Source organism: Sarcophilus harrisii, chromosome 2 (genome assembly GCF_902635505.1).
Source record: "Sarcophilus harrisii chromosome 2, mSarHar1.11, whole genome shotgun sequence".
In the NCBI taxonomy this organism is placed as follows: domain Eukaryota; kingdom Metazoa; phylum Chordata; class Mammalia; order Dasyuromorphia; family Dasyuridae; genus Sarcophilus; species Sarcophilus harrisii.
The window spans coordinates 547,776,749-547,890,926 of record NC_045427.1 but is presented as its reverse complement, the minus strand read 5'-3'; the positions used below and the strand labels follow the sequence as shown (position 1 = coordinate 547,890,926).

The 114,178-nt window shown below is 42.1% G+C and overlaps 7 protein-coding genes across 13 annotated transcripts; 1 reads left to right on the top strand and 6 right to left on the bottom strand.

Moving 5' to 3' along the window:
* Positions 1-6,608: 6,608 nt before the first annotated feature.
* On the bottom strand, positions 6,609-28,239 carry VPS33B (VPS33B late endosome and lysosome associated). Its single transcript, XM_003755519.4, has 23 exons — positions 27,785-28,239; positions 26,680-26,760; positions 26,368-26,429; positions 24,788-24,837; positions 24,505-24,572; positions 24,218-24,263; positions 23,072-23,166; positions 22,659-22,763; positions 22,132-22,228; positions 21,824-21,901; positions 15,347-15,420; positions 14,972-15,058; positions 14,270-14,360; positions 13,995-14,069; positions 13,665-13,729; positions 13,485-13,539; positions 11,093-11,139; positions 10,255-10,387; positions 9,240-9,313; positions 7,874-7,975; positions 7,621-7,696; positions 7,397-7,513; positions 6,609-7,016 (listed from the first exon to the last, which is right to left on the bottom strand). Exons 1-23 carry the CDS (start codon positions 27,878-27,880, stop codon positions 6,937-6,939), a joined length of 1,854 nt encoding a protein of 617 aa, XP_003755567.1. The 5' UTR covers positions 27,881-28,239; the 3' UTR covers positions 6,609-6,936.
* A 1,162-nt stretch (positions 28,240-29,401) lies between these two features.
* HDDC3 (HD domain containing 3) lies at positions 29,402-30,993 on the bottom strand. The gene is made up of 4 exons (XM_003755520.4): positions 30,822-30,993; positions 30,671-30,726; positions 30,291-30,531; positions 29,402-29,883 (listed from the first exon to the last, which is right to left on the bottom strand). The coding sequence occupies exons 1-4, from the start codon at positions 30,931-30,933 to the stop codon at positions 29,753-29,755; spliced, it is 540 nt and encodes a 179-aa protein (XP_003755568.1). The 5' UTR covers positions 30,934-30,993; the 3' UTR covers positions 29,402-29,752.
* A 5,017-nt stretch (positions 30,994-36,010) lies between these two features.
* On the bottom strand, positions 36,011-42,904 carry NGRN (neugrin, neurite outgrowth associated). The gene is made up of 3 exons (XM_031955613.1): positions 42,459-42,904; positions 39,312-39,422; positions 36,011-38,912 (listed from the first exon to the last, which is right to left on the bottom strand). The coding sequence occupies exons 1-3, from the start codon at positions 42,692-42,694 to the stop codon at positions 38,279-38,281; spliced, it is 981 nt and encodes a 326-aa protein (XP_031811473.1). The 5' UTR covers positions 42,695-42,904; the 3' UTR covers positions 36,011-38,278.
* A 103-nt stretch (positions 42,905-43,007) lies between these two features.
* On the bottom strand, positions 43,008-58,458 carry LOC100928322 (tubulin polyglutamylase TTLL13P). Of its 5 annotated transcripts, none has more exons than XM_031955607.1 (16): positions 58,376-58,458; positions 55,802-56,054; positions 54,875-54,915; positions 54,238-54,356; positions 53,502-53,632; positions 53,142-53,298; positions 52,814-52,957; positions 52,233-52,318; positions 51,686-51,917; positions 50,976-51,160; positions 50,236-50,421; positions 46,613-46,799; positions 45,763-45,942; positions 44,533-44,854; positions 43,601-43,877; positions 43,008-43,403 (listed from the first exon to the last, which is right to left on the bottom strand). In XM_031955607.1, exons 2-16 carry the CDS (start codon positions 56,041-56,043, stop codon positions 43,400-43,402), a joined length of 2,493 nt encoding a protein of 830 aa, XP_031811467.1. In that variant the 5' UTR covers positions 56,044-56,054; positions 58,376-58,458; the 3' UTR covers positions 43,008-43,399. The 5 variants fall into 5 exon arrangements, with proteins under 5 accessions (XP_031811467.1, XP_031811468.1, XP_031811465.1 ...); XM_031955608.1 differs by lacking the exon at positions 58,376-58,458 and adding an exon at positions 57,688-57,865; XM_031955605.1 differs by lacking the exon at positions 58,376-58,458 and adding an exon at positions 56,580-56,913 and having other exon boundaries at positions 43,601-43,856.
* Positions 56,986-61,359, bottom strand: GDPGP1 (GDP-D-glucose phosphorylase 1). The gene is made up of 2 exons (XM_012542390.3): positions 60,197-61,359; positions 56,986-58,907 (listed from the first exon to the last, which is right to left on the bottom strand). Exons 1-2 carry the CDS (start codon positions 60,295-60,297, stop codon positions 57,692-57,694), a joined length of 1,317 nt encoding a protein of 438 aa, XP_012397844.2. The 5' UTR covers positions 60,298-61,359; the 3' UTR covers positions 56,986-57,691.
* Positions 61,360-61,474: 115 nt separating this feature from the next.
* CIB1 (calcium and integrin binding 1) lies at positions 61,475-64,338 on the top strand. Its single transcript, XM_031955614.1, has 7 exons — positions 61,475-61,615; positions 61,903-61,937; positions 62,946-63,054; positions 63,290-63,440; positions 63,531-63,649; positions 63,734-63,822; positions 64,087-64,338. The coding sequence occupies exons 1-7, from the start codon at positions 61,565-61,567 to the stop codon at positions 64,106-64,108; spliced, it is 576 nt and encodes a 191-aa protein (XP_031811474.1). The 5' UTR covers positions 61,475-61,564; the 3' UTR covers positions 64,109-64,338.
* A 633-nt stretch (positions 64,339-64,971) lies between these two features.
* Positions 64,972-101,211, bottom strand: SEMA4B (semaphorin 4B). Of its 3 annotated transcripts, none has more exons than XM_031955610.1 (16): positions 101,028-101,211; positions 98,165-98,221; positions 90,011-90,314; positions 75,012-75,175; positions 74,556-74,618; positions 73,707-73,805; positions 71,614-71,725; positions 70,869-70,985; positions 70,426-70,577; positions 69,806-69,987; positions 69,413-69,560; positions 68,677-68,887; positions 68,430-68,545; positions 67,914-68,080; positions 67,227-67,312; positions 64,972-66,929 (listed from the first exon to the last, which is right to left on the bottom strand). In XM_031955610.1, the coding sequence occupies exons 3-16, from the start codon at positions 90,111-90,113 to the stop codon at positions 66,193-66,195; spliced, it is 2,457 nt and encodes an 818-aa protein (XP_031811470.1). In that variant the 5' UTR covers positions 90,114-90,314; positions 98,165-98,221; positions 101,028-101,211; the 3' UTR covers positions 64,972-66,192. The 3 variants fall into 3 exon arrangements, with proteins under 3 accessions (XP_031811470.1, XP_031811469.1, XP_031811471.1); XM_031955609.1 differs by having other exon boundaries at positions 98,165-98,218; XM_031955611.1 differs by lacking the exon at positions 101,028-101,211 and adding an exon at positions 99,919-100,999 and having other exon boundaries at positions 98,165-98,218.
* Positions 101,212-114,178: the final 12,967 nt, after the last annotated feature.

Below are 114,178 nucleotides of genomic sequence, written 5' to 3'. Positions count from 1 at the left end.
GTCGCAGTGGCTCTGCGCTCCCCTCAATAACCTAGCTTGTCAGAATGAGCTCCCAGCTCCCTGTCCAAACACACACAAATGTCAGCTACTAGCCCCGCACCGCACAAGCACGCTGGAGCTAGGTCACGCCAGCTTTTTGCTCAGTGAAGAAGCACAAAGCATAACACAATTATTGTTCGGTGGGAATCGAATGCTAAAAGCTGCTCCCTCCAGTCAGCCTCTTGTCTTCTTTCCGCCCCGACACCGCCCCCGAATAAACAGGGACTGCCTTTGTCTCTGCGTGCCCAGAGCCAGGAGAGCGTCCGCAGGGTGACAGACATTTCGTAAACCCTTTATTAATCGGACAGCAGCATTCGAAACATGTATTTCTATCTCAACTCATTCTCCCCACAAAGTTGACTGGTTGGTGTGCTGAGGATTAGCTTCCCGCTCAAGAATGTGCGCTGCGAAAGTTTCCTCCCCAAACTGCACATTCTTCATTATCTCAAAGACGGGCATTCGCTGACGTGACAGTGATTTTGTACAAGGCCTGCTTACTAGATGCAGAGCAGAGTTCCAGACATCTTTATTGACAGGATGGTCTTGAAAATCATGTATAGGGAACTTGCGTAGATGGACTTTCTCAAGAAATCTTTTTGAACAGAAGCACCAATAATGTGCAAACGATCAACTGTGATTCATCTTAGCTCTTCTCCACGATACAATGATCCAAGACAATTCCAAAAGACTCGTGATAGGAAATTCTGTCCAGAGGAGAAATGCTGAGGGAGACTGAATGAAGATTGAAGCCAAGTATTTCTTCAATGTTTTTTTTTTTCCCCCTTTTATTCTGTTCTTTCAGAATATGATGAGCATGAAAATATGTGTTACATGATTACACATATATAACTTATTTACTGTCTTAGGGAAGGGTGAGGGAAGGAAGGCAGGGAGGGAGAAAATTTGGTACTCAAAATTTTTAAGAAATGAATGTTAATTGTTTACATGGAACTGGAAAAATAAAACTTTTTAAAAAACAAAAAAATATATTTTTAAATGTCATAGACATGCTATGTTCACTTTTTTTCTCTCCCATGGTTTTCCCTTTTATTCTGATTTTTCTCTTTTAAAAAGTCACGTTCGGGGTATCTAGGTGGTGCAGTGGATAGAGCGCCAGCCCTAAAGTCAGGAGGACCTGAGTTCAAATTCGGCCAAAGATATTTAACACTTCCTAGCTCTGTGACCCTGGGCAAGTCACTTAACCCCGAGGCGGGGGAGGGGGAGTCATGTTCTAAATAAGATTTGGTATGTAGATTGATTCTGATATGCAAGAAAATGGCATATATATAATGTAACATGTCTGATATATTTAGATAATTATATATAATAATTACATACTATATAAAATGTTATACTCTATATAAATTCTAATATGACCTATGAATGTCATATTATACATTATATATCACATAAAGATACTGTTGCTTCCTCAGAAAAAGCTCTAGTCACCCAGTCATAAAATTAAGCTGCTCTAGCAAAGTATGCTTAGGGTTTTAATTGAACAAAAAAGATGATAAAAGTAGTAAAAATATATGTCCATGTACATCTTTATTGTTTGAGGAAACATGCAATGCCTGAAATGTATGGTGCCTTTGAAAACTCTGATTTTTTTCAATTACTAAGTTTTACTTTAAGGGAACCTGCAACTTTGCTTTAGCACACATGAAAGAACAATTAACTTCATCTAAATGATTTAAATTGGTCCCTGATAGGATAAAGGTTGGCAAGCCTTGACAAAATACAGCTGCTCTATAATCATAACAAGACTTTTTAGGGGTTGAATAATATTGAGAAAGTAATTTTCCTAAAATACCACAAAATTGTTCTATAGTATTCATTTATTGAATGTTTTTTCACCAACTCAACTTTATGCTTTCACTTGGAAAGGCTAAACATACAAATTCAGGCAACTACATTTGCTCATAAAAAATTTTTTTATAGCTAGGTAGTGAAGTGGACAGAGTACTGGGCCTAATCAGGAAGATTCTTCTTACTGAGTTCAAATCCAGCCTTAAACACACATTGGCTGTGTAGCTTAATCCTGTTGGCCTTAGTTTCCTCATCTGTAAAATGAGCTGGAGAAGAAAACGGCAACTCTAAACCTTTGCCAAGGAAATCCCAATGCGGTCATAAAAAAAATCAGACATGACTAAAAAATGACTAAACAACAGCAAGTTATAATTTACTGGGTCAATTTGGTATTTGTAATGTGTCTGCTTATCAGTAAGTTGGAAGAGATAATCCCTCCTCTTGATTCCCTATCACTATGGAACTCTGATCTTGCCTTCTGAAGTAGTCCAATTCTACAATGAATTCACAAGCTACCCAGTCCCAAAAGTTTTTTTTTCACCTATTTGCTGATGCCTAAAATTACTTTTTTTATCCCATAATTTGAAATAAAACATTTAAAATGCAAACACCTAATCAAAATAATACACAGCACAGAAACACAGAATTTTAGAGTTGGCAAGGACCTCAATGACCATCTAAATTAATTCATGCCTAAAAGTTCTTTCCAATAATATACTCAACAAGTGATCATTCAGTCTCTATTTTAAGACTTCCAATGAGAAGAAACCCACCATCTATGCAGGCATTCAATTCCATTTTTGGATACCCTAATTATTAGGAAATTTTTCTTAAAGTAATCATGTGTAAAAATTATAGCAACTCTTTTTGTGGTGGCAAAGAATTGAAAACTCAGGGGATTTTCAACTGGGGAATGGCTGAACAAGTTATAGGATATGAATATGATGGAACACTATTCTGCTGTTACAAAAGATGATGAGGATGGTTTCAGAAAAACTTGGGAAGATTTCTGTGAACTATAGTGAAGAAGAGAGAATATAAAGAGAAGGCAAAGATAGAAAAAACAAATGATAGTAATTACCTTGAATTATTAAAGGTGTCAATAAACACATGCTTGACTTAAGGGAAACACTTATACATGGTACAACTTTGGGTAATTTATAAAGTTAATGAATTAATGTATTCATTAGTTATTATTCCTGTAAGTTGTTGAATCTTCAGCCTTCATTTATATACCACTTTAGTTTCTCCCTTCTCTGAATTCCTAGTCCATTTATAATTGGTACCATAAATGTTCACACATATTCCCTAAGTGTTTCATATGGTATTGATTCAGTTATTCAACTTTAAGCTTCTTGAGTACAGGTCAAGTCTAACGTTTCTTCTGCTGGATATTACATCTGGCAACTAACTGCCTTGTCCAAATACTATTGTACTAACTTCATCCTCAGCAGCTTTAGCTACTGAAAAGAAATTAAATTCTCACCACCAAAATCCTCAATACTGTCAGTGTTTCAAAGTCAGAAACATATTTGGTTTAATTAAGGAAAAGACATTACAGTTTGGTTTGCTACTGCATATTAAGGACCACTGGCTTTAATTTATTTGTTGAAACCACCTATATATATATATATATATGTTGTCTCCTAGATTAACTTCGTGAGATCAGGGACTCTTGTTATCTACTTGTATCCTTAAGACTTGGCACGATGTTTCACCCATAGCAAATACTTAGTAAATACTCATTTATTCATTCATTCGTACATAAGAAACATCCAACTATAGATACTTGTGCTGATTGGCCAGTAATTGTATTGAAATGAGACATGACTACCAAAAAAAAAAAGATACCCTCAAAATGAAGGGGAGGCACTATTTTTTGGTAACTTCTAGTTTTTCAAAACAATTTTTGGAGATTTTACATCTCTAAATATGCAAAACATAATTTTATGAGCAAACCAAACAGCAAACCAAATTAACATATTTTTATTTTCTATAAAAATTTACATAGATCCATAAAGAATACAAAAATAAATCTAATGTATATTTCAACTTTCTCCAAAAAGTTTCATTCTCTCCTCCCAAAGTTTTTTTTTCCAATGGCATAAATAGTAATGGAAATTTTCTATTTCTAAATGCAGACACTAAATGTCATAGATCAGAATATCTGGAAAAGACCATGGAATAGATAGGATTTTAGTTAGGCTTGGAAGGATGAGTAGAGTTTGCAGAGTTGGAGAGTTGGGGAAAAGATATATCAAGTTGTGGTGGGGAATAGCAAAAACTCAAAAAGCTAAATGTTAGGATTCTTACAAGGTGCTAAGTAAGTGGAATTGAGGAGACAGTGGTTAAATCTAGTTTAGCACTGATTTAATCCTACCACAAATAATGGTTTCCTAGTGATATAATGATTGATATATACTCAGTGTGGGGCATATAAGGAGGAGCTCTCAGGACCAAAGAGGAGAAGTGCACTAGAAGCTCTGGAAGGAGGAAACAGATTCATTCCATCTTCCACCTTGTGCTGGCTGGAGGCTGAAGCTGGCAGAGGCAAAGTTCTAATGGCAGGAGCTCTCAGAATCAAGGAGAGAGATAAGCCTCTAAGAAAGCTAACCAGGCACAAGGAAGAAGACAAGACTTTGAAGGAGACAATAAAGGATTTGGACTTTAACTCCTGGTTGCATTTGCGGGGATTACTGAACTGAAACTAAGGCTGCTTCTAGAAGCCCCCCAAGAAACCTGCTCCCAGAGAACATTACACTTTAGAGGAGAATATTACAGCTAAAATGGGCGACTTTTGGTAAGAAGACAGGAAAAAAGTCCTAAATTGAATTTATGTTGATCAGAAGTATATGAGAGGCTCTCAATAATTTAGGCTTCAGAGTACGATAGCCTGAACCAAGGTGAGAATAAAAAAGAAAACCATATACATTCTGAAGGAAAAATGTACTGAATTGAATGCCACTGATTATAAGAGGAAGAAATCAAATTTTAAAAACATTTTTATTATGCTATTTGAAAAGAAAATCTCTTGTGAGTCAAATCTAATTTTCCCTTTTTATGCCTTCAGACCTTCCCCTATTTCCATCTCTGCATATGGTAGAGTCTTAAAATAATATTAATAATCATTATTACAATAAACAAAGAGCAGAAGGAATCACAAACAGGACAATTTTGAATGTCACATGAATTTGATACTTAGAAAAGGAAACACTACCTAAAATTTGAGTTTCATGTATAATCCTCTTTCTATCCCACAATATATATGAAAATGATTATTTTATTCAGTTCGTCAAGTTCAAAGTAACCTGTAAGAATTTTCAGGCAACAAATACCTTGAGGACATGAGCCTGGTTTTCTTTCTTTAATATAATTGTGACTTGGCATTTGCTATAGTTAGTTGTTCTACAAACAGTATTATTTTAGTTAACTAATCTCTCTCTCTAGCCTCTTCTACTTTGCCAAATTTAATTGAAATTTGTTTCCCAGTCCAAAAGTCTAGAGAATTCTTCCCAAGGGGACTCTTTCCTAGGGCTTGTTCTAGTTATGACCCATACTCATAAGGCAGCTTCAGAACTGATACAGCATTATGCTAATTAATGTCTAGCATAATAAAAAGGGGACTTGGATAAAAGGAAAAGTACACTAGAGGGAATCTAGAGGATCTGAGGGGAAGGCAAGAAGGAATCACAATCAGGACGGCTTTGAAAGTTATAGATTCAGGGCAGCTCGGTGGCACAGCAGGTAGAGCGCCAACCCTGAAGTCAGGAGGACCTGAGTTCAAATCTCACCTCAGACACTTAACACTTCTTAGCTGTGTGACCTTGGGCAAGTCACTTAACCCCCCTGCTCCCTCCTCAAAAAAAAGGAAGTTATAGATTGAATTTGTTAAATACTTTTATAGAGATTCAGTTTCATATGGAATCCTTTCCCTTCTATTCCATATGAAAATGTTCATCTTGGAATCTGCTATATTTGAAATAAAATAAAAAAGAAAATCTAATTCTGAAACAAAAGTTCTGCCATTTACAAGTCCTCTAACTTCTGATGTTATGCAGGAAAATAAAATCTGCATTTCTTCCCAAGAGGATTGTTGTGGAATGAACTTGAAAATGTGTGAACAGAACCATAATTCACTATCAAGTTATCCCTGTTAGTTGCTCTGCTTTACCTTGGCCTGCCCTTCCATATGGCTGGAATGACTGCACTAGCCTCCTGACTGGTCTCTCTGCCTCAAGTCTCTTGACCACCCTGCACCCTACTTGCCAAATGCAGATCTGTGTTAGACTCTGTTTAATCAAAACTAAGGATTCCTTATAGTCTCCAAGGGAGAACAAATTGCTCTGTTTAGCTTATAAAACCCTTAACAACCTGACCTCAACCTATCATTTCAGAATTGGGCCTTTACCCTAATGCTCCCCTCTTATCTTTGCACTAGTTGTTTCCCACCCCAGCATGTAATATCCAATCCTCTCCTTCCCTCTTCCTTCAAGAAGCAACTCAAGGACTGCTTTCATGAAGGCTTTCTTGATTCCCTCTAATTGCTAATGGAGATCCCTCCCAAACAACTTTGTTAAATACTTTACTTGGATCTACTTTTTTAATATCTATTCTGCATGTACTTATACATGTGATCCCTGTCTTCCTCATAAGAATTTAAGCTCCTTTTAAGTAGAGATTGTTTCAATTTTTTGGATTTGTGCTCCCAGTGCCCAGTGCAGTGACTGGCACACATTAGACGCTTAATAAATGCTTGCCAATTGAGGGATTGAAAGCACATTTATTTACAAGAACAGTGATTTGCCAAAGGACAACTTTCTTCCACAGATCTTGAGTACACTGGGCATGGTACACATGGATATACCACACAGAGGTGGAAACATCCTGGGAAGAAGAATTCAAAGAGCACTGCTGAGGCTAGAGCCTGGGTCCTGAGAAGACCTCCATTGGGCCCAAGAAATGGGATTCTCCTGGGTGGGGTCAACATCTTCACCCTTCAAATCTTTCAAACTCTTCTTGTCCTTAGGGCACTATTTGCTGGACACTCTCATGGCAGTGTCTCAAGTGTCAGCCTCCAAAGGGGAGGTTTCACGTCTTCACCTCGCTCATAGCCTCCATAAGCCGAGCACTATTTGTCACAGCTGTTGTCAAAAAAATGAATCTATATCCTGAGGAGACAAAAGCAGGGGGGAACATGCTTGCACCTAGGCAGTGCTGCTGAGAGGCTGATACAGAAGCCATTCAGCTTCAAAGATGCAGATCAGATAGTGGACAATTTTTTTTTCAACATATGACAAATACCATCCTTTGGTAAAATGTTTTATACAAGGATACAGCAATCCATCCTTAATTACACCCTACTCTTACTGAAACAAGTCTTCCTGATGTACCTGATTAAAGGAAATAATCTTGCTCTTTTCCTCAGTTCTTTTCTTTATAATTCCCTGTCTTCAAATGATACTATTATACCCATTGGTAGGGATATTTTTTAAATGGTCTGACTTTTCTCAACTACTGATCAAATTTGTTTTTATTTCAAGTCTCTTACCTCTTTCTCTGCCCAAGAAACGGAGGGCTGATATCTCAGAGAAGGTGCATCCACCCAGAAAAACCACGAGAACAAGACGCAGAGAGTCACTGGGAGCGTTTTCTTCAGGTATCATGTCTATGAGAAAAAGCAGCTCAGTTTCAATGTTTCATTATGTCCCAGTCCCCTACATTTATGGCTTTCATCTCTATTCAGTCTGGCTTCTATTTCTAAGTTCTCCTTACCTGTGACTGCAAATTCATTGCTGTTGAGTAACCGAACAACCTCCTCAAGGCCCAGCCAGCCTCTTCGCTCTAATACCTAGTGAGATTTCAGGTTGGATTTCAGTTAATAAAATGAAGATCTCACCTTCAAGACTTTTGTGTCTCTGCTAGTAACCAATCGATCAGCATGGAGCTTGAAAGGCACAAAGAGCAAGAGGGGTCAGAAATGGCTTTAAGATCAAAATACAGAAGAGTGGAAAGGACAAAGTCTCACCTGTTCAATGATGCGGCAGCTGAGTGGTATGTAGGCTCCACTGAAGACATATGCCATGTCCCGTGGCACTTTCAAGTCATACTCACTGTCCCCACGTGGAATCTACACTGGGCATATAGTGGCACATCAGGCAAGTGATAAATCAGCCCATGCCTCCCCCAGCCAGTTTGGAATTTATTCCAAGAAAAGGAATTTATTTTGAAATTCCATGAGGGCTGTGTCATTAACCAAAGATAGAAATTGAGCAATATTCTGAAGAAAACCCATAATCCAGGGTTAGTCAGTTTCTAAAACTTAGTGCATAGCTTTGACTATGTCCCTACTTAGGCCAGGGCTACCTAAAAACTACACTGTATCCCATTACTGGAATTTAGCAAAGACTGTCGATTGACTAGTCCTTGACTTTGTTATAAACAGTATTATTTTTCTTCCTCATTAGTATTCATATCACAACTACAGGGTCTCACAGAAGTAGTCATGATGACATGTCTGGAATTGGATACTGCTCGAGATGATGGTCCTAAAGCTAGAAAAGAACCCAAAGCTCATCAAGTTCAATACCCTCATTTTACAGATGAGCAAACTACGGCTCAGTCACACAGAGATCAGAGATATGATCTCAGACCTGTTGACTCCAGAGTGAGCTATCATACCATTCTGCCTGTAAGAGTATAGTCATTACCTTTCTGCTTACTAGGAAAGGGATTCCTCGGAAAATTCAACCTCCCCAGGAGAACTTAAGTAGAAAGGGGAATGTAGCCAGTTGCTACAGAATACCTGCTGGGTACACCTACTCTTTAAAATATATTTGCTCTTAACCAGTAGAGAAGACAAAATCAAGACATACTGACTCAGTGACTAAATAATAGACTAACTGGAGGTCTAGCATTATAAATGCTTTTCTTTCTCTGGGTCCATCCCTTTCTTGATCAATAATTCTGAATGAATCATTTAAAGTTTTTTGTGCATCTTAGTCATTATTTTATCCTTAAAGTTAAGCTAAAAATAAAGCTATAACACAGGGAGATATGATAATGAAAAAGACTGAAAATATCATATAAAATGAAAAATGCTCTAGAGCAGTACTCCCTAATTGCACTAAGGCAATTTATATCAATTCACAAAGCTTTTTGACCAAAACACAAACCTCCCCCACAACAACCTCTTCCTACCTTTTCCATCTATTCCTAGTCTCTCCCCCTAAATAATAAAGGCTGCTTCTTATCCTGTTCTGTGCCCTACCCCACATACTAGCTCTTTATCATTCTGAGCTGTAGAAGATTGAAAGAATTTAGATTTTACTATTACACTGCTTTATACATTTGTTCCTCCCTACCACCCAAGAATCCAAACCCAATTGACATACCAAGCCCAACTTTTTGCTGATGCCACGAAAATTGCTTCTCTTAGCCAAAGAACTGAAAGCATCAGTGAGTTTTCCTGGAGAAGAAAAATGAGCTAAATCTCATCCAGTGTTCCCAGATTAGGAGCACTGTCATGGATAATTCTAACCACAAGGATGTTATATTAAATAAGAGCTGAAGCAACTGTTTCTCCCCAGAAAGCAGAACTGGTCACTTCTCAAAGAGCCCTTGTAGCTCACAAGGAAGAAATGATAAAGAAACCAGAGTCTCAGAAATAAAAGCCTCAGAATCCCTCTAGTCCAATCTTTACTTGAACAGATAAGAATTCTAAAACACATGGCCTCTGCTTTGAAGGTCTCCAGTGAAGGGGAACCCACTCCCTCCCAAAGCTGCCAAATGATATTTGTGGATAGCTTTAATTTTTTGGAGGCTTCTTCTTAAAACTAAATCCAAATTTGCTTTTGTGAATTCTTGCCTAATACTGCTTCTTTTACCCTTTGAGACCATGAAGAATAAGTTTAATTCCTCTTTTAATGAACAGTTATCACAGTACCCCTTAGAAGTCTCTTCTCCAGAATAAATATCCAAAGTTCATTCAACCAGTTCTCACATGGTATAAACTTGAGGCCCTTTCCAGGCACTCTCTTGCTTATCAATATTCTTCCTAAAATATGGTACTTAGAACTATTAACAATACTCAAAATGGTCTGACCAGGGAAAAAGACAATGGGATTTACATTTTCCTGGATATGAGATGTCCTTTCTACCTTTTCCCCCAATTCTCTCTTTGTATACAGTAGCTGCTTCCCACTAAGCAATCACAATGAGATGAGGCCTAACAAAGACAGGGGTGATAGGAAAACCTTGGGACTGACTAAGTGGAGGATCACTCATTGAATAGCTATGGATCCAATACTTTTTTCTTCTTCCACTACAATACTGCTCATAACACTCAGACTGGATAGTCTGCTCTGGTATGCTAAAAAATGAAGAAACCAAGAGTCAGATAGTACTCACCTGCAGCTTTATCAGTCACCAATTTGCTCACTTTATTTTCTACTGCAGTAAGAGTATCTCCTGGAACCTGTTCTGTTAGCAGCCCTGTTCGACGCAGATTAGAGAAGGTCAACAGGTGCTCAGACCCATAGCTCTGGAAGAAATGGAATCCAACCAGTATTTACTGAAAGGATTTATTTGTAGACACAAAGAATAACTTCTTTGCACTTTGTTATTTGTACCCAGTTAGGCACTATAGAGGAAATATGACATAGTACTTGCCCTCAAGGAGCTTTTTTTTTTTTTTTTTTTTTTTAAAGGAGCTTTTCAGAGATGTGATTTCCACTTATAAAAACAAAAAAGACATAAAATAGGGAAGTAAGAAAGTGAATATAATCAGGTGTCAAGTGCATAGCATAAGAACTATGAATGGTGAGAAATGAAGAAAAGTGAAGATTAGCCAAGCTTAGAATTACCACAGAAGTCTATGAATCAAGTAGGACTTGAAGGAAACTCCTATTACCACCCTACTAAAGCCAGGAAGTGCTGGAGTCTCCAAAGGTTAAGAAATCTATAATGGATCGGACAGAGTAGGCTCTCTCAGCATTGGGCATACATTATGAGTTACATCATATGAACAAAATGCCTAGTATGATGAGTTTTGAGTCACTTAAAAGGCCACTGCTATACACTCATTTCAGGTTCATTACACAGTGAGAACTAGACCAGGAAATGATTATAGAGAACAAGATTAAAGTGGGGAATAAGAAGGGATCCTTTCAACTAACTTTCTCCAAAATGCATACTAACACCTCCTTCCCCGCCCCCCAGTCTCTTAAAATTCTATTCTAGTCTTCACCTGAAGATACTGGCTTTTCAGAGAGCGGTAATCTTTGGGCACCAAACCTATGGATGAAGAAGATAGTGTAAATTAGTTAAACTGGTTTCAACAAAGGATCCTGTAATACATAGTCTATGAACTGATCTTAAGCCAAAAAAAAAATTTTCAATATATCATTAATACTGTTTTATACTCATAAGTTATTAATTAATTTTCAAATTTATGACAGCCTGACTAATCCTTTCTTCTGAAGGATGAAGTATATCTTCTATGAGATCAAAGAAAGCAGCCAGCATGCAGAATACTAAATTATAAAGGAGCTGAACGAGTAGGAGTAAAACCAATGAGGGTAGAATAAATACTGTTATACTTGAAATCAGAAGGACTTGGATTTGAATCCAGCCAGCCATAAGATAGATCCTGGACAAATCATGTAAGTTTTCTGTATCTTAGTTTGCACCATCTGAGGATTTTCTGTAGAAAGCCACTAAGGTCTCTTCTACCTCTAAACCAAAGGTCTTACAATTATTAGGGTAGGAATTGGAAAGGGGGTGAGGAGGAGAAAGGGAAGAGGTCAAGGAGAGAAGAAGCTTAAGAATTTCTTCCTTCATTTAACATATACTTTAACATATTTAACATGTATTGAACTACCTGCCATCTAGGGGAGGTAGTGGGGGGAAGGAGAGGAAAAGTTGGAACAGAAGGCTTTGCCAGGGTCAATGTTGAAAAATTACTCATGCTTATGTTTTGTCAATAAAAAAGCTATAATAATAATAATTTTTTAAAAAATAATTTCCTCCTTCAAAACTTATAAGAAAGAGATTAATAACCATCTGTCTAACTTGATTTAGGTACACTCTTGCTTCAGACAAATGACCTCCTAATAGCCATTCTGACTTTATGATTAATGACAAACTACACAAAAATGTGCCTTGAAAAGCCCTGTAAAAATTTAAGAGACTAAGATCATTTGATTATGATCTCCAAATGCCTAACCCAAAGAAGGCAATGAGCAAGTCATTATTTGTTGAACTGAATTGAAAGGGCTTTCTTGTCTGTCTCTTTTTTTAGCATTTAATAATATTTTATTACATGTAAAGACAGTTTTCTATGTTCCTTTTTGTAAAATTTTTGAGTTCCAAATTTTCTCTCTCCCTCCTTTACCTCCCTCATCTTCAAAACAGCAGGTAATCTGATATAAGTACACACACACACACAAAATCATTTTGAACATTTTCATATTAGTCAGATTGTAAAAGAAAAATCAGAACGAAAGGGAAAAAACCAAGAGAAAGATAAAGCAGACAAACAAGCAAAAAAGGTGAAGAATATTACACTTTGATGTGCATTCAGTCACCATAGAGCTCTCTCTGAATATGGATGGCAATTTATTTATTTTTTAGATAAAAGCTTTTTATTTTTCAAAATATGTGCAAAGATAGTGTTCAACATTCACCCTTACAAAACACTGTGTTCCTTATTTTTCTTCTTCCCTTTCCTCTCCCCCTTCCCCTAAACAGCAAGTAACCCAATCTAGGTTAAACTAAATATATTTCCACATTTATACATATAGTGCTTTCTTAAGGAGAGCGTGATCACTTGTTTTCACTTTATATGGAGGGAAGAGGAAATCAGATTCAAATGCAGGAAAAGTGACTTAAGAGTATAATAATGAAATTACTACTGATAAAGACATTAGAACAAATTATCATGAAAGGCTGTGGAATTTCCTCTCTTCAAAATCCTTATGAAATACATCAGTTTTCTCACTTTTCCTGAGACATAATTTTCTATAAAACCTTGCTGGAAGTGAGGGTGGAGACAAGATGACTGCTAGAATTTCCATTTCAAACGATGCAATTTACTGTTATCTTTCAGAGGCTGAAATGGGGTAGTAATCTAGGGCAAAAAAACTAGGATCCAGTGATCCTAAAAGTTCTATTCACATCAAGATTTTGCATTTTCAAGTAAAGTATTAACTGCAATTACAGAACAATGTCCTGTTTTTCTGCACATTCTCCATAAATTTAAGGATGAATAAGACCAATCATGACCAATCACGTCTGGAGAAGAAAGGATAACAGATTCATAACCTAAGAGAGCTCATTTGGGAACTGGTCAATTGTAAAAGTCTTAGAGGAAGTTCTCCAGCAGCAAATGGGATGGATTTCTTCTGGAAAATTTATCAAGACATTGCTAAGAATTACATAAGATGTGAAGGTACAGGTGGATACATTGAGATTTTTGCGACTGCTGTAAGAGACACATCAGAGCCAGAGATCACATATCAACGAATTGTGGTTCTACTGTCAGCGTGATGTTTTGTATTTTATTTCCCAGGGTATTAATATCTATCTTCAGAAGTCCTCCACTTTTACCAACCTATTATTTAATTCCTGGGATTACTTACCATTCTCAGTGATGGAAAGGAGACACATGAGACGGAGACTTTCAATAGGTGATACCTGCAAGGCAAAACAAACAATCAATAAGAATTTAAATCTCATAATGCTTTTCTCCATTCCTTTCTGCCTATGGCAAATTATACTTCTAACAAAACAAGTCTTGCTGCCTTGTCTCCTGGACTCACCTGGCGGTCAATGTGCTCCTCAATATAGCTTGTGCTCTCACGGATGTTGAATCCTTCTAGCAGTGCTAGGAGGAATTGGAGAGTATTACTTTGGATTTAGGGAAACTGTGCCTGTTACACTTGCAGGATCCCCTCTGTGATTGCTCAATGCTGAGAAGAGTCAACTCAGACAAAAGAGTTCACAGGGCTTGTAGCAGGGGTCAATGCCAGCATCAGCTAGAAAGAGGTATAACAAAAGAACAAGAGACTCCAGAGAGAGTAGTAGTTTATGGAAAACATGTTATGAGAGCAGAAAAAAGAAAAGCAGACTGGCAAAAATATTAGAGTCACCATGTTCAGTCTTGATCAGCTCCTGGAAATCTTGCTTGGTTTTCTTCTTCATGATAGACTCACAGGCTCCAATATCTAGAGATGGGACAAACTGGAAGTTAGATCATCCCTAAAATCAGAATAATAACTTCTTTTCTACTTAGAAGGCCACAATTCTGTGAGACAACATTTGGAACTACTTTCTCCTTTAGTGCAAATAAATCCCTCAATTCCTCATGTTCTTGGAAAAACCAGGTATTTGGTTCCATGCAGCCCTCTCTCCATCTGGGACCTACGTAAACTCAGCAGTCGGTGCTCTTGCTTCAGACCCTTGAGCTCCTGGGAGACAAAGTTCTTCATCTGCTTGATATCCATGCTGCGCCGGCGCTGGGGAGAGGGGCTCAAGTCAGTGACAATTCTCTGGTACTCTGTGGTAAATAAGGCAACTCCTATACTTCCATTTCCTCCACTTTAAAACCATAGCATCACAGAATGTGAGAATTTTGAAAGAGTTTAATTATTATTTAGTTCAACTTCTTCATTAACAAATGAGGAAAATAACGTTTTGGTCATGTATACTTATTGTGTATCTAATTTATATTTTAATGTACTTAACATCTACTGGTCATCCTGCCATCTGGGGGTGGGGGTGGGGGGTAAGAGGTGAAAAAATGGAACAAGAGGTTTGGCAATTGTTAATGCTGTAAAGTTACCCATGCATATAACCTGTAAATAAAAGGCTATTTTAAAAAAAACAAAAAAAAAAAAACAAATGAGGAAACTTAAGCACAGGCAATGACTACCTACAGTCTCTTAGTAGCAACACTAACATTAGAATCTAGGGCTTTTAATTGCTGGGTCAGTAATCTTTCCATTATGTTACAATGCTTGCAGGGAAGATGGGGGGTTCATATAATATCACTAATGCAAAGTAAATGAAGTAGCTTTAGGGGGTGACTTTGGGGAGGGATTAGAGACCTAGTGGATTGGGACCTCACATCATACTGTGCCTGCAGGTTCCGGGCCTTCTGGCTCAAGAAGCCAAAGACATTGGAGAAATGCTCATTACGAATCTCATTAAACACCTGTGGAAACACCAGCATTAGGTCAGGACTGCAGAACCATATCCTCTAATTCTCCCACCCAATTTGATCAAGGTCATAAAGCCCCACTCCTAGATGTAACAAAACACTCATCTTATCCAAAAATGCAGAGAGATCACATAGTATCTATCAATCAACAGGTATTTATTGAATATCTGCTATATTTTAGTTACCAACACTGTGGTATGCCTCTTTGATATGGACCAGCCCGCTATCCCACAGCTTTTGAATTCAGACAGTGTCCCAGTTTCCCAAGAACCACACTCTAACCTTATCCTGGGCATTAAGCAGAACTTTGAGGCTCTTGTCAGAGGATGTGACATCTGGACCAAAGTCAACACTCCCTATGGAAGTAAAAGAGAAGGTCACCAGTACCTTCATTGACTTTGAAATCACCTTGTATCAAAGGACCTACTTGTACAAAGGTATTTATTTTAACTCTTTTTGTGGTGGTCAAGAATTGGAAATCAAGGGGATGTCTTATTAGTTGGGGAATGATTGAACAAACTGAGGTTCATCATTTTGATGGAATACTATTGTGGTATAAGAAATGACAAGTATAAACAGTATCAAAGGTCTTTCAAAATGAGCTGATGTTGAAGGAAGCAATGTATAGTTTAAAGAGGAAGATTTTATTGTTTTGTTTTTTCACTCATGTTAGGTGAAACAAATGGGTCAAAAGAAGTATGTGTGTAAGAACTATAGCTTGGAGTATTAGAGTAGATGGGATGATGATCACTGAAAACAGAGAGAATAAAAAGCTACTGAGTTCTTAAAAAAATGACAAGTATGATGATTTCAGAAAAACCTTAAAAGATTTACATGAACTGATGGAAGGCGAATTGAGCAGAACCAGAAGAGCATTATATATAATAATAGCAATATTTTGTAAAGATCAGCTAAATGACTTATCATTCTCAGAAATACAATGATCTAAAGGACTCATGATGAAAATGCTATATACCTGCAGAGAAAGAACTAGAAGTGCAAATTGAAGCATACTATTTTCACTCTTTCCTTTTTTTTTTTTTTTTTTTTGGAGGAGAAGGAGGGTTCAAGTTTTCTTCCACAAAATGATGAATATGGAAATGTTTTACATGATTGCAAATGAATTACCTAAATAAGATTGCTCACCACCTCATAGAAGGAAGAGAGGAGGAAAAGCGAGAATGAAATCAAAATTATTTTTTAAAAAAGTTAAAATTTATTATTACATATACCTGAGGAAAAAAAATAATTACTTTAAAAATCACTTTTCTGGACTTCTGGCCAAGATGGCAGTGAGGAGGCACACAGCTGTGTAAGCTCCATGATTTCTCTCAGAATTCATTTCATGACAAGCCTCTGAATTAATGCTTGCCTGAAAAAAACCCACAAATAGTTACCAAGAGAAGACATCCTTGAGATTCGCCAGGAAAGGTCTGTTTTTGCTCGAGAGTGGGACGGTTTTAGATCGGGCACAGGCTAAGGGCAGACAGTGGCATCAAGAGTTCGGCAGGCAGCTCACTGCCGAGCAGACCGGAGGGGGTTGGGGTGTGATCTCAGCCGTCTCTGCGGGGAGAGCTTCACCACAGGATTGGATACTTTGCCCTGGCAGCAAGTCAGTAGCCCAGCAGAGAAGCTAAAAACACCGGGGGTGAAGAATATAACCCCAAACAGCTGGAATTTCTCTGGACCTGGCCACTCCTCCCGCACAGCGTCTCAGCACGCTCTCAGAGTCTCAGAGCACAGGCACAGCACAGTCCTGATAGTGCCTCGCTGCTGACCCCTCAGTCTGTAGAGGAAGCTCGGTAATGCCACTCAGCCCCTCCCCCCAAAAAAGCAGATTCCATTTAGGGTTTTTTTCCTTTTTTTTCTTTGCTAGTTTGTCTCTGATTCTTCTCGGACAAAATGAGCAAAAAATTGAAAAGGACCTTAACAATTGACAGCTTTTATACGGACAGAGCAGACTCTAAACCCTGAGGAGACTAAAAGCAGAGTGTCTCCAGGTGAATCCCCACAGGAGGAGATCATCTGTTCCTCAGCACAGATGAATCTCATAGAAGAAATTTAAAAGGCTCTCACAAGAGAGTGAGAAGAAAAATGGGAAAAGGAGAGGGAGGCTTGGCAAGAGAGTCTGGAGAAGTCATCCCACTCATTTAAAGACAGAGTGGATAAAGAAATCAAATCCTTGAAAAATAAGATTAGTGAACTGGAAACAGAAAATAGTTCTCTAAAAAACAAAATTGGCGAAATGGAAAAAAATTCCATACAACAAAACAACTCAATTGGACAATTAGAAAAAGATATAAAAAAAGTGACTGAAGAAAATACTTCCTTGAAAATCAGAATCAAACAAATGGAATTGCATGACTTGAGGAGACAAGAAGAATCAGTTAAGCAAAACCAAAAAAATCAAACAATGGAGAAAAATGTGAAATACCTTCTTGGGAAAACAACAGACCTGGAAAACAGGTCTAGCAGAGACAATCTGAGAATTATTGGACTCCTAAAAAAAATGATGAAAAAAAGAGCCTGGACATTATTTTCCAGGAAATTATCAAAGAGAACTGCCCAGAAGTCATAGAAAGAGAGGGTAAAATAGACATTGAAAGGATTACTCGATCACCTACTGAAAGGGATTCTAAAATAAAAACACAATGAAATATAGTGGCCAAATCCCAGAACCCCCAAATGAAGGAAAAAATACTCCAAGCGTCTAGAAAAACCCAATTCAAATATTGAGGAGCCACAATAAGGATCACCCAAGATCTAGCAGCATCCACATTAAAAGATCAAAGGGCCTGGAATATGATATTCTGAAAGGCTAAGGAACTCGGTATGCAACCAAAAATTACTTACCCAGCCAGAATAAGCATCTTTTTCCAGGGAAGAAGATGGACATTCAACAAAATAAATGAATTTCATCTATTTCTGATGAAAAAACCAGAACTTAACAAAAAGTTTGATCTACAAATATAGAACTCAAGAGAAACCTAAAAAGGTAAAAGAAATCTTGGGAACTATATTTCTGCTGTAAAGATGTATAAAGAATACATGTATACCTTGTTCTAGAAACTAGAGGTGGAAAGGACATTGTACCAGAAAAAGGGTAAAGTGGGGTACTACATCTCATGAAGAGGCAAAGGAAACCTATTATATCTGAGAGAAAGAATGGAGGGGGATGAATATAGTGTGTATCTTACTGCCATCAGAATTGGCTTTAAGAGAAAAGTTTTAGACATATTCAATTTATGGTGAAACTTCTCCCACCTCATTTTAAAGTGAGAAGGGAAAAGTGAAAAGGGAAAGGATAAGCTAAGCGGAAGGGAATACAGAAACTGTAAGAGAAAGGAGTAAGATAGGGGGAGGAACTCTAAGACTGGGGGGGAGGGATAGTAAAAAGGGAGGGCTGTGAGAAGCAAGTAATGCTCACAAGTTTAATACTGGGAAGGGAGGTAAGGGGGAAAGAAGGGAGAAAAGCATAAACAGGGGTTAACAAGATGGCAAGTAATACAGAATTGGTAATTTTAACCATAAATGTGAACGGGTAAACTCCCCATAAAGAGGAAGCGGTTAGCAGAATGGATTAAAAGCCAGAATCCTACAATATGTTGTTTACAGGAAACACACCTGAAGCAGGGAGATACATGCAGAGTAAAGGTAAAAGGTGGGAGCAAAATCTACTATGCTTCAGGTGAAGTAAATAAAGCAGGGGTAGCCATCCTGATCTCAGATCAAGCAAAAGCAAAAAACTGATCTAATTAAAAGAGATGGGAAGGGCACTATATCTTGCTAAAGGGTAGCATAGATAATGAAGCATTATCAATATTAAACATATATGCACCAAGTGGTATAGCATCTAAATTCTTAAAAGAAAAATTAAGAGAGCTGCAAGAAGAAATAGACAGCAAAACTATAAATAGTGGGAGATCTCAACCTTGCACCCTCAGAATTAGATAAATCAAACTACAAAATAAATAAGAAAGAAGTCAAAGAGGTAAATAGAATACTAGAAAAGTTAGATATGATAGATCTCTGGAGAAATGAAGACAGGAATACACTTTCTTTTCAGCAGTTCATGGAACCTATACAAAAATAGACCATATATTAGGACATAAAAACCTCAAACTCAAATGCAATAAGGCAGAAATAGTAAATGCATCCTTTTCAGACCACAATGCAATAAAAATTACATTCAACAAAAAGCCAGGGGAAAGCAGACCAAAAAATAATTGGAAACTAAATAATCTCATACTAAAGAATGATTGGGTGAAACAGCAAATCATAGACATAATTAACAACTTCACCCAAGAAAATGACAATAATGAGACATCATACCAAATGTGTGGATGCAGCCAAAGTGGTAATATAGGGAAATTCTACATCTCTAGAGGCCTACTTGCATAAAATAGAGAAAGAGGTCAACAAATTGGGCTTGCAACTAAAAATGCTAGAAAAGGAACAAATTAAAAATCCCCATTCAAACACTAAACTTGAAATTCTAAAAATAAAAGGAGAGATCAATAAAATTGAAAGTAAAAAACTATTGAATTAATTAATAAAACTAAGAGTTGGTTCTATGAAAAAACCAACAAAATAGACAAACCCTTAGTAAATCTGATTTAAAAAAGGAAAGAGGAAAATCAAATTGTTAGTCTTAAAAATGAAAAGGGAGAACTCGCCACTAACGAAGAGGAAATTAGAGCAATAATTAGGAATTACTTTGCCCAACTTTATGCCAATAAATTCGACAACTTAAATGAAATGGAAGAATACCTTCAAAAATATAGCTTGCCCAGATTAACAGAGGAAGAAGTAAATATCCTAAACAGTCCCATCTTAGAAAAAGAAATAGAACAAGCTATTAACCAACTCCCTAAGAAAAAATCCCCAGGACCAGATGGATTTACATGTGAATTCTACCAAACATTTAAAGAACAATTAACTCCAATGCTATATAAACTATTTGAAAAAATAGGGATTGAAGGAGTCCTACCAAACTCCTTTTACGACACAGACATGGTACTGATACCTAAACCAGGTAGGCTGAAAACAGAGAAAGAAAATTATAGACCAATCTCCCTAATGAATATTGATGCTAAAATCTTAAATAAAATATTAGCAAAAAGATTACAGAAAATCATCCCCAGGATAATACACTATGACCAAGTAGGATTTATACCAGGAATGCAGGGCTGGTTCAATATTAGGAAAACTATTAGCATAATTGACTATATCAATAACCAAACTAACAAAAACCATATGATCATCTCAATAGATGCAGAAAAAGCATTTGATAAAATCCAACATCCATTCCTAATAAAAACACTTGAGAGTATAGGAATAAATGGACTTTTTCTTAAAATAGTCAGGAGCATATATTTAAAACCATCAGTAAGCATCATATGCAATGGGGAAAAACTGGAACCTTTCCCAGTAAGATCTGGAGTGAAGCAAGGTTGCCCACTATCACCATTATTATTCAATATTGTATTAGAAACACTAGCCTCGGCAATAAGAGTCGAGAAAGAGATTAAAGGAATTAGAGTAGGCAATGAGGAAACCAAACTATCACTCTTTGCAGATGATATGATGGTATACTTAGAGAACCCCAGAGATTCTACTAAAAAGCTATTAGAAATAATTCATAACTTTAGCAAAGTTGCATCTGTTATTAAATCTTATAGCGCAATACTATTCCATCATAATCACATGCCACAATTTATTCTTCCATTCCTCAATTGATGGACATCTCTTCAATTTGGAAATCCTTGCTCTCAAAAAAGAGCAGCTAAAAATATTTTTGCCTATATAGTCCTTCCCCCCCATTTGTGGATACATACTTAGTAGAGCATTAAATCAAAGGTTATGCATGGTTTTATACTCATTTTGGCATAGTTCCAAATTGTTCTACAGAATGGATCACAATTCCTCCATTAACACATTTATGTCTCATTTTTTTCCCACATCCTAACCATTATTTGTTATTTTCTTTTTCTGTTCCATTAGCTAATGTAATAAGTATGAGGTAGTATCTCAAAATTGTTTTAATTTGCATTTCACCAATCAGTAATGAGTTAGAGCATCTTTATATGGCTTAAGATAGCTTTCATTATTTCTTTAAAAAAAAATAAAATTCATATCTTTTGCTAATTTATCAGTTGTGGAATGACTTTTATTTTTATAAATGTGACTCAGTTCTCTATGGTTGAGAGATGAGGCCTCTATCATAGAAACTTGCTTTAAATGTTTTTTCATATCACTATGAATTTGTGGCACATTTATTCTGTTCCCTGACCAATATATTGCTTTATTGCAAAAAAAAAAAAAAAAAAAAAAAAAGAGAGAGAGAACTATTCGGTTCTGCACACATATATTGTATCTAGGATATACTGCAACATATTTTATATATATAGGACAGCTTGCCATCTAGGGGAAGGGGTGGAGGGAGAGAGGGGAAAAATCGGAACAGAAGTGAGTGCAAGAGATAATGTTGTAAAAAAATTACCCTGGCATGGATTCTGTTAATAAAAAGTTATTATAATTAAAAAAAATGCTCTTTTAAGGATAAAATCATTGAAAAAAAATCACTTTTCTGCTCTAATTCTTCACTGAAACAAGGACAGCCAGAGATGTTAGTACTGTACTAAAAACTAGGAGTTGTTGAAAGTTCCTAAAATTTTCCAGAAATCAATGAATGTGCAAGTTCCTGGTAGAATGACTTTTCCATTCTCATTAGGAAGCAGAGGAGCAATTAACACTTACCACACTTGATTCGGAAGGTGTCATCCACCAGCCCCTCGTATACTACTTGGGAGCAGAGTGCTGTCACAAAGTCTACATCTGAAAGTAAAATTCATGAAGGAGAGAGGTTTTTCAGAAAGTACTCTTCCACAATGACTTCTTCTTAAAGTCACTGTTTCAGCACCAAATCAATACCAAGTTTATCTGCTTGACCAAGTCCTCAATATTCCTATGCAAAACTGAAATTCACATGGCTAAATCTGATTTTGCTATCCTTTCTTCCAGTCTCACATCTTTCATTCAAAAAAGTGGGTAAACTAAGTACCTACCTCTATCCAGAAGAAAAATGTGCCCAATTTCTGGTTTCCGGCCTTTTACCTCACCTTCCTCTTCCTCTTCCAGTTCCCTCCACATCTCGTACACCATCTATTCAAAGCCCAAGATGTCTTCAGACTTATGTTCATGCTACCAAACCCTAATGCAGTGACTAGCATCAGGGTCCAAAAGACCTATGGCTTAGCCCCTTGTGGAGATCTTGCAGTCCTGGGGGTAAGAGCTCATACTATTAATCCATTCCATCTCCTTCTATGCTGGATAACACCATACTCCATAAATATATGGAGGACAACATAATGATGATGAACCATAGACAGAGATTGTAACCCAAATGGTCTTGCAACCGCCAACCTCTGGCTTAGCATAAGTCAGTTCTCATCTCTGAGGAAGTGCTTCAGAGCATGGAGTAAAAGTTAAGACATAGCAGAAGTCCTGAATGACCAACAGTGGACATAGAACCAACAAAGATAAAGAGTAAAAGAACAATGAGGAAAGAAGGGCTTTGAAAAGCGGCTCTCACCTTGGCACATCGGCCAATTCCATAGCAGTTTGCAAAAGGTCCATAGAGATTGCTGAGAAGGTGCAGGGCTTGGGCCACAGTATTAATCCAACGCTGGTTTCCCTCCTACAAAGGACACATGAATCATAAGGATAAATGGAGTGATGATTTCTTTGGCTCAGGATCTGGTTCTGTAATACATCACTATTACTTGAGAGACTGTTAGTTTTAATATATCCCTATTCAACAAAGCAAAGCCTACAAAAACGTTGAAAAAACCCTAACAGATTGGTTTTTAGACAAAGTTCAAATATCCAATCTGTGTTGATATTCTTCAATGATAGATTATAGGCAAAAATTAGACAAAAAAAAAAAAAAAATCTTAGTTCTGTTGCCTTAAGCCTTGTACCCTATACCCCAGGATTTGCATTTACCAGGAAATAGTCTCTGAAGAATTCAGGCAGTTCCATGCTGAGGAGATCCACATCAAGAGGCAGCAAGGAAAAGGCCCACTCATCACAGCTCACATCTGTGGGTATGGATAACAGCAGCCAACTATAAAGAGGGACAATACTGGCAACAGCAGTCTTTAAGCCATTCATAATAGCTCATTACTCAGAAGGCTTAAAGTTCACAAAGCATTTTTGTCCGAATAACACTGTGAAGCAGTCAGAAATGAATTACCATTCTCATTTAACAGATGAAGGAACCAAGACACAGAGATGGCTTTCCCAGAGTCACATAATTAAGGAACATTGGACCTGAGAACTGAATCCAAATTTCCCAACTCTGAAATTGGTGCTGATCTAGCAGTTCTCAAACTTTTTAGTCTCAGGACCCCTCTTTACTCTTAAAAATTGTTAAGGCTCTCAAAGAGCTTTTATTTACGAGGGTTATTATAACTATTTATCATATTTATTATTATATCTATTTATCATATTCAAAATTAAAACTTTAATTTTATATTAATAATTTTATTTTCAAAACAAAAAAAATTAGAGAAATGTGGCACTGCTACAACTTTTTGCAAATCTCTTTAATATCCACTTTAACAGAACACAGCTGAATTCTTATATCTGTTTCTGCCTTCAATCTGTCGTATATGTTTTTTGGTTGAAGTACAAGAAGAAATCTAGCCTCGCACAGATATGTAGTTGAAAAAAAAGATAAATAATTTTGGTGTTATTATGAAAATAATTTTCACCTCCCTAATCCCCTGAAAGGGCCTGAGGGACCTCTGGGGTCCATGGACCCAATACTTTGAGAATTGTTGATCCAGTACAACCCCTTACTTTAAAGAAAAAGGAACCAAAACCCAAAGAAATCAAGCTACTTGTCTAAGAGCCCAAGCTGGTAAGTAGATGAGCCACAATTTAAACCTATATTCTCTGAAAATCCAGTGTTCTTTTCACTACTCCATGCTTCCTCTCTACTATACAATGCCATTCCTACTTTGTGATTCTCTATCCCTTCAGCCTACTGGCAACAGAGCAGAGATAGTTTTTATGATAGACATGCTTGGCCAACAGTTTTTTTTCTCATTTTCTATGCCTTCCTGAGTCACTTCCATCATCTCTCACCTCCATAAATTCCCTCTTCCTCAAGTACCATCTCACATGCATAGAACTGAAAAAGAAAGAAAAACCAAGTTAATCTCCCCACATTGTCTTCTATTTTCATTTTTCTCTATAAACTTAAGAGGTAACATAGTTTAGTGAAATGAAAGCTGGATCCCACTTCTGATTCTGATTAGCTTGTCTAGTAATACTTTTTAGATGAGATGGTAATGTAGGGAGATAGCTGCTGCTCCCATATCCCTTTCTAGCCCCCAATCCTACCTCCTTTTGTTCGTGGTCTCTATACTCACCTTCTGTGGGCTAAAGATCACTTTGTATCTTCGAGTTCGACCAGCCATTTTGTCAGTATTGACAAGGTCTGGAAAGAGAAGGAAGCCATAGTCTTTATCAACAGTATTTAGTTTAGGAAAAACGGTAATGGCAGGTAGAAAGGACCTGGAAGAGACAGGGAAGTCAGCTTTTTTCTAGCCATTATCAACTAAATCACATCTCTTCACAACAAAGGTCCCTTGTACAAGGTCAACCAATCTTACTCATCCTCAGTTCAATCTTAGCAACCCACTTTATACTCACTTGCAATGTATCGCATGTTCCTGATTCGGGGCCGAACAAGGAAGCATAACCTGAGGAGAAATAAAGATATGAGAAAAGGAATGTCAATGACAAAATCAGGAAATTTGTAAAAAACTAAGAAGTGTCCTTATTCTTGAACTATTTGGTCCATCCTAAGATGATCTACTGTCATGATATAGGTACTTTTCCAGCTGTCTTGGCACTTCACAATCCACTGTCCAATGAAAGCCTATGCTTCATTAAAAGTTATTTACTAGTGCCTTTGTACTATGCTAGATACCCTGGACGAGACAAAGAAGCTCCTGACCTTAAAATCATAAAGTTCAAGAAATGCCATGAGGCAGTTTATTATTGAATGCCAAATTAGAGGCATAAACAAGTATTATTGTTTTCATGGACAAAAGAGATTACTGGGGACCTGAGCAAAGTCTCAAAGAGTAGGTAGGATCTGGAGATACAGGGAATCGTTAAACAGTTTTGAGCAGATTAATGACATGGTGAAAGTTATGTTTTAGAAAATATAGATAGGAACTATGTCCAAAGGGCTATAAAACTGTGCATGCCCTTTGACCCAACAGTGTCATTACAGAATCTGTGTCCCAAGGAAATCATAAAGGAGGGAAAAGGACTCACATGTGCAAAAATATTTGTAGCAGTTCTTTGTGTGGTAGCAAAGAAGTAGAAAATGAGCAGATGCCCAAATTTGGGGAATGGCTGAACAAGTTGTGGTTTATGAAGGTAATGGAATATGATTGTTCTATAAAAAATGATGAACAAGCTGATTTTAGAAAGGCCTGAAAAAATTTATAGGAACTGATGCTGAGTGAAACAAGCAGAACCTGGAATACATTATATACAATAATAGCAAGAATATGCAATGATCAAGTATGAAAGGTTTGGTTATTCTCAGTGGTTCAATGATCCAAAGCCATCCCATTAGACTTTGGGCAGGAAAGGCTATCTGCATCCAGAAAAAGAACTAAAGAGACTGAATCAATACATGCTATGTTCACTTCTTTTTTCTGTTTTTTTTTTCTCTCCCATAGTTTTTCCCTTTTGTTCTGATTTTTCCCTCCCAACATAATTCATAAAGTAATGTGTATTAAAAATAAATTTAGTACAATTAAAAAACCCACAAATCTAATTTCCTAAGGATATTGTCGGAAGAAAAACAAGAATCATTTGTACAAAAATTTATATTGAAGAATTTTTTATAATATGAAAATTTCATATGTAACTCATGTGTTCAGCTGTTGAGGGATAGTGGAATGTATCGTGATAAAGAAATATAATGTAATATTATTGTAACATAAAAATGAAAATAAAAATATTTAGATAATTAGGGTAATCTGGATAAGCAAGTTAAAAGGCTATAGTAATAAGTTAGGCATGAAATGATGCAGGATTAGCCATATATAAGAATCAGGACAGTATAGCACGTTAGAATTGATGACTATAAGGTTATACATAAGATATTATTCTTGGTCTTGGTGCTGATTCCTAAATCAAATGGACATTTTCAGGGATTACCTCCAGTTGAAGTCAATTAAAATTGAGACAGACTGGATGGTGAAACTTACTGTTCACTGGTACTAAAGACAGGTTTGTTCTCCACCTTGTATAGTTTGTCCACTTCATGTTGCTATAGAAAGGATAGGATGAGAGAACTCATATGAAAAAACTTTGAAAAGTATATAATGTCATAAAAATGTAAGGTCTTGTAAAAAAAAAACTTTTAAGATATTGGTAACAAAATTTTACATTGTACTAAATATTCATTAACTAATATATTAAATTCAGCTATAGTGATGTACTAACTATAGTATAAATATATCATTTAAAAGAAAAGAGAAAAGGCTAATATGAAAGAACCTACAAGAGAATATTTGTACCTTGAGTATAGAAACATTGGCGATTCTATCCAAAGGGCTCATCAGATCTGCCTCAATAAATAAGTCCTTCTTCCCAGGAAGCTGAATTGGAAACAAATATTAATGAGTCTTTCAGGAGATCAGTGAGCTTATGATACATTTATTTAATACAAAGTCCTGTACTAGGCCCTGAAAATATGACAAAACCAAAAAGTTCCAAATGATGAGTAGTTTACATTTTATTTGGGAGAAAGAATATGTAAAAAAAAAAAAAAAAAAAAAAAGTATATATAATAATTTAAGGAGAGTCAGGATTTTCCTTATCGTACGGCACTTGAGTTGAGAAAGCAAAGGATTATAAGAGGCAGAGATAATTATAAACATTGTGGATTGTAAACATAAAGGCAGAGACACAATGTCAAATTACAGAGCAATTACTAAGTCAATTTAGGTCGAATGTAGAACTCTTCAAAGAGAATAATGAGGTAAATATAGACAGGTTGAGGGAATTCAGATTGTAACAGCCTTTAAGTAATATCCCAAGGAGATTATTCTGCTCAGGAGCACCCTTTAACAGTGGGCAGACGTTTCAGTTCTACTTTCCTAAGGCATAGTCTACTCTATCAATAGGGACTACTTACAATGACAAGCCCCGAGTTTTTTTCTTCCATCCCTAGTCAGATTTCCTTTGTACTGGGATACCCTTCTCCTCATCAGCTATTAAAACGTTCTATCTAAACAAACCTTCTGGGCCACTCTGGCCTGAAGCACTCTTACTTCCCTTAAACTCCCAGGACATGGGTTCGGAAGCACTCACAGGGTGCCGATAAGAGACCCCCTACGCTGCAGTTCTTTGGTTTACATTTTAGTACCACGGCCAGTCCCCTACGAGAATATGAACGCCTGTGACTTGTGACTCTTCCCTTGCCTGACACGAGGGGTCAGGGGGCAATTGCGGTTAAGGAATCAGAGGTAAACGTGAGGTTCTTATTTCTGTAAGGTCGCTCCAGAGCCCGGGTGGCTTCTGCTCCCCCGTGCCCATTGATTGCCCCCTCGGCGCCCGGCAACTGAGGGACAAGCGCAGGGAGGCGGAGAAGCATCAGGGAGCAGCCGGCTGCGCACTGACCTGCTCCAGCAGGTAGATGAGCTGGTCCCGGGCCAGTCTCTTGAGCATGGAGAAGTCGGGCAGCTCCGGGGCATCAGGCCGATGCGGAAAAGCCATGGCAGGGGTGCGCAGAGAGCCGAGCTGCGGTTCGGGCCCCAGCAGAGGCCGCCGGGAAGGAGAGCCGGGGCGCAGCCTCGGACTCTGGGGCAGATTCTCCCCCAAAGGGCCACCGGCCTCCGCCCCGAGCCCCTCCTCGCCACGCCGGGTCCCGAAAAGGCTCCACTCCGGACCAGCTGCGGCGCCTTCGCTCGGGAAACCGCTCAGTTTATTCAAGGGCAGACGCGCAAGCCTCCGCCCACTCACTGGAAGGAGCTGACTACTTGACCCCGTGCAAGGTAGCTTTCGCTATCAATCGCACGGGCGGAATGGAATCAGCAGGCCCGCTTCCGGGACACAACGGAAGTTCCCGTCACCTAGCAATCCCATCGCATCCGGAAAGGAAAAGACAACTAGAGAGAGGCGAGTGGTGGTAGCCAGAGTGGATGGTGACGTCAGAGGGGACGCTGAGCCCGCGGGGCTCGAGGGCAAGATCAGAAAGTATTAGACTTCCTCGCACCCCTTAGGAAGGAAAGCTTCTGCACTGCTGCGGGACGGGAGGAGGATTCTCAGACTACTCCAAGAGCTTCGACGAGTCCACTGCTCCCTGGCAGCGACCCTTCCATACCGACTGGCGCGGTCCACCTGCCCTATGGAAGACCAGCCCTGTGTATTGTAGAGGGTCCCTAAGCCCCTCCCCCGTACCTTGCTCCCGGGGACAGCCTGGATCTCAGCCTTTTCTTTTGATGCTGAAGCCTCCCCAGAATTGGAAAGCTGCGAGTGCTGGGAGAGTACTTGGGAATATATGTAGTTTAACATCTACCCCTTCCTCAGTGTACCCGGTATGCAGTAGTTCACCTAGAGCTCCGCTACTTTTCCTGTGGAAACCACTTGGTCATTAACTTTTGGAAGGCAAACTTTTCCTCATCCTGTTCTCTCTTCCCTGCATAGTAGGTGCTAATTGTTGGCTGGTTCAGGGGTCCTCAAACTTTTTAAATAGGGGGCCAGTTCACTATCCCCTCAGACTGTTGGAGGGCCGGACTATAATAAAAACAAAAACTTTGTTTTGTGGGCCTTTAAATAAACTTCATAGCCCTGGGTGAGGGGGATAAACATCCTCAGCTGCCGCATCTGGTAGTTTGAGGACCCCTGCGAGTATGAACAGGTTTGAGGTAAACAGTTTCAGTTTGTCAGCGGGTCCAAAAACATCAGACGGCTGACAGTCAAAACTATACAGAACACAGTGAAAAGCTGTTACCTAGACCAGATTCAGTCAATTCTCTAAATGCTAATCATCCTGTGACTATCCAATTTAAGATTGGCATCAAAGTTCAAGAGCTGGAAAGTGATTTAAAGTTAATTTTGCCCAATTGCCTCATTTTAAAACAGATGAAGAAAGAGACATTAAGTGGCTTGCCTAAACTTATATGGTAAGCACCAGAGCCAAGGTTCAGATAGAGGTATTCCAACTACAAATCCAGGACTCCTTCCTCTATTTCATTTTCCCTGTCAATGAACAGGAACAATTATAAGTATTTCTGCAGGCCTTTTTATTTTCATTGGATTTATAAAACAAAATAAAACAAATCAGTGGTTTTATGTCTTCAGTATGATCAGTAAACCCAATTCAGAAAGAAGTTCAAGGACCCAGAGAAATATTACAGGTTACAACAGGAATAAAAAACATTCTAATTTTTACAAATCAGTGTTTTACTCAGGTACCGGAAGAAAACAGGAGTCCTTCCTTGTTTGTAATCTTCTGTTAAAGGAATTAGTATGCCTCGGGGGCTTCAATATCAGCACAAAAACAAATTTCAGAATTGATTTTTGAATCCTCTTCTTGATCTAAATCAGGCTGAAATCTTGATCACATTTCTCGTTTCCCCCTGCTGCTCACAGTGACAGTCCTCGTTGTTGGAACAGTTTCTGCAGTGCATTTTCCATCTGTGGGTTGGTGCCCTGAAGGCCTTTTACCACTTGTGCCGCCCACTCAAAGTACTCCTGAACTCTCTGCTCAGACCATCCTGTAGGGTGACAGAGTTGTTTTCATGACCATAAGTAATCAATTACGTAGTTTTGCATCAGACTGTCTATCAGTCCGTGAAAGGGTTAATGTACTGTTCTGGCATGAAATAACAATGGAAAAACCTGAGATTCTTATTAAAAATAAACATCTCCTCTTGTAATGACTTTTGGATGAAAGTCCAAAATAAATGATGAAAGGTCAAAAGGGACAAAGTACATTGTATCAAGCGAAAGCTTGAAATGCCAAAGAAATTAACAAATCCTTTTTCCTTTGGCAAGTGACTCATCTCTATATCCACAGAAGAGATCTCCCCCTTCTTCTCTAAACCACAACTCTGCTGCTAAGAGTGGAAAGGATGGTTATATATGTGTATATACACCGTCACACCCCCGAAGGTATGAATACCTTTGGGAGTTCGGCGGTTCAAGTCCCGAAGGTTGTACAGCTTATCTGCCAGTTTCACCAACTTGGCAGCCCGGCTGCTCTGCGAGGCATTCTCCACCTGCAGTCTTTTTCGCTCCTGCTTGGGCAACTCCTTGTTATCCGTCACTTCTTGCACTATGCGCCTCACCTCCGCCCCGAAATGTTCTTCCACTTCTTCCAAGGTGGTATTTGTATCTTCCACAGTATCGTGAAGCAAGGCAGCCTGGGGAGGCACACAACACGCGCTGCTGGGCTAAGAGCAGCTTCCGCTTCTGCCTGGAAGGTCCTCCCCGGAGCAGGGGTTCCCGGCGCGGGGGAGCGTCCACCCTCCCTCTCCCAGCCCGGAGCAAGGTCCTGGTTACCTGTAGCACCGCGATGTCCGTAATTCCCGCCTCGTGGGTTAGGATACGAGCCACACCTGCAGGGCAGAGCAGAGCAGAGCACAGAGGTTAGGGGGGGGGGGGGCTGGGCGGCCCCCAAGCGGCGGAGCCGCCGCCCTGACCAGGGACCCACCGATGGGGTGATTGATGTATGGGGTCTCCTCTGGGTCCTTCCGCCGCTGAGTGCGGTGCTTCCTGGCGGCGAAGTCGGCCGCTTCCAGAAGCAGCGCAACGTCCGAGCTCATCGCGGCGGCCTGTGCCAGGGAGGGCGCGCTGGAGACGGCCTTGACGCCTGTGACCGAGCACAGCGCCCCCTGCGTCCCCGGAGGCCCGTCCCAACTGGCTTTGTGGGATCCAAAAGGCTATCTCCGGGAGATATCCAGCACCCTCCTGGGGAGGCAAGTCTGGCTGGGCAGTGGAGAAACACAGAGACTTGGGGACATGAGACCAGTTGGGCGGAATTAGTGGGGAATGGGCATTATCATAGGTGTAAGAAGTAAAATTGTAAGGTTTTTGTTTCCACAGTTGCAGATTTTCAGTCTAATAGCTTCCCTTTCCCTTGGCAGAAAAGCATGTAATATGTTATTCAGGCAGAAAAGAATTAAAGAATGTCTTTAATCAATAGAATAGTAGGTGCTGGTTGAATATACTGGTTTATGTTCTGGGGAAACTAAAGTTTTTATTGAATAAGTTTAATAAGCCTCATATGTATTAGCTTCTCCTTAAGGAGCTAGCTAGCTGCTGGGTTTGAACATATATGGCAAGGTGAGGAGGGACCATGGAAACATATCAAAGAGTGTACGAAGTGGGCGTATCATGAGCTACTACATTTTGGAAGGATCTCCTCCAATGGAAATCCTGAGGAGGGATGAGGGGGCAGGGTGAGATTATGGAGTATAACTGCTGGTTCTGGCCGTTGTAAACAGCTGTGCCTCTCAAAAGGGTATGGCCCCTGCTTCCTGCAAGAAATGTAAAAGCTTTCTTGCTATTTGAATTAGTATTGTACTAGATTTCTTCACTATTTGGCCTTTCCATTGCTACCTATACAAACCACTAGAACTGGTTTGGATCCTTGTAAAAATTCCACAGAGAGGACTACAGCTGAATTTATACTCTCCACCTTCCCACAGAATGAAAATCTCTCCAAGATTACTCAAAACTGCTGGATCTCCCCTTAGTCTATAGTTGCCCAGCTATTTCCTCACAGATCTGGGCTAGTCTTTTGCTCTCCTCTCCACTGTATATTGTGTGTAAGAGTCTAGACTAGGCCAGTGATGATAAAAAGACAATCCCAAACCGAAATGTTGAATGAAGTCTTAGAGGGAATCCCACATCACCCTCTGTTCTTCCTTCACAACACACTGTATAGAAATGTTTCCCATCTTTTCTTGCTTCATTCTGCATAACTATAAATTGGGTGATAGGTGGTTGTGTTAATAAACTTAGGAGTCAAGAAGAACTAAATTTGAGCCCCGTTTCTTGACATGGCACAACTTCTGAACCTTAATTTCCTCATCTATAAAATAGGGGGTTTGTAATTTACTTCATAGGGTAATTGTGGGAATCAAATGAAATGATACATGTAAAATGCTTTGCAAACCTTAAAGTGGTAGATATGACTTTGATATGTTGGGATTATGGCATGGTGCTGAGAACCACACACTTGAGCATTATGCCTAATCTTCAAAGGCTAGGCAAGTTTTTCTAGTTCTAGAAGATCCTACAAAGTTGAACTGATGGTCTTAATGACTGGCAGCCTAGTTAAGTTTAGAGAAGTTTAACATTTAATTAACCACAGGGCAATGAATTATTCATAACTCATAGAGACTGAGATCGGCATTGCTAAATAAAATAAAGATTTTGAAATAATTAAGTGAGAAAGAATGCCTGTCTCGATACATGCTATATTGAGAATGCCCTGAAAGGCAGTAGAGCCATTTATTAATACAGGGCATACTCTGCCTTAAAGCTTGTCCAGAAACTTACTAGGTCCCTAATCATTGAAATGTACAAAAATAACTTTTTCAATAGCACTGGCAAGTCTGCCCACTTTGAGTCTCTCCCCAATTCAATCCATTCTCTGTTCAGCCACCAGTCATTTTTCTTTTAAATTTTTCCTCCAAATAATTGAAATTTTTTTTTTCTCGTTGTACATGTACATTCATTAAAAAAAAAAATCTTTATGAATCATGTTGGGAGAGAAAAATCAGAAGGGAAAAACCACAAGAAAAAAAAAGAAAAAAGAACATGGCACAGCACATGTTTGTTTATATTTGGTCTCCAGTTTTTCTTAAAGCACTGGTCCATTATGTCAGACATTCCCCTGTTCTCACCCCACCCCTCACCCCCAACCTGTGTTCCCTTCTTTCTAGTTTTTATTTTACTCATTGACTCAGGGACACTAGCTTCCTAGCTCCAGGAATGTTCTGCCTCATTTCTATTTACTGATTACTCTGACTTCCTCTTAAGTAACAACTAAAAACCTATATCCTACAGAAAGACTTTCCTCACTTTTCTTGAATCTAGATAGCCTTCCTTCCTGGGTTTAAATATTTTCTATTTATATTTTTAGGGGTTTGCTTTTACATATTTGTTTGCATGTGGCATTAGATTTTGAGCTCCTTGAGGGCAGGGACTGCCTTTTTCCTTTTTGTATCTCCAGAGCTTAGAACAATGCCTAACACAGAGATGCTTAATGAATGTTAGTACTAAGTATTTTCTCATAAAGGACTTCCTTCACTATAGCCAATTTTCTCTAAATATTATCTACTTTTCTAATCTATTGGGAATTTTGATACCCAAATAGCACTCACTTCTTAAAAATTGTTTTGTTATACCATTTTATATTCCCAAATACATGCAAAGATAGTTCTCACCATTCACCTTTGCAAAATCTTGTGTTGCAAATTTTTCTCCTTGCCCCCATCCCCCTCCCATAGACAGGAAGCAATCCTATATGGATTAAGTATGTACAGTTTTTCTAAACATATTTTCATGTTCATCAGAACATTCTTTTTTAAGACTATTTTAAAACAATTAATTATCCATCTTTCCCTTAGAGGAAAGTTGTATAGTTTAGTGGGAAAAGTCCTGCAGAGGGAATTGGGAGCCCTGTGTTCCAGTTCTAACTGCTACCAAATAGCTCTATGACCTACGGCAAACTATTAACTTTTATCTGGGCCTTAATTTTCTTCTCTTAAAATCAGAAAGAATATCTTGTCTGAAAAGAATTTATGTGGGCTTATGACCTTCAATTCTAAAGTCTGAAATTTTATGATTATTGTATTTTTATTAATCTTTTATCTTTCATATACATATTTAATAATTTTTTAACTTTTTCAACAAATATGCTTTATTTTTAAAATTTTACATTTTTCCCCCAGTTATATTTAAAACAATTTTTTTACATTTGTTTTTAAAACTTTTGAGTTCCTGATTCTGTTATTCCCACTTCAAGCCCCCATTAAGAAACTACCTGTGAAGTTATGCAAAAGTCATGTTATAAAAGAAAACATAGATCTCCCACCCTAGGAAAAAGCCCTTGGGAAAAATAAAATAAGAGAGAGGGATTAAGTATACTTCAATCTGTATCCAGACAAAATCAGTTCCTTCTCTGGGTATGGCTAGATATTTTGTCGTTAAGTCCTTCAGAGTAGTAATAGATCATTGTACTGCTGTGAATAGCAAAGACATTTACAGCTGATCATCCCAGAACATTGCTATTACTTTCTAGATAGTACATTTCACTTGAGTTCATAGAGGACTTTCCAGGTTTTTCTGAGAATATCCTGCTTATAATTTTCCACAAAAGAATAATATTCCATCATAAACACATACCATTTTATTCAGCCATTCCCTAATTGTGGGCATCCCCTCAATTTCAAGTTTCTTGCCCTGAGGAGTGTTGCTAATAGGTAATTTTTTTGTATATATAGGCCCTTTTCCTTTTTTAAAAACCTGTTTCTGAATTTATGCGTATGAATTTATAGCCCTTTGGGCATAGATCATCTTTTTGATCATTTATCAATTGAGGCATGGCTGGGGTTTTTTTTGTTGTTTTTTTTTTTTTTTAACAAATTTGACTCAGTTCCAAGTATTTGAGAAATGAGTCTTTATCAGAGAAACTTGCTTCAAAATTTTTATAATATATACTCCCTCTAATTTCCATAATAATGAGAAAGTTCTTCCTCCCAAGTATCATCCTCCCATGTAAACAGATAAACCTTATTAAATTTCTTCTGATATTGATGGTGTTCTAGTGGCAGAGAGTTGTGGGAATCCCTTTTTGATCGGAGGCGCAGGTTCTTCGTGAAAGAATTCACGAACCCGAAAAGTTTTAAGTGGCAAAAGGGGAAGTTTATTGTTGGATGAGAAGTCAACTTTACTAGGAAGATTGACTTATGAGCGGCAAAGTCCTATTAGGGAAATGGGGTTTAGCAGTGAGAAAAGATTTGTCTTCACAGTGGACAGGAGTCCTGACAAGTAGCTATGCCAAGGGACAAGGCATAGTCCTGCTTTGGACATTTTGCAAAGAAATGAATTTAAAATTACTCTTTAATAGGAAATCTGAAGCTCAGGTTTCAAATGGAAAAGAAAGCCAAAGTTCTCAGGTCTAGATGCTTAGCAATATCAGACCCAGATCTCCAAGTAAATGGAAATCACTTTAAAGGCTTCCTGAATGAGAATTCAGCTATCAATGTGGGTAGGGGGCAATTTGGATTTGCCTTAGAAAAGGCCCAGTCAATGAAGCCACTTAACTTGTCTGGGGAGATATGCTTCCCAGGAAGGCCTGAGACTGGAATCTCCCTTCTTTTCAGCTCAAAAGGTACACAATTTCAGAGTGTTAATTTTACAGATCAAAAGGGGACACAGTTTTTTAGGACGTTCACCCGTATCAATATCATTTGCCTGATTAATTCCTTCATATTTAATAATCTTGTCTCACCAAACAGAACAACACAATCAAAATGTTTAAAATATATATGTAACCTTAGAGAATCATCTAATTCAAATATTTAATAGCTTAAAAAGGTAAGTTTCAGGGAGGTTAAAAGACTTGCCCCAAATTAGAAATTAAATGGCTGAAACTACAACCCAAAGCTTCTGACTCTCAAGACAAGGCTCTTTTCCATCAGAAAGGATTTCTTTCTTTTTCTTTTTGGTGAGGCAATTCAGGTCAAGTGCCTTGGTCACACAGCTATTAAGTGTTAAGTGCTAAGTACTCCCTTCTGTAGGGCGAGTAATCTATTCACTGTGCCATTTAGCTTCCCCCAAGGATTGTCTCTTAAATTTATGTATGTCCCATACTGACTAATATAGTACTTTATATATTTCTGAATTCTCAAAATATTTATTTTTAGTCTCTTACTTAAAGGATGATTATTATAAGGAGTACTCATTACAAAGCTAGTCATCAATGCCAGTTTTATGATAATCTTGAACTCTGGCCCTTCCTCATTCCACTCTCATTATTATTATTTTTTAGATATAACAATTTTCTGTTTGTTCCCCCCTTCCCCCAGGCATTTGGGGTTAAGTGACTTGCCCAGGGTCACACAGGTAGGAAGTGTTCCTGATGTTCTATCTACTGCACCAACTAGTTGCCCCTCATTGTCCTTATTTTTACCTCAACAAACCACCAGAACTGGTTTGTACTAGATCTCTAATATTAGAATCATAAATTCATGTCCTTACACTTCATAGTCTAGCATGACTACAGCCAACAAGTCTCACTGTTCCATGTAAATATCCAATGTTAACTGCTCTCTTTACCTAAAACAGCTAACTAGCCTCATCTTCACTTGCTGAAATCCTATCCATCCTTAGGATTCAAGATACAACTACCCTGAAACCTTTGCTAATTCTCCAAACAGATTTTCTTCCTCTTCTGAACTCTCTAGGCACTTTGTACCTTGCTGATGCACTCATAATATGTTCTATTTTGTATTAGTTATCTTTGCCCCCTTCTTATAAAAAATCTGATAACTATGGATCTTTGTATCTATCCCTGGATCTAAGCACAGTGCTTTGCATATAGACTATAGGCACTTCATTACTATCAACTTTTTATCTGATGAAAGTACCTCTAGTTTTAGGAAAAAAAACAAAAGAAAACTGTGGTCTATATTTAAATTTTTCAGCATTCCAATCTGTACTAACATACTGAAGTGAGAGCCCAACTTGTTTATAAATGGATTCTGAGCCACCAACTTGGTGGCAGGACCTAATTTAGATACTATACACAAATTAGACTAAAATACATGATTCCATTTGTATAGAGGATAACCTAATTCAGTGGAATGAAGTCTTTGAAAGATTCAAAAAAGTTGATTGTATGTAGGTTGGGGGGGGTGGGGAGCGGGGGGAGAGGGCAAAGGAAATATAAAGACAAGAAATTGTACTGATGGTTCTGAAATGTCTGCCCCTGCCAGAATTACTTTTTCTCACAGATCACTTTCATCTCTTCTTTTCTCCTCAAATTTCTTTGCCTTGGGTTCTATTATGTTTTTCCAGTGTCCTATTTCACAACAGAATATAGGGAAATTCTAGCCACAAACAACACATTAACTTACCTTCACAGCTTTATTGTTAGCAAAACTGACTTGCAGAAAATGTAGGGTGATTTTTAGTACTTTCAACAGATCTCCGTGTATCCCATAGGCAGTGTGGCAAAGCCCACCAAAGAAACCTTAACATTTACATTCAAATGTCTAAGAAAAAAATGAAAATTCCTGTTCTCTTGTTTTTCCTCCTGCCCCACTTCCAACTTCACCACCACATAACTCAACTTTCATGATACCAAGCAACATTTTGACAGATTAACCTAATTCTCTAAATGTCATTTAATTTTTCATACAAGAAAACCAGTTACTGCTAAGTTCTAGGCAATTTGGGTTATCAAGCCATCAGGCAATTTTCCACTACTCCCTAACTGTTCATATTTCAGAACCACCAGAATTCAGCCCCTTACAACGTGAGTGACTTTTTGTAACGTGAAAACCATAAGTTCCTTGGGTCCCTGAACTTTGATTAAGACCCTTCAGTAAAGATATCCTGCTTATTTTATACCACCATACCAGGGATCACCAGTTGTTGGTAACAATAACATTTATATAGAACTTTACAAATAATATCTTATTTAATCCTCACAACAATCCAAGAAGGTAGGTGCTACTATTTTCCTCATTTTACAGGTAAGGAAACTGAGGCAGAGAGATGTTAAATGCTTGTGACCCAGGGTCACACAGGAAATGCGATCTGAAGTCCTCTCTTCCAAATCCGAGGTCCAATGCTCTGTCCGTAAAACCACCTGGCTGCCAGTCTATTGTCAAGAGGTCAAAAGGCAGAGGTACCAACAGTTTTGTTCTATCTCATGGTTGCCGTTTATGACTTACCACTTTTGGCACACTGAAGTCCAGAATTTCACAGAAAATTCTCTCACTCCAAGAACTTCAACACTTCCTAATCCAGGAAGGTAATTAATATATAGCAACTTGGGACAATGATATATTCAAGTACAAATAAAATACAAAACTGGTAGCACTGTTCTTCCTACTTGGTGACATTCTGAAAACTATGACAAATTTCTGCTCAAATCCTATAAAGAAAGTTTCCATTACTATCAAAGAACTCCCTCCCTTTTTGAAACACTTTGCTGCTGAACTCCTTGCCATCTGTTTCTATTTCCTTTACCCCCTCTTCCTCTTCCTTACTTATCCACCCATCGGGGTGAGACTCTGCTGCTTGCTTCTGCTTCCTGGGTGAAGGCCGTATACTACGGTTTTCTCTATGATCACCCAAGGCTGCATCTAGAGAAATATGCCTCTCCCTCCTCAATTTCTGAGCTGCTTTGTCCCTAACTTCCTGACTTCTTGCAGTTTTCCACGCCTGAGGATTCTTTTCTTTCTTCTGTACAGCTGAACTGCAGTCTTGGTGCTTATGATGGACCAGTGGCAGGGCCTCCTGTCTTGATGTTGACAGAGCTCCTGAGACCAGATGTCCTGTAGAGGATGGCAGTGGTGGCTGTTCTTGTAAAGCCGGTTTTGTCTGTGGATGGCGGATGATCCTAGCTTTACTGATGATCTTCTGATCTTGCTTTATTTTCTGCTCCAATGTGGGAACAAACTTACTCTTTAAAATCCTTCTGATCACATCAGTGCTGACTCCAAAGCCTTCAGCTAATTTGGGAACTGACCAGTCCTCAGAGAATTCCTTGTGTAAATGCCTAGAAAGAATGGATCAAATTCTAAGCTGCAGTGAAGACTGATGTCAGCAAATTTGTGGCTAAGAAAGAATAAGGCTTCTGAAAGCACAAAATAAGATATTTATTTCTAGTCCCAGACAAACTGGTTCAATAAGTAGAGAAAAATGGACAGCTTTCTCAATCCTTGAGTGATTATGGTACTATGTAAACAGCCTCAGGTCACACATATCCCAAACTTTGAGTCTGACTCTAATAAGCTGTTAAAACACTGAAAGAGTCACTAAAAGTATATGGCATAAGCCCCTGCCAGAACCATGCCCTGTTCCCACCCTGGCCATGAGAGGCCTTAGGTTTCTCATCAGGATTCTAACTCTGAGGACATCAGAGGCTACAAAAGACAATACAATTAATTTTTCTTACCGAATCTGGTCCATGGCATCCCTACTCAGGATCCTTTGGAGGGCACCTGAGGCTTCCATGTATCTGAGGATTTTTCGGAATCTAATCTCTTTTTTTTGTTGTTTCAGATATCTGGGGAAAAAAAAAAAAACAGTATTAAAAGTGAGATTAAGCAACAGTCCTCAAAACCATATGCTGCCTTTGTGAACATTCAGTCCAGCTCCCCTCATACCTCAGGCCTGTTCAACTGGCTCACTCAGATCATAGCACAGCTGCCAAAACATGCTAAGAAAACCTCTTCCTTTGCTTAACCTGTTCCTTATACCTGAAATACCCTCTTTACCTATTTCTGCATTCAGAATTTCTACCTATTTGTCAAAATCCAACTCAAATGTCATTTTGCCTATGAAATTTTTTCCCCAGGCTGCTCTGTCAGAAATAATCAAATCACCTTTGATGCCTCATTTCTGTACTCCACATATTCAATTGTGTTCTGATAGTGATTTGTATCTCTTTGCCATATTCCTTACCCATTCATTCATTCATTCAGCAAACTTCTAAGTACATGTACAACATTACTGTGCTGGGTACAAAGAAGAATAGTAGTTCAGGTAAGACACAGATGCCTGGCCTCCAAGGACCCAGATTACAGTGAGTGATTGCCGGTAGCAACAGAAAGGGACTTAGATACCATCTAGGTCAACCTCCTTTTACAGAGAAAGGAACTGAGGCCTAGAGGTTTTAAGTGACATGCTTATAGTCACACAGGTAATAAATGGCAGAGCCAAGATTTACACCAAGGTCCTTCTGACTCAATCTAGAACTCTTCCATTTTGCTACATTAAAGAGCTGTAAAATAAAGTGCTGTGAGACACAAAGATTACTTGTTATAAGAAAAGAAGTGAGCATTTTAACTGAGATTTATAGGACCATTCAAAGAACTTTTTATATAGCTGAAATAGGCCTCTGGTCTAACTACCTCATCTTATAGCAGGAGAAACTTGAGACTTGAAGAGATTAAGTGACTGGTCCAAGATGATATTTGAACCCAAATCCTTTGATTATAAAGTCACTTAGCTTTCTTTCCATTGAGTAGAAAGTCAGTAGATGAAGAGGAAAGATTTTAGGGAAAGGGGACAATGTAAGCAAAAACAGAGGTCTAAGAAGGAGAATGGATGTGATTTGGTTGGACTACAGGCATACTGGCCATCAATTGGTTCATTTTGAGATGAGTCTGGAGGGAGATATGGCACCCTGTAAAAGGATCCTGAATTCAAAACAAAGAGTTTGAAATTTATTCAGGAAGAACAAGTCATTTAGATTTTTCAACAGAACAGTGGCATGACCATCTATAAATAAAATTATCCTTACAGTGAAGAGATAAATTGGAGAAGTGATTTTGAAAGTCTTTTTAAAAAGCTATTGTTCTTATTCCAAAATAGTCACAAAAACATTTTTTTTCTAACAGTATAAAAAAACTGGAAACAAAGTCAGTTGTTTGGGGAATGGCTAACTAAACAAATTGTAGTACATTAACATATTCTATTTCATTATGCCACAAGAAAATAAATATGAGGAATTCAGAATAACACAGGAATATTTGTAGGAACTGATGCAAAGTAAAGAAAGCAGGAACATTAGAATAATGACTGTAATGTGGTGAAGAAGAGATAGAAACAGCTAACCTTTTTTCAGAAACTTGTCAATGAAAAGGAGAAAAACGGGATTATTAGTAGATAGGATAGAAAGGTCAAAGGAAAGCTTGCTAAGGATTCAAGAGACCTGAACATGTAGATGTACCTATCAGTAGATAAGAAAGGGTCAATGGAAAAGGAAAGAATGAAGGTGATACAAAAGGAAACGGTCACAAAGCCAAAGTTCTGCAAAACATTTAGAAGGGAATAGGAAATCAAGGAAAGTGATGGAAGAATTAAATCTTAATGAGGAATATGAATAAATATTAATCTATGGCCTGAAGGAAGGAGAGAGTGGTAATGATGCTTTCAAGTTATGAGGAATGGAGGCAGGCATCTGAGTCAACACAGGAGAGTGTTAAGTCTTTTCAATGAAGTAGAAAATCATCACCCATGGGAGAAAAAATTAATGAAATGAGATGAAGCTGATAGAGAAAGGGCACAGCTGTGATACAGCAGCATGGTTAAGTAAGAAGCATAAATTTGTAGTGAACAAAACCGGTTTGATGTAATTAGTCTGAAAACACTAATGAATAATTGTAATTTAGTACCAGCTTACTTAAAATCAGGGGGACAAAGACTTCTAGGATAGTAATTTATAAAATATTAAAGCGTTAGGCAATAGGGTGAAGGCTCCCTAGAGACATAAATGGAACTAAAATAACTGAAAAAATGGGGAGAAGGAAAGGATTAGAAGTCTCCAAAATCAAATAAATTTAGTAAGAAAACAGGAGTAGTTTAGGACAATGAAAATGAATCGAAAAAGCAGAACTTCAAAGTTCTACATTTTGGAGATGGTATAATTCCAAAATACGGTGTCACCATACTAGTGTGAATTGAAAAGGAAATTGGATTAAGTAGAGGAGTCATCCACGTAAATATTGAAGTCTTCGTTGAGTACTGTGGGAAAAAGGCACAAAGAAAAGATCCTAATCCCTATGAAGAAACCCCGCTAATTTCTCCTTCAGAGAAAGTTCACAGTATCGAGCAAGGAAAGGAGGAAAATAGATGGAAACGTCTGTAAAAGAGACAAGTGGGCTAACTAGACATTTTTGACAGAAGCGGCAGTGAACTCCCGCCACTGGATGAGGTGAAGTTGGCACACTCCCCTCGGGAAGAGCCCCGCTTTCAGGTCATAGGAGGAAGCTGACAAGATCCCTCGATAGAGGCTGGAGGCCCTGGTCACTTGGTCTTCGCCCTTCCTCGGAGCCAGGTCCTCGCACACGGCGGCCGTTATACTTGAGTCAGTCAGTCGGTCGGTCGGTCGGTCGCCGGCCAGCGTGTCCTGCCTGCTCGTCCTCCCTCCGTACCCTGCCTCCCACTACCAGGCTGCTCCGAGGCAAATCGCTCGTTACGGGGAAGGAGGGCGTGGCTGGCCCGCAAACCGATAGAAGCCAGCCCCGGCAGTGCGACCTCCAGGCTCTCGGGAACAGCGGAGCCAGACCGGGAATGGCCACAGCCGCAACCTTGGTACCTCTCCAACTCTTGCAGCTCCCGCTCCGGTTCCCAGTCTGAGTCCAGGTCGTCCTCCAAATCTCCTCGGCCGGAACAGGGGCTCGGGCCGGTCCTGGGCGGCCCCGCCACCCCGCGTACCCCGAGCCGAGACCAGGCGGCGGCTGCGCGGAGCCGCGAGGCTGCTAGGAAGCTGGAGGCGGCGGCTGCGCGGAGCCGCGAGGCTGCTAGGAAGCTGGAGGCGGCGGCGGCCGCCATGGCGCCGCCACTGTCCGGGCAGGCGGAGGCGGCGGCAGAATCGGAACTCCACCCCTAGCGCGGCTCAGACGGGACTGGGAGCGGAAGGGGCCGGCTCAATGCCGGCCTCACCGGAAGGCCGTCTCTCAGTACGCGATTGGGACTGCGGGCGGGGGTCCGGGCCATCCCTGAGCCTCAGGGCCCAATGCCCGCGTCTCCGGCACCGTTTATCGCCCAGTTTGAGTTGACTGGTGAGAGACAAGAGCTGAGGAGTTGGTCCCCCTAGTCAAGCCTGATACGCGAGGCGGAGGAGGGGGGAAGTCAGAGGCAGGAAGAGAAACACTATAAAATTTTAATAAAAAGACGGATACAATTGCTAAGAGCTCAGTCCCGGCCCCAGCCGCGACCGACTGTTGCTCTCGAGCGGTCCCGCGGGGTAAGAGCGGCGGTGGAGAGGCAGCACGCTCCTCCCCGACCCACGCACGCATGCACGCACGCCAGACCTCACGTCACACGCAACGCGGCGACGTCCTCCTGGGCGCCGGCAGCCCCCGGCAGGTCACCGGGCTCTGCTCGGTTAGGTCTGGCGCCCGGCTTCGTCGCTAGGCTCAGGGCCCAGGCCCGGCCCAGGGAGTCGTCTCCTGCTCTTTCGGCTCAGATGTTACCTCTGCTCTCCGATATCCAGGGACCAGTAGGTTCATTCTTCCGGCCCTGGGCTCAGGTCCATCACCTGGGGGACAGAGCGGGTCTGAGTCTGGAGGTCCGCCCTGCTTCCCCGGCCGCTTGTCTGGGCTGGCTGCGCCCCGGCCTCCCCGGAACCCGGGGGTTTGGGCGACGCTCGGTTCCTCACGACTCGGCACTGTTACCAGATGACAGCCTGATGGTTAAGGAAGCCCCGGCCCCCCGGAGTGGGCGAGCCGCTCTTACCTGTGGTGGCTGATGTTGAGGAGACCCAGTGCATTGGGGTGCTGGAGAAGGGGTGCAGAGGCGGGACACAGCGTCAGCTCGCGGGTCGTGACTCTGTGCCTGGATTCTGACATGGAGGGCAGGCTGCAGCCAGCCCAGCAGTCACTCGCTTCTCTCTCCGGGTGCAGAAGGTAGCCCTGCCTTGGGGTTAGGGAGGGCGGCACTGATCCTGTCAGCGCCCGGTTCATGGCTTCTAACCTTCTGTTAGTTTGGCCCTCTAAAATAAAAATACGGGACCCTGAGGATTTGAGAGAGCCCGAGTCAGTTTATTTGATCGTTCATTCCCCAACCCAAGACCACTTAGCAAAATTGGGACTGTGGTAGCCAAGTAGTGACTAGCCTTAATTCTAGAGAAATAAATCCTCCCTTCTATTTTCTATTACTCATCATCCAGATTCTTGACTGCCAGGAGCATGGTGTCAGTCCATGTTTCCCAAATGATGTTACTTTTTCTTTCTGCTGAGAAGACTTATGCCTAACCCTTAGCCCTGGGCTTATTTGTACTCATTTAATTTTTGGCTTTTTAATTCACATTAATACATCTCACTTCCAAATGCCAGGCTACTTTAGCTTCTAAGAAACTTCATGAGTCCTTCCTACTGCTCAGTGCTCATTTGCTTACAAACCAACTTCTCTAATGTCTAAGGACTTCCATTCCTAGTCTTATAAATGATCTTTGGTATCAATTTTGGGGTTTTAGCTGAAATATGTTCCAGAATTAATTTATCCCAGGATGCTTAATAGTATTTGATACAGTGGGGATTAATTGTGAAGGAGTGAGAGAATCAGAGTCTTAGATAAGTGGGAAAGAGAGTGGTCAAACCAGTCATGTGGGAAGAGGTGTAAGGAGGTTTTTGTTAAAAATCTTTCTGGTACAGTATTTAGGTACTTACGGCCATCATGCTTGCCTCGAGAACTGGAAAAATAACGTCTGCCTGACTTCTTCATTGTCAGTGAGCAGGAACTACTTCCTGCAGAAGAGGTACCTAACCAGTTGAGGTTCTTGGGCTGCAACTGGCAGTGGGAAGGGTGGGGGATGGTTGTTCTCATGTTTGACAGTGGACCCAGGATGTTGGGGATGAATGTGTGAGTCCGGACTGGTTGTATGAAGTTAGGGCCCAGTTCTTGGACGGTATTTTCTCTTATAAGGGACAAAGGGACGAGATTCACAGACTGCACATCTCGATTGCCAAGTCCATCCTGGTGAAATCTAGCCTAAAAGAAGAGTAATGCCTTACTATCTTTGTTGGGAGGAGAGACATTTGGGGAGAAATGGGTGGCCGAATGGTTTCTTCTAGAAAAACCACTATCCAACTAACTTTTCTTTTTAGCTTTGGAAAAAGTAGCTTACTCAGGCAGGTCAAACTTGTCAAACTTGAATCTTCCTAGTGTGGTTCTAACCAGATTAAAATGTAATTAGGAAATGTTTAACAAAATAAATTAAAATATAGTACAACAGATGATGTTAATTTGTGGTTTGTTTTTTTTTTTTTTTTTTGATTACCAGTAGCCGCAGGGATCCATTTCTTTTTGAATTTGACACTAATGGTGGAAAATCATTCAACTTGACTAATCACAAAATATCAATATGCCACAAAGCAGACTTTTCTGCCATTATAAATAAATTTATTTATAAACAATATTAAATATATCCTTTGTTGCACTTTCTGGTTCAAAGACATTGTTAGTTTAGGTAGTTGCCCCCTTTGTTCAGTAGTCCTATCAGCCCTGGTACTTCTGGGAAAAGAGCTGTTCAGAAGCTACAGGGGACTTAAGAATTTAAGGCTTTGGCTTCGATTTCAGTGTGGCAATATTTGGAGCCATACCCCATACCTCTCCAAACATAAAAAAGTACATAACAAACATTCTGATTACCTAGCTCATAAGCTATGACAAACTGGCCATTAGGAGCTGCTCCCTGACAGTATCTTTAAATGTGAAAGATCACAGGATTTGGGGATCAGATGTAGTCAAGGATTCCAAATCCTTTTCATTGTAGGTCTTATGTAGCAGCTGTGTCAGGATGTCAAGCACTATTCTGAATAAGCTACCTAGTACTATCCCCTAACACATTTTACAACCCCCTTTTCCCATGCTAAATAAGACTGTGAAAGCACTCTCACCCGATTTGTAGGGAATTTGTTCTGGGGTCGTTGAGTGGGGTGCAGCATACGAGTTAGCTGATCTACAATACCCAGACTACGAATAAGATTCTCCCTTTGAAGAAGGGATTTCAACCGCTCCAATTCCTCCTCCTCCACAATTTCTTGAGGCTGCATGGTGTCCACTTGTACTGCTGGAAGCTACAGAAAACACAAGTGATCAATGAAAGGCCCCAAATTATCAGCAAAAGATGTTAGTATTAATGGGTCCTGCACTGTGCATGGTTATTTCCCTATTCTTCTCAGCATAAAAATCCTCTTCATTCTTCCCACTATCCCCAACTTTGTCATCCCTCCCTTCCCTAGCCTCCTTGTTGCTTGATAGATCACTCAAAGTGTCAAATACCATGCTATTCATTCAACCCCAAATTTTTCCTTGAAAATGGACATTTATGTAAAGTTTATCTTTTCAGAATTAAATGTCCCTCCTCTTTCATTGCTTTCTCGTACTCGAAAAAAAATTTACTTTCTAGAAAGTCACATGCAATTTTGCTAATTAAATTAGAATTTACATCTTATTTTTCATAGGATAGCATGAATTCCCTCTAGAATAGCCTGCCATTTTTCTTGTGTTTCTGATTTCACTACTGAAAAAGAAGCCTGGTATAATGGAAAGAGCAGGTTGAAAAGGTTTGAGACCTGTGTTCCATTTCTGCTACTTATTTGTTGTGATATTTGAACAACTCATTTAACCTCTTTAGGCCTCAATTTCCTCATTTGTAGAATGAGAAAAATTTGATTATATGACCTTTCAAGTCCCTTCTAGCTCTGAGAATAAATGATTCTGTGATTTAACTTAAGCCAGTGACACCTGCTTTTCTTGGTTCCTGGACCTTATGTAGTTCAAGCGATTGGGCAGGCCTTTGGGCGCTGCCTTGGACCTGTTCTTCTCTCCAGCTGATTCGCCCTGATTGACATCCTTATTTTCTTTCCTCCTTTTGTTGTTGCCTGTGGCCTCAAGCTGTTCCTGCTTCAGACGGATCTCCTCCAGTTGCTGCCTGGCAAGACAAAGCAGTTTCAGGTACTAGAGTAATACAAGGGATAGGAGGAATGTGTGTATAGAGATTCTAACTTGGGAATCCCAAAATTGATAAAAAGCCTAATAAAACCTAGATTCTGATTTGAAAAAGGAATTGGAACTTGAAAGAAGAAACAACTCTGTATGTCTGGTTTTCTCATATACCAGTGGTAGAGGTTAAGTCTCAAAAGCTGAATGTCTTCTCTCATATTAATATGATTGTGAGAAGTGTGGCCAAATCTTTAGTCAACAAGCATTTAGTAAGTACTTACCATTCCAAATATTGTGCTAAGCTCTGCAGATACAAGGAAAGGCAAAAAAAAAAAAACCAAAAATAACCTGCCCTCAAGGAGCTCACATTCTACTATGATCTACATAGTTGGAAAACAGGAAGGAATGTCAGAGGGAATGTTCTAGGGGATCAAAGTGGAGGAAGGAATTAGTAAGGAAATCCCTCTTAAAGAAGGCTGGTTTTGAACTGAATCTTGAGGGAAGCCAGGAGGTGGGGACAAGAAGGGAGGTCATTCTAGGTACCCTAGGGACAACCTAGGCAGTCAGGATGAAGTGTTGTGTATGAGGAACAGCAAGAACTAATGGAAGGGGGTAAACTAAGAAACATGGAAGGGTGGAAAGAAGTCAGGTTTGTGAATGGTTTTATATTTGATTCTGATGTTAATAGGGAGGGCCTGAAGTTTACTGAATAGAAGAGTACTGAGACCTGTGCTTAAAGATCACTCTGGCAGCTAGCAGAAGATGGATGGGACTGTGAAGGACACCAATCAGAAATCTACTGCAGTAGTCCAGGGTAAGCTGTAAGAGCTTACCTACACTGGAGTTGTGGCTGTGTCAGAAAAGAGGAGATATGTGTATATGACACATTGCAAAAGTAGAAACAATAAGACTTGGCAACAGGATTGAATATATAAGATTAAGAACGATGAGTTAAACTTGACAGTAAAGTTACAAGCCTGGGAAGAAAGGAAGTGGAGGGAGAATTTTGGAGGAAAGAGAATATTTTCTGTTTGACACATGTGTTATTTGATACGCCTAAAAGACAACCGATTTGAGATGTCCTGAAGGCAGTTGGAGAGGCAAAACTGGAGGTTAACAGAGAGTTTAGTTTAGGGCTGGGTAGGAGATTAGAGAATCATTTTCATAAATTTATGAGAGCTGATGAGATCACCAAGCAAAATAATATATATTGTTCAGTCATTTCAGTTGTGTCCAATTCTTTGTGACCCCTTCTGTTTTTTGTTTTTTTTTTGGCAAACATACTGGAGTGATTGGTTATTTTCTTTTTCAGCTCATTTTACAGATGAGGATTTAGGGTAAACAAGATTAAGTGATTTGCCCAAGGTCACACAGCTAGTAAGTATCTGAGGCCAGATTTAAACTCTGGAAGACATTTCTGGCTCTGTCTACTTTTCCACCTAGCTGCTTAAGAAAGAATATATAAGGAGAAGAAAAAGTCTCAAGACAGAACTTTGAGAGGCAAACTCACAGTTAGTGGGCATGACCTTTGAATAAAGATCCAGTAGAGGAAACTTAGTGTAGTAGTCAAGCAGGTAGGAGTAGAGCAACCAGAGAGCAGTGTTAACAAAAACCTATAGAGGAGAGAGTATCAATGGAAAGAAAATAATGGATTGTATCAGTGGCTGCACAGAAAGATGAAGATAAGAAAAGGTCTTTAGATTTGATGAACGAGATCATTCACTTTGGAGAGAATAATTCCAGCCAAATGAGGAGGTTGGGTTGTATCAGTGGCTGCACAAAAAGATGAAGATGAGAAAAGGCCTTTAGATTTGATGAATGAGATCATTCACTTTGGAGGGAATAATTCCAGTTAAATGAGGAGGTTGGAAGACAGATTCCAGAGGATTTAGAAAAGAATAAATAGAAGAGGACTGCAATAATTAGACTGGATGGATCAAAAGCAGGACTTTTTTTCTTGTTTTTAAGAATGGAGGAAACGAGTATGTTTGTTGGAAGCAGAGAAATATCCAGGCGTTAGAGACTGAAGATTAGTGAGAAAGGATATGATTAAGGGTAATCAAGGGTACACACAAAGGGATTTACTTGGACAAGGAGAAAGTGCACATCATCTTATGAAATACAGTAAAGGAGGAAGTAGTGAGGAAACCCATTTAACTAATATGAGATGAGGAGGATGAGAGAAGAAGGATTTTTCAGCCAAGGCCTCAATTTTTTTAAGGAAATATGAAATTAAGTTGAGGGGAGATAAAAGAAAAGCTATTAAGGTGAACAGAATAGTGAATCAGTTTTGTTGCTTAGACATTTTTCAGTCGTGCCCAAGTCTTCATGACCCCATTTGGGGTATTCTTGGCAAAGATACTGGAGTAGTTTGCCATTTCCTTCTCCAGTTAAGCTTACATATAAGAAAACTGAAGCAAATAGATATTTTTCTTTCCCCAGAGTCACAGAGTTAGAAAGTATTTGAGGCCAGATTGGAACTCGGGAAGATAAGTTTTCCTGACTCCACGCCTGGCACTCTGTTCACTGTATCACCTACCTGCCCAGGGAATCGATTATGAAAGTATAAAAGGATTATCTTGCTTCAAGAGTGAAAATATATAACACAAATTTGTAGTCATCAGTTTCTTGATTTTCTACAGTTCTACTTGGCAGCACAGAGATAGAACCAAAGGCAGTGGATAATGAATATAATACAAAATTGGTGATAGGATAAGAGGAACAAGGGATTTGTGTTGAGCTTTTTCACTAAAGTTTAAATATACAGAAAGAGTGTATCCAGTGGCTTGCCAAGAAACAGGGATGGAGGGACTAGAGGTCAAACTGAGGACAAAGAACAGAGTTAGGGGTTGTTATTTTGAAGTAAAAATAGACTGATAAAAATGATTTTGTTCAGATAAAGCAATTTCAGAGTTCCTGAACATAAAAGTGAACATGTATTGATGATGGCAATATTAAAAGTATAAGACTGTCTCTCTGTATAGCTAGGGTAGAGGAGCACAGGTCATGGGAAACGAAGGTTTGAAGATACAGCAATATGTACAAGTCCCTAGTAAGAAAGCAATTAAGGTGAGAGAAAGCCAGGCACTGAACTCATTGAGGAAAGGGAGTTGATAAATAACAGCTATAGAATCTTTATTATATGATGAATTATGGACTAAATGAACCTTAGAAATAGGATAGGCTGTTGAATGATTGTGATAGAGGAAAACTGAAGTGGCAACAAGGAATATTCTTATTCTCCAAGCATGACCAAATTTGTGAGGGACAGGAGGTTGGAAGAGTATGAGAGGTATTGGAAATGGTGGCCTAAGGATAGTGTGTCATCAGGAGGGTGACAGATCTCAGTGAGTGCCAGAAGATTGAAAGAGTGAGAAAATGAAAAGTTTAAGATGAAAAAAAGTTTGTTAAATTGGGCAATGTACCTGGCACATTCTTCCCTTGCTTTGGAGGCAGCGGTCTCCTGGAAAAGTGAGCCATTGTGCTTGAAGAAGGGTGCATACTTTTCAGAGTCTGCCCCAGGGTAGATACGCCGGTAACCACCTAGGTGGGAGTTCTCATACTTTTCCTGGTCCAGCATTGCTGCATTTGATGACTCCATTTGTTCTCGCCTGTAGGAATCATTCTTAGTTTAAGGAGGGGGTATGTATATATGTGTGGGTATGCTTAATTCAGGGTGTAAGCCTGAAAAATATGTCTCCCCATCTTTCCTACTACTGGCTAGCTTGAAACTTTAGCCCAGAACCACCTCAAAAATAATTTAAATCAACCAAATCCAATGTGCCTCCTAACAAAAAAACACCTCTGTGGCCCAACTCTAGTTGTGAGATTAGAAATTCATCCATAGCTTGGTACTGCTGAACTTACCAACTGTGGTAATGCCAAATACTCAGTGTGTTCAACAGGGTTTTTTTTGTTTTTGTTTTTGTTTCCAATATAGGCAGGTATACTAGAGGAAACGTATTTTGCTACTTTTATTTTTAGAATAGCAGCATCATTCATGGCTCCATTTTCTATATTACCAATCTTTATCAAAGAAATTACGTGTTGTGCCAAACTCTAGAAAACAAGTAAACTAGGCCAAGCCAGGAGCTTTCTTAGAAAGAAAACAATGGCAGAGTAGGCAAAAACATGATTTAATGACATGCATAAAACATCAGAATACCGGGATTCTCGTGGTTGCTGATGACTCTGGAAAAGCCTCTCCTTCACCCTCCGCTTATCTTCTTCTAGCACCTTCCTCTTGTCACAGCCTCGGAGGTTGATAAGATTCATGGCATCACCAAGAAGTGCATCCTTCACTTCCCGGTCGAGGCATGAGTCTGTGGTGAAGCTCGGAGAGTGATTGACCTACCAGGAAGAGTCATAATCTACCCCTTGCCTAAGTCCCCCAAGAATGGTAGGGATAATGGAAAGATCATTACAGAGAGGTCCCTTTAAGTGGCTAAAGATGAGACGTGGTTTTAATCAGCAGCAGCCAGGTTGTGATAAAGGTCTGTGTAAATATCAAGGATTAGCCAGGGCAAGGCAAAGAGGCTATGACTACTAAAGTAAGGCTCCTGGTATAAACCAGTCAGGATCCCAGGTCTGGCTTCCCATGGTGCAAGAGGGGCATTTACCTTGGCTTGGGGTCCAGTAAGTTTTGACTCTACACACAGGCACAGGTTGCTCCTTTCTCTCAACAATAGCGTGTCAGTATAAAGAGACCGACAGGCATGTGTGTGTGTTTATACAGATATGAGGCTTCATTCATTTCATTCTCAACCATTTCATGCCTCTGTCTTGGACCAGTGGCTCACTGCTTTACAAGGAAAGAGCTATCCATCTGACCATCCCTTGATCTGGGTTTTCTGACATCTTGGGGACTGTCCTCACCTCTAGCAGCCAGGGCTTCAGCTTGTGGTCCAGTAAGATGTCGAAGCCAAGGATCTCAAAGCAGGCACAAGTGCCACTCCCCAAATACTGTGGAAAGCAGGTTCGGTAGTTGTGTCGAAGAACGGAATGAGCAGAGATGATGGTCTTGATGATGATGTCCTCGATGTCCCCCCACAATTCTCTTGGCTCGTAGTTGTGGTCCCTCAGCCAGGTGTTGAGTGTTGACAGCTTCCTGTGAGGCCCAGTACTCAGAGGACTCAGGAAACTAATACTAAGCCCATATCCTTTTAGCTTCAAAGGAAACTATCCTTTAAAGTGAGGATTGGAATGATATCAGAGTTGGAAACAAGGGTGGGATTTATGGGCCACCATGGGAAAGGGTTCAGAGAGCTTGAGATAAGAGAGACTGTTTTCTGAGTGCTCCAGAGAAATTAGCCTTCAAGGAGGCCACTCATTTGCTTGGGCTACTGGGGCTATCACATTGCCTCTGCAGGACTGGCAGAGGGATGGGAGAACAATGCATGCAAGGGAATAAAAGGAGAAATACCTCTTGCTGCCTATTGTCTCATCTCGAACAAAATTCTCATTATGCTTGTTGATGGCATAGTTAGTCAGGTGCATGCAGACATCATCCTGTGAAGGAATCAGTTCAATATTTTCAAGATATTATTAAAAGTATATTCCTTACCCCATTCTGTACTCCTCATTTCACTCCTCCCAAGAATTTTCCTCTCTGATCCTTATTTATATTTCACAGGTTTCTGGATGACTAAAAATTCAGCAGAAGACCCTGCTCTTGCACTTAGGTCCTGTGGTTCCCTTTCTTCAAATGCCTTAAATTCTGCTAAACTTATTTTTAATAATTCCATTTTGCCCCAAACTATTACTAATTTTCTCAGCTATGAGAGATTTCCCCAAATTATTCTCAGAAGTTGCCATGTCAAACTATGAGTATGTCCCTCTGGCATCCCTTCTTCTAAACAAGTAGAAATTTTAAGTTATTTTTTTCCAAGTTTATCTAATAACAATAATGTTGATGTAAGGACTTCTTGACAAGGGAAGGGAGAAATACTGAAGCACTGATTTGTACATACTTCTACTTCGGGGCTGCCTTTTAGGTCCTCATACCAGATTGCTGATGCTTGGTTCCATGTAAGGCATAGTAGCAAAGCGGGCTAAACCTTCTTCATACATGAAGACACGAAGCGGGTCACAGGATGTGATCAGGACATAGATTCTCATATCAAACTTGAAGCCATCAATGAGGAAGGGCTGAGAGAGAGTGATCCCCATGAGGGAAGCGAGCAGTAGGAACTAAAACTGAGGAAAGTGGAGGGGGCAAAAGGGTACTAAAACCGGTCCCCTCCCACATGATTCTAGGAAAATACAATCAGATTCAGTTGCTTATTAAGAAAAAAATGTCCCCGTGACTAATAAGTCAGTGGTCTAAACTCACCTTTGATATGTACTGCTGACAGATCATATGCTCTCCTGGCTTGATCTCCCGAGGATTCCGAGTAATAAAGATGCCTCGTCCCTGGCAGCCACTGTCTGGCTTACAGATGTAAGTACGAGTTTTCCGCTGACGTCCATGGTTCTGAAAGTCTCCATAGCTGTTTGGCACAATGGTAGTGGTCAGAAAGCTTCCAGATATCATGGTCACAACTCACCCACAGGGTCCTTTGGGTTATTCCTGTTATTCACCGTGTGACTCTCTTGGAACACTCATTTCAGGTCAGTTTTTCTTTGGCCAGCTGAATCCCTCTCCTAATTTTTATTCTTGTGTGCCATTTTGAAATAACAAGCATTTACTTACTCTGCAGGGAGGCACCAGGTTCGGGGGAAAATGTTATACTCAGAAGGATAAAGTTTGTGCATGCGGTTGAGATTTCGTGCCAATAGATCTTTACGACAGATTTCTGTCATTCCTGGAAAATGGTTGATTTTCTTAAAAAAAAAAAAAAAAAAAAAGACAAGAGTCAGCTAGGTTCATCTAAACAAAGTGGGTATTAGCTCCTTAGATTGACAGAAGCAATAATGGAAAATGGAGAGGGAGCACAGGAAAGGTAGCAGTAATCCCTAAATTCCAAGCATTGGGGATGGAGGTAGAGTGACAATTTGGGACATATAAGCAATGAAGCAAAAGAGTTTTGCCTGGTAAAACCAAGAAGGAAATCCTTGGATTTAAAGGTAATAATAAAAATAGCTAGAATTTATATAGCATTTTAAAATTTACAAAGTACTTTACTGATCTTATAGCTCCTAAAGAGTGCCTGGTACATAGTAAGTGCTTAATTAAAGCTCTTGCTCTCTTTCTCTGTCCTCTCTTTTTGTTTCTGTCTAAGTTTCCCCCCTGAAGTCTTATTATGGTATATAAAGCCCCAATTCTTTCCTAAGAAGTTTCTGGGAGTGGTCTTCCCTGAAACTCTCTTTGTGGTACTAAACAAAGGGAAAAAAACTGTATTTTTGGTTATCCTAATGCAATGATGGGAGTAGATGATTCTATTGATACAGCCCCCTTTGCTTAGTGCTTCCTCCCAAGAAGTTAATACTTGAAATCTCTTCATGTCCATAACCCGCTCTAGTGAGACAGAACAGTCAGTCCAGTACACTGTCCATTCCTCGTCCTCCCCGACCTCTTTCAGACCACAGAGTTGAGCAGCTCGTCGAACTGAAAAGACAGAAAAGTCCTGACATTGACTTTCAAGGTACATACCATGTGAAACAGAAAGAAGAGACTATGACCATTGCCTAAATCTCAGTATGATGAAGAATGAGAATATTTGGTATGGGTGAGGGGCAGATTCCTATGATCTACGATTATTCCTATGATCTATGATTATATCAGAACACTTCTTCCAAGATCTGTGTGCTAGTAATCCCAGCCAATAAAGTAGAATATGATTCTCCAGAGCTATGCCAAAGATACAAAAGCATGGTTCCCAAAGCTTCTAGATTGTGCAGTAGATAGAGCCATGAGCCTGGATCCCAAAAGACCTAAGTTCAAATCTGGCCTCAGACATTTACTAATTGTATGATCCTGGACAAGTCACTTAACCCAGTTTGCTTCAGTTTTCTCATCTGTAAAATGAGCTAGAGATGGAAATGGCAAACTACTATATTTGCCAAGAAAATGCCAAATGAAGTTATAAAGTGTCAAACTCGACTGAACAACAATAAAGTTCTTACCACTTTCATACTTGCAGTTGGTCAGGTTGATAGTCAAGAGTCTGCAACAGAGGGAGATAGGAAATCAAGTGAAATTTAAAAATAGGATAGAAGGGAAAACTGAACTCTAGTTGGGTGGGCAGATCTTGGGTCCCCAAATAGAACACCTGAAGAGCTAACCAAATTCTCTTATGCCACTATGGAAGTCACAGGAGAAAGACCAGAATTCCAGCAGTCCCAATGAAGGAAAATTCAGATTTGACCAGTTGTCATAATAAATTAGTTACATAAATCTGTTGATTCCACCATCACATCATCTGTTACATGTCACCAACTTCACTACCTGTCTGATTCTTCCCACCTGTTTCCATTAGACATTTACTCAAAAATCCTTAGCAGAGGTTCTCCATTACCTATAAATAAGTTGACAATTCAGCAAGCATTTTAATTGAATTGAAAGAAGCAGAAACTCAGTGTCTGCATTTAAAGTTCTCTTTAATCGGAGGCATTCTAAAAATTCTTGCTTTATATCATTTTACTACCTTCAATTCTGTTCTAGACAAACTAGGCTACTCTTAGCTTGCAAAAGTATGGCTTTATTGCCTTTGCAAACCATTTGCAATACCTAGAAATACTTCCCTCCCCCACTTCTTTGTCTTTCGCATCCCTATCCATCTTTTACAGCTCAACTTAAATACTACACTATCCACAAATCTACTTCAGTATTTGGCAGTGTTGGGCACATATAAGGCAACTTAATGTTTATTGTGTTGTAACATCCAAGCAATTCTTGTGAAAGAGAAAAGACCAAAAAAGTCTGTGAAGTTAGGGTCTTCCTTGTTTCTTCACTAGAGAGGGAAAGGACAAACATCTGGTTTCCAGCGGCCTTAGCAGAGGGATCCCCAGAAGCCTAGAGAGTAGGTAGAGGATGCAGGAAACTATTACCACCTTCTTTTTCGCCGTCTCTTTTTCCTCCCAACTTCTAGGTCCTCTGGCTCAGAAGGGGCTGCCGTTTTCTTCTGAAACTTGTTGACAATGGAAGTGGGGGCCGCATTCCCACCTGCCTCTGGGCTGTCCTGCTGCAGAGCAGTGGAGGAGCCTATGACCCTTTTAATATTTTCCTCCTCGGATTCCTCTTCCTCGCCATAGTCATCCTCTGATTCACTGGTTTTGCAGATAACATTCTCCATACTTGCAGATTCTGCAGCAGAGGCAAAATACCCAGGGGTAAGGGGTTAGTGAGGCTTGCCCTGACTCTGACGCGTGTGTGCAGCTAGTCCCATCGCTTGCTTTCTCCACGCGCACACAGAGTATGGCTCCAGGTGGACAGTTTTAGTGACACCTGCTTGCAGATTCGTGGCGGGGACCATTGCCTGCGCCCACTCAACTGGGCGACCGGGGACCAAAGGGGCCGGGATGGAGGGGTAAGGAACGCCTCCCCGCAGCCGACCTGGGCAGTGCAGGGACTGCTGCTGGGGCGGGCGACCCAAGGGGCAGGAGAACTTATAGGAAGGGGTGAAAGGATGCTAATCACCAGCGGCTCAGTCGGGGATTGAGGGGGGAGGTCCCGGCGCGGCAGCGGCGCCCTCTAGTGCCTAGGAGCGGCCCGGCGGAAGACTCATCCCCCTCCCCTCGCCCAGAGCTCGATTCGTGCGTCTCCTGGGCTGTCGGGGACCAGCTCCGGCGGCTCCGGAGAGAAGCCCGCTTCCCTCCCCGGGGCTCTCACCTAGCACTGAGACCCCGGCGGCGGCGGCGCCTCCACAGGCTCGCAGCGCCGCCGCCGCCGCCGCCACCGCTGCTGCTGTCGCCATGGACACGCCTCGGAGAAGCATTCTGGAGGGGCGGGGCCTCTTCTCCCCAGCCACACCCACCTCGGCCTTCGCCGCGGCCATCTTAGGCTGGGTAGAACGAGGGCCCGACTCCGGAGGCCTGGCGACCGTGCATTAGACCCCAGCGGCTGCCTGGAGAGCCTGATGGGCTTTCCGAACTGCCCACAGCGCACGCTAGAACTTGTAGTTTCCAGGGAGCCAGACTCCAGAACTTCGCCGAAGCCCGGGCACGGCGCGTTGCTAGCTCCGAGGCCCTGCGGCCCCGGCCCGCAGCACTTGGGGCTGCGAGTGGCCAGTGACCGGAGCCGGGCCCGCATCTTTAATAACGGGCCGATTGTTTAAATTATGGCTGCCCGACTTTTAAGAAACCGACCGGAAAGCAGTTACCGATAACAAACTGCTGTGAGGTGATCTTGGACAGAGTCTCCCCCCCCCCGGAGTGAGTGCACTTAAGGATGCGGCCGAGCACGTGTGTCTGTGCACAGAGACACATGTGTGTACGTATTAATACAACATAATTTCATAAACATTTATTAAATCCGTCTATGTGTGCAGGGTACTATAATAAAGGCTAGTTTCTGTCTTCATGGGACCTACACTCCTGTACACAAATAAAAGTACAAGATGACAAGGAAGGAGGGAACGCACAACTTCGGGCTGGTAGTAGATCCGTAAAGGATTCATTGGTAGGAGAAACAGTACTTAGAAACCGCGGAAAAGCAAAGACTGTGAGTATTGAGCAGGGAGAGCATCCCAAGCACTGAGGGATATGTGGAACTGTAAGGCTGGAGAACACTGAGCTCAGCACTAGCTGACTAGCAGTCCAGTTTGGCTGACATGGGAATTGATATGAAGTAAGTATAGAAAAGTAGGTTGGAAGCAAATGTCAGACCTCTAAGAGTTTTTATATGCCCTAAAAACAATAGGGATTACTGAAGGTTTTTTGAACACTAAGGAGGAACAAGATACATTAGGAGATAAATATCACCCAGGGAAAGAACCTACTATGCTATGCCATGAGGGACACCAGTGCTTCCTGAAGTTGTAAAAACTGAGATGGAGGCAGGAGAGACTGCTGAATGAGATTCAGAGCTGAAGCTTCTGTCAAGCTGTGAAAATCCTGGGATGTTTTAACTGGCAAGTGTCCTGCCAGCTCACAGAGTGCTACATTGAAAGCCTCCCCTTCCTTAACTCCAAAGCTGGACTTCCGGGCCCAGAGGATGACCCGGACACCAACGTAGGCCAATGAGGATGGTGGGTTTCCAGGCGGGGCCCCCCGTGTCACAAATAAGTTATGTGCAATCTCCTGGTCAGTGAGATAGTTGGTGACCTGGCAGACCCTATCCACCAGTGCCTTCAACTTTGGTCCTGGCTCATCCACATAAAATAGGAAACCAGGGGCTGGGAGTCCTTCTAGGAGGTAGATATAACCATTGGGATCTAGTGGCTGGCTTGAAGCTGTCTCTACTGGCAGTTTGTGGGCCAGATAGTAACCATGCAGATGTAAGTGGTTCACAGAAGCCAAGCCACCTAGGCTGTTAAAGCCCACCCGGAAGCCAGGATGGGTGCTAAGCATAACAGCCTCTATTCCAAACTGTAATGGGTCTGGCAGGAGGATTTGGGGTAGCCCCTGGGTGGGTTCTGGCACAAACAGCACATGTCCCCATTCCAAAGGACTGACATTGATAATTACCAGGACTTCAGTGCACTGGAGAGCCATCGGAAAGCCTGGATCTCTGCGTAAGCGGAAGAGGATTTCTCCTGGTTTGATCTTACTGAAATTGAACTGCTGAGGGTCAAATGCCTGCCTCACACTCTGGATGTTCTGAGGGCGTCTTCTTTGTACACCCCGTTCCACATTCAGCTGAGCCACAAAACCCAGAGGGCCAGGTAGGATCTGGGTTTGCAGCTCCCCAAGGCAGTAACGAAACAATCCTTGTTCCATCCGTTGCTTCCAAGAAGACTGCAGGGTACAATCAAAACGAGACAGCAAAGGGGGACACAAGATACCAGATTCACTAATTTGCCATTGTATCCCTTTCACTATCAGTTCTTCCTGGCAATACACAAAATCCAATATTCCCAGCCCAATAGGGTGTCTTGACTGTTCGTCACAGCCATTGCTCTGAGGCAAAACATCTGAAGTTTCATTTATATTCTGTGGTATAGCCATACGAAAAGGGCACAAATCCCAAGTTCTACAGATATGGGTTCCTCCAGGTGATCTGGAACACAATAAGAAGGGGTAAAGGAACACAGAGTATATTACATTTCTAAGGGTTTTACCAATTTTTTTGGCCACTGGATTATTGGTTTTTTAGATCACTTTGAAAAATAACTTTAAAGTTCTAGAAAAGTAATGTTTCAAATCTATTTTTGTAAAAAGTTTTCTGCTGTTGTGTCTGTACGTATAAAGATGCCCCATGATATGTTTAATGATATAGTTTCTTAGTATGTATACAGCAAGGCCAAACCTATGCATAGGAAAATCGAACAGGTTTTATAACCTGTTCCATAACATTTTCCATCTGCCAATGTACCAACCCAGCTGAAATTCTCATTTCCAGCTTCACCACCCTCTAAATGAGTCCAGAAACCAAAAAAAAGGGGGCAGTGGAGGCAAAAGTACCTCAAGTTAAAATTTACATTTATGTTTCCTAGCTATTTTCTCTCATTAGGACAAAACAGCTGGTTACACTTTGGAAATTAAGTATTCTTCCTCAGCAAGTTAGCAATGAGCCTTGAGACTTGGGAAAGTAGTGGAGAGGACAGGGCCACAGTTGGGTACCAAATAATTAAATTAATTCATTAAATATTTACTGACCCACTCCGATATGTAGAATATGGAAGACAAAATGAGAAATTAAGAGATGTTCTTTGCCCTTCAGAGTGTAGTTTTATTGCATAGTAGGAGATATAAAACAGAAATTAACATTCACACTATAATGTGAATGTTGCCTTATAGCTTTTAAGGAACACATACGTTTAAATAATTGTTTGACCTTCCTAATAACCCCAGGTTTGTAAATAGGTAGATAGGGCAGGTGTCCCCACTTTACCCAGGAGGATTCTGCAGCTCAGCGACTACATAGTTTAAGTCACAAAGTCACCAAGTGGAAGGGAGAGGAAAGCCAGCAGGGGATACAACGTCTCGGCAGGAGATCAGGAAGTTGCTATCACTAATTATTCCTACTCGCCCCTTTTTTTGTGACTCGGTGCTTTTTCCACTAACAGGGGCAAGAGTTGACAGGTTTCGTTAAAGATATCAGAAAAAAAGGCGGGGGGAGGGAGTTGGGAGATCGGGGAGATAGGGGTGAAGAGTAGCGAAGGAAAACTTTCTGCATCCACCCTTCTCGGGGCTCCCCTGGGCTAACAACGGGGGCTCCACAGCTTCCAATCTTCCCAGCACAGAGGCTTCCCAAAAAATGTTGACTACGTTTTGCTCCCGTCCCCTAAGGCTTTCCTCCGGAGTGAGTGCACCGTCTTGCTTCCCTCGCTTCCCTCCTCTCCTCACCTGAGCTCTTCCCACCAGTCTATCCTGGTGCCTCTTCCAAGATCTGGGAAGAGGAAACTGACTGACTGACTTCCTGAACCTTCGGAGTCAAGAGTGCGCATGCGTCTCGCTTAAAGGGTAGGAGCAACTGTGAGGTAGAATTCACCCCCTCCTTCTCGAGGAGCTAATGGGCGGAGTCTAGCCTTTCTGCCCCACCCCCTCTAGCTTCCAGAGGAAGAGACATCCCTGTCCCAGGTCTCTCAGGAGCTGTCAGCTCAGAGATCACCTTGTTCTTTGACCTCGTTTTGTGGTTTCGATCCTCCTGAAATGATGTTCTGTTTTGGGGACAATCGACTATTCGGCTCCTGGCTCAAACCCTCACTCCAGACACTATTACTAGTCCTCAAGACGGATTTCCAAAATGTACCTATCGACAACGTGACTGCCCGACGTGATGTAACAAACAGCGTTCCGAGCATGGGGCACAGCCAGAGAAAAAGCACTCGGGGCCAAGAGATGTGGAGAGCGGAGAACAGGGCTGCGGAATCGAACAGTCCAGGTCCGGGATAATACGAGTAAGAAGACTGGAAGGCTAGGACGGGGCTAGGTTAAAAGGGGCTTTGAACGCCAATCAAAACGTGGAGCCACTGGAGTTTATATTGAGTGAGGGGGAGGGAGGCGGGGCGATAAAGCCAGACCTGCCACTTCAGACAAGGACTACCACCTCAGTTCAAGCTGTTTCCGGTGGTCTGGCCCTGGGGAAGAGCAGCAAAGCCGGCTCCTCCCTTTAACCATGGGGCCCTCTGGAAAGGCTGTGGTCGTTTAAAACTTCCCGCTTTCCGGTTCAAACGCCACTAATCAAAGACCTTTACCGGAGATGGCGCACAGCCCTCTGGGATATGTAGTCCAGAGACTTCCAATGAGCGAAGGGGTCTCGTCCCTGTGAATTGTAGGAAATGAAGTCCTGTGTAGGCCCGCTACAAATTAGCGAGGAAACTTGAGCCCCGAGGGACCTGTTTGTCCAAACTCCGCATTTTTTCCCACTACACCCCGCGGCCTCTCCCAGGCGTGGGGCTAAAGCAAGGTCTTCTTCTAAAGTGCAGCTGCCGCAGGTCCCAGCATTCCGGTAGTCTCTGCACACCGCCTCCCCCGCCTAACCACGTCACGCGCCTGATTTTGGAAACCTCTACCTGGACGCATTCCCCCCGGCAATTGAGAGCCGGAGTTCGGGCCCTTTAAGAACGAGAGAGGCGGAGCCTGTAGGCAAATGCGGAAGGCGGGGTCGGAGTCGGCCCCCGGTTGCCGCGGGGACTGGGCGGGCGGGCCGGCTGCAGGCGGAAGTGAGTGGGAAAGTTGTGGCTGTCCGGCCGCGGAGGGGCTCGCAAGGCCATGGGCAGCTCGGCCAGTCAGCTCTCCAAGGAGCTGCTGACAGAGTACCAGGTTCGGGGGGACACAGCACCTCTGTGTGGCTTAGACTTGGCTGGGCCGGGGCGGGCCCTGGGCTGGCTGGGCCGGACGGGGTTTGGGGGGGGGGGGGCGGGGGGGGGGGGGGGGGGCGGGGGGGGGGGGCGACGACCTCTGGCCTGTCTCGTGCACCACCCGCTGCCCTCCCTCCTTTAGGGAGGGCAGGCCCGGAAAGGCTCCAAGGGCAGGGCGCGGGTTGCTGAGGGGTAAGGGGGGGCTGTCCTGCCAGCGCCGACCTCACTGATCCTCCTGTTTCCTTCCAGGAATTAACGTTCCTGACCAAGCAGGAGATCCTCCTGTAAGTACCCGTCCAGCCTCCCCCCCCCCCCAGGAGGCAGCTGGACTTGGGCAGAAGATTTGGGCTTTCTGTCCTGGCTTTGTCACTGAGTGACTGTGTGACCTTAGGCAAGTCCCTTCCCTTCCCCGTGACATGAAGGGGCTGGGCTAGGCCATCTCCGAGGTCCGCTGCGGGAGGACTGAAGGAACCTCGGAGCCCGAGGCCGGGCGGTCCTGGAGAGCCGAGGTCACACAGGGACTCTGGGCTGGGCGCCTCCCCCGCCGCGGACTTAGCTTCCTTCCCTTCCCCTGCACCTGGCCCGGCCCTGGGACGGACCGACAGACGCGGGGCCCGCGGGCCGCCCAGGCCGGTGCCCCCGCGGGCCGGGCTGTGCCCCACCCCTGCTGTGACTCGTCCGTGCGCCTACGGAGAGCAAGGCCTTGCCCTTTCAGAGCTCTCCCCGGAGTGGGCCTCCCGAGGCCTTCTTGGCAGGGGCAGACGTGCTAAGAGGCTGGCAGGCCCCTCGTGGGACTGGGTGTCTGGGAAAGTCTTCCATGAGTAGAACCCGGGCCAAGTCTAAGGGCACCAGGCAGGGACTGAAGGGGTCTTGGGCCATGAACTCCTTTCTGTGCGTGCCCAGTGCCTGGCACCCAGCAGGAATGTAATAAATATTTGTTGACGGCTGGTTGCTACCACTCTCCATCCATCTCCCCGGGGTCCCCTCAGGCTCCACCTATTTCCCAGGCTTCTTCCCAGTTAATCTCTTTCATCCTTTGAAAGCTTGTCCCTTCCTGTCTCTACTACTCATTTGACCCCAGCCACATAATGCTTTGTGACATCTCTCCTATAGTGTTGTCTTGTGCTTTTTGATCCTCTCTTTCCCGACTAAACAGTAGGCCTCTGGAGGAGAGCTCCCCGCCGAGCTGTGCATTTAATAAAAAGTATAAATCTGAGCATTATGTTTCTCTGGTTGTTGGAGTGAATGAATATTTGCTGAGTGAATGAAGGAATTCTGGTTTTGTTTCCCAGGGCCCACAGGAGGTTTATTGAGCTGCTTCCTCCTGAGTCTCGGAATGTGGAAGATTCTCTGAGGGTCCGAGTATCCACTGAGCAGATCTTAACACTTCCGGAGCTCAAGGTGGTACCTTCCCCACAATGCTTCATTCAGTAATTAATTTTAGGCACCTGTTTTGGGATCTATGGGGACATATCTAATCTGAGAAACCTTTATTCTAATTCTTTTAGAAGTGGTCAGTGCTCCATAGTTCCCAGTACAGGACTTTGAACATAGTACATGTATAATCAAAGTTTAGGGGTTGATTCCCTATCAGAAACTCAATGCCCTTTGCTTACAAGAGTCTGTCTTGCTCTAGGCCAACCCCTTCAGGGAACGTATTTGCCGTGTATTCTCCACAGCACCAGAAAGAGACAGCTTGAGCTTTGAAGACTTCTTGGACCTTTTCAGTGTCTTTAGCGATGCAGCTACCCCTGAAATTAAGTCCCACTATGCCTTCCGCATCTTTGGTAAGGACTACATATACAATGAGTGGAATATGGGGAGCATTGTGGTCTTTTCATCAGGGATAATTTTTTGTTTTTGTCTTTCCTTACTAGACTTTGACGATGATGGGACCTTGAATAAAGAGGATCTGAAGTGCCTAGTAAACTGCCTTACTGGGGATGGGCAGGACACTCAACTCACCAGCTCCGAGATGAAGCAACTCATTGAGAATGTGAGCATGGACAATGTGAACAGGGAAGGGGAAGGCAAGGAATTGGGCTATTTAACTGAACTTGTCTCTCCTTTCCCTGGACAGATCTTAGAAGAGTCTGACATTGACAGGGATGGTACCATCAATCTCTCAGAGTTCCAGCATGTCATTTCCCGTTCACCTGACTTCACCAGGTATGACTAGAGCCATCTGGCAATTTAGGTACCCAATAGCATCTTGCTAGGAGGGCAAGAGAATGGAGAAAAGGTCTTCAGGTTAAGGGTGACCCAAGTCAACCCTCTTGTCCTCAAGGATTGAGCCAATTCTAGACAGGTTTTAGGGAACATATTTTCTCGCCTCTCTCCAAGCTTACTTCATCTAGGTATCATTGCCTATCCTCTGCTCACCATGCTTGTTTGACAGTGGATCAATAACTCATTCATCTTTGTCTTTTTCAGCTCCTTTAAGATTGTCCTGTGATGAGGACTTGCAGTGTTCTAGCTGTACCAAACTGTCTTTAAGAAATTCTCTTCTATGCACTGACCTCACCTGCAGTGCTGACTCCTTACAAATGGTCGCCGTGCTTGAGCTAGCCCGGGGTCTGTACTGAGGAGTCCAGACTCCTGGACTCTCCTCTCCTCTCACTGCCATTGTGACAACACTGTTCATGTTTATACTGATCAATAATAAATGTTTGGAAGTTTTGCTCAGGTGTGTTTTAGTGTGAGTACATTGGACAAAGCTTAAGGCAGAGAAATCTTTTTTAAGATTAGTAACTAGGAGCAGAGACTAGTGAAGAATTTCTGAATTACAGTAGAGCCAAGGCAGAGATATTTCTATAAAGCAGGAATATGGAGGATACAAAATGAATTTCTTGCTCTGTGCTTTCTTAAGAGAAGGGAGAATTGTTCAGTACTCAGTATAACACTCTAGTCAGCTACAGATAGAGCACCACACCGGCCTTGGGAGTCAGAAGGCAGCCCCAGGTTCAATTATGGCCTCAGACACTTACTAGCTCTTTGACTCTGGATAAGATATTTAACCCCAGCTGCTTCCTAAAAATAAACAGTTCAAACTGCTGGTCACCTCCACTTAGCCTCATTCTTGTAGTTTAGCTATAGAGCAGACCAACTGTTTGGATTCCTAACATCCCTTTCTCATCTGAATATTTACTTACCAAAGATAAATAGAAGAAACATTTGAAAATATAGAGGCAGGCCCAACATAAGGAGGACAAAAGATAATTGGGCTTTTCTCTGTGCCCAAGACACAACCAGTTTTTAATAACAGCATTCAGTGTGAGAGGGAAAGGCACAATGCAATAAGTTAAAATTCAGTTTCAGATTTTATTAAAAAAAAAAAAAAGTAAAGTGCATTTTATAAAAAAAAAAAAAAAAAAAGATACAAAACCCACATAGATTCTTGGCCCCTGGACTGGGCAGTGTCATTGTTCCTTTGGGTAGAAACAGCACAAAGGGCCAGATAATTATTCAGCTTGGGAAGTTAGTCATTTATGGAAATAAGGAAGTCCAAGGGTCAGAGGACAAAGAAGAATGGGGACATAGTGGTTCGTTTAGGTTATCAGGAAGAGAAGACAGTCTAGTCTTTGATGAACATGAACTCCATCAAAAAATGGAGTGTGATTCTATCTCCTCCCTTATTAATATAGTAATGACAGCAGCCTTATGCCAGCCCTCTAGTGTCCCAAGAGAGCATGTAGAAAAGCCACTACTAGTCTCTGTGGCTTGGCAGGTTTGGCAGTGATATAACAATTCTCCTGTTGTCTATAGCTTGACAGTTCTGTGGAGGTAGGAGAAAGTGTGCTCTGGTTTGGCTTTCTCACACTCAAGGGTCCTTGGCATGGAAGGACCAGACTCCTTGGGGGCCTCAGGGATAGCCCTGGAGCTCTGCAGTGATTGACTTTGGCAGCAGAACACAGGAAGAAGTGAAAGGAGGCACATTGAAGAAGAGATGTAGTATTTCAAACTCAGGCTCAGGCAATCTTATTCTCCTGGTACATCCAAAATGCCCCAAGGAAATTGTAAGGAAGGGGGAGCCCATGAACTGAAGCCTTTCCAGAACAAGGCTCAAAGGAAAGTTCTTGATCACTTCTCATCCCTCCCACTTATTTCACATTCTCTCTTTTTTAAAGAAAAATGTTTTCAAAAGGGCTCAGGAGAGCTAGTCTGACAGAACAGTCTCATAGCAAAGACTGAGGAGTGAAAGACATTCCTGAACAACTGGGCCCCCTCTAGGGGCCTTCTGGTTGTAGATTCAATATGTGGAGCTTCAAGGTAATCACCCAGGGCCAGCAAAACCACCTCTCTTTCATTCCTGGTTGAGGGGAGGAGGCTACAAGGCAGGCTATAAGGCTGATGATCCTTCTCTCTCTGGCTGGTGCACATCCCCAGAGACTCCCTTAGGAAGTAGAAGGGAGCTGCCCCACTAATTAGCTCCGTTCTTTGACTTTTGGGTGCTCTTTGATGAGGAACAGAAAGGCCTGGCCATTCTACATGGAGTCCTAGTCCCTAGGGCAAAAGTTGGTGTTCGCCCATCACCTGTGCTCATACCACGGAGTCACGGATCTCAGAGCCCAGCCGCACCCGGGGCCGGGGACACGGAGGAGACACCTCTACAAAGCTGTCCTGAACACTGAGCGGCCTCTTTTCTGACTCCGTGAAAGCTCGCAGTCCTGGAGAGCTGTCAGCAAGGGCCTGGTAACCTTTGTGATCAGGCAGGGCACTGGGGGGGCCGCCTCCATTGAGGGAGCGGTTTTCAGAGGGCATCATCACTGGGCGGGTCCTAGGATGTACACTGGCACACTCTCCCTGCTTGAGGAAGACCTTCATGTTATCTCGGTGTCGATAAAGGAAGAAGAGAGCTAGAAGTACAACGGCAAATCCAAACAGACCACACATCAGCAGGAACTCGTTCCAATAAGTCTTGTAAGGCACCAAAGCGGCCTTGCCATTGGCAGGCGAGCTCACGCGGGAGGTGTTGATGATAAGGGGGATGATAGAGCCCTCCTCTCCATCTGAAGCCTCCTCGGTAGCCTCCACACAGTAGCTGGCCACCAGCTGCTGAAAGTTCTCCTCCATGGACCAACACTGGAAAGAGCCCAGCCCGTCCTGGCTGCCCACCAGAAGCAGGTCCCCACTGGGCAGCACACGGTAAGAGGCAGAGTTGTTAATGGGGGCCTTGTTGTGTAGCCAGCGTCGGGATGCGAGGTTCGAGAGCAGTCGGCAGGTTAGCGTGTTAACAGTGTTGGGCAGGAAGCGTACCTGCTTGCACGGTGTCTCACCTGCTGAGGAGAAACACAGCAGGTGTCCAAAGGCTCCCCAAGACACTCTGGGGACTCCCTTTATTAGGAAAAAATCAAGGTCTGGCTACCCACCAGAGGGCCCCACTAGAGACCTATCCTTTGTTTGGGGATAGCTAAACGCTATCATTATTGTATGTGAAAGGAGAGCGTCTGGGAGTAAGGAGAAAGGGAGATGGGAGCAACGATATAAATTGTTCCCTGAAAAGTCAGCTCTCCCTGCAGCAGATATGGCCTCAGCTGCTTTCACCTATCCTCTCCTGAAGTGGAAGACTTTACCTGACGACGTAGGAGGTTGGGGGCTGAATGCAGACTTGTTGCAGAGTTGTTCGGTGTTGGCAGTTTCAATGTCCTGTACCCATGGCCTGAGGAAGAGAGAAAAGTCAATGACAAAGTTGGGAGATGGGCCCTCCAACTGTGGCAGTCCAAGCAAACCAGAGCGTTCACCCTGTGACTCTGGAGGCAACCTGCCCTCTGTCCCAGTGCTTGAAGAGAAAAGGGTGGCCAGGTGGAGCAATGGACAGATCACCAGATCTGGAGTCAGGAAGGCCTGCATTCAAGTCCAACTCTGACATCACCAACCCGGTGATCCTGGGCAATAACCCCTATCTGCCTGTTTTTTCATCTGTAAAATGGAGATAACGAGAGCACCTCTGTCCCAAGCTGGTTGTGGGATTCAATGAGCACTTTATTGCTATCATTATCATCATTATTTTAAAGTCATTAGTGAGATCAATTTCACAGGGTGCTGCTTTCTACACAGCAAAGTAGGGGAATAAGAGGCAGGAGGAACACAGGGCAGCTTTCCAGGCCGGCATCCCCAGAACACCGTTTCCCCTCCCCCCTCCCCCCCCCTTAAGCACAGAATGAAGAAAGAAGGACTTCAGCGGGGGGGAGAATGAAGGCCAATGGCCCCGGGGGCAAAGGAGAGAGAAGTCATTGGAGAAGCAGCAGTAGCCTTCTTACTGTGAGGCCAGCTCGGGCCGGTAGTGCCTGACATCCTTGCAACTGGTACCACTCCAAGCACAGTAAGGGTCTCGGGATAGGATGCATTCCCCACAACTTGTGTACAGGCTGCAGTTTGCCACAGACACCTGAACCACAGCCGAGTAGGAGGAAGCATACAGCAGCCCCTGAATGAGATAAAAAGTGATGAGAAGCTAGCAACGGGAGCCTCCTGTCTAGGGACGCACTCTTTGTATCCACAACATCCACCCAGCTCTGGTTTGGAGGATAAAAGGTTGGATCAGATTTTACCTTATGGCACAGCTGCCAATCTATGGTTCCCCAAGTCCCTTTTCTGAACACACCCAAACTCTATATAGTCTGGATCTGATACCAGACTTGAAATTCTCCATTCCAATCCAAGGAATGAGGGAGAGAAAAACAGAATGGCGATGTGGTGGCCCAGGGACACAGAAATTTGGAACAAAAGTTAGACCAGTATTCCTCCTCCTCCCTCCTTTTAACCATATTGCTCACTCTTTGGGGATCCAACAGTAAATTCTGTACAGGGTGGTCAGGTGGGAAGAGCCGGATCTCCTCAATAATATGTACCCTCTGCCTTGAGCTCACAGTTTTGTGTAGTCGGCCATCGCCTGCAAAATGAGAGAGAGAGAGAGAGAGAGACTCAACTTTCTCCTCCTAGAGAAAGGATTTCCATTAAGTGTCACAGTCCCCAGCCGACCCTTGGCGAGGGCCCTTCCTTCTCACAATCCAGAAAACTCACTTGTGCCCAAGAAGAGGACATCATAAGTATGGTGCAGCCCAGGGACTCGATGCACTGAGAGGCGCTGATAACGGGCCCTGTTCTGCAGCAGCAGCGGGCTGCTTCGGACCTGCCTATCCATCAAAAAGTGATCTTTGAGGAAGTTAAGTACACGGTCAGGAAGCTGCAAAGAGGAATTGATTCTCTTTTCCCGGGCACTGTTAGTGATGCACTGTAGGAAAAACAACAAAGAAGAAAAATTTAAACGAGAAAATTTAAGAAAGATTAACACTCAAAAGTATTTCTATACAAGAGGAACTCATCCACCAGGGATGGGATAATATTACTTTAATAGTTATACACTCAAAATCTCTTCTAGATCTATTATATGTATATACATGGAGATAAACACAAATAATAATAGACCTAGAAGAGATGTATAAATGAAGGGTATATGTCAATACACATACCTACAACACACACATGCACATATATGTCTAAATGCATGTACATATATGTGTGCATATGTATGCATACACCTAACACAGAGTTCTTATTTCTCTACTGAAGACTATATGACTGCATACATCTCAAAACTTTCTCTGCTTCCTGCAGAGAGGGAGTGGGGAGGGGGTATTATTTTGGATCTTTGACTTTGGAGACAGAATGAATTGACCAAGGCTTGTGTGGCTTTTGCTTGAGGATACACAGGGATCTGCTTTGAGAATAAGGTAAAATGTTGGAGAGGAATACAGACCGCTCCTGGCCGGGGTGTTGGTGACTCCATCACTGTATACCACTGCTGCGTTTCTCGGTTTACTTCCTTATAGAGACCATTGAAGGCACTCTCTACGTCCTGCATGGTGAAGACACATATGGCTGAGCCTCCTGCAGCTCCTTGATGCCTACAAGAGAGACAGATATTGTCTGAATTGTGACAGACCCTGGTGGCAGCTGAAGATCCTTAAAAGTCTGCTAAAAATCCAAGGGAAGTTATCTGTAGGTGGGGCCTCTCCTCTCATCCCACAAAAAGAGCTGGCCCTTTTAGTTTCTTCCTAATTGAACAACAGCAGATCCACACTCTTTTTCTTCCCTGGCTTTTCAGCCATTTGGGCTAAGAATGGGAATCTTAGTCCCATTGGGGACCTACCATTGTGAAGTGAAGACTCCATAGAAGAGGGTATCTTGCCAGTCCTTAGGGCTAGGGCTCAGCACAAAGACATCTTGGAGCACATTGAAGGGGAAACCATCAGATGACCGGGAGCAAAGCAACTGGGCTTTCAAGAAAGATGTCCAGCGTCTCTGCAGTACTCTCTCCCCACCAAGGTCCCCCTGACAGGAGAGAAAAATCAGGTTTTGTGAAATCACGTGGGGAGGCAATGACTTGAGTGAGGGTCTCTGAAGAGAGGAGCACCTAAAGGGGTCAGTTGGTATGCATGTCACTCCTGCCTGATCCCAGCTCTGAGAACTGACGGCTGTTGGAAAAGGCCAGATCTTAGGTATGCTGACTGCGAAGGCTCTCACAGAACCCCAGCACAGCCCACCTCTCTGAAGCATATACAGGAAGGGCACTGTACGAGGCACACAGTCTCTGCTGCCCTCACAGAGTTTCTGATATGAAAGGGGGTGATATGCTAGGGACACATATATCTGACAGGTAGGACCAAGAAGGGCAAATGAGAGACCCAGACTGAAGAAAATTGAGGAGGGGAAGGAGAAAGTACACTTTCCCCCAGCAAATCTCATTTTTTGTTAGACCCTGGTCCTCACCTTGCACACACGGGCAATTCGGGACACAACAGTGTTCTCAAAGAAGTCAAACTCCTTGCCAGTCTCACTGAAGAAGAAGTAGATTTTGTCATCATCCCCCCGTGGGTTGTCCAGGCTCTCAGGAATGTAAGCGGAGCTCACAAAGGCTGGGTCTGTGTGGGGTGGGAAAAGACTGAGTTGGTGGAGGAAGCAGAAGGGGAGCCCCATGGCATCTGTCCCATGAGGAGAAAGAACCTGCTCTCCACTCAAGGACCTTGCCAGATTCACAGTAGCTGGGACACAACTCCTCTGGCACAACCCTCCCATGCTGGGCCCATTGCACCAGGCTCGGCCTCCAGTTGGGGTCCCCTCCATTCATCCTGGGACCAAGATGTTCCTCTAAGTCCAGGCATGCAGGGCTAGCCCTGAAGGATAGGGTTGGAGGGGAGGGGGGAAATTGTCACCTTGAAGCCAGTTGAGGGAGTTCTCAGTCTTGAGGGTGAGGCGATTACCCTGGCTCTGGGAGATGGTTGGCTCGTTCCCCTGGAAGTTGCTGACTGTTCCAGCATAGAGCTTGCCATCTGCCAAGAGAAACATTCCCATGGGAACAGCCCCAGAGCAGCCCCCATTGCAGAGAATCAGCTCCTCTAAGCTGAGTAGGGACTGGGAAAGGAATTTGAAGGTTCATTTCATCATTTTGGGACCCCAAGGTACCCATATGTCCTAAATTAAATTTAGACCTAGGAACAGAATCGATATCAAAGAAAACAAACCCTAGGGGGACATAGTGACAACTTAGAAAAATCGTTTTATTGGTACCTTTAAAAAAAAAACCAACAAAAAAAACATCACTTCCCAATAAGTCCTCCAATTGTTCCACCTGATCAATAGAACCCTTGTAACAAAGCAGTCCAGATACACTTTGTGACATCAAGTGTTACTTTGATCATCTCTAACAACATTCTCAAGCAAGTGCTATGGTTCTACAGTTCTATCCTCAAAACAGATTAAATAAAAGTGGTAAAATGGAAAGAAAGGGGAAGAGAGAGGGAGCAGCTCCCCAGCCAGGTCCAGACTCAGCCTCGTGTGAAAGGTCATCCTGGCAGTTTTCTCAGGAAGCTTTTCCAGAGCCCCCTTGTGCTAGGGAATCCAATGCCCCCATTCCAGACCTCTATATACTCTGCTCCTGGGAGGATACCAGATGCTTACCAACCATGATGGCTGTCGATTTGTACTCTGGGTCAAATGGACAGCGGCCTTTCCCATCCTCTAGCAGGACGTTCCCCGTTCCATCTCGCTCCAGGGTGAAGTTCTGAATGTTCTAAGGTAAAGACAAATGGGACCATTCAGGGCCCTGGAGCAGGGCCACAGCAGCCAAGGGGTCATGGGTCAGTCAGGACAAGGAAAGCAGAAAGGCCATGAGAAGAGACAGCTGAGTATGGCTGCTAGAGAATGGGCTTGGGAATATTTGGGTTCAAGCCTCCCAATTGGCACATACTGGGACCCTGGGCAAATTACTGACTCTCAAATTCTAGAGCCTTCCCTCGGTTAATTATTTATCCTGTTTTCAGCTTGTTTTGGATGTTCTCTCCTCCATTTGACTATAAGCTCTGTGAGGGCAGAACCTGCTCTCTCTTTGAATCCCTGTGGCTTAGAGCAGTGCTGGCAAATAGTTTTGTGGGTGGCCGGTTGTTTTCAGTCACTTATGATTCTGTGGCCTCAGGCGGGTTTTTCCTCAATACTGTAGCAATTTGCCATTTTCTTCTCCAGCTCATTGTACATATGAGGAAACTGAGGCAAGCAGGGTGAAGCGCCTTCGCTAGGGTCACATAGCTAGTAAATGTTTGAGGCCAGATTGGATCTCAGGGAGATGAGTCCTCCTGACTTTATGCACTCTATGCACTTTTCCTTCTAGCTATCCTGGTACTACTATGTAGTGGCACATAGTAAATTACCCAATTTAATTGGGTAATTAATGTTTATTAATTAATTGATTGAATCTCACAGTGCCTTAGACAACAAAAACTAAGTTATGGAAAAGTTACTGAATTGCATGGGCAAAGGGAGTCTGCTCACCAGAGAGCTCCTTAAACCTGCGAAATATCACAGGTTTAGACTCCCCAAAAAGATATAATTTTGAAAATTTCACGTAAACTTTTAAAATGTATGTAAAATATAAGTCTGCAGGTTCCTATAAAGTTCTTTATTCTCTTATTTGTATACTGAAAAGATGGTGTTTATTGATGGTTATATTCATAATAAAATAAGATTTTAAGTGTGAAAGGGATATATACAAATATAAAAAGAGAGCTATAGATGCATGTCAGTATGAGACAAGGAAAAGATCTATGGTATGTGTTACATAGAGAAATAATCAACTATAGCAACAACTAGGTAGGATTGTGGATAAAGTGCTGGACATGATAGTAAGAAAGCCCTGAGATCAAATCTTGCTTCAGACACTTCGTATCATTTTTCAGTCTCAGTTTCCTTGTCTGCAGAGACATCTGACATCCACTGCACAGGATTGTGTTGAGGATCAAATGAGATCACACATACAAAAGCATTCTGCATACATTAAAGCATTGTATGAAAGAGCTATGCTTATATGATAGAGGAAATTGGGTGAGTTAGAGAGATTGTGTGTGTGGAACAGATTTGTGTGCATATGAATGGCTCTCAGAGAAGGCAGAAATGTTAAGGATCTGATCTCAAAGGGAGAGGTCCTCCTTCCATCAATGCTGACAAGTGCACCATTCCACACCATTATTAATGGATGGTCCTGACTAAAAATCCCTCTAACATTTTAGCCATTTGATGATCCTTCCTAGGCTGAGCTAACCAATACAACTGACACAAAGTTCATGGTGAATTCTATAGTCTAAGTCTTTCCAACTCGGTAGTTAGGGTGGGATAATTGGCATCTCTTCCAGGTCCAGTGTTCTAGCCACTGTTTCATCCAGCTGCCTTAGAAGACCTGGGTTAAACTCTCTCCTCACACACTTACTAACCGACATGACCTTGAGCAAGTGACTTAAACTCTCCAGATCTGTAAAATGAGGGAGTTGGAGTAGAAGGATTTGAGCTCTCTTCCAGCCCCAGATTTGTGATCCTATGTTCCTCTCCCCAGGATTTTCAGGCCTAGTTGAGAAACAACTTCCCTACATGCAATGACAAGAGCTGGGGGCATTTGATGCCTTTCCTGGTTACCCTGGCCTGTCTGAGAACCGAGATGGCACTGGGAGAGTTGGGGGGAGGGGTGTCGAGGAAGTGGGGAGTGGGTCGCTGAGGCTGCCACTTACTATGTAGGCACAGACTGGGCTGAAGGCAGCTGTACCACAGGTGTACAAATGGCTGCTGTTGAGTGGCTGGAGAAGCTTGATGTAGTTGTGACAGTCCCTCTAGGAAGAAGAAGTAAGCATTATCATCCTGTATCCCCTCCCCTCATTCCTTCTTTCATCATCATATACAAATACTACTGAGTCTCATCATAAAAAATATAGGCCATCTCTCGGTTTCTTAAGGAAGAGGGCTGACTGCATGGACCTGGGTGACCTCAGGCTTAGACTGAACTCCCAGATGTCACTGAAGTGACTGAGATAGGGGAAGATTGAATGCTCCAGAGCAACAGTCTATCCAAAGTTCTCAAGACCAGGGAGCATCTTCTGGAGCCTCTGAAGAGGGATATAACCCTTGGACGAATACCTCAGTCCTAACAAACTACAGGGGTTTGGCCAAAAACAAAGGGGCTCAGAAATATCATGAGTCAAGTGTTTGCTGAGATTGCAGCATATAGCGCCACTTTCAGCAGCTCAATAATTAAAAGCACCATAGACAAGGTCTACTCCCCACCAGAAGGAAAGATTCCCTTCTGAGTAACCCATTCTTTTTCTCATTGCAGCTGACTAAGGTAGAGGTCAATGGTTACTCACTTGCAATTGGATAAAATCCCTTGATATCCGATCAAAATGGGGATTAGTTGGGATTGCTTTCCCAGGGGGACTCTCTGTGGGGGCCAGATCCTCCCACAATCTGCTATTTCCCCCCTCTCTCTCTCTCTCTCTCTCTCTCTCTCTCTCTCTCTCTCTCTCTCCCTCCCCCCCTCTCCTCCCTCCCCCCCTCTCTCCCCCTTCTTTCTCCCCCTTATTCACCTGTGAATCCTTTCCCTTAAAGACACACTGGTGTTTCTTCTCTGGATCGGCAGGCCACAACAGCTAGAAGATCCCCCCCAAAAGAACAAGGTTAATAATAAGAAAAAGGGAGGTTAGTATTAAAATTCCCATTAGTTCTCCAGCTCTTGGGGGTTTGTAATGATGGTCCAAGCTAAATATGCTTTAATGGCTCCTTAAGCAATAAATTATTGCAAAGAATATCATGAATGCTATATTAAATTACAAGCCATGTGTGTGTCTATGTGTGTGTTGCTTTTTGAAAGGACTTAGCAGAACAATAACAAAAAGAGAATCACTCTGTAGAAAATTAATTAACATTTCTCCTTTGGTATGTTACAAATTCTGCCCCAGAAGCCCTAAGGTCCAATCTGCCTGCCCTCCTATTTTTTCTTTCACCTTACCCACCCTCCCCCAGATCCCTGATCACTGACTCACCTTCTGGTAATGCCCCCCAGGCAGGAAACTGCTATTACTACTGAGAGCAAAGAGGGCCTCGCGGGCCCCCACAAACAGTGTTTTTCCATCTTGGCTCAGCAACAGTGCTGTGTAGTTGGTGATGCCCTTTGCTTCAAACCTCCACACTGTCCGCTCCTGTGAGCCTGGGGAGAGAGATGCTGCTGTCATGGAGGGTGGGGGGTGGGTGGCTAAATGCTATTCATCCAGAGCCTACCTCCCAGAGAGGTGAAGAACAATGTCTGAAATATCAGTCAGGGTCCATGCCCTGCAGAATCCCCATGAGACAGTGGGGGTAAGGAGGAGGGAGGAGGAGAGGTTAGGAAAGGGAGAATAATTCGGAGTCACACTTCAATACACAAGAAATCATGTTGAGATTTAGCTTCCTTGCAACTTGTTCTTTTCTGGAAACATTTGAGACAATTTGTACAAAAATAATTATAAGAATCCTGAGCAAATCATTTGAAAAAAAAAAAAAAGTTAGAAGACTTGGCCCGACCAGTCATGAATGCCTGCTGGGACAACAGTGTCAACATGTGAGATGTGTGGAGAAGCAGCAGCAGGTCTAACCTACATGCTGCTAAATGCTTCCTGCGTGGTAACCTAGAGAGAGGGGCGAGGTTGGAGAGGGAATGTTCATACTGATGGCTGCTGCCTTCCCCAAGATGCTCTCTTCACTGTGAGTCCTACAGCCTTAAGAATAAGCATTAAGACAAGATATGGCTTCTCAGAGATCGTGACTGTACTGCTCAGCTCTAGATGCCAGAGCTCAAGAAGTCAAGGCAAGCGACCTACTGTGCGTCAGGCACCGGGCAAAGCACAAAGAAGACACAGGCAAAGGATGGTCCCAGACCTCAAGGAGCTCCCAGCCCAATGGAGAAGACAACATTAAAGTAACCATGTACAACTAATATGTATGCTGGAAAGGTCAGAGAGAGCCTGCAGAGGAAAGGCACTAGCATTAAGGGAATGATGAAAATCTTCTTGTGGAAGGATGGAGTTCAGCTAGGACTTGAAGCCAAGAGACCAAGAAGAAGAGGAAGAGCATGTTATGGTATGGGGGACCGTCAGTGAAAATCCTCAGTCAGGAACTGGGGCCTCTTGTTTTTAGAATAGCAAGGAGACCCCAACTTTAAAAATCTGGACAGCATCCACAGGAAGGCAACCAGGCAGTGAAGGATCTCAGGTCCAAGCCCTTTGAAGATTTTTTGGAGTCTAGGGATTTTTATCTTGGAGAAAACTCAAGAAAATATGATAGCTGCCTAAGGAAGGAGCGGGATGCCCTTCATTGGAGAGCTTTGAACAAAGGCTAGACAACCAACACCAGGTACAGGACAGGCTAGAAGGCCGTGAGGGTCCTTTCTATCTCTAAAATCTCTGATCTTGTAATCCTAATTCTAACTTTGCACTGAAAAACTTTTGATGCTAACTTTGAGTGGAGAGGGCTTATGGAATTCTATTGCATTTATTGAACCTGAAGTGAATCCAGGGAGATGCCCTGCTGGCTTTTTGGGCCACTACATTATTGTTGGTCACTTCATAGTTCTTGATGTTAATGGTAATTTTCCAGTACTAATTCCCTCTCTTCCCTGGACTAGCCTCTCTGCCTTTGAAAAATTTTTCCAATGATCTGATGTCTAATTACTTTTTTAATGATGAGCTGTTTGTACTTTGAACCACATGCTTATCAGTTCTCAGAATGAGCTCCTGCCCCATTCCATCTTCAGCTTTTCCATTTAACCAAGCTGGTTAGAGATAAAGGTGATATGAAAGACAGCTACCCAAAGTGTACCAATGGAAGGGCACTCACCACAACCATGCCCTTTCCTCTGCAACTCTGACTCAATTTTTATTTTAAAAGAAATAACTTTATATTTTCTATTTTCCTTCTTCCCCTAATAATGCTCTGTACATTGTAGGTTCTCAGGTAACACTGACTGCACAAGAGTTCAATAATTTGTCCTAATCTTAAAGAGGAGAGTTTAGAAGTAACAGCTAGAACATTAAACTTGAAATAAGAAAAGATCTGGATTTAAATTCTGCTCTAGATATTCACTAGTAGCTGTGCAATCCTGAGCACGTCACTTCCTTCCTCAATGACTGTTAACTTATCAAATTGTCCTACTTTCCTCAAGCACTGGCAACCTGAAAGTGCTACTAGATAAACATGAGTTGTTATTTTCTCATGGTCTAGTTCTATAAAAGTGGGTAAAGCAAAGCTCTTAGAATTCCCACTGAGTGCAGAAATCTTCAGTTATGCCTCTAGGGGGTAAAACTGTCTGTTACAAAAGAGAAACTGGGGGGTGGGGCAGCCATTGCCACACTGGAGAAACTGGGACCTGAGAGAAGAGCACTGAGATAAGAGCTCAGTGTCACTACCACCAGTTGGTGGGCCAGAGGGAGAACCAGGCTTCTGGGCTCTCTCTCCCTGTACTGAGACAAGTTTCTCTCCTAAGTTAGCCAGCCCATCCTTCCTTCACCATACATGAGTGTGCACATACATGAAATTATTGCAGTACATCACCTGTAATTTGCCAAAAAGAAGAGGGCAATACTGAACCATATATCTGTGTTTACATATCTGTGCATATTGACACACATATATTTGTATTTTGTGTGTGGATATACGTAAAATTACTGCAGTATATCAATTATATTTGCCCAAAGGAAGAAGGTAACACTGAACCATATATGTATGTGTATAGATAGATATGTGTCTATGCGTGTGTATATATTATATATATACTGTGTTTGTGTGAAATTATTGTAGTGCGTCAATTGTGCTTTGCCCAAAGGAAGAGGGCTATGCTGAACCATGTGTGTATATGGATACACACAACCACGATTGTGTGAATGTATTCTGTATATGTATACATGCGAAATTACTCTAGCACATCAGCTGTAACTTGCCCAAAGGAAGAGAGCAATGTTGAACATATGTATATGAAATTACTACAGCATATCAATTGTACTTTGCCAAAAGGAAGAAGGAAATGCTGAACTATATACATATGTGTATGTGTGTATGTATTGTTGTTTATATATGTATGCAGTACATGATTTGTAATTTGTCCAAAGGAAGTGGGCAATGCTGAATTGTGTGTGTATGTGTGTGTGTGAAGTTACTGTAGCATTTTTTTTTTTAAATAACTTTACTGACAGAACCCATGCCAGGGTAATTTTTTACAACATTATCCCTTGCACTCACTTCTGTTCCGATTTTTCCCCTCCCTCCCTCCACCCCCTCCCCCAGATGGCAAGCAATCCTATACATGTTAAATAGGTTACAGTAGATCTTGGATACAATATATGTGTGCAGAACTGAACAGTTCTCTTGTTGCTCAGGGAGAATTGGATTCAGAAGGTATAAATAACCCGGGAGGAAAAACAAAAATGCGGGGTTTACATTCATTTCCTAGTGTTCTTTCTTTGGGTGTAGCTGCTTCTGTCCATTCTTGATCAACAGAAACTGAGTTACTGTAGTATTTCAAATGTAATTTGCCCAAAGGGAGAGGACAATGATAAACCAACCAAGATATCTCACCCTTACCACAAAGTTTCTCAGAGTCAAAGACTCTTCTCCCCTTCTCCATCCCTGCCAATCTGCTAAATTCGGACTGCCAGAGTATCCCATAGTTCTCTCACTACTTTATTTACCTATAACTGAATTCTGATAGCCAGCAAAGGCTTCTCACTTTATACATTTTTAGTTTCAAATGTACAACCGTACTAGATTTTGATATGCCTGATGAATAGGACTAGTCTTTGAAAGCAGGAAGCTCCAATGCCAAAGAACCCTGAAGATATTACTCTATCTGCCACAATGAGTGCCCAGGGTCATCAGAGAATCAATTTTACCCTTCCGTGTTTGGAGGGCTCAATTTGAGATGTACCAATCTTATAATCAAAGACATTTAGAAATAGAATTCAGAAATCATTTTGGTCCAAAACCATATGATTGAGCACATTTGCAGTCACTGAGTTTTGGTCCATTACCACTCCCATCCCCAAACAGTTTTACAAATGAGCAATCCAATTCAAGAAAGGCTGATCTATTTGTCCAAAGTCACACAGTTGGTTAATAGCATTAACCCATTAAATTGAACCCAATTGTCCCAACATCTCGTATCTAACATAGAGAGAGAAGACCCAGGGGGACTGAGACAACTATTTTCATGTATTTCAAGGAATGCCACACAGAAGAGGGAGACCATGCTTGTTTTGTTTGGCCTCTGAGGACAAGAATCAAGTATCACATTGCCCGGGCTCAAGGAGCTTAGGCGTGGAGACTGAAACTCATGTACCTAAGCCTCTTACATCACCAGGCGAGGACACACGCGAACTTGGGAAAGAAAGACTGTATTATACAAACACAAACTTAAGACACGGTGTATGTAGTACTCCCACACATTCAGGCCTACATGTATGTATGCAATAAAACCTTCGTAGGTCAGCAGACTTAAAAGCTCGTATGGATTTAGAGCTGGTAGAAGATCAGCGGACATAGAAGATAGAATGGTTCACCCAAGGTCAGGCAAATAAGTGATGAGAATAGAATTCAAACATGGATCCTGGGGTTAGAAATCCAACACACTTTTCCTCAGCCTGAATCTTTATTTCTATACGAAAGTGTTTGCCAATGAAAGGCAGCAGCCACTGAACACATTTGCTCCCCTGGGACCAGGCTCTTGTCTGTGACTGGCTAAATGTCTCTCTCGGCCTGTTCTTGCATGCATGTGTGCCTACGCCTCAGCACACGCCTGTGCTTGCATGCGTTCTCATTTGTTAAAGCCTGTGTGGGTCAATAAGCCTTCCCTGCTTCCAGTCGCCCTTGTGTCCTTCCCTGCTTGGACCTCCCAGTGGGGATTACCCAGGCTTGTGGAGTGTATCTGGACCCCTGCTTCCTCAATGACAAGACTGTGTGCCTGTACCTACTGGTAAACACGGGGGCTCGAGAGCCTGGCACGGTGGCCGGGCCAGCCAGAACCCCCGAGAACAGGGCCTGCCCGAGGCTGCCGCGAGTCTTCCCTCTTGGGTGGGGGCGGGGGGGGGGGGGGGGGGGGGGGGGGGGGGGGGGGAGGGTCCCAGGTTTCCCCTCCAGAAAAGCCCAAACCCGCCTGTCGGTCTTGAGTGATCTCATTTCCTCCTCTGGGAACAAAACAGAACAAAACTGGAGAAGAAATGGAGTCAGAAGCTCCAGGCTCCTTTCTCTGTGGCTTGATTAAATAGTCACTTTACCCTCATCTGTGAAATGGGGATGATAATACACGTATTACCTATCTCACAGAGTGGCTGTGAAAATCAAATGAGATAATGGGTATAAAGAGGCTTTGTAAATTGTAAAGCACTAAACAATCATTGTGGCAGTATCTCTATCATCTACCCCAGCCGTGCCACATGGCAGGCATTTAATAAAGGCTTTTTAAAATGACTGACTGAAATAATAACTGACTACAAGGAAAACAAGCACTTTACAACTGGAGAACCTGAACAAGTTTGCAAAGCAGTACATATACATATAAATATATACACACACCTACATATACACATACCTACATATGTATACATGTGTGCTGTGTATATATAATGTCCCAAATATATAGGCAATGTCACCTGTACATGCATATGCATACTCACACCTACATTTATATACAATTACAAAAAATGTGTTCCTATGATATCTCAAATGTATGTAATATATGTATGATATCCCCTCTCTCTATATATATGTATATATATATATATATATACACATACATATTTAGATGTTACATAAGTAAATTTAAAAATTAATTGAGCCAAGACTCTGAGATATCCTATATTAGCTCATTTGATCTTCCCAGAAACTCTGTGAAGTGCTACAGATATTATTATGCCCGTTTCACAGATGGGGAAACTGAGGCTCAGAGAAGTTAAATGACTTGGCTAGAGATAATTAACAGATAATTAATGTTTGAGGTGATCTTCCTAACTCCCAAGTTCTATGTTCCATCCATCTACTAGGCCATCCCACTGTTGCAATTACTAATAATTAACTGAGCCCAGGTCCAGAGTAAAACCAACATTTTATCTTGAGAATACAGCCAAGGAAGGAGACCCAGACCCTTGGGCTAATATCCAGAGAGCCCAGTAGTAGAGTTTCCCTGGGATTGAGCTCCCTGGTACAAGAAGTTAAAGGGGGTCTTTCTTGTTGCCCTCAAAGCAAGTGAGCTGGAACTTTTCAGAATGGGTGAAGCTGCTGTAAAGAGCAGGAAGGATGGTGTTCTGATCTCCTGCTTTTCCCCACCTATATTAGCAGGAAATGATGCATTATTTGTCCAGCTCCCAACCTCACCTAAAATTTCTCCCAATCCTAGTGACTCAGGTGGAAACGTGGAGCTCTCTGAGGTGAGACAAGAACACAGCTCAACACGGTCCCCACCCTGAGCAGGAGAACAGTGACTCAGAGTCCTGCCCTCCCTTTCTCCTTCCTCCTTAGTCTCAGTCCACTGCCCCCTTCTCAACAGAAAGACCAAAATCCAGCCTCCCACACACACACACCTCTTTTGACTAAGCAAGAAACCTGGTTAAATATTAAAAAAAAAAAAAAATACCTCCAAGAATGGCAGGGTCTTTCCCTAACTTCCCATCAACTACACCCTAGGGCAAAGGTTCTTAAACTTAGCTTTTGTTTCAGTGTTTAGATGATTACATTTCAGTATGGTTAATTTCCTTTGTAAGCTGACATTTTTTTTTTACACATTTTAGAACATTACTCTTGAGAAGGTGGGGGTCCAAAGTCTTCACCAGTTACTAGAAAGTCTATAATATTAAAACGGTTAATGACCCTTATGGGCTTATTAGGGGGCAGGTGAGAAGGATACTCTCTAGAATGTTAGCTCCAGAGGTATCCCCCAACCTGACTCTCTAAAGGTGATCCTGTGAGCCATCTCATGCTCTTTCCCCCCAGCAATTTTATATCAAGTTACAGACTACATTGTCTCTTCTCCCTCGGACAAGGTGGTGAGTGCTGACTCAGCAGTGAATTGGGGCAAGTCTGTATTCCGGATGCACTTCCTCTTGCCGGCACCACCCGTCTGCCAGGGTAGGGAAGGGCCCGGGGAAGCTGAACCGGAGTCCACCTCTTCTCTCTGGGCTAATGCAGAGCAACACCCTCACCTCAAAACATCAGGCCATCCCTCTGGGTGAGGGGGAATCAGTCATTAGGTTCAGCCCTCAAGAGTGGAATCCCCAGAGGCCATGCTCTCTACAGGGAGACCTTTGGCTCTAAAAAGGTCTGAAAGATAACCAAAAGGAAGCTAAAAATAATAGGGAATGGATCCCTCAAACCAGATGTATCCATAAGCCAAGAACAGTGGGGTCTGAGGTGGCCAGAGTGGGACAAAGGCACAAGCTCCAAGCAGAAGCTGTAGTCAAAATTCACTTCCTAGATGTTCAAAGGCCAGATGGCAAGTAGGAAAAAATCAGACTCTGAGTCCTCAGGAAAATGTGCGTCTGAAGCACCTTGTTCCTCAGGGTCCTGGCACAAAAACTGTCTGCTGAGGGTGGCATTCAGGGGGTAAAGGAGCACCACAGATTCAAACTAAGACAAAATGAAACACAATAGTTCTCCCATTACTTAATTCCATCATCTCTCCAGTCACCATGGAGAGAATGCTGGATATGGATTCAGAGGAACTGGATTCAAATCCTAGCTTTGTCATTTATATTACCTTGGGCAATGTAAGGGACTGGACAAAAGGATCCCTACTGTCTTTTCCAATTTTAGATGGTATTATAATAATACTAATGGCTTGAATTTATATAGCACTTTAAGAGCTGATAAGTATTTTACTTTATGTTCACATTCACTCTGGGAAATAGGGGCTGATTTTTTTTAAAAAATTCACTGACCTCTGATTTCAGAATACCTAGAGTAGAAGCAAAACTAGGAAAATGACTCTGCTTTATTTTTCCTTTCCTACTGCTTCATTCCCAAGTGCTTGACCAGAAATAGCCTTTTTTTGAGTGAGTGGGACTGATTCAACACTACAAAATTTGTCAAGCAGCCTACACTTTCTGCTAGGTGGGCCTACGCTGTTCAAAGACTGGTCACTCAGACTGCATTTCAATCTGTTTTTAGACTGAAAGCACCTTTGTGTGAGAACTCTCTTTAGTTCCCTATCTTATATAGTATTTAGCACGAAGCTGACCTTTAACAAATGCAAATAATGGCAAATTCTCAATTATACAAAGTTTATACAAAATTAGCTAAACTCCTTGCTTCCTCTCCTCTGCCTTCTGTAGAAGTCTTTTGTCTAGCTGTGAACATTATCCACAGAAAATGGGCAAAGATAGGAAAAGGGAAATGAGTTAGTCTGACCTCTTTTTTAAGAGTTAAAGGTCCAATGGGGGGAAGGGGGAAGTTCAATCAAAGAAAACAGGGATTAAATGGCCAAATATAAAGTTTTAGGATTTTTGGTGTATTTAAATTACCTAAATGGTACACTGGATTGAGTTTGGGGCCTGGAGATCGGGAAATCTGAGTTTAAAACTGGCCTCGGATAATTATTAGCTGTGTGATCCTGGGCAAGTCATTTTAACTTCTGTATGCCTCAGTTTCCTCATGTATGAAATGGGCATTATAATAGAACCTATTTCACAGAGTGGTTGCAAGGATGAAATGAAATGTTTGCAAAATCTTAAAGCTTCATATAAATGCTAGTTACTATTTTAAAATTATTTTATTATAATTTTTCCTGCTATTATCATTGTCTTCTATCCCCACAAATAATACAAATATCCTGCCTTCCCCAATTCACTAAGCTCTTGGAGTTAGGATTCCTAATTTTTTTCTTACTCTCTGAGTTCTGAAATCAAAAGTCAGTGAACTTTTTCAAAAATCAGCACCTCCCAGGGTGGCTGTGAGGATAAAGTAAAACACTTTGCAAATGTTAAATGTTACTATTGTTATTCTATTATATCTCAATATTTCCTTTGTAACTATGTATTTCATTTTATGCATTTTAAAACATTATTCTGAGAAGAGATCCATTGGCTTCACAAGACTGCCAACCCGGTCCATGATACCAAAAGGTTAAGAATACTTTGCCTAGGTAGTTGAACCCTGAAAGAATACTATCAAAGCAAAAAGGATTTTTCTGAAGTGTACCACCATACAGTGTTTTGAAAGTCCTGTTTTTGCTATAGGCCAGTGATATTCATATGGGAGTATTCAAAGACTGCCCAAGAGAGAATCAAATATAAAGCTAAGAAATTTGGAAATATGAGCAATTTCAACAATGTCTTTTCTGGAGAAAAACCCAGAGACAGGAAGATAAAATTTCAGGAAAATCAACTAGACTCTACCAAAGCATTAGGAGAGGAAGAGCTAAGGAGCCCTGAGAACAGCACAGACCAAAAGTGTCTTGTCCTTCTGTCCAGGACCTACAAGCACCCCATCAAAGTAGGATTTTCCAAGTTCTATCTTTCTTTCCCAGAGGAACAAAATATAGTTGGGAAAAAATCAAAGGGGGGAAAAAAGAACCAGGAATGAGAACAGAGATGTATGAAGATGACCATGTGATATTGGTAAGAACTATCTGGGCACAGAAGGCCTTAGAAAACTTTTTTTTAAAAAAGGAGAATTTGAGAAATATCTTCTAACAGAATACACTTTCAGTGTATTCAGTACTACCAAGGGAGAAGTAAAAAACTCAGCTAAAAAACAAGACCGTTGAAAGTACATTATCAGAGAAATCCATTAGTCCTGACCCTGGGGAGGGGCTCTCTCATAGAAAGGTTCCTCCCAGCCTTTAGTTGGGATGGAGTGACCATAAGTCCTTTCTTAACTCCTACTGAAATGATGATTCATTCACACTAACATCTTACCAGTTTGGACTCTGCTCTAATGAAGACATGGCTTAACAGCAATAGCCACCATTTAAAAGTGCTTTGAGGTTTCCAAAGCCCTTGGTGTATAATATCTCATTTTGATCTTTACAACAACCTTAGGAAGCAGATGCTATTATTATCCCCATTTTGCAGATTACTGGGAAAACTGGGGCAGACAGAAGTTAAGTGATTTGTTTAGCATCACAGAGTAGTAAAATGTGCACTACCTGACTGCTCAGGCTTCAGCCAGAGGTGACACTGGACACAAAGGCTGAGCTGATCCCCTGAGCCCAGCTTTCCACTTGAGCCGCAGACACCTCACCATCAGGCAGCCTGCCATTGGCTGCAGGTGTGCCCAGGTACGCGCCTAAAGGTCACGTTTTGCTAACTTAGCATTGGACTCACATAGCATTTCAACATCTGGCAGAATATAGGTAACAAGGTGGACAAGGTGAGAACTAGCAGTAACAAGAGAGGTAGGTAAGGAATGGAAGGTGAGGTGGGGCCCAGAAGCCAATGAAAGTGAAAGACTTCTAGAGCTGAATCTTAACTTCTGTTTACTTTCTCTGAATTTTAGAGCATCACCAGTCAAGGCTACTGAGAACAGGTGAAATAAGGCTCTTCTAAGAATTTTCTTTTGATCTAGACATACCATATGAATAATTTCTTTAAAAAAATGAAGCGCAACAAACATGACAAATATGGAAATAATGTTTAGAAGAATTGCACATATTTAACCTATATCAGATTGCTTGCTGTCCTGGGGAGGTGGGCAGAGAGGAAAAAAATTGGAAACACAAGGTGAATGTTGAAAATTATCTTTGCATGCATACTAAAATACTATTAAAAAAGATTTAAGAAAATGTAAAAAAAAAAAAAAAAAAAAAAAAAAAAAAAAAAAAAAAAAAAAAAAAAAAAAAAAAAAAAAAAAAAGGTAGAATATTTCACTAGAGAAAGGTGAGTTAGCTTAGAGCCACCTGAAGAAAATGGGCATCAGGGTGCCATGAAGATACCTCTGACTCAGAGGAGAAAAGGAAAGACTCTTTTGGAACAAAGGCATCGAGCAGACATATAGACAAGCCTTGTAATAATAAGTTCCACTAGCCAGAAGGGAACTCTGAAGCCAACATGGGAAGGACTAACAATCCACACTCTGATCTTTTCAGTCCCACCACTCAGTGACATAAACAGAAAGTTTCATCCCAGGACACAGAGGGCACCGTGGCAGATTCCTTCTCCTAAATGTGCTGAGAATACAGCTTTCTATGCTCCCTGTTTTCCCAATTATAATCTAGAGCTAGAAGGACCTTAGATCCCCCTTAGTCTAGAAGAACTGAGACCCAGAGAAGGTAAATATTTTGCCCAATGTCACACAGCTGGTAAATGTCAGTTTCAAAATTACTGAGTTCAGTCCTTTTCCATTCTGGCAATTCTTGGGGCAGCTGGAGATTAATAACTCACTTTAATTATGTAAACAAGTAGCCCTAATAAAACATGTGAAACCTGAAGAAGCATTGTAGAGACTTGCTCTAACAGGATCCTGAGGTCCAACTGGTCTGTGTCACCATTTTTAGTCAGCACCACTCCTGGTCTTTAAGCTCTGGACAGCAGTTTAGTTCCTGAAGCTAGAGGTTACAAATGCAAGGAAATTTCTGTTTCTAATAAAACAGAACTCAAAGTTCCAAAGAAATCCTGGAAACATTTCCATTCACCAAGGCTAAATCTTTTCGCAAGCTGAGAGGTCCTGACTTGGCCAGCCACGGCCTGCAGCCCCCACTGTGGGATAGCCCCTCCCAGGCTTGATTTAAAGTCAAGCTGTGGTCTTCCTTCCCCAAACACCGGTACCACTGGGTGAGAAAAAAGAGTTAAGCTAGAAGGAGAACACATGCCCCACTAGCTCCATTCCCAGTGCCGAGCCTGCGTCCCCAAGCACAAGGGGTCCCAGGCAGATGTGGGATTAGATAGGCCATCATTAACAATGGCAGTGATCCCTCTGTTCACTGCCTGGTGTTTTGGTTTGAGACCATGAATAAAGACCAGAGTTTATAATAATCACTTGGATGCCTCCAGAACTCAGAGGTCATTTCAGGGAGGCTTTAAGTATGGAGAGGGCAGGGAAACCCGACAGTAGTATTTGAGCCTACTCCATCTCTCCATATCTCTGTCCCTGTTCCATGAGGGAGGGAAACCATGTCATTGTGCCAAGCAGTCCAGTGTGGCCATGGGCCCCAAGGGCAGATCCTCTGCCAGGAATATCTAACAAGTCCCCAAAGGAAAAAGCAGGAAACAGCCTGAGGCAACACTCCAGGGGTGAGACTATTCTGTCTCCTGGGCAGCCTCCCATGGGGACCTCCCCCTTCTATTAGAAACTGAATATATGAAAAAGGGAGATGAAAAGCAAAGTGACTAGACAGAATTAGTCAGCAGTGGCAAAGCAGCTGTGCCAACAAGGATGGAGGGGGAACCTGAATGTTTATAGGCACATGGAGGGGGTACATGGTGTAATGTAAGGATTCTTGACCTGAAGGACTCGGGGGCAGTGAACTTGGGCAGTGGGGAATACAACTTTGTTTTCACTAAAATAACTGAAATTTAGTTTTTCCAATAATAACTTTAAAATATTTTTCTGAGAAGTTCAGACTTCCAGGGAAGTCCACAAACCCCGTGCTGCCGGACTTAGAAATTAGGAGTCCCGGTGCTGATCTCAGCTCTCACATTTACTAGTTTGGGAATCTGAAAGAGAGGTGGCTCAAGATGAAGAAGTGACATTGCAAACTGATTCTACTACTTCTAAGCAAATCAATTAAACTCTGGGCCTCCATTTTATGCCCTTTATCTATAAAATGATGTGGCTGGACTAAGTGAACTCTTGAGTCCCTGCCAGCTCAGGGCCTATAATCTTTTAAGGTCTCTGTCTTGGTTCCCTCATTTGTAAAATAAAGCTTACTTGCACAACTTACCTCTTAAGGGTGTTGTGAGAAAAGTACTTTATAAGCCCTAAATTGTCATATAAATGTGATTACAAGTATAAGACGGTGTTTTTTTTGTTTTGTTTTGTTTTTAACACACATATTTACCCAAAAAAGTAATAATATGTACCAGTGCCCATGAGTAAAAATGTACACCAGCCGCCTGGGAAAAGCTAGACAATTGGCCATAAATGTGTTTATGAGCCACTTTGTGGAGGTGTGTTCTGTTGTGTGTAAACATGTGCTTACAAGCAGCCTGTGGAGGTGGGCTTGGTTATGAAAAAGCCATCTATATAATAATGACAACGTTCTATATTCCACAATTCCTTTCATTAGGGTTTCTCAAAGTTTACAGACAGCATTTCATTTTCTCATAGTCCCAACTCTCCCACCCTTCTTCCTAACCCAGAAAGGAGTAGGAAAACAGCAAATTAGTTTTCTCTAATAGAGAGTATCTCAATTATTCTACGGAAATAAAAATGGAGAGGGCCTAGCATGATATTGTACAGTGCTGGGATTAGGTGGGAATACTAAATACTTTTTAATGAAGATAAAAATGGAGGTTCACACGGTCATTTGTGACAGATCTACAAAGGGGGCCCAGGTTTCTCTCAAATCATCTCTCTCTCTCTCTTTGTAGCTCTCATTCATCAAGTACCCTGAGGTGCTAGGTACTAACACAATATGTTAAAAGACACAAGTCTCTGTTCTCACAGAATGATAGTATTGCCCTAGAGTTGTTATGTAGTTAGGAAACCACCCAGAACCTGTGTGGAAAAGTGGGTGTGGAAATGCATGTGGATTATACATCTTACAATAATAACAATAATCATACCTTCTTTTTTTGTAGGAACCTTTATTGGTTCCAAAGTGCTTTTACTTATATATCTACCCCGACCCTCAGAACAACCCTCAACATTAGGTATGGAAGGAACAATTTGTACCTCTGCTTCATGGATGAGAAAGGAAGAGGAAGGGAATCTGAAGCCATGGCAGGGTGAGGAGGGAAGCCATGAGAGAAAGGGAAAAGAGCCGTGGTGGAAGTCACAGAGTACCGTTAGATCATCCTGGTAGGATTACTGTTAGACTGGACTTGCATCTGAAACCGCCAACCTGTAGTATGTGGTTTGGGGGGATCTGGGAGAGGGGCCAGGTGGGAGGATTCCCAGGGACTCATTCCTAGTCCCTACCCAGCTGCTAGAGCCCAACCCTCCCCCTTCCCCAGGGGTCTTCATTCTCTCCCTTGTTCCTGCAGCTCCTCCCCATCCCCACCCTCCCCAGTCCCTTCTTGGAGAATCAGTCCAATGAAAGGGAGATGCAGAGAAAGGCTATTTCAGAGATGCTGAATGCAGTAAAAGTGAAGTGGTCCTGGAGAGCGCAGAGGGGCAACAGAAGGGTTTGGAAGGGAGAGGGCAGGAGGAGGACAATGGCATGCCAGCCAGGGAAGGGCTGAGCGGGGACCATGCCCAGCACCTCCGCTGGAAGGGGCGGGGAGGCGGCGGGGAGCTGCGGCTCCTTGGGCTGTGCTACAACTTGCCTGGAATACCAGAGCCCCAGTGTTTATGTGACTCTGACTGGCTGGGCCCCTTTCTCCCCACCCCCCTGGGGCCCGGCTCAGGGCAGGGCTGCAGGGCAAGGGCTCTGGTCAGCATCAAAGGGAGCGGGGGCAGGGGGTGGGGGGATGAGGAGGCTGACTACCGGCGGCCTTGAGTCCCTCTCAAAGAGACCGAATTCGAGGCGAGGGGAGGTGGGGGTAGGGAAGAGGGCTGCCGAGGGACTGGGAAGAGTTTCACGGACCACGCAAGAGAAAAGGAAGAAACCAAACATGAAAGAGCTTGGCGGGAGCTGAGGGTCGGCCAGCCCTGCCATGCTCTGACCGCGGGGGTGGAAGGCAAAGCTCCCGGGGCCTCCAATTCCCCCAGCATTCCCAAGCCGTTTAACCCAGGGGAGAGCAGCCCCCTCCCCTTCTTTCTCCTTCCCTCTTTGTCACCGGATCCCCCTCCCATTTCTTTCTTTCTTTCTTTCTTTCTCTCTCTCCCCTCCTCCCCTTCCCCCTCCAGGACCCCAGCCAGCTCCCCCTTCTCCCTGGCTACCGCAGGTTGCCCCTCCGGGGTGCGCGCCGCCAGCGGCCCCACTCACCGTAAGGCAGGCTGACCCGGGGCACGATCGCTTCGGACAGCGACTTGGGCCGCAGCAGCAGGAACAGGGCGCCCAGAGGGGCCAGCCGGCTCCCAAAGCCCATCACGGCGGCAGCCGGAGGGGAAGGAGGAGGAGGAGGAGGAGGCGGCGGCACCGAGGGAGCGAGAGCAGGAGCGAGCGAAGAGAGGCGGCTGTGGGCTGCAGCTCCGGCTGCAAAACTCGGCTCTCCGGCCGCTGCTCCCGCCCCCCGGCACCAGCCGAGCCCGGCCCCCTCGAGCTCCAAGCCCTGCCCCAACCTCCAGACCTGCATGGGGGGAAGAGGGGACAGGTGGTGAGCAAGGACTCCACGCGCGTGCACACACACACACACACACACACACACACACACACACTCTTCATTGATAAGGATGGAGAGGGATGAGACAGCACACTAATGCCAGGGGCCACCGTTCTCTCTTACCACTCCCCCACCCCCCCAGGCTGGGAGTAGGAGACATAAAGGCTGCTAACCCCGCGGCTCCTCAGCTTCCAGACACTCCGAGTGGAATAACCTAATCCTCTCCTCCCCTAACCTGGAAAAACGTTTTCCCTCTGGGAAAGGAAGATCTCATTCCCTAACAGAGATTTGAGGCAGTGAGCCATAATAACACGGGAAGGATCTAATGGACACTGAAATATTCATTGATAGGGATGAGGCTCAAACCAAAGTTTGGGGAATAGGGAATAGATCTGAATATTGAGTGACTCTTAGCTTTGGTTATGGAAGAACTTTTAAAAGATGAGTTGTCCAACAACTGAATAAACTCCTTGGTGAAGGAGTTCCCCAAGAGCTTTCTTTCAAACATGACCTCTGCGGTACCATCAAACTCTAGATTCTCTGTCTCCAACCCTCATCCATTTTCCTCTGAACTCCTGCAGTACTTGCAGTCAATAATATCAATTTTGCACTTATATACTGCTTTGTATTGTTTGCAATTGTTTCATATGTAGTTAGTCTCTCCAACTAGATTGTAAACTGAGGGAACATATTTTAGACTTCTGCATCTTGAAACAGTATTGAATGCTTATAAATGCTCAGTAAATACCTGACCTTACTTCAGCACTTGAGAGGAGACTGGTTGATTGGAATATGGCTTGACTGGGTACAGGATTTTGTGAGTGTGATGTGCTTCCTAACTCCTCCCCACAACCCAGCTCTTCCTTCTGCAACATCTCAGAACAAATGTTCTCTCTATTCTACAAGACACCATATCAAATTTAATAAGGGATACATTTGAGTCCTCTCTCTTATGTTCACAAAATCAGATGTACAAATACAGGTTAGAGAAAACATACAGGCTAGATAAGATGGAAAAGATATGAGGATTTTAGTAGACCAAAACTTCCATGAGTCCAAAATATGGAACACGACAGTCCCAGTCATAGGTTTGCATAATCCTGAATCTTTATAAAGAGAGCAGTTTTCAGAAACAGGAAGGTGATGGTTTCCCTCTATACTGAGGAAACCAGATTTGGAGCATCATGACCTGGGGCACTATTGCTTCAGACAGAGGCTTTAGTCCCATGACCTTTTTCTAGATAAACTGGAAACTATCCAGAGCAGGGTGACCAGAATAATTCTAGGTCTGGATGGATATACCATATAACGATCAATTAAAAAAAAAAAAAAAAAAAAAAAAAAAAAAAAAAAACCAGGGGATATTTATCCTGGAGAAAAGAAGACAGAGTATGACAGCTGTTTTAAAGTATTGTCATGTATAATAAGGAACAGAATTGCTCCCCTTGGCTCCAGTGAAGAAAACTAGGATGGGATCTGCTGAGAGATTTTGACTATGTGTAGGGAAAATTTTTGTAACAATCAGAACTGTTCAAAAGTGGAATGACCAGTCTTGGGGAGTGAGCTTCCCATTACTTCTGGTTTTTAAGGAGAAGCTGGATGTCCAAAGATGTTATAGAAGGGATGAATTGGGTTAAGTGATCCTGAAAGTCCCTTATAAACCAAAGATGCTGTCTGAAATGTATGAAGATAGTTATTGTCTCCCTTTAGTCTTCTCTCACTTAAAGACATTCCCAGTCCCTTAAACAATATACATCATCATTTCCATACTCTTTTTATTTTTAGTCTTCAGTTTCCTCTTCTTCTGGATTAACTCTAATTAACCGGTTCCTCTTTTAAGAGTCAATATTCCTGATGTGTTCTAACCATCAGAGTATTGTAGTACTGTTACTTAGATCCAAGTGCTATATTTCTATTAGTTTATGCTTTTTAAAAGTATCTACATATCACACTGATGATTACAATTGAACTTAACCAAGTCAACTAAAATCCCTAATCAAATGAATTCAAATCAAGACTCCTTTAGTCTATATTTAGACAATTTGTTTTTTGAAGCCAGATGAGGACTTTACATTTCTCCCTGTTAAATTACATATTGTTCATTTCTGTGCAGGATCCGTTGTAAATACCATGTTCATTTTGAATCTTGACTCTAGCAGCTAACATAACAGCTATCGTTCCCTGTTCTGCCATCTACAAATATGATGAGCCTGCCTCCTATGTCTGCATCTAAATCAATGATAAAAATGATAACTAGGGAAGGGTCAAGAACATAGCCCTGCAGAATGCCACTAGAAACCTCTCTCCAAGATTACATCGATTCATTAATCAGCTCTCTGAGTACAGTTGTTCAACCAGTTCCAAATCTGCCTAACTGTAGTATCATCCAGCCTACATCAATGTCAGTCAATAAACATTTATTAACTGTGCCAAATGTTGTGCTAAGTGCTGGGGATGAAAAGAAAGTGAAAATATAGTCCTACCCCTCAAGGAGCTCACAATCTAACAAGGGAAATAACATATAAATAAATATATACAAGCAACGAATAAAGAGGAAATAATTGAGAGAAGGAATAAACTAGAAATAAGCGGTATGGAAAAAGGTTTCCTGTGGAAGGTGGGATTTTAGTTGAGCCGTGAAGGAAGCAAGGAGGCAGAAATGAGGAAGGAGAATATTACAGGTGAGGGAAAACTGCAAGAGAAAATGCTTGGGATTGGGAAATGGAGTGTCTTGTTTGTGGAATAGCAAGGAGGCCAGTGTCACTAGGTCAAAGAATACATGGGGAGGTATAAGATATAAGAGTGGAGAAGTTAATGGGATGAGTTATGAAGGGCTTTAAATGCAAACAGATTTTCTACTTGATCCTGGAGATGATCAGGAACTTACTGAGCTTACTGAGTATGGGAATGACACAGTTGGATCTGCATTTTAGGAAATCACTTTAGTGGCTGAAAGGAGACTGACTGGAGTGGAGAGAGGCTTGTGGCAGGGAGACCCACCAGTTGGTTATTGCAATAATACAGGCTTGAGGTAATGAGAGCAGTATCAGAGGAGAGAAGGGGGCATAACAAAGTCTTGGCAACAATTTGGATTTAAGGGTGGGGGAGGAGTCCAAGTCACTTCAAGAGTGCCTGGGGGACTGGGAGGAGGTGGGAAGATTTGGGAGATAGATACTGAGTTTGGTTTTAGACATGTTGAGTTTAAGGTATCTGGACATAACAGTCCTACATCCTCCACAGATGTCAAGGTATATTAGTGTGTGTATGTATGTATGTATGTGTGTGTGTGTGTGTATATATATATATATATAATGTGTATATGTGTATATATATATATATATGTAATCCTATCACAAAAAAGGAAATGAAATTCACCTAGCATAGCTTCTTTCTAGGGCATGGATGTTAGATCCTTGGGATGCCTGCATTCTTTTTCTGGGAGCTCAGGTCCTTAAGTGCCAATCACTTTAATGTTTATTTTATCATTCTTTCATTAATTATTTAAGTGACTTGTGGATGAACCTAATTAGGCTGAAAGGGTTTTGAGTACCCAGGACCACATTTGACACTTCTTTTAAATCCCCCACAACATCTAGCATGATGCATACAACTAGCATTTATATAGAGCTTTAAGGTTTACAAAGCACTTGACATGTTATCTCACTCAATTTTCACAGTAATGCTGTGAAGCAGGTACTATTATTATCCCCATTTTACAAACAAGGAGATTGAGACTGAGATTGCCTAGGATAACACAGAAAATGAGGAAGGATTTGTATTGAAATCTTTCTGACTCTAGGTCTGGTACTCTAATCATTACACCATGTAGCTCTCCACATACAGAGGTACACACAGACACACAAATATATATGTGTATATGTGTACACACATGCATGTGTGTGCATGTGTATAGATATATACATGTGTATATATCTATTGGCAACTCAGTGGTATAATGGATAGGCACTTACCCTAGAGTAATAAAGATCTCAATTCAAATTCTTCCTCAGACTCTTACTATGCCACCTTTTTATATATCACTATATTACACACACACACACACATATACATATGTGCCCAGGATTATAAATTGAATATATATGTGTATATTATATGCATATTATATATATATTTATATACATGCAAGTATTTTCTCAACCACTCTCCAAGTTAAATGCATTATCATTTTTTACATTCTAGCACCTAATACAGTGCTTTGTATATAATAAAAATTTAATGATTGCTCAATTACTGAACCAAATGACAGGAACCCAATAGAAAACTATAGAATAAAAGAGGTGAAGGTTTTAAACTCATGTTTAAATGTGTGTATGTGTAATACAGTAACATCATGGTACCAAAATCCCTTTAATCTGTGTTGTTTTTATTTGGTAAGCTCATTTGTCCTTCCCACTGGACAAAGAGAAAAAATCTGTGAAGAGATATTTCATGGGCTGCATCCCACAGCCAGCTCCTACTATTCTCAAATGCCTGTGGACTCCCTCACTCCGGTGACCTGTGGATTCCTTCTACTCTTTCTTAACCACAACAAACTGTTTATAAGGATCTCAGGAAGTGGCAGAGAAGGGGAGTGAACAAATTAGTGTTGCTGTAGCTTTCTTTAAAGGAGACACTCTGGGGACTGAATGGGGCAGAAAAATTCCTGAGAGCAATGAACTCGAGCCACACTAAGGCCGAGCCCTGACCTCCCTCTAATTTTACGTTCCCCTCTCAAATCCACACACACAACTCTCACTATCACAAAGCCCTACATGCAACAAAATACAAACTTTCATAAATGAACCTACTCATTTACACATATATGAAAAACAGAGGAAAAGGGGAGAAGAGGTTAAAGAACTATGTGATATGTGAAGTAGGGACAGGGATAGAATAAAAGGGTAAAAAAGAAAAAAGACTACAAGATTCATCAGTATTAATAATCAGAAAAAAATATGAGCAATTATAGAATGGGAGAGAGGATGAAGGGAAAGAAGAGGGAAAGAATAATGGCTAAAAATGAAGAGAGATGGGAAAATAAAGCAGAGATTATTGAAAGAATGGAAATTTAGCATAAATCAAAGGAAAAAGAGAAGAGCAAAGAAAGGAAGGGGATATAGAAGCACAGGGATGAGGAGAATATCAATAAAGGTCACATTTATGGAAAGAGGCATCTTGGTGATAAATATTCATTAAACAGCCGAAGGGTAAATGGCACTTTTCCAGTTAATGTGCACTATGGGGAGGGGGTGGGGGACATGTTCAAAGGCTGGAGAAACGCTTGAGTTCTTCTTGATTGTAGGAGTGGTTGCTAACGAATTGTTAGCTAGGATGACAGCTAGGATGACAACTCTTATGTCCATCTAATCCCTGCTCCCACAATTCTGCACTACTCTTTCCTTTTGGGTCCTAACTCCCAGCACTGCAGAGACACTAAGGTGGGGGTCTGGAAACACTGATTTTTCTTTCAATGTTTCTTCATTCTCTTTTTGCCTCTCCACCTCACCAGGCCTAATGAAGCTCAAGCCCAGCCCTCTCCAGCCCTTCCTTCTGCCCCGAGGAAAGGGCCCGAGCTCCTCCCCACTCTCTGGGCACCGGGCTGGCAGCCTGCCCAGCTGGGCCCCAGAGACACGAACTGGCATTCAGCCAATTTTTTCAGCTCCCCGGGCTCTGGCCCGCTGCCACCTGCACCACCCCCTGCAGCACCCCACCCCCTCTTCCCTAATACTCGCCAGGGTGCAGCTGTGGTCCTACACCACCTTCCAAGAGTAGCTTCCTTTGCCCTGGTCTCTCTCCCTGGGGGTTAGGGCTGGAACTGAGCTACAGCATGGTCTCATTCTGCAAAGGAGGTCCGGGTGACACACCCACCTACTGTGTGCTTTTGAACCAGCCAATGGTGGGCAGGCCTAGGGCACTGCCAGCTTCCTCAGAGCAGAGTGCCCTCTTGGGTATCCATTCAGAGCTTCAGAACTAATAAGGCCTAAAACTCAATCTGATAGACTGCTTTCTAAAAGGCATGAATCAGAAGGTACCGGTGGTCTCATCTGAGTCCCCCTCACTGGATCTCCGCTTTCTCTTAAACCCTACCCTCTGCCTGCCCCCAACCCTCTGTCCTTTTAAAATTATACCTAGTCTTAGAATTTCTTAACGAGATTTGAAGTCAAAGGACCTGGCTTCAAACACTGACTCTGCCACTTAAAGTCTGTTAAAAATGTTAAGTGCTTTGGAGAACTCACTTTCTAGACCTCGGCTTCCCCCTCTATAAAAAAAAGAGGTTCTAAGAAGAGGATTCCAAATTTCTAGTCCTCTGATAACAGCTGTATTTACAACTAGCTCAACCCCAACAATCCCTACTCAGTTACCTCAGGTTGAATTCTTCCTTCTTTGGTCCTTGGGTTTAAACTTCCCCACCGCACCCCTCCCCCCTCTTAATCTCAGGGGTTTCTCCCTCATTTTGGGGTGCTAAGGTCCAAGTAATTTCAGAGGAAAGGAACCGGCCCGTCCAGCTTGGTGCAATCAGCCTAAGGTGCTGAGGGAGCCACCGAGTCACCCCCGCTCTGGGCCAGGACCTGTTCAGACCTGAGCTGGCCACTCCCAGGGAGGAGAGCCCCCACCCCCTACCCTGAGGGGTTATGGTGCAACCTTCAAAGTGCGACCTGTCCCTGCGCCAACAAGAAGCAGCCACCCCAAGAGGGGTTGTGTGCCTGCCTGCCTGCTGCAGAGGGGATGGCGAGGGGGAGGAAACAATTAGCCTGGCTGGTGCCTGGCGCCTGCTGCCCCAGAGGGGCACCTGGGGTGCCCGCTGCCGCTCTGACCTGCTGCTGAACCACAGGCACCTCGCCGTGCAGCAGAGTCCTCCGCAGGGCCCTCCTGGAGTTACCACCCGGGTGAGCTCCACTATTTCTCAGGCTTTAGGAGGGCTGAGATCTTTCTCTTTCTGACAGCCCAGTTTCCCCCCCCTCAGGCCCTACTCCTGACCACAGACACCTGGACATTGCATCATCAAAGGGGAAGGGATCCACCAGAGCCCAGCCTTCCCACAACTCCAGAGCCAATCACTGCCTTTCCTGATCCCCAAGTTCCCTCCCACTGTCAACCTGTCCTTTCCTACATCCCCTCCAGGCAGCACCGTCACCCAGAGAGGGGGTGCGGTCCTCTGACCCCTGTATTTTCTCAGTCACCTTAGGTCACCTAGGCTATGGCTTTAGTTATCCCAAGAAAAGACCTGTTCTTGGGTAACACACAAATCAGTAGAGAAAGTTCTGCCCTCTCTGGGATGGCCTTGGAGCGGGCAAGGGCACTGGAAGGAGGGAAGGCTGCCATTTATCTCCTCTATTTCTGAAGGCTAGGCAGTAGCCCTGAACTCTCCATGGTAACTGACCCTCAGAGCAGGAATGTCCCTCTCCCAACCCATTTGCTGCCACCAAAACAGTGGCTCCAATAGCAAGGGGGAAGGTATTCTCCCTGTGTGAAGATGCCCTAACCAAAGCACTGAGTCTGAGCAATATCTGGCCTATGAGCAGTGCCCAGACCCCCTTATGCTGCCTGGAAATGGCACTCCATCCAGCCTTCGCATCTGGGGCCGAATAACTCCCAAGAGTGAGTTCTGAATGGATTAGTGTCCTGGATCTGGACTAAGTGAGACAGGGAAAAAAGATTCACTGGATAGATATTTGTCCTTTGGAGCTATCCAACATTCACACCTATCTTTCCAAATGTTCTCCATCTTACAGGGAACCAGCTAAGCTATTCAGAAGCAGGGGAAGGGAAGGAGGGAGGGAGAGAGGGAAGGCAGTAGACATACTGGAGAATCTTACCTTTCTTCTTGTAGAGAAGAATTTCCGTAACTACTTCCTTGGTCTATCCACTACCTGCTGAAACCAGACAAAATTCTGTCAGTTAAGTAAAAACTGAACTTTCTCCTAGCAAGGCAAAGTAATGTGTTCCATCACCACAAAGTATTAATATGTGAAAAGGATAATAAGACACATTGCTTTTTGTCCTTCAGGGAATTCCTTCCCCTCAAACACCCAAACTATCATATGCAAAAAGGCTTAAGAATAATCAGGATTATGTCCCAAATTGCATCATCATACTTGTAGTACAGGAAAATGTTGGCTACAGAGACAAAGTTGTTTTGGGTCATGTCTGATTCTTCCTGAAGCCTCTTAGGGTTTTGTTGGCAAAGAAACTGCAGCAGTTTGCCACTTTCTACTTTAGCTCATTTTACAAATGGGGAAACTGAGGCAAACAGGGTTATATGGCTTGCTCAGGGTCACACGGCTAGTGTCTGATGCTAAATTTGAACTCAAGAAGATGTCTTTCTGACTCTAAACCCGAATTCTCTGCACTAGCGGCCTTTTGTAGACAGGAGAGCTGAGTTCAAATCCTGGTTCTATCATCGTGTGACCTCAAACAAATCACTTAAATCTCTCTAGGCATCAATTTCCTTATTATAAAATAAGGGGATTACATTCAATGATCTCTAAGATCCCTTCTAGTGCTAAAATTTATGATTTGAAGATCTATGATCTTAGAAGTCTCTCTACAATAAAATGTAGTCCACTAAGATCTCTGGAGATCTATAATTCTCTGTTCGTTTCAGTTTTTGTTCTAATCTCTGAGATCTGGATGTGTTAGAGTAGCTATTCTTTCCAGCGGGGGTCCCAAGAGTTTTGTGGATTAACCTTAATCATATTTAATAACTAGGTAGGATTGGGTGAAGAGGTTGAAATTTGAAGACCTTTTTCCTTCAGAGCTGCATCAGCACATGTTCCCATGACTCAAAAACAAAACAAGATAAAATACAATTAAACTTTTTTAAGCAGGCTGGAATAATGCTGCTTTAGGTCCGTTTCTTGAACTGTTTTGGTTTCTGAATTACTTTAGAATGGTCCACAGAATATTCCTTGCTTTCTCTCCTTATCACACCCCTAACCATTTTTTTTTTTTCAAACTAAAGCTTTTTATTTACAAAACATATGCATGGGTAATTTTTCCAGCACTGACCCTTGCATAACCTTTTGTTCCAAATTTTCCCTTCCTTCCCCCCATCTCCTCCCCTAGCTGGTAGGTAGTCCAACACATGTTCAATATGTTGAAATACATTTAAATCCAATATATGTGTGCATACAGTTATCTTGCTGCACCCTTAACCTTTCAAAAGAAATTCTACTACTATCACCACCATCAATGGGACCACTACTAGGAAAAACTAATGACTTATTTTGATGCAGCATTTACAAAAGCACTTTCCATAACAATATAGAAACTCTATACCATAAGGACAATGTGGGTATTGAAATCCAACTTCTCTGCTTCGGGGCAACTAAGGAATTTTCCTGGCCTATACAAATGCAGCCTCAGTGCCTTTGGAAACTCCAGGCATTTTTGAGTAGTGCCAAATGATCGGCTGCTCTGGGGATTTATTAAGAGCTCTGTTGTTTAGCACTGCACTCAAGCAAAAGTCCTCGGGCATGGCACCAACACGCTAGGGAGAATGAGGGGTGCCCCCTCTTTTTTCAGCTCTCCCCAAAAGGTGTCACCTTGAAGAGTAAAAATGAAGGCTCACCGCAGGGTGTTGTGGTATCCTCATCTCTCCCTAGGGGGATATAGCCTATCATCAACCGCTTAAACCCCAGCAGATCAATGCAAGCAAGCAAGATTAAAGAATTCCTAGAGCTCTCCATAATTAGAAAAAGAACGGCACTCCACTCTGCTGACGTGGTCCTTTATGCTTGACAAAGAACTTTCACTCACTATCCCCACAGTGACCTTGCAGAGTGCTGGGGTACACATTATTCTTCCCATTTTATAGAGGGGCAAACTGAAGCTCAGAGGCGAGTCAGGTGTCTGGATCTCTAGGCCAGGTAGCTATTTATTGTGCTTGGCTAGCCCTGGAAAGCTCCGCGTCTTGTTTTCTCCCCTATAAAGTGAGGGGGTTGGACTAGGGAGGTCCCTCTATGGCTCCTGGCTGAAATCTACGTCCCTGGGATTCAGCGCTGCTCCCTAGGTTCATCCCCGCCTTGCGCCCACACGTCCAGGCCCAAAGGTCACTCTTCCACGCAGGCTCAAGGGAGGCAGGAATCAGCCAACTCCTCGCCATGTCCGCCGCTTCCGGGCCCAGACACCGGCGAGCGCGCGCACACAGGCCCCTCTAACCCCGCTCCGCTCCAAGGCAAGCGCCCCGCCCGGCTGGGCCAGCCCCACGATCCGGGCACAAAGCTCCGCTCTAGTGGATCGGGAGCTTGGCCCCCGGTTGCCATGGGAACGCGGGACCAGCCTCCGGCACTGCCTTAGCAGCTGGGTCACGCAGAGTGCCGGGCCTGCCGAAGCCCTCCCTTCGCTGGGGATCGCCCCCCCCCCCCCCCCCCCGGGGGGGGCCCCCCCCCCCCCCCCCCCCGCGGTGGTCTCCACTTGAGAGAGGCCCCGGGGAAAGGGAGCTGCGGGCCAGCAGCCTCGTTCAGCCAGCCCGCCCTCTGGAGCGGAATCGGAGCTGGGACCGGGCAGGGAGCAGCTGGCGGGACAGGAGGCCGGATGCACCCCTCAAGCGGGCGTCTCCGGGGAAGCGCAGAGCCACCCGGCGGGAAAGGCTGGCTGCTTCTCCGTCCTTGCAGCCAGAGGAAAGGCCAGGCGTTCTCCTGACCCGCGCCCCTCCCCCCGTTCCCAGGAAGAGGCTACCTGATCCCGAGGAAGCTGCTTCCGTCGGCGGGTTCTTCTCCCTGCGGCTGGGGAGCCCCCTGCGCCTGCCCCCCCCCCGCCAGCCCCTTCCCTCCGGATAACCCGCGAGAATCGGGCTCCGCCAGCCTTCCCCACGACTCCAGTCTCGGGAGCTCCTTCCCTGCTTCCTGTCCCCGTAGAGGAGTGGGGCTGGAGCCGTCCCACCCCCTAGTCCTGCGGCTCCCAGGAAATGCAGGGCCCCGAGCCAAGGCCCCGCCCCCTCTGTTTACGGGACGTGTAAGGTGGCTCCTGGCTGCTCTCCTCTGCTCAGGTTCGCCACCTCGTCAGCGTTCCGGTTTCTGGCAGGAATCGCGTGCCCCCCCGCGGGGGGGGCGGGGGCGCCTCTCGGGGACCCTCCTAGCTGCGGAGGGAGAGGCGGGGGGTGGGCAAACGCGAGGCCGCGGGGCACGCTGACGGCGCAGGACCTCAGCAGCGCGGGCCCGGCTCCCGGCCCTCTGCGGGGCGCCCCTTCCCCCGGGGCCAAAGAAACGGGCCAGACGCGCCGGCCCGGGCTTTCCCCCCGCGACGTCGCGGGGGTCACAGCGCCGCGTTTGGGAAGGACGGACGACCTCCGGGCCGAGGTCGGCGAGGTCCGAGCTCACGCAGCCCCAGGCACCTCCTGCCGGGTGACCCCCCGTATTTGCCTTAATTCTCGAAAGGGGAGGAAAAGGAAATGGCCCCCGCCGTTACCAAGGACGCCCCAGGCACCGTGTGGGAGTGCGACGGGCCCCGGTCACCAGGGAGCAGGCCGGACGACGCACTCACTTGCCCTTTGGGGTCGTAGGTGGAGAGGCGTCCAGGTACTCCTGGAGCTGAGGTCGGGAAGGCCGCAGATCCAGAGCCCAAATCTGCCGCCTTCTCCTCCTCTTTAAATGGGAATTACAAACTATCCGTGCTGTCATCTGCCAGACCCAAACGAGATCACATACAGTGCTCTGGAAACTTTGAAGCGCTGGGTTTCTTTTTTTTTAATTTATGGAATAAAACAAGCATCTCCATAAAACACTATTTTGATTTTACTCTTAAATCCACCAAAATTATCAGGTCGATTTCTATTTTCTTTTCCTTTTGGGGTGCACTTGCTTTCTTTTTTTTTATTTTATTTTTTATCATTTTTTTTTTTAATTTAATAGCCTTTAATTTACAGGATATATACATGGGTAACTTTACAGCATTAACAATTGCCAAACCTCTTGTTCCAATTTTTCACCTCTTACCCCCCCACCCCCTCCCCTAGATGGCAGGATGACCAGTAGATGTTAAATATATTAAAATATAAATTAGATACACAATAAGTATATATGACCAAAACGTTATTTTGCTGTACAAAAAGAATCAGACTCTGAAATATTGTACAATTAGCTTGTGAAGGAAATCAAAGATGCAGGTGGCGCACTTGCTTTCGATTGTCGTTTCTGTTACTTTTGATGTGGATTTGTAATTTCTATGGTGTAACAGATTCCCTCTGCAAATGCAGATTGGCAACTCTTTGGCAGTTTTTGATTATGAAAAGCTGACCAGGCTCAGGATTCACAAAGCTAGTGCTTTTCAGAGGCTTGACTAGTATCCTGGTCTTTCTAATGGAGATTGGCCAGCCTGCCATGCACACAGCATTCCTTCCTGCTGTGTGAAAATGCCGTTTAATATTATATTAAATTGCTTTACTTCTCTGGGGTTGGTGCTCTTTGGGATCCCTTCCTCTCCTTGATCCTAATGATTTTTAATCCTATCTCTTACCGATGATTTGCCCAGTAACCTTAGATAAGACACCTGGATTCTGCGTCCTTGTTCCTTTATCTTCTGAGTAGGTAATAACACACAGGGCAGTTCCGGTAACAACCAGTTTGAGATGTCAGTGGCTTGAACTGGCTGGTCAGTGGGACCGGCTGGAATTACAACGGCTATTTTGTAAAGTTGGAGGATTCCCAGCCCTTTTCATTTCTGCAGCTAAGCTCTTGGTACTCTTCTCCCTGAGCAGGACAGAGATTTAAGTGTTTGGAGACACTCAGTCTCTGGACTGCCTGTTTACCAATATCGTTCTTCACTTCTATCTGGCAGGATCATTCCTCATGTTTGCAAAGGGTTTTAAGATCATACAACCAGAGTGGCTAAAACCTGGAAACTGAATGGATGCCCATCAATTGGAGAATGGCTGAATAAATTGTGGTATATGAATATTATGGAATATTACTGTTCTGTAAGAAATGACCAGCAGGATGATTTCAGAAAGGCCTGGAGAGACTTACACGAACTGATGCTGAGTGAAATGAGCAGGACCAGGAGATCATTATATACTTCAACAACAATACTACATGATGACCAGTTCTGATGGACCACGCCATCCTCAGCAACAAGATCAACCAAATCAGTTCCAATGGAGCAGTAATGAACTGAACCAGCTATGCCCAGGGAAAGAACTCTGGGAGATGACTAAAAACCATTACATTGAATTCCCAATCCCTATATTTATGCCCACCTGCATTTTTGATTTCCTTCACAGGCTAATTGTACAATATTTCAGAGTCTGATTCTTTTTATACAGCAAAATAACGTTTTGGTCACGTATACTTATTGTGTATCTAATTTATATTTTAATGTATTTAACATCTACTGGTCATCCTGCCATCTGGGGGAGGGGGAGGGGGGTAAGAGGTGAAAAATTGGAACAAGAGGTTTGGCAATTGTTAATGCTGTAAAGTTACCCATGCATATATCCTGTAAATAAAAGGCTATTAAATAAATAGAAAAAAAAAAAAAAAAAAAAGATCATACAACCATTTGTCATATACCCCTCCCAACAATCCTGCTGGTAGACGATGTCCATTTTATAGCTGGAGAAATTAAAGGCATTTTAATGGTTAAACAATTTTTCAATATCGTTGAGGCTGCCCATGGCAGAGTCCATTTATATCATTAATCTAGGGCTGGAAGGGACTTTAGAGGTCATTTAATACAACCCTCTTCTTTTATAGCTGAGTTCTGAACTCTGTGTGGTCACATAGATTGGGGCATAGGCAGGATTTAAACACAGTCCACAGTAAATTAGGGGACTGGACTTGAAGGTGACCTAATCCAGTCTTCTATTTTTTACAAATAAGCAAACCAAGGGTCCAGGAAATTAAGTAATTTACCCAAGATTGCACAAGCAGTAAATTTCAGAGATAGGATTTAAATCCAGATCTTCAGAATGGAAGTCTGAAAGAGTTGGGTTCAGGTTTTACCAGTGACTATATATACTGTTTATATCCTAAGCAGAGCAAGTTCTTATCTGCATGGGTAGAGGGAGGAAGGAACTTTTTCATGAGGAGCTCCCTAGATCAACAAAGGAACTGCTAGGTGGTGCTATGGAGAGCCCTGAACCTAAAATGAGAAAGACCTGAATTCAAATTCAACATCAGACACTAGCTGTGTGACCTTCAGCAAGTCACTTCTCCTCAGTTTCCTCATCTGTAAAATGAGGAGCATAATACCTTTTAGAATTGCTGAGGATGAAATGAGATATTTGTAAAGCACCTGGCACAGTGCCTTGTACACAATAGGCTCCATATAAATGTTAGCTGTTATTATCATCTTTCATTTTACAGGTTAGAAAATTGAAGTTCAGGGCATTTTGATTTCTTGACTATGGACTATAGAGTAAAGAAGGATAAAACCATATTTTTCCCGAGTCCAAATTTACTGTTCATGTCAACTTGGCTGGACTTGGAGGTAGAGGTTCAGGAGGTAGGAAAAACTGATTATACTGGCTATGTGATTTTGGGTAAATCACTAAATTTTCACCTTGGTAAAATGAAAATAAGAGCAGCAGTATGAAGAAAGGGAGTACAAATGCAATGTGTGTAGAGCAGAATATAAATGTTATATTACAATGCTTCTGACAGATTTCTTCTGCATAATAGATCTGAAAAAGAAATTATCACAAAGGTATCACCCCATAAAAGAAAAATTAATTCCCATCCCACTATCCTATAAAAACAAAGTAAAATTGCCTATTCCTTAAAAATTGTCTGCATTGGAGGAGGCTTTTAAAAAATTATTTGTTGAAGAGGCACAAAATGTCCAGTATCCAACAAATGTACCTTTTGTACCTTTTGTTGGAGGAATTGAATCATACCAGTATTGACATTTTCACCACAAACAAAACCAGAAGAAGAAAAGACATTGCTGCTAACTGGGAGAACAGATTATAAGTACTCTCTCTATAGAAGCAAAGAAATAGCTTAATGGAGTTGATTTTATTTTGCATTCAAAGGCAAATAAGAAACATAATTTCCTGGGATTCATTTACATGTCCACTAAAGGACCACCACAAAATTCTTTGCATCTTGTACATCGACATCAATTGTTAAAGATGAAAAGTTTGACACTAAACTGGATAAGATCTTTAAAATTAAGTCAACATAATCTCTGATAGTGATTTCAGTATAAATCAGGAAAAAAGGATGATGAGAAATTGATGAGAAAGCATGGTTCCGGAAGCATGATCACTTTCTTTGAGAAAATAAGTGAAGGTGTTTGACATGGTGAGCACCAAATAACATCACCAAAAGGAAATAGATTATATTTTAACAGACAGGAAAAGACTTGTCATTAATACAGGATTTATACCTGACTCAGCTGTCTACATACAGTCAGACCACTGACTTGTCAAGGCAAAGATTAGAAGCAGTAAAAGGCAAGAAGAAAGAAGAATGATGAGAAAAAGATATAGTATACAATTGAAACTAACTATTTAAACAAGTTGTTAGCAATGAAGACAACAGAAATAAAAATGGGCACCAATTACAATTTTATACAGGGTTTAGTTGTTGCAAATCTATCACTACAACAAGCAAATTTTTTTTAAAAAGCCAGAAAATGTCTTAGTCAGCAAATGTATGACTTGATTCCCAAATGGACTGAGGCAATTGCTAAAGGCAATACAGGTTTTCAATATAAACTCTTTTGTTAAGTCTTACATAGAAGAAGAATGGACACATGGGCAGTAGAAAGTAAAACCATTTTAAAGAAAGCTTTGCAAAAGATTTAAAGTCATCTTGGGGGCATTAAAAGACAAAAATGGAAGAATAACCATTAGAAGAGAAATGGAAAAGATCTTTAATGTTTACTGTAACACTTTTGTCACCATCAGGAAGAGTAGAATAACCATATTTAGATATTAATTCCACAGTCTTGGATGTAATTGTAGGGGAGGTAAAAATGACATTAAGGAGAACAGATAGGAAAAGCAGTTGAAAGAGTCACGTGTATATGGAGGAGATCCATGTTAGAAAAGGTATGATTGTAAAGTTTTACCAAAGAATCAATATGCAAGGTATCTATAGGAAGGGAAATTATTAATGGTGTGTAAACCAATCTTAGATATTATAAATGTCTTGCTCCCCCAAAAAACAAAGACAACTACTAGCAACCAACACACTTACTTTTCCTTTTATACAAAATGTATTATTACTAGAGAACAAGCAAGCAGCTAGATAGTACAGTAAGTATATTGATCAAAAGTCTTAAGGCTAGAAAGACCTGACTTCAAGTGTGAGCACCTACTGGGCAAGTCACTTAATCTTATTTGCCTCAGTTCCTCATCTGTAAAATGAGCTAAAGGAGAAATAGCAAATCAGAAGTATCTTTGCCAAGAAAATCCTAAATGGGGTCACAAAGAGTAAAACACGACTGAACAACAGAGAACAAGTAGATTTTTGTTTCAGCAGCAGACCACATTCTTAGCATTTCACAACTGACTGAAAGATATACAGAATATAAATTCTACAGTACCTATGTTGACTAATTTTTTTAATTTAGCAGATTAAAAAGCCAATTAAAGACCCTTTCCAATAAGCTATTTCCTAACCATATGTCAAAGTCATTCAAGATTCCCTCAATGATATACAAAAGAAATGCCTTTATTCACTGACTTTCTTATCATAGACATAAGGTGAGGTATAAAATAGGTAGATATATGCTAGTCAAAAGCATTCATTGCCTTTGCCATGGTGATAGAGCTGTCCAAGTTGAAGAGAAATTCTCTGTAAATGGTGAGCTCTTTCAGAAGTTCCTGTTTGCAGATGACATGTTGACTACAGCAAGTGGCAAAACTTTATAAAGTTCCTCCAAAGAGAGCTAAAACTACTCAAAGCTTGACAATCACACAGGAAAGACTAAGTGGATGAATAAATGCCTACTGCTCAGATTGGCACTGCATTTGAATGGACAGACTGAAGAACTTGCTCATGAATGTCGGTCTGGGAAAGATAATACAGAAGGGCAAAGAGTTTAGGTCAGAGTTGAGGAGAAAGCTGGATTGCTTCCAAGAACTTGTGAAACTCCTTTAATTATTCCAACTTTCCAATGAAAACAATGACCAGTATTTTTAATTAAACATTCTATTCATGTTGCTGTAAGGAAGGCACAGAATGCAACAATCTTTAAAGAATTAAAAATTAGTATATCAACTGTGATAGACTTGGCTCTTCTCAACAATGCAGTGATTCAAAGGAACTTCAATAGACTTGGGACAGAAAATGCCAGTCACATCCAGAAAGAACTATGGAGAATGAATGTGGACCGAAGCATAGCATTTTCACCTTTTTTGTTTATTTCTTTGTTTTCTCTCTCATTGTTTTTTTCCCTTTTGATCTGATTTTCCTTGCACAATATGATAAATATAGAAATATATTTAAAAGTATTGCACATATTTAATTTTTATCAGATTGTTTGCTCTATTGGAGAGCAGGGAGATTAGGGAGGGAGGGAAAAAATTTAGAACGCAAAGTCTTATAAAAATGAATGTTGAAAACTATCTTTACATGTATTTGGAAAAATAAATACTATTAAAATTTAAAAATTAATATCATAGAGAGGACAATGAAGAGATATGCTGTAGGGGCAAGAGGGTAACATGCAATCCACAAGGAACTTTGAAAATGTCCTCAAAGACATATATGCTTGGAAGAGAAGATGGACTGATCATGTGTCAAAGGCAAGGGATAACACAATATCAGGAGAAAGCAAAGTTTCCCATCTTGAACTAGGAAGATGTAAACCAGAGCCATCCAGGATGGTCAGGCAGGGATGGGATAGGTCACTAAATACATTGTTGGAGGTGAACTTCCAAATAGATAAGATTATAGATCCATTTAAATATCTGAGGATTGAAGGGGCTAAATATTATGCTGTAAATAAGAAAAACTCTTCTCCTTGTCCTCTCCTTCCAAATGTAGTCATCAGCACAAGCTGTGAATAGGGAGCTATTTATTAAATCTCCAACAGGGAGCTTCCCTTTGGACTGTGAAACTAAGACCATTGTCCCTTTAAAGGGAAAATCAGCCTCTGGCACCCCAACAACGCTGGCTCCCTTAGCTCCTTCTGTTCTCCAGGCACCTGGCCAAACACCAGCTCTCTGAGCACTACGAGTGTTAAGCTCTTCTTACATAACTCAGCCCTTAAGACAGCCTCACCTAGGTTCTCTGGACACAAACCCTAGTTCACTCAACATCACTGAGTCCCATTGCCCAAGCTGACCCAACCTGCTAAGGTCAGCTATTGACTGCCAACAAACCTAACACTTATGTGGGGTAATTATGTTGGCACGTGTTCATGTTTGTGGGTGCCACTTAATAAGGACCAACTCTTTTTAACTAGTCAACCCTCCTCCTACAAATGAGGAAACGGAGGCTCACAGAAGGAAAAGGATTTGCTGAGGGTCACATAGTGGAAGAATCAAAATGAAAGCCAGCTTTCTTCCTTCCCACTACAATTTTCTCTTCACTATGTCACAGTGATTACATTTTTTCACATAGACTTATTTTATTTTAAATTTATGGAATAAAACAAGCATCTCTATAACATTGTATAATAATACAAAAAAAAAAAAAAAGATTGCATTTGAAATAGTAAATCTACTATGTACAATTTGCTATTCCTCCTAAATCCAACAAAATTATCAGGTCAATTTCTATTTTCTTTTCCTTTTACTGTGGACATGAAAGTGCAAATCTATTATGTACAATTTGCTGTTCCAATTTTTGATAGAATGGATAACAATAAGTGACTGAACAAAATTACTTTTTTCTAAAGAATGAATTTTGACTGCTTTCTGCCTGCATAATTATTTTTATAAGACATCATTATTAAAGGGGCAGTGGAAAGAATGCTGGATTTGAGGGTAGAATATTTAAGTTCAAAACCCCCTTACTATTCTTATTAACTTGGGTAAATCAACTCAGAGCATGAAGGAGATGTATTAAATGTCCTTCCCAGTTCTAAATCCATGATCTATTTATCAATGCCTTGAAAATAACACTTCCTTTCCTAATCATTCTCTATCTCTACCAGAGGGAGACCTAGTAAAAGAATCTCAGGTACCCAGTAACCTTGTAAACCTGAACCTAACAGTGTATTTGGTAAGTGAGGGCAGGGAGAAGATAGGACATCATTTTTCCTCCCCAAAGAAACTTGTTTATAATAATAAACAAGAACTCTAGTCATATGATTGGAGGTGTGTGTGTGTCTGTATACAGGAATGAATGTTTTTCAATTTGGTTGTGTTTTTTTTTGAAATATGGAATAGCTGATAGTACTAATTAGTGCTACACTCCCCAGGCCAAAAGTCTACTCATCCCACTGCTCCAAGGTGGATAAACATGCACCTCCTCTCAAACACAAGGGTGTGTGTGTGTGTGTGTGTGTGTGTGTGTGTGTTCTATGTGTGAGAGGGTAATGATCCATGCTTAGGCTGGGCAAGGCAACAAGCCCCCACCTAAGCAATGAACTGACCATGAGTCACAGCTCCAGTCAGAGAAGTTAACGGCTTGGAAACTCCAGAGTATGAATTAGTCATGACTCACTGACACTGGAGCTATAAACAAGTCATTTCAACTCTCCTTTTTTCTTGTGTGAAATGTCCATTATAGTAAAATCCTACCTGAAATCTGAACCTTCTTCCTGCTCTGGGAAACACCACAGGTGGCTACAGCTGGTAGGTTGCTTAAGGACTGCTTAGTCATGGGATTGGAGATTTTTAGAGATAAAAAGGAATTTTAAAGTCATTGATCCAAAATTCTTATTTTGTGATTGTTCCATAAAAACAATTGAGGATCACCCATATAACTTTAAATTTTTTTTTACATGCAGTGACTAAAAGTTTTCACTACTATCCCCTGCTGAGGGCCCACAACTTTTGAAAAAGTCAACATAACCAAGTAGACACTTAACAACATACATGTCAGAATGTGTGGTCTAAACCCCATAGGATAGACATATGTGGTCTATCCTATGGGGTTTTGTAGGATAATAGAAAGATGCTGGATTTGAAAGCTTCAAATCTTGCCTCTGACACTTATTAGTTCTATGATCAAGAGCAAATCACAGTCTTATTGAATCTCAGTTTCCCATGATAGTACCTCTCTACCAACTGGGACCATGTCTGTAAATTGCTTTTCAAATTTTAAAGCATTAAATAAATGTCAGTTATTATTAGATGGTCATTCTCTTTCCCTTCTTCTCTGATCCATTTAGCAGAAAGGAACAACAAATGCTACAAAGGCTTAATAAACTCTTTTTAAGACAACAATATTATTACAGGGATTTATGATGTGAAGATTTCCATTTTCTGTCCAGCTGGACATTTTCAGTTCCAGATGGAACTAGGTTCATACCTAGCTTAGGAGTGTCTCCAGGGCACTGAAAAAAGGCAAAGAACAGCCAAAAATTTCCAAGTTCCTCTTGGGGTAGGACGCCATTCTCCTCAATAAAGTTATTCCCTGCAGAAATCTGTATATAATGTTCCAGAGAAACCCTTCCCAATGTTAATAGTCTTTGCCTCAATCCCCCAGTATTCAGTGTCTCTCATGTAGAACTCCATTTTAATGCGAATGAACAAAATAGAAAACAGAGCTGGTAAAAACTGCCTTAAAACTTCTCTTATGGGATTTTGGAGGTTCCCTTCAGAAAAACCCTACATACCAAATCTACTCCTGGAGACGGCCTTTGTTCTCTTATAGCTTACATGATGTAGGTATAAGGCACAGAAGAGCTTGTTGTGGATAATGATAGTGGTGACAGTAGTATTCAGGATGGGATTAACCTTCAAATTTCTTTTTTGGAAAAACAGATTTTGATATAATAAGTTTCCCATTACTGGCATGTACATTTGTATAAAACTTTACAGATGTGATCTCATTTGAGCCTTGAAAAAAATCTTGTGAGGCATGGTAGATATGAATTATGTCCATTTTAAAGATCAATCAATAAATGTTTATAGAGTAACCTACCAGGCATTGTACTAAATACTGAAGATGCAGGGGAGGGGTAGAGGAAAATAACAAAAGACAGCCCCTGGCCCCAAGGAGCTTACACAACATGCAAACATATATAAAGCAAACTACATATAAGAGAAAGAGAATAACAGATACAACATGCAAATATACACAAAACAAACTAGGAAATAATTAGCAGATAAAACATACAAGCAAATATATATAAAATAAACTATATAAGAGAAATAAGAAAAACATAAAACATGCAAATGTATACAAAACAAACTTTTTACAGGAGATAAACAGATAAAACATGAAAGCAAAAATACACAAAGCAAACTATATATATTTATGTATATTATAGATATAGATATAACATGCAGTGAGCTACCTATAGGAAAAATGGGAAATAATAAACTGAGGAAGGCACTAGAATTAAGAGGGATTGGGAAAGGCTTCTTATAAAAAATGGGATTTTAATTGGGACTTAAAGGAAGCCAAGGAAGTCAGTAGCTAGAAATGAGAAAGAGATGATACATTTATAGGCATTGGAAAAAATGCCTAGAGTTGAGAATTGTGGTATATTATTCATGGAACATCCAGGAGGCCCGTCACTGGTCCAAGAGTATGTGATAGGAAGTGAGGTGTCAGAAGACTAGAAAGGAAGGAGGGGGCTTTGAACACCAAAGAGAACATTTTGTATTTGATAACTGGAGACAATAAGGCGTCACTTAAATGTACTGGATAGAAGAGTGAGATGGTCAGGTCAGCATTTTAGGAAAATCACTTTGGTGGTTATATGGAGGATAGATTGAAGTAGGAAGACAAGGCTGAGTGTAATTAAAGTTCAGAAAGATGATATAGTTTAACTAGGGTCATCCAAATAGATCTGAACTCAGATCTTTCTTTTTTATATAATAGGGTTTTTTTTTTTTTAATTTTCAAAACATATGCAAAGATAGTTTTCAGTGTTCGCCCTTGCAAAATCTTGTGTTCCAATTTTTTGTTCCTCTCTTCCCCACCTTCCCCCTCCCCTAGACAGCAAGTAATCTAATATATGTTAAACAAGTGCAATTCTTCTAAACATATTTCCACAATTATTATGCTGCACAAGAAAAATCAGATCAAAAAGGGAAAACAAATTAGAAAGAAAACAAAAAGCAAGCAAACAAAAAAGAATGAAAATACTAAGTTGTGATCCACATTCAGTCCCTATAGCCCTCTCTTTGCATGCAGATGGCTCTCTCCATCAAAAGTCTATGGGAATTGGCCTGAATCACTTCATTGTTGAAAAGAGCCACATCCATTAGAACTGATCAAAAAAAAAAAGAACTGATCGTCACATAATTTTGTTGTTGCCATGTACAATGATCTCCTGGTTCTGCTCACTTTACTTAGCATCAGTTCATCAAGTCTCTTCAGGTCTTTCTGAAATCAGCCTATTGATCACTTCTTACAGAACAATAATATTCCATAACATTCATATACCACAATTTATTCAGCCATTCTCCAATTGATGGGATTCCACTCAGTTTCCAGTTTCTGGCCACTACAAAGAGGGCTGCCACAAACATTTTTGCACATGTGGGTCCCTTTCTCTCCTTTAAGATCTTTTTGGGATATAAGCCCCGTAAAAACATTGCTGGATCAGAAGGTATGCATAGTTTGATAGCCTTTGGGCAAATGAGCTCAGATCCTTCTTATTCCAGATCTTATTCCAGATACTATCCTATGGTTATCCAAGAAGCCCATGGATAGATTAACCACACACACACACACGTAGCACACAATATGTTTACTAATTATAAACTTTGTCTTTTGACTTTATCAGATATTACCACCAGAAGCAGTTAGCTAGCTTAGTGGATATAATGCTAGATCAGTAGTCCAGAAGACCCGAGTTCCAATCTAAAGTCAGACACTTGTGTGACTTTGGGCAAATAAAACCACTTAACCTCTGTTTGCCTAAGTTTCCTCAATTGTAAAATGAGGATAATAATAGCAGCTACCTCCCAGGGTTGTTATGGGGATCAAATGAGATAATAATTGTAAAGTGCTTAGCATAATTCCTGACTTAGACTAAGCACTTAATAAACACTTATTTTCTTCCTTCTTGGGCCCCCTTTGTTTTTCATTCTGTACTATCTGGTTTGCTGATCTCATCCACTCCCTGGAGTTCAATTACTGTAGATAATCCCAGATTGAGATATCCATCCCCAACTCTGCTGAGCCATAGTCACCCATCGCCAAGTGCCTCCCAGATATCTCCAAGTGAATGCTTACAACACTGGACTCCTATACAACCTAGACTCCTGGTTCTCACTCCACAAAGCCAATCTGTTGCCAAATCTTGTTATTTCTACCTTCAACATGTGTCCCCTTTTCTCCCTTCATATTGTCTCGTGCCCTCCTCCAGATCCAAATTACCTCTTGACTACCTGACTACTGCATTCACTTTTAAACTAGACTCCTGGTCTCAGGTCTCTCCCTACCGTCATGCAGATTCTCCACTCAATTGTCACCGTGATTGCTCTAGGGTATGGGCTTGATCATCTCATACTTCAGCTCAAAAAGTTCCATTGGTTCCCTGTTGCCTCCAGGATCAAATTTAAACCCCTCTCTTTGGTATCTAACCTTCCTAACCTTTCCAACCTTCTCTTATCTCACTCCCTTCACAATATCTAGCAAAACTGTTTTACTTGCATTTCCTCAAAAAAGACATTCCAGCTTTTGTTGCTATTCTTTTTCACTGGCTGTTGCTGGTATCCCAGTATTTGCCCCTTATTCCCCAACTCATGTCTTCTTCAGGACTCAGCTCAAAGCCTACCTTCTGAAGGAGGCCTTTTCTCTACACTCTCT

What these genes read in the sequence shown, in the direction of transcription:
- LOC100928322 (XM_031955604.1), bottom strand. Translation starts at nt 56,745, where the DNA reads ATGGCCGCGGCGAAGGCCGAGGTGGGTGTGGCTGGGGAGAAGAGGCCC. An exon ending in GAGACAATAGGCAGCAAGAG is followed by an intron (nt 51,918 to 52,232) that starts GTATTTCTCCTT and finishes TGGGCCTCACAG; the next exon opens with GAAGCTGTCAACACTCAACA. An exon ending in ACAAATTCCCTACAAATCGG is followed by an intron (nt 44,855 to 45,762) that starts GTGAGAGTGCTT and finishes CTCTTCTTTTAG; the next exon opens with GCTAGATTTCACCAGGATGG.
- VPS33B (XM_003755519.4), bottom strand. Translation starts at nt 27,880, where the DNA reads ATGGCTTTTCCGCATCGGCCTGATGCCCCGGAGCTGCCCGACTTCTCC. An exon ending in TGATCTTTAGCCCACAGAAG is followed by an intron (nt 24,264 to 24,504) that starts GTGAGTATAGAG and finishes TTTCTTTTTCAG; the next exon opens with TTCTATGCATGTGAGATGGT. An exon ending in GAATTGGCCGATGTGCCAAG is followed by an intron (nt 22,229 to 22,658) that starts GTGAGAGCCGCT and finishes GGCTTTGAATAG; the next exon opens with ATGGTGTACGAGATGTGGAG.
- HDDC3 (XM_003755520.4), bottom strand. Translation starts at nt 30,933, where the DNA reads ATGAGCTCGGACGTTGCGCTGCTTCTGGAAGCGGCCGACTTCGCCGCC. An exon ending in ATACATCAATCACCCCATCG is followed by an intron (nt 30,727 to 30,821) that starts GTGGGTCCCTGG and finishes TCTGCCCTGCAG; the next exon opens with GTGTGGCTCGTATCCTAACC. An exon ending in GAACCGCCGAACTCCCAAAG is followed by an intron (nt 29,884 to 30,290) that starts GTATTCATACCT and finishes GTCACCCTACAG; the next exon opens with GATGGTCTGAGCAGAGAGTT.
- NGRN (XM_031955613.1), bottom strand. Translation starts at nt 42,694, where the DNA reads ATGGCGGCCGCCGCCGCCTCCAGCTTCCTAGCAGCCTCGCGGCTCCGC. An exon ending in GAGCTGCAAGAGTTGGAGAG is followed by an intron (nt 39,423 to 42,458) that starts GTACCAAGGTTG and finishes TTTTTTCCCCAG; the next exon opens with ATATCTGAAACAACAAAAAA. An exon ending in GATGCCATGGACCAGATTCG is followed by an intron (nt 38,913 to 39,311) that starts GTAAGAAAAATT and finishes CATTCTTTCTAG; the next exon opens with GCATTTACACAAGGAATTCT.
- GDPGP1 (XM_012542390.3), bottom strand. Translation starts at nt 60,297, where the DNA reads ATGCGCACTCTTGACTCCGAAGGTTCAGGAAGTCAGTCAGTCAGTTTC. An exon ending in GACTGGTGGGAAGAGCTCAG is followed by an intron (nt 58,908 to 60,196) that starts GTGAGGAGAGGA and finishes ATTGTGTTCCAG; the next exon opens with ATCACCTGGAGGAACCCATA.
- CIB1 (XM_031955614.1), top strand. Translation starts at nt 61,565, where the DNA reads ATGGGCAGCTCGGCCAGTCAGCTCTCCAAGGAGCTGCTGACAGAGTAC. An exon ending in ACCAAGCAGGAGATCCTCCT is followed by an intron (nt 61,938 to 62,945) that starts GTAAGTACCCGT and finishes TTTGTTTCCCAG; the next exon opens with GGCCCACAGGAGGTTTATTG. An exon ending in CTATGCCTTCCGCATCTTTG is followed by an intron (nt 63,441 to 63,530) that starts GTAAGGACTACA and finishes TTTCCTTACTAG; the next exon opens with ACTTTGACGATGATGGGACC.
- SEMA4B (XM_031955610.1), bottom strand. Translation starts at nt 90,113, where the DNA reads ATGGGCTTTGGGAGCCGGCTGGCCCCTCTGGGCGCCCTGTTCCTGCTG. An exon ending in TTAAGGGAAAGGATTCACAG is followed by an intron (nt 73,806 to 74,555) that starts GTGAATAAGGGG and finishes TCTTCTTCCTAG; the next exon opens with AGGGACTGTCACAACTACAT. An exon ending in CCAACCTCCTACGTCGTCAG is followed by an intron (nt 66,930 to 67,226) that starts GTAAAGTCTTCC and finishes TCTCCTCAGCAG; the next exon opens with GTGAGACACCGTGCAAGCAG.